Source organism: Microcaecilia unicolor, chromosome 1 (genome assembly GCF_901765095.1).
Source record: "Microcaecilia unicolor chromosome 1, aMicUni1.1, whole genome shotgun sequence".
Lineage (NCBI taxonomy): Eukaryota > Metazoa > Chordata > Amphibia > Gymnophiona > Siphonopidae > Microcaecilia > Microcaecilia unicolor.
Genome location: NC_044031.1, coordinates 20,854,426 through 20,984,599, shown reverse-complemented (window position 1 = coordinate 20,984,599; position 130,174 = coordinate 20,854,426). Strand labels below are relative to the sequence as shown.

Genomic DNA, 130,174 nt, shown 5'->3' with positions numbered 1-130,174 from the left:
CCCCTTCTCTCTTACCTATCTATATGTTCCATCTGTGCTTATGTAGGAGTGGACAAGCAATTACTGTACTCGGCCTGCGGCCATCACTAGCCTGGCAGGACAACCTCAAGCTCTGTGCATACTACCTATGGACTTTTGTGGACTTTTGCACTAACAGGATTTTCTATTTGGACTTTGCATTCACACTTGCACCTTTGCTTTGTACCAAAACCTCAGCTTTCATATAATGAGCCTAGACTAAGACCTAAACCTGTGCAGTTTGGACTTTTACTAGTAGTATGTATTTGTTAACCAGCAGCTAGATAACAAGTTGTACAGTAGTAGTCAGCAATTTAGGGTTGTAGGGAAGGCAGCTGGCTCTGCCAGCGCAGTCTCGTGATCCATGCATAGAGGCTGTATTGTGTAAATGTGCTGGAACACTGAAATAAGTTACTGTTTTGCTGCAGTTTATACTAGAGTTAGATTTTGCTGTAAAGGACAATCTATTGTGCTTAGCTAAAAGAAGCTGTAACTTGTAGCATGGCAGCCATTTACTTTGTTTTTTCTGTGAAATACATTTTCTCTCCTTCTGTGCCTTTTCTAAAATATAAGGCTTGCAAGCTGACAGTTAGCTCAGAAGAAGCAGCTGTAACCAGATAGCAGAAACCAGCTGGAACTTGTGCTGCTTATCAGTATATTGATATGCAATGCCAAATAACTGTGAATAGACTAGAGACCAGTGTTGGAAATAGAGGGTTGTGTGCAAAGCCAAAGATAAGTTTCGTTTCCTGGGTTTTGTGTAAGATCCTCTGTCTGTAACTGCGCATGACTACTGATAAGAGTGTATAAGAACGAGTGTCAGGTGACGCTCAGGGAGCAGTATCCTGAGACTAAACTCAGTGTTGTTCATTGCTAGCAATAAAGCTGTCATGCCTTTGGAACCAATTTGCCTCTTGTCTCCTGTTACACTTATACCCTTCACTGTCAATTAAAATGTTCTATTATGTATTGTGTTGAAGTGTACTATGCCATACTTTGTATTGTTATTTGACTATTATTTTTACTGCTGTAATTGCCTATTGCTCATGTTTGATCTATTCTTACTGTACACCACCTTGAGTGAATTCCTTCAAAAAGGCAGTAAATAAATCCTAATAAATAAATAAAAAATATATGTACACATAGATATTTTTTAAATAAACAAATCTACAATCCCCTGAATTCTATATAGCATGACTTAGATTGCGACACAAATCCAGTCGTATTCTGTATTTGCGCACGCAACATAATTAACAAGCCAATCAGGGCTGATAATTGCCAATTAGCAAGCAATTATTGATACTAATTTGCACTAATTCGAATTTACACACACAACTGTCTAAGCGTATTCTATAATATGATGCATGTAAATTCTAAGTCGCATGGTTGAAAAGGGAACATGGCAATGGGCATGGAATGGGCGGGTCGTGGGTGTTTCTAAAATCTATGCACATTGTTAGAGAATACACCCAGTCCGTGTTGGCACTTACACCAAGTTTTACTTGGCGCAACTGCTCGCAAATAAGTTTAGTTCTGCGGACAGATGCTCGGTGTATTCTACAAAGACGTGAGTAGAGAGGTGTGGTAGCCCTGTTAGTCCACTTTTAAAGGTAATCAATAGAAATAAAACTAAATAAAACATGGGAAAGAAAATAAGATGATACCTTTTTTATTGGACATAACTTAATACATTTCTTGATTAGCTTTCGAAGGTTGCCCTTCTTCATCAGATCGGAAATAAGCAAGTGTTGGTAGATGACAGTATATATAAGTGAGACATCAAAGCATTTCAGTGACAGTCTAAAGGATGGGGGTGGATAGTGGGAGGAGACCAGGAGATATGCATGGGAACATCAAAGCATTTCAGTGACAGTCTAACAGGATGGGGGTGGATAGGTGAGAGGAGGGTGACAAACAGAGCAATACAACTTTATGGTTTATAATGGGCTAGAAAACCCAGATCTTTGTTAAGTCCTGTCTGGTATGTGTCAAAATATTTAATCATTCTGACTTCAAAGGTCTTACGTTCCTGTATTGTTTTAAAGTTACCTTTCAGGATTCATACTATGAAATCACTGGTACAGTATTCTGGTTTTGTAAAGTGCTGCCGCACAGCCAAAAAAGACAGGGCAGACCATACGCGGGCCGACCTCAGCAAGGGAACCCGTGCCATCGGCGGGCTGCTCAACCGCCTGCTGCAACCAGGAAAGGCAGGCCTGGGCCGCATAGGAACTGCAAATAGCCGCCCGTAAGGAAAGGCCCAAGATTTCAAAGGACTGCTTCAGCGCGGATTCCAGCTGCCGGTCCTGCATATCTTTCAAAGTGACCCCTCCCTCCACCGGGAGAGTAGTCTTTTTAGTCACAGCCGTGACTAACGCATCCACTTTAGGCATCCCAAAGAGGACCAACTGACTTTCACTGAAAGGGTAAAGGTGACACATAGCCCTATTTTCCGGAGATGGGAAGGCGGTAGAACGAGAGGACATGAAATGAGGTTGAAGGGGGGCAGCCTCGGGAAAGATGTCAGGAAGTATTTTTTCACGGAAAGGGTGGTGGATGCTTGGAATGCCCTCCCGCGGGAGGTGGTGGAGATGAAAACGGTAACGGAATTCAAACATGCGTGGGATATGCATAAAGGAATCCTGTGCAGAAGGAATGGATCCTCAGAAGCCTAGCCGAAATTGGGTGGCGGAGCAGGTGGGGGGAAGAGGGGTTGGTGGTTGGGAGGCGAGGATAGTGGAGAGCAGACTTATACGGTCTGTGCCAAAGCCGGTGATGGGAGGTGGGACTGGTGGTTGGGAGGCGAGAAGTACTGCTGCGCAGACTTGTATGGTCTGTGCCCTGAATAAGGCAGATACAAATCAAGGTAAGGTTTACACATATGTTGTCTTGTTGGGCAGACTGGATGGACCGTGCAGGTCTTTTTCTGACGTCATCTACTATGTTACATAGCCCTGGCCACCTTCAAGGGACCATCAGGGTCAGACCATTGAGCTGAAATAAGCTCTTGGATGGAAGCATGCACGGGAAAAGACCGAGAAGGCTTCTTAGTGCTAGCCATCCTAGGATTAATAGAAGAGACAGCGCCCGCGGCAGGATCTTCAATACAAAGGGCCTGTAAGGCATCAGAAATGAGAGCTGGCAGCTCGTCGCGGTGGAAAATCCGAACCGCTTTAGGGTCATCCAATTCCTGTGGCAAGCAGCCACACTCGTCTGGACCATCAGTCTGTGATGGCCTGCCAGACCCCTCAGACTCCCCGAAACTAGACCACGGGGGAGAACAGGGTGAAGAGTCCCCCTCAGACGGGGTATTCACTCGTCTACGCTTAGCGTCAGCCAAAAGCTCGGGGGAAGAAATAAAGTCTCCAGCACACGCTGGGCTATCAAGAACTGGAGGAAACCCAGTCCGAAAGGAATTGTCAGGAGCCTCAGGCAGTGCTCTTTTTAAAAGCCTTATGCATCAGCAGCAGGGAAGAAAAACTCACCCTGTACATCCGCCCCCACATTGGGGGAAGCGGAGGCAATAGCTCCTCTAGAAACCTCGAAACGAGGCGTCCCCCTGCACTCAGACCCCTCCGCAACTGTGAGGGTCGAGTCACGTGGCGCCTCCAAGATGGCGCCCGCTGCCACCTCCGTCAGGCAGAAACACTCACCGCCCGCCATGCTCGTGCCAGCATTAGCATCTAGGCAGCACGAGCTGCAAAGCCCCGCTGTTGATCTGCGTTTCCCACAGTGGGAGCAGCGCTTAACCCCTTCAGCAGCCATCAAATAAAGAAAACAACATCTGCTGAGCCGTGACCTGCTGGGACGCTCGAACCATGGACAACAGGGACAGAAGATTGTCCGCCCTTGCCTCGGGAAGGTAAGCTCGAGCTGTCTGAGTGCTCAACAGGGCTCCAATGAATTCCAATTTTTGGACTGGGATGAGATGGGACTTGGGATAATTTATGACGAACCCCGGTAGCTCTAGCACCCGAATAGTCATTCGCATGGACTCCAGAGCACCCTCCTCCGAGGTGCTCTTCACCAGCCAATCGTCGAGATAAAGAAACACATGCACTCCCAGTCTGCGTAGCGACGCTGCGACTATTTACGGTGTTGAACGTTCATGGGCTATACGTAATCATATTTGAATGTACAAAATGCAGACCCTCCCACGACATGCCCCTTCAATGTTCATATTTTGCCATTCACATTCATCTGACTTGGATTTTCCCTGCCTCACTTCCCAAAATAGTAGTTTGGCCGTTCTTCAGAGATGGACATTATAGGATGCTTTTTGGACTTTCATGTGACAAATATGGCTTGCAAAATAAGTTGAGAAGCTCAAGAGGAGCTAAAACGAAATAAAATGTTGACTATTTGGTGAAGTCGTAAGAAAGCTCTCTTCAAGCCGCGTTGAACCATTGAGCCAGTATATGAGGCTATCTGATCAACCAGAGGCCCCTTTTTTTAGGATCTAAGTACTATCTCTTCAGTGCCGTAGCGAGGGCGGCTGACACCCGGGGCGGGTTGCCGCTGCGCACCCCCCCCCCCGGGTGCAGCACGGCGCCCCCCCTCGGCGTGCACCCTCCCCCCCGGAGCGCATTCTTTCTTTCTTACTTACTTTAGAAGTGAGGGGCGGGCGGGAGGGCCGATCCGCCCCCGAGTTCATGTCGCTGGGAGCTGCGTCGGCTCCATTGGTTCCTTGCTCTCTGTGCCCCGGAACAGGAAGTAACCTGTTCCGGGGCAGAGGGAGCAAGGAACCAACGGAGACGACACCCCCCCCCCCCCCAGCGGCGTGCACCCAGGGCGGACCACCCCCCCCCTTCCTACTCCACTGTATCTCTTCATTATTGACATTATCATCAAGCAGATATAATCTGTAAAGGACGTATCGGTGCAGGAATACTAACCTTGCACATGATAAATGAACAAGTATCAGATATATGTAAATGAGTGGAACCATCTAATGTATTGATAGTGATTGGGTTACATTGCCTAGATTTACAATATATGTATATTGTGCATAGTGAAAGAATGGCTGGATGGTGAAGTGGAAGGCTTGTATGAGTGAGTTCCTTAGACTTTAGGAGTTTTTGTGTGGTGTGTATGTATATGATATGCATGTCATTAAAGAAATTACTGATATGTTAAAGGAGTACGTTTGTATTTTAGTGTGCAGCAGTGGCATAGCCAGACCTGAGATTATGGGTGGGCCCAGAGCTAATATGGGTGGGCACGCACTGTCTATATAAGTATGAGTAGTATCTCTTGGGATCCTACAAAATAATGCCTTAGAATTCACTTGATGATGGATTTCTAAGTAGTCTGCCCAACAGCTGCCCTGCATCAGTATAACCACATTCATACTTAATGGAAAAATTGATATTTTTAAATATAATTGCATTATCCCACAATCTCTCCACTGCAAAATGCTATACACAAACTTGTGCAAAAACACACTCATACCCTTACTAAACCATAACAGCACTAATTCCAAGGACAGGATGAGCTACAACCTTATGCTTGAAAGGCAGAACTGTAATTACTATGCAAACTAGCTCCAACGTGAACTCATTAGTGTTGAATTGGTATAACAGAGAAAAGCCCTCAGAAACCGCTGGCAAAATGCCTACGGTTTAGTGCGTGGTTATATATTGCTCAAATTATAACTCACACAGCGTTTCTATCACTGGGCAAAAAAACTCTGTCAACCTTGGGCTGAATTATTTTAAAAGCCTCAACAAAACATGGATTGCGCAATCTCCTTTCCACGAAGTCATTGCACAGTGGTGGAGATATATCGATGGTATCTTCATGATATGGACAGGCTCCGTCACAGACCTACACAAATTCATGATCTGGCTTAACAGCTGTGATCAGCATATCTAGTTCACTGAGCAACATTCATTTCAATGCATTCATTATCTAGATGTAGACGTGAACATCACACCAGATGGATTTGTTACTAAAGTACACAAAAAAGAGACAGACAGGAACACGTCTTTACACAGTTCCAGTTGTCACCCTACACATTTGAAAGAAAGCCTTCCTTTTTCACAAATGCTCAGGATAAGGCGCATTTGTTCAGATCTCTCCACTTTCAAGACTCAAGCTGACAACCTCATGTCCAATCTACTCGATAGAGGCTATAGTAGATCCACTTTGAAAAAAGCATATCGGAGGGCCAAATACAACAACAGGAGTTTGCTTCTTTCAAAGAATTTGAAACATCAAGAAGAAGACAACAAATTTACCATGGTAATGCAACATAGCGAACATAGTGAATACCTTGCGACCATGATTAAGAAAAGATGGGAAATTATGAAGACCACACACACTTTTGAAAATATTGATTTACGGATTACTTTCTCCAGGACTAGAAACATCAAAGAGATTGTTAGTCCAGCAGATATTAGACCATCGATCAATAGAAATTTGACTAAAATTTGTGGGCACTTTAAATGTGGCCATTGTCAAATTTGTAACATTACTATACAAACCAAACAAATCACAAATCCCAAGACTAGAAAAACACGCAAATTGATACATTTTACTAACTGTCTTTCTGATCATGTAGTGTATTGTCTGACGTGTCCCTGTAACAAAAAATATATAGGGATGACTACAAGACCTTTAAAGCAGGGGCGTATCTGCGTGGGGCCTCAGGGGCCTGGGCCCCCGCAGATTTTGCCCTGGACCCCCCTACCGCCATCAACCCTCCCCCGCTGCCGTTCTTACTTTTGCTGGCGGGGGACCCCAAACCCCCGCCAGCCGCCCCGCAGTGTTTGAAATTCATCTTTGGCCTCCGTGGCCGTGCTGCTGTGATAGGCGCTGTTGAAATCCACTTCGGAGTCTGACGTCGTTGTACGTTGTAAGTGCTGCGACGTCAGACTCCGAAGTGGATTTCAACAGCGCCTATCACAGCAGCACGGCCACGGAGGCCGAAGATGAATTTTAAACACCGCGGGGCGGCTGGCGGGGGTTTGGGGTCCCCCGCCGGCTGAAGAAGAAGTTTTTACGGCAGCGGCAGGTGGAAGCAGACCTCGGCTGGCGGGGGGTTGGGGTCCCCTGCCAGCAAAAGTAAGAACGGCAGCGGGGGAGGGTTGGCTGCGGGAGGGGGGTAGAGAGAGTCATTGGTGGCGGTGGGGGCTCGGCGGTGGGGGCTCGGCGGCGGCAGGGGGGGGGCTAAAATGTGCCCCCTCCCTCTGGCTCTGGCCCCCCCTACCGCCGGAGTCCAGATACGCCCCTGCTTTAAAGGTCAGGATACTCGAACATAGATCAAATCTCAGGAGGTCAGCAATCAAGGAACCCATTGTTGAACATTATATTGAACACAAACACAAATTTGAAGATTTACAATGTATCGCAATTGACTGGATAGAACCGTCTCTTCGGGGCGGTAATCGGAAGCTCACATTAGCAAGGAAAGAGGCTAGGTGGATTTTTGAATGGGACACTTTAGAGCCCAATGGGCTAAACAGTTCAATTGATTGGTTCAATTTTTACTAGCGTTCAATACGTCACGCTCACGACAGTATTTCTATCAGCTGTCTGAACGTGAACGCTGAGGCGCCATTTTGAAAAAATTCACGCCTTCAACTCAGTATGTCTGCCCGTGGTGTGACTTTTTTTGTGTTTTGTATTCCTATGAACATTTGTTTCTTTGATAGCAGATTTATAACTATATTTATCGTTTGTTTTAGATTTCAGCGTATAATGAGCACTCCGTTCCTGATGAAGCCGTGGTCTTAGGTGAAACGGTGATCTCCGTAGAACGGACAATGAAGAGTGCTTGAATTCAGTTTAAGCTAAGTCTTTTCCTTTTTTTATGCTGAATTGATTCAGGCCACCAGCGGGGCCTGTTATCTAAAACTATCGCTGTCAGTTAGTACATTTTTGTTGAGGCTTTTAAAATAATTCAGCCCAAGGTTGACAGAGTTTTTTGCCCAGTGATAGAAACGTTGTGTGAGTTATAATTTGAGCAATATATAACCACGCACTAATCCGTAGGCATTTTGCCAGCGGTTTCTGAGGGCTTTTCTCTGTTATACCAATTCAACACTAATGAGTTCACGTTGGAGCTAGTTTGCATAGTATTGGTTTACATGTTTTTGCTCCAGCGATACTGCATTTTGTTCTAGTAATTACCTGATATAGAACTGTAATTACACTAGGCTCTAAAACACTAATACACTACCTGGTGAAAAAAAAAACCGCTAGCACCTTGATCACACATGAAAAACACATGACACAAGGAACTAGAAATCAAAAAATATGAAGGCAAAATACTGAACTGGAAAGTTAACTCAAGAAGTCAGCATGCAGCAATACCAGAAAAATTGAAACTTACATGCAAAATATCACAGATGCACATTTCCAAAAGCTGACATTTTCCAATTAATAAATTCTGAATAAAATACTTTTTTCTACCTTTGTTGTCTGATCTATTCGCTTTGGTCCCAGTGTCTTCTGTTTTATACAGTGTCTTCTTTCACCATGCCCACCATCTTCCTATGTCCTTATGTGTCCTGTCTACCATCTGTAGCCCTGTCTCTATCCTTCCTCGAGTTTCAGTATCTGCCCTCAACGTGTTCCAAACCAGCCCTTCAACTCAGCAGTTTTCCCTCCATTCATATCCAGCATTTCTCCTTACTCCCCTCCATCCATGTGGATCTACTTCCTCTGTCTTCCCTCCCCTCCATCCATGTTCAGCATTTCTCCTCTCTCCCTCCCCTCCATTCATGTGCATCTCCTTCGTCTTTCCTTCCCTCCATCCTTGTCCAACATTTTTCCTCTCTTCCTTGCCCTCCACTCCATCCATGTCCAGCATTTCTACTCTCTTCCCTCCCCTCCATCCATGCACATCTCCTCCCTGACTTCTCTCCCCTCCCTCCATCTGTCCAGCAACTCTCCATTCTCCCCTGCCCTCTCCTCCATCCAACCATATCCAGCAAATGTCCTCTGTCCCCTGCATTCATCCATCCATGTTCAGCAATTCTTCTCTCTCCCCTGCCCTCCCCTCAATCCATCCATGTCCAGCAACTCTCCATTCTCCCCTGCCCTCTGCTCCATCCATCCATACCCAGCAAATTTCCTCTCTCCCCTTTCCCCTCCATCCATCTATCCATGTCCAGCAATTCTCCTCCTTCCCCTGCCATCCACTCCATGTCCAGCAATTTCTATTCTCTCCCCTGCCCTCCTCTCCATCCATTCATCCATGTCCAGCAACTCTCCATTCTCCCCCATCCATCTCCAGCAAATTTCCTCTCTCCCCTGTCCCCTCCATCAATCCCTGTTGTCCATCAATTCTCCTCTCTCCCCTGCCCATCCTGTTTCTTTCCATCACCTTCCCCATTCTATCCGGCGTCTCCCCCGCTCCCCCCCTCCGCAGCACCTCCCCTCTCTCAATAAAGAACGACAATGTGGATGCAGCAGCTCACAGGTTTGCTTGCTGTGTTTTGAGTGAACGGCAACTGCTGCGCAGGGGAGTGGAAACACATTTACCAATGGCTTCCTTCCTTACAGTGGACTAGATGGGCTTTCATTAACTTCCACTCCATTCCCGAAGTTGCAGCGGCGGGCGGCCGTAAAAGCAGCAAGCAGCAAGCAGCCAGGCTCGAGTCGACTCCGTCCTTCGCTTCCTGCCCTCTCTCTGCGCCCCGCCTTCCTCTGATGTCATTTCCTTTTGGGCGGGCGCGACGCTGAGAGAGGGCAGGAAGTGAGGGACAGAGTCAAGCCTGGCTGCTTGCTGGTTTTATGCCCACCCGCTCGCTGCTGCGGGCAAGAAGACTGTCGTCGTCGTCGTGGAGAAGGTTGCAAAAGACTGGACAGGCCTGGGCCCACCCATAGCTACGCCCCTGGTGTGCAGGATGTGTACTCTTATTTAAATAATTTTCCCCTATTGTAGTATATATATTGCAAAATAAGTGCCATAGTGTAATTAGAAAAGGTACAATGACTCCCCTATGAAAAAAGGCTGTCACGGTTGTGGCCATGCCCTTATGTTTAGACCTACTGTTTCTCTGTATTTAGCTCTGTGACCTCTCCAGTGTGCCTTTTTTTCCTGTTGTTGTTCTTCCTGTTAGCCAAGCCTCACTTTGGTGTCCCTGAAGCCAAGCCTCGCTTTGGTCTCCCTGCTTCTGCTTCATTTCATACTTGTGACATCATCAGCCTACTCCTTTATAAGGACCCAGGGAGCTTTCCTGGGTTGCCTTTGCAACAGGTTTATTTTCCTTTTTTTTGTACTGTTTGATTCTGAGGGAACTGGTCTTCTTGTTATGCTGTGTCTTTGGGCGCAGCCCTAAGCCCTGTGTGAGTGGTTTTGGTTTGAATCTGTATGGATTATTTCCCTGTTAGGTTTGCTCTCAAGCAAAGCTCTCTTCTGTTTCTGTGTGTGTGTTGTTCAGCTCTAAACCTATATGGATTACTAGCCTGTTAACTTTGCATCCAAGCAAAGCCCTGTTCTGTTTTTCTGTGTGTGGTTCTGGTTTGAACCTGAATAGATTCCTTTCTTGTTATCTAGGCTTTCCAGCTTAAGCCTATTCTGTTTCCTTGTGTGGTTTCCTTTGTTACCTTTCACTGTTCAGAAAGCCGGTTGTTGCCAGCCGAGCTGCTTTCCTTGATTATCTTGCTCCCATGCAGCTGGGTGTGCTCTGTCTCTGCCTGCCTTTCCTTTCCCTTCCTGGCTGAGCTCTGGTAAGAACATTATGTGTTTATTCCTTTGTTTGCTTTAAACCTTTGACTGCAGTGTTGTACTGCTATGGATTTACAGCCTGCTTCACTGACACAGACTACTCAATAATTACTGTGGATTCTTTTGGATTCGTATTAGGTAAATGAGACCTTTATTAGAGGTGCTAAAATCTACAATGATTAAGATATATATATATATATATACAATGATTAAATCATCTAACTAAAAGAAAGCTATAAGACTGATATATACATATTATCAATGATGTGCTGGAGCCGGCTCACATCGGCTCTGCAGAGCCGGTTGTTAATTTTTGAACGATTTTGCTAGCCGGTTGTTGTGCTCTCAGCCAGGACGTGAAGGTTTTCAATATTTACAGCGGGAGACTGGAGGCACGCATGCCCAAACACACCAGCTGTCACCTGATATTGGTGCATGTGTGGTGTGTGGCAATCCTGCCTCCTCATGCTGCACTGCAGGCAAGAGATTCGTATGCTCGTGGGCTGGCTCGCTTACCTCAGCAGCGCTCCTGATCACAGCCCAGCTGGTCATGGAGCTGTGTACTGCACGGTCCAACACTCCGACTCCAACCTCAACTTGGCTGCCCCGCCGCTGTCCTCCTGAGAATTCAGCTGCCAGAGAGGACAGAGGAAAGCCCTGCTGGCTGCTGGGCTGATCGTTGCCTTTCCCGCCCCATGCGTTGAACATTTTGTCCTTTCAGTTTCTTCCCTCCCGCATCCACTCCCTCCCTCAACCTCTCTCCCCTCCCCCCCCCCGCTCCCTCCCTCAACCTTTACCCCCCTCCGCCGCCCTCCGGCCCAGACCGCTACTGTACCTGCAGCAGGCAGTGGTTAGGACAGGATGCCGGCGTTGGGGTCCTTCTGCTGCCACGTCCCGCCTACTCTGATTCAACTTGCTGTTTCCACGTAGGCAGGACGCGGCAGGCCAAGGACACCGTCGGGACCAAGGAGGTTTGAAGTGATGAGCCGCCTATCTACTCCACGGTAAGCAAGGAAGCCAAGTTGGTTAATCTCTGTTTCCACTCCCCTGCACAGCCGTCATCTCTAGTACACTCAATCCAAAGCAAGCAAACCTATGAGCTGCTGCATCCACCAGTGGCGTAGCTAAGTGGGGCCTGGGGGGCCTGGGCCCCCGTAGATTCGGCCCTGGTCCCCTGCAGACGACCCTCTTGAACCCCCCTCCCACCACCACCCCTCCCCCGCTGCCCGCCCCCGCATGATGTACCTTGTTGTCACATCTGTGGCCGTGACCACCCTCAGACTTACTTCATTCCTGGGGGCCAGCAGCTCTGCTAGCTTCTGTCTGTCTTTGTGTTAGTCTTGTCTCTGGCTCTGTGTGCTGATTACTTCACTAGACCTCACCTGTGTGTGCTATGCCTCTCTGGGGAGCCAGAATCTAAGATGGCTGCCACCGGCTCTGTGCCAGCTTCCAAGATGGCTCCTGCCTGTCTTTCCTGTGGGCTCACTTCCTATGTGTGTCAAGCCTCTCTTTGGGGTCAGTGTAATTCCTGCTTCTGTCCTGCTGCTGGCGACTCATCAGTGAGAGCCTTCATAAGGAAGGGATGTGCTTGCAGTCAGGGCCTTTGCATAAGTGTTATGCTCTTAGGCCAGGTCAGGTTAGTAAGTGTCTGCTGCACTACTGCTTAGCCTCTCTCTGGGTTCCAGCCCAGCTTCTTTCTGTGTCTGTGTCTCTGTTGTCCTTCCGTGGGGGGTCTTACCTGCCACTGTCTGTCTGTGGACTGCGGTCCTTCCTGGCTTACCCTGGGTAGGGGTGAAGCCTCTGTCTGTGGACTGTGGGTCCTTCCTGGCTTACCCTGTGTTTGGGGTGAAGCCTCTGTTCCTGGCTTACCCTGTGTTTGGGGTGAAGCCTCTGCTCCAAGCTTACCCTGTGTTGGGGTGAAGCCTCTGTTCCTGGCTTACCCTGTGTTGGGGTGAAGCCTCTGTCCCTGGCTTACCCTGGGTTGGGGTGAAGCCTTTGTCCTGGTTTTCTCTGTCTGTTCACCTGTCTGCCCAAGACCCTTGGCCTGTTATTCCTGGTTTGCTCTCTTTACCCTGAACCCTGCCTTGCCTAGCCTGTGTGCCTACTCTGCTTGTATATCCTGAGTGTATATCCTGAATCCTGTATCTCTCTAGCTAGTGTGTATTTCCTGGGTGGTTATTCCTGTATCCTGTCTCCACCTAGCTAGAGGGTTTACCTGTGGGTATTCCCGGATCCCCGTTCTGCCTAGTGTGTTGCTGCCCTAGTCCTTGCTCCTGCTAGCTTCTGTACGCCTTGTGTTCCTTGGTCTGTCTTCTGGGTCTTGCTAGTGGCTGTGCAGCAGCACCCTGTCTGAGTCTAGTTCCGTGCCCTGTTGCCCTCGTGTATCCCAGACCCAGGGTGGGTCCTCTGGATCTTCAGTTCCTGCCTTATCCTGCAAGTCCTGCCGGCCGCCTGCACTTCGGAGCTCAACTCCGGAGGAACGGTGGCTAGATGCAGGTGAAGCTGTTCCTGTCTCATCTGTTCTAGTTGCCTGCCTTGTACTACTCCAGTCCAAAGTTCCAGTACTGCTGTTCTGTGTTTCCAGTCCCGAGGTGGTCTTGCCTGCCGCTGCCGCTCCTCGGCAGTGGCCCAAGGGCTCACGAACTCCAGTTCTGCCTCGAGGACCTGACAGAATGCCCAGGCCCTCGAGAACGCGACACTTGTTTGCTGGCGGGGGTCCCCAAACCCCGTCAGCCGAAGAATCTTCTTCAGTGCCGGAGTTAGTAGACTCCGGCACCTTCATTCAACGAAGTTCATGTGAAGATCAGCTGTTTTTGACACCTTACATCCTGCACCGTGCATGTAGCCTCGTGCAGGACGTAAGGTGTCAAAACCAGCTGATCTTCACACGAACTTCGTTGAACGAAGGCGCCGGAGTCTACTAACTCTGGTGCTGAAGAAGACTATTCGGCTGGTGGGGTTTTTGGAGCCCCGCCAGCAAACAAGGTACATCATGCGGCGGCGGGGTGGGCGGCGACGGCGGGGAGGGTTGGTGGCGGGAGGGGGGGTTTAAGAGGGTCGTCGGCAGTAGTGAGCGAGCGATTGGGCGGGGGGGAGGCGGCTAAACAGTGCCCCCCCACCTCGGGCTCTGGACCCCCCTCCCGGCAAGGTCTGACTACGCCCCTGGCATCCACATTGTCGTTCTTTATTGTTTGTCCATTTGTAACAAGTCTAAAGCTGTTTCAATTGGATAGGAGTAGTGCCTTAAAAGGCAGAGGTCAAAAGTTTTTGTTTTTTTTACTTATTGGACAGCTTTTTAATTTATTTGAAAGCTTCCCATAAGATATAAATATCATGAAATAACAATTGAATATCACTAAAACATATTTAAAAATTATTATAGCTGGTAGAAACAGCAATTTTAAACTCTGTATTTTGTGCTCATTTTTCTACACTAAAAACTAAATAAATACACTGGATACAATACAGATGACCAAATTTCAGTGAGGATATCCTGTTTCTTGATGGGTTCATCTTAACTGTTGTTGTAATCTACCTTGGGAAGCCTGGTGTTATAAAGATGATGGCATATATATTGAAATTAAATGGAAGTAGAATTAAACTCTCCTTTCATTGGGGCACATGGAATCAGATCTTAATCTGTTTTGTAGAAGTTTATCTTTTAGATACACAAATGGATTATTCTGTTTTGAACATGTTTCAGGGGCAAGTGGTTTTATTAGTCAAAATAAAAATAAATATTTTGTTTCATGTAGATTTCTTTTGTTTAAACATAAATGGGCCATAAGCCCCTAATGCAGCCCATATTGGTTTTCTTATATTTTTTTCTTGTGCTAATGTATACTGTGCGAAAACGGAAAACTCATCTCTGTCTGGTTGGTAATAGAAGGAGCTCATTGTGAACACTATCCACCCTAAAAGGTTGTTTTGTGGCTGTACATGAAGAATTGTGATATTGAATAAATAAACGTATGTGTAGCGTGCCTGCACGGGTAGGGGAGGAGGGGAGAGAAATGTGTTGTGTCCCCCCCCCCCCCCACCACCACCAAAATTGCAGGGCTGGCTATGCCTGGAGAGAGAGCCTGTTGTTAAAATTTTACCAGCTAACTCTCTCCCTGAGAATAGCCAGCTCTGCAATTTGGGGGGGGGGGGGGGGGGCGTGCAGAGGTAGACAGGGGGCGCAGAAGTGGATGGGGGGGCGCAGAGGTGGACTGAGGAGAGAGCCTGTTGTTAAAAATTTACCAGCACACCACTGCATATTATACATACAACATCACTGGTCAGGAATTTCAGGCTCTTATCTCATCAGCCGGGAGGCCCGTTGCAGCGAAAGCCCGAAGTCTCCTTATGACCAGGAACAAGTCTTTTCTGTACGGTGCGTCCACCCACAGATGAGCCTCAAAACTCTGCTGCAACAAGCCCCCCTTTTTATTAAGCTAAAGCTTATTTTCAGAGCCAAGGAAAATTACAGGAATGTACATTTATTTTATTTATTTATTTAATATATTTATACCCCACATTTTCTCGCTAGTTGCAGGCTCAATGTGGCTTACACAAAACTGTATGATGGCTACAGTAAAGAAAAGTATAATCAAACAGCATTAAAGTAAGATAATGAACATATAGATAACTTTTAAACAGCAATATGTAGATGATGATAAAGAATAATTAGTGTCTATGAGTCTTGTTGAATCAGGAGTTAAGCAGATTATGTTGAACCTGGAGAATAAGCCTTCTTGAACAGGATGGACTTCAATATTTTTCTGAAATTCAGGTAATTCTGAGTGGATTTAACTGATTTGGGTAAAGCATTCCACAGTTGTGTGCCCAAGAAGGTGAAGTTGGAGGCATAAGTAGATTTGTACTTAAGTCCATGAGGATAAAGTCACATGCTTCCGGCCCAAGTAAACAAACCACTGGCCAGGTGGCTCATCTCCTGAACTCTGAGCATATCCTGTTTCCCTCCTGCACAAACTGAATTGATCAGAGACATGCCTATCTTCCACATTCCAACTTGTTTTTGTATTTACAAGGAAAGTTACTTTCAGTCAAAGACAGAAGATTTTAGAGTGTATTATCGGACAAAGCAGGGTTGAAAAGCAATCCTTTACATCTTCCATTACAAGTGTAAGCCCTGCTTCTTTCTGATGTGTTTTAGAAGCAGCCCTTCTCTTTAGCCTACTTTAACCCTTTGTCTGCTGTGTATGTCTCCGGATTCTTGTGAGCATTCCTCCATATCTGATTTGTGTATGTAAAGGCAGCTTTCCCTGTTTGCTTACTTTTCCCTTTGTCTCTAGTGTCTGTTATTTGACTCTGTGGCACAGCCTTGTGTAGTCCTATAAGCAGCTTCCCTTTACCCTTGTGTGTTGTGTGGCCAGCCTTGTGTATTTTTATGAGTGGTTTCCCTTTACCTTTGAGTCCTGTATGGCCAGCCTTGTGTATTCTTGTGAGTAGATTCCCTTGACCCTTGAGTGCTGAGTGCTACAGCCTAGAGTGTATTCCTTTAGTTGGCTCCCTTTACTCTTGAGTGCTGCGTGGCCAGCCTTGTGTATTTCTATGAGTGGCTTCCCTTTTCCCTGAGTGCTGTATGGTACAGCTTAGAGTGTTCCCTCATGAGTGGCTTCCCTTATCTTTGAGTTCTGTATGGCATAGCCGTGAGTATTCCTCTGTGTGGCCTTGTCTTGAGTTTTTCCTGTGTGCTTTCTGAGTTCTCTTTGTGAGATTTCTGGTTGTGTTTGGGTGGATTGCTTTTTTATTTAGCTGTGACTACTAGCACAGCCTTCAGCGGTCTCTCTGGGTGGCACAAGTGGGCCGTTCTTCCGGTTAGCTGTGTCTACTAGCACAGTCCTGTGCATCCCCTATGTTTGATTCTGAGTGGGTGGTTCTTCTGTTTGCTATGACTACTAGCTCAGCCGTGAGCTGACTCTGTGTGGCACTAGTGGACAGCTCTTCCGTTTTAGCTGGGACTACTAGCTCAGCCTTGAGCTACCTCTGTGTGTGATTTCTGTTTGACTTGGTTAGGATTATTCGTTTATAGCTGTGGATCTAGCACAGCCCTGAGTGTCCTCTCTGTTTGGTTCTGTTTGTGCTTGAGTGGGTGGTTCTTCTGTTTAGCTGGGACTACTAGCCCAGCCCTGTGCTACCTCTCTGTGTGATATCTGTTTGACTTGGTTAGGGCTATTAATTTATAGCTAGGGTTCTAAGCCCAGTCCTGTGCTGCCTTCCTGTGTGGTTTTCTTATCTTTTACTTGTGGTTTCTACCATGTGAGTCTAAGTGGGGTTGTCTTTTCCCCTTCAGTTTCTTTGTGCCTGTGTGTAGGGTCTTTTGAACCCTTGTTTGTGGCTCTGTTTAGTGCAGTGTGTGTGCACTGCTTGAGTGGTACTTGCTCAAGAGATTCTGTTCTGTTTCTTTTCCCTTCCCTCTGTTATGATTCGATTCCAGTTCGGCAGTGAGGCCCTTACGCTTGCACTCTGTATGAGTGGGTTCCGGATCGGCCGTGAGGCCTGCCGGACTGGTCTGTCTCCCTTTTCTGGTGGTGCTTGTTGCTTGTCTTGAGTGTGCTCTGTCTATTTGCCATGTCTGTTTGTATTCAGTGCCTGGTTCGCCTCTGCTCTACGCCTCCCCAGAGGACTTGTCTGCTGCAGCCTGGCTGTAGCCCACGGGCTCACCATCCCGGGTTCCATGATAAAGGCTAAATAGGTTATGGTTTGGAAAAGATACAACTATGGGCAGGTATAATAGAGGTCTATATAATAATGGGGTAGAAAGGAAGGGGTAAAGGATAATATACAACAAAGAAAGTGGAGACTGACTCAATTACTTCCACGAAGGGAGTATGAACCAAAAGAGTCTTTATTAAGTCAAGCTCTGGGAAGTCATTGATTCAGTCTCCACTTTCTCTGTTGTATATTAGACATATCGCGGGGATTTCTTCTGGTTCTATCTTTGTTGTTGTTGCTGCTTCCATGGGTAAACTGTTTCAGAAAGTACAAAGAATAGGGGTGGGGGAGGGGGAGGGGGCATATAACAAAGTTACTAAGCAGTACATTTAAAACAAATCAGAAAAAATTAGGAATGGGCATTTTAACGATCTATTAAAGTGATAAATATGTTAGAATTTTAACACAAACCACATTTTTAACACATTTTATTTATTACACAATTTTTATACTACACTATCTGTTGTATTAGGCAATTTACAAATTAATCTAACTATATAAATGACAAGTGACCGACTCACCCACAAATGTGCAGTAGAGACTTCCCTCTCTGTCCCGCCCTCGCGTCAAGACGTGATGACGTCAGAGGGCGGAACAGAGAGGGAAACGGACGCTGCCGCTGGAGACGAAGCAACATCGCCGGCGCACCAACCTCCACCCCCCCATCCCCGACGTCACCGCCGCTCCCGCCCCTCCATATCGGGCCCTTGCACTGACATGACTGACAGCGCCTCTCACCTCTGCTGCTGCCTGCAGTGCTTTCACAAGGAGGTGTGAGGCGCTGTCATGTCAGTGCAGGGGGCCCGGCATGGAGGGGGGAGGGAGTGGTGGCGAGGAGGGTAGCTGGACATGGGGGGAGGGCAGGGAGGAGAGAGGAGGGTTGCTGGACATGGGGAGAGAGCAGGGCAGAGAGGAGGGTTGGTGGACGGGGGGGGGGGGGGAGGCCAAGAGAAAGAGGAGGGTTGCTGGATATGGGGGGAGGGCAGGGGAGAGAGGAGGGTCGGTGGATGGGGTGAGGCCAGGGGAGACAGGAGGGCTGCTGGACATGGGGGGGGAGGGCAGAGGAAAGAGCAGGGTTGCTGGACATGGATCGATGGAGGAGAGGGGAGGGCAGGGGAGAGAGGAGGGCTGCTGGACATGGGGGAAGGCATGGGAGAGAGGATGGTTGGTGGATGGGGGGGGGAGGTCAAGGGAAAGAGGAGGGTTGCTAGATATGGGGGGAGGCCAGGGAAGAGAGGATGGTTGGTGGATAGGGGGAGGTCAGGGGATACAGGAGGGCTGCTGGACATGGGGGGGGGGGAGGGCAGGGAAGAAAGCAGGGTTGCTGGACATGGATCGGGGGAGGGCAGGGGAGAGAGGAGGTTTGCTGGACATGGATGGATGGAGGTGAGAATTATTACATTTTGCGAAACACAAATCTCGCCCATTTTAACGGGCTTAACGGTTAGTATACATAATAAACAATGATTACCAAAACACAAGCTTTGGAGCCCTTTCAAAAGAAGCGGTAAGCAATAATGTTTATTGAATGCTAAAAGGTAGTACCGTGGGTCATGCTCAGGCATCCCGCCGTTAGCACGCAGGGGTACTTGGGGGCGGAGAGTAGGCGTGCCGGTTAGCATGGATTTAGCGCCTGAGCCTTTACCGCCTAGTAAACAGGTGACGGTAAGGGCCTCCTGTGCTAATGGCCATGCGCTAATTGGGAAATTAGCATGTGGCCATTAATGGAAAAACCTGGAATTGAGGCCATTTTACCGCCACACTAAAGATGGCCTCATTGAGCGTGAAAGCCACATGCTAAAAATAGCGCAGGTCACTTTTTTGTGCGGCTTAGTAAAAGGGCCCCTAAGTTAAAATAAAATTGTATAGATTAAAAAAAAAAATCACTCAAGCACTGCTAGATCTAAAATACAGTTGTCGTCAGTTAAAAGCCTATTGAAACAAGAATGCTTTTAGTTGTTTACGAAATTGTAAATAATTTTTAATTTTGCACAACTGTTCTGGGAGTGTAATCATCTGTAGACGAGCTCCCTCTACGTAAAACTTCCAGAAGCGGAGCCAGGTTGATGGTGCGGGGGAGCGAGAGCGGCGCTAGAGCGGACTTCCACCGGCGCTGGCGCACATTTTCAATGCAACACATTGATAAAAAAATAGGCGCTGGAGCTAGCAGAACTCTGTTTGGGGGAGCGGCCGCTCCCCTGGCAGCCCCCCTGGCTATGCCACTGAAAACATCCTTCACCTATAATCGTCTAGTCTAATGTGTTTAAAAGATGGTAAATCGACAATAAATTTATCAACAGAACATAGAACCCGAGATGGACAATGAACTCTTCACATTGTTGTTATTGGCAAAGGAACCTCATCGTTCAATGCTTTGAAAATCAAGGCCAGTGTTTTCAACCATATCCAAAACAGAGAAATATGTTTGAATCTCGAGGTGTTTGACAAGAGATGGGCCATGGCATTTTGCGCTAACTTTAAAGGTTTAAGAAAGACTAGCTACCACCCCAAGCAGAGCAGAGCAACAGCAGATCAACACACGTAGATAATCGTAGAAAGGACTTTAATTCTACCAAATACACTTATGCCTGACGTGGCCAGATATTGCCCAAATTAATAAAACATACATACCAATTAGTAAAATTAAAATACAAATTATCTGATTATAAGACAAAGTCCTCATTAGGTCCTCACTTTGAATGTGCTGTGTCAGCATTGCCACTTGGCTTTGTAAACAGGGGGGGGGGGGGGGGGGGGGTAAGTAAATAAAAAAAGCTGTAAAAAATATAGAATCAGCAGATTTTAAAAATCTGATTCCCTTAAAAACCGAAGAGTGCAAGATTAACAATTTTTGAAAATGTGATGAAAATCTATTTATTGGGATGCATGGTAATTTTAAACACTCAGTCCAGCTTACATAGTAACATAGTAGATGACGGCAGATAAAGACTTGTACGGTCCATTCAGTCTGCCCAACAAGATAAACTCATTGTGTGTGATACTTTATAAGTATACCTGCCCTTCATTTGTCCTTGCCATTTTCAGAAGTCAAAAACAGCAAGGCAAGTGGTCCGTCAAATCCAATATGGAAGCTAAAACAAGGCAGACCTTGTAAAAAAACACAGGGGGGTCTTTTACTAAGGCGTGCTCACTTTTTTTGGCACGTGCCAAAATTGTAGGCGCGCTAAATGTTAGAGACGCCAATGCATTCCTATGGGCGTCTCTAACGTTTAGTTCGCCCACAATTTTAGCGTACCCTAAAAACGTGAGCGCGCCTTAGTAAAAGACGCCCACAGCTTTTATAAATAGATTAAAAGCTCCCAGAAATTTAACATAAAATGCCCATCATGGCCATGTTTTGCCAGTATAAGATGGCTGCGTCAGGGGCAGCGCATCAAGATTCTGGGATCAATATACCGTATTTTTCGGACTATAAGATGCACCAGACCATAAGGCGCACCTAGGTTTTAGAGGAGGGAAATAGGAAATTTTTTTTTTTCCTTTTTCCCTCCTCTAAAACCTAGGTGCTCCGGTACGTCTTGTCCGAGTTCGGGATCGCCCTCTCCCCGGCCCTGTCACCACTTCTCCCCTACTCACGTCACGCGATGTTCCCTGGTGGTCTAGTGACGTTGGGGCAGGAAAGAGCCCCCTCTTTCCTGCCCAGCGCGCTGCTCTCCGTCCTCCTGTATGCTGCCTGACGGTCTCGGCAAGATTCAAAATGGCCGCCGATACTTCACTTCTTTCCTGCCCCGACGTCACTAGACCACCAGGGAACATCGCGTGATGTGAGTAGGGGAGAAGTGGTGACAGGGCCGGGGGGAGGGCGGGAGGGAGGGAACTCGCTACCTTCGGACTATAAGACGCACCCCCCTTTTTCCTCCCAAATTTTGGGGGAAAAAAGTGCGTCTTATAGTCCGAAAAATACAGTAGTTTTCTAAGTGCACATGATTGTACATATTATTTTTAACTTTTCCCTGATTATCACTGACTTAATTCTGTTCCTCATTCATTTTACTTCTGCATTTCATTTTAATACTTTCTTTGAACCATTTATTGCATTACCTCATTTATCTCATTTTACTATATTTTATATTGTTTTTATAATCCAATCATTAATTATTTTACGGTATGAATGTTTATGTGCGATCTGAATCCATAATTGCATTTATAACTGTATTTCTGTGTGTTTTTATGTTAGACCCCTGAGGCGCCGAAACACGGCCCGTGTCGGGTCTTTTTCACAATAAAGGACGGCTATTATCTCTTTCTTGAAGGCCCAGTGGTACTTTTTTGTCTGAACCCCAAAGAACAGCAAGATTCCGGAATCCTAAAGAGTAACAAGATTCCATGCACAATCTCAGAATAGCAACATTCCAAGCAGAACCCCAAAGAACAGGAAGATTCCGGAATCCTAAAGAGTAACAAGATTCCATGCAGAAACCCAAATTGTGGCAACATTCCATGCTACCAATCCTAGGGCAAGAGTGAAAAATCAATTCACTTTTACCCGTTCTACACCACTCAGGATTTTGTTCACCTGAATCATATCCCCCTCAGCCATTTCTTTTACAAGCTGAAGAGCCCTAACTTCTTTAGTGTTTCCTCATATGGGAGCAGCTTCATCCTGTTTATCATTTTGGTCACCCTTCTTTGAAACTTTTCTAATTTCGCTATATCTTTTTTGAAATACAGCAACCAAAATTGAACAGAGTACTCAAGATGGCATATTGCTGTGTGTCTGCTGAACATTGATTTATTTGTTACATTTGTATCTTACATTTTCCCACCTATTTGTAGGCTCAATGTGGCTTACGTAGTACTGAAGACGCGTTTGCAGACTCCGGTGTAAACAAATACAAAGTGATGTTGTGGTAATAGGGCTCCTGGTGATATGGATGAGGGAATAGGAACGCTAGTGAAAATGTGGTGTAGTGCCTTGTATTGAGTTGCCAAAAGCTGGGAACAGAGTGGAGTGCCAGGTAGGTGACAGGTGTGCCAGTGGGTGCAAATGCAGTATCGAATGTCTGAAATTACAGCATGGAAAAAAAATCACAAAATGGATGTTTTTTGTTCTCCTTTGCAGATTGGATAAACAAAGAAAAGTGGCCTAGATAACCGATTTTAAAGTATGCTAAAAAAAACTTTTTACATCTGTTAAATCTGTAATTCAAGGATTAAGGGTAGGTATAGTGGTCAGGGGGTTGGGGTTACGTAAGTACTGCCACACTGGGACAGACCAAAGGTCCATCAAGCCCAGCATTCTGTTTCCAACAGTGGCCAATCCAGGTCACAAATACCTGGCAAGATCCAAAAAAAGTTCAATTCATTTTATGCTGCTTATCCCAGAAATAAGCAGTGGATTTTCCCCAAGTCAATTTAATAATGGTCTATGGGCTTTTCCTTTAGGAAGCCATCCAGACCCCTTTTAAACCCCGTTAAGCTAACCGCCTTTACCACATTCTCTGGCAACGAATTCCAGAGTTTAATTACACGTTCAGTGAAGAAACATTTTCTCCGATTCGTATTAAATTTACTACTTTGTAGTTGACGTCTTTCCTGCATGAGTTTTTTTTATTCCCTTGCATTTTGCCTTTTTTACTGAAACATGTATCACATTCAGAACATTTCTTTCCCATGTGAGTCATTTTGTGCTGCTGCAGAATACCTTTCCGACTGAAACTTTTATCACACTCAGGACATATTAATGGTCATATTAATGGTTTATCTGTCATGTGGGTCATTTCATGCTTTCTTAGGTTCTATTTCCACCTGAAATATTTATCACACTGAGAGCATTTAAATGGTTTATCTTGTGCGTGTGCCATTTTATGCAGTTGCAGGTTGCCTTTGTGACTGAAACTTTTATCTCAATCAAAACATTTAAATTTTTTTTTCTCCAGCATGCGTCTTTTTGTGTCGTTGTAGAAGGGCTTTCCGACTGAAACACTTATCACACTCAGAACATACTAATGGTTTTGAACACATTAATGTTTTTTCTTTCATGTGGGTCACTTCATGCTTTCGCAGGTTCTGTTTCAATCTGAAATACTTATTACACTGGGAACATTTAAATGGTTTCTCTTGTGTGTGAGTCATTTTATGTAGCTGCAGGTTGCCTTTCTGACTGAAACATTTATCACATTCAGAACACTTAAATGGTTTTTCCCCAGTGTGCGCCATTTTATGCAGATTCAGAAGGGCTTTTCGACTGAAACTTTTATCACATTCAGAACATTTAAATGGCTTACTTCCTGTGTGAACCCTTTTATGCTGTTGCAGGCTGCTTTTGTGACAGAAACATTTGTCACATACAGAACACTGAAATGGTTTTTCACCTGTGTGCGTCAATTTATGTTGTTGTAGGTTGCCTTTAAGACTGAAGCTTTTACCACATTCAGCACACTGAAATGGTTTTTCTCCAGTGTGAACCATTTCATGCCTTTGCAGCTCACTTTTCCAACTGAAACGTTTATCACATTCAGTACATTTAAATAGTTTGTCTTTGGTGGAATTGTCTTCAATTGGGTTAGTTTCGCAAACACCGCTAGAGGAATGAATCTTAGTCCTGAGGTTCGATATGTGGTACTTCACAAAACGTGATTGTACGGTGAAGTTTTCCTGACTATCCGTAATTTTAAGAGGTGTCTCACCTTCTTTGAGTCCCTGAGTTTGTACATGTTTTAGGCAGTAGCTGGAATTTCTCTCTTGTAAGTTTGATTTTTCTCCTTTTTGGGCTATTTCTTTCATCCTGGGTGGGCTGACTTTGGAAGGGTCCTTCTGTTTCCATTCCTCCCTCTGCTGTCTATCGCACAATCTCATTTTCTTATTAATCTTAAATCCATGATCTACTGGACAAAAATGAGAGTGTGATCATTCATTTTATAGCTATGGAGAAAAGCACGTATAACTAAACATGAGATTATTTTAAAAAGCTATTTGCTTGGCTAATATTCCATATAAGTACATATAAGTACATAAGTAATGCCATACTGGGAAAAGACCAAGGATCCATCGAGCCCAGCATCTTGTCCATGACAGCGGCCAATCCAGGCCAAGGGCACCTGGCAAGCTTCCCAAACGTACAAACATTCTATACATGTTATTCCTGGAATTTTGGATTTTTCCAAGTCCGTTTAGTAGCGGTTTATGGACTTGTCCTTTAGGAAACCATCCAACCCCTTTTTAAACTCTGCTAAGCTAACCGCCTTCACCACATTTTCCGGCAATGAATTCCAGAGTTTAATTACACATTGGGTGAAGATATATGAAAGAAAGTTGTGATGCTTGTAGAGAGAAACAGGTAGAGAGAGAAGCCATGGCTGAACTCATCCTACTGGTTCTGTGCATCTCATCCTCACTTACAATCTCTGCAGTGATTCCCTTTGCTATGATTAGTCACCAGTGGCGTAGCCAAGGGTGGGCTTGGGTGGGCCCCGGCCCACCCACTTTGGGTTCAGGCCCACCCAGTAGCAACATACTTACGAGGTGGCTGGCAGGGATCCCCAAGCCCCACCAGCTGAAAATTCCCAACAAGTGTCCCTCCTGCATACCTTGTAAGTAGCAGATCTTCGCCTGCAGTGAGCAGTGACATACATACTGCTCGCACCGGCCCCACAGCCTTCCCTCTGATGTATTTCTGCCTAGGTGGAAACAGGAAGCTGCATCAGAGGGAAGGGTGTGGGGCCAACATGAGCAGTGTGTATTAGTTGCTGCTCGCTGCTGGTGAAAATCTGCTATTTAAAAGGTATACGGGAGAGGGGGGATGTTTGAGAGACCATATGGCATGCAGGCGAGAGAAGGAGAGACCAAATCACCTGTGGGACGGGGCAAGGTTCTTCTGCCCACCCATCTTGGGCCCAGGCCCACCCAAAATGGGGTGTCTGGCTACGCCCCTGTTAGTCACTAATCAAAAACTCTGCAAAACCCTGCTAGCGACCTGGGATTCATTCAGTCCAGGCTACATCACCTGTTTCATGCAGCTCTTCACATGTGCCCACATTGGGAAGGTTTCTTCTTTTCTCAAGTCCCTGGGGCTCAATGCGGAATCTCTGTTCCTTAAATCGGATTAAGATCTCAGGTTTGGCATTAGGGGAGCCTGTTAAAGAAAAACATAATTACAACTGGTGGTCAATGTAATTGTTTAAAATGCTGATTGCAATTATTCACTGATGAGTGCCAGCTGCTGTGTAATGTCAATCTTCAGCTTCTATATGTATAGCCTAGGAATTTTATTTTAGGATTGCTACTGATAATAAATGTTTCCCCTGCCTACCAGCTCACCTGGCAGGGAGTGACATGCTGAGTGGACACCTCCAGTGCCAAGACAGTGGAAAATACCCAAGAAAGATGAACATGCTTAACTGGCAAGCTCTGACGTGGCATTATATTGCACAGAATTACACGGTGGGGGGGGGGGGGGGGGGATACACTTTGAGTTATAGTTCCCAGCAACAGTAAGGTCCACTTTTAATAATAGGAATCATGTCAATGAGACATGGAAAGAACTTAAAACTTTTATAGATACACTTCCAAGGAAACAAGACGGTGCAAAAGAAGCTGGTGAAAGCCAAAGAAGTAATAATTGATAACAACTGGAAAAGAATGGAAGAAAGGACGTTTAAAAGTTTGCTTTCTTCTTTGTTCTCCTTGTCAAATAAGAAGGGAAATAGAGAAACGATACAAGACTTGTACACAAGACACAGAATGCTATGGTTCAATGTTCTGAGAGCGAGGACCACAGATAAAAGGAGAGCTAGATCTTAGGGGAGGAGAAAGGGCAAACGGGGCTTTCTTGAATATTTGCTGTGTTTGATGGACAGACTTTGGGAATAAGAACATAAGAATAGCCATACTGGGTCTGACCAATGGTCCATCTAGCCCAGAATCCTGCTTCCATTAGTGGCTAATCCAGGTCATAAGCACCTGGCAGAATCCCAAATAGTAGCAACATTCATGCTACTAATCTATTTCTATGCTACCATAGGCAGTCGGTGGCCCAACTGTTTGGGGAGGCTAAAGGGGGCGGGGTTAGGGGGTGGAGCCAGGGGTGGAGCTTAAATCCATAATTGTCTGATAACACAGAAAAAAATAAATTAATAAAAATAAAAGTCACAATTAATACCTTTTATTAAATTTAGATATTAGATATGTATCATATGTCAAAGAATAAAGTGGTTGCTCAAAGCATATGCTAACCACAATCGCTCAACTGCAAAACACTATGCACAACTTTGTGCAAAAACACACTCAGAACCTTACTGTACCATAAATATTACACTGGGCAGAACCTAATACACCAATATACCACCCATACGGAAAATGCAGAGAAAATATGAGACAAGGGATCATATCATTACAATTCTCATGTAGAGCCACAAAACACCCTAATTCATGTTTAATGTGGGATAAAATGCCATAAATAAGTAAATAAATATAAACTTTTAATGTTGAGCACCTGATTCACAAAGTGGACATATTCCAAACACTATCATGAAAATAAAATGATCTTTTCTGCCTTTGTTGTCTGGTTGTCCGATTCTGCTGCTATCTGTTCTCAGTGCAGGTCAGGAAGTCATCCTTCTTAAATATCTCCCTAGCAACTCAGCCAACCCCCCCCCCCCCACCCCCTGCTCTCCCAGCAGTAAGGTAAACAAACCATAAACCAATTTCTACTGTGAGGATGGAGGTAAATCAACAATTTAAACCTCTCAGAGCACAGCAGGGGAGGCTTAGCCTGTCCAAGCCTACCGGGCGCCTATGTATGCTACCTATTTCTATCTCAATAGCATACTATGGACATTTTCCTCCAGGAACTTGTCCAAACCTTTTTTTTTAAAACCAAGATATACTAACCGCTGTAACCACATCCTCTAGCAAAGAGTTCCAGAGCTTAACTTTTCGTTGAGTGAAAAAATATTTCCTCCTATTACCATGTAACTTCATTGAGGGGTCCTTTTACTAAGGCATGCTGAAAAATGGGTTGTGGTAGTGTAGGTGCGGGTTTTTGGCGCACGCTGATCCATTTTTCAGCGCAACTGTAAAAAAAGGCCTTCTTAAAATTTTGCCGAAAATTGCCACGCATCCGTTTTACCATTAGCCATTGACCTAGAGGTAAAGTCTCACGCGGTAACCGGGCGGTAATGACCTAAGAATGCCAAAAGCCACTTGGCGCATGTCCGATATGCGCATCCGAAAATAACAATTATTTTTCGGCCATGCACAAAAAATGAAATTACTGCAAGAGCCATGTGGTAGCCGTGCGGAACTCCATTTGGACTTCAGAAAATGAGCACAGGTACACATCTGACCATTGCTCCCTTACCTTGTGTGCTGAGTCCTCCAAAACTCACTACCCCCAACTGTACACTACTACCATAGCCCTTACGGATGAAGGGGGCACCTATATGTGGGTACAGTGGGTATCTGGTGAGTTTTGGAGGGCTTACAGTTTCCGCCACAAGTGTAACAGGTGGGGGGGGGGGGGGGGGTACGGGCCTGGGTCCACCTGTCTGCAGTGCACTGCACCCACCACTAGCTCAAAACGTCTTAATTTTAGTCCTGAATGGTTTTCTTTTGTTCCATTATGGCTGAAAAACATCCAAGTGTTAGGAACGCCCATATCCTGCCCTTAGTATGCCCCTGGCAGGCCCCTTGTAATTTCAACGCACTTCTACTACTACTACTTATCATTTCTAAAGTGCTACTAGACGTACGCAGTGCTGTACACTTGAACATGAAGAGACAGTCCCTGCTCGACAGAGCTTACAATCTAATTAGGACAGACAAACAGGACAAACAAGAGATAAAGGAATATTAAAGTGAGGATGATAAAATAAGGGTTCTTCTGATGGACTTCATAGAAAAATGTCTACAAATGAGTTTTGAAAATACCACTTTGGACGTTTTTGTGAGAAAAACGTCCAAATATAGGTTTATGCCACTTTTTGGACGTTTTGCTCTTTTGAAAATGAGCTCCACTGTTACTTGTGCAGTTAGCGTGGGTGAACTTACTGAATCCTCAAGAAGAGATATTAAATGCATTTGCACTAACTGCAGCTAGTCACGATCCAGGTAATTCTATACGGACGTTTAAGGGCCCTTTTACTAAGGCATGTAGACGCCTACGTGCGTACAACAGGCGTCAAATTGGAACTACCGCCCGGCTACCGCGTCATCCGGGCGGTAATTCCATTTTTGATGCGCGTCCAAAATGTGAAGTAGAAAATGACACTTACCCGGCAGTAATCGGCAGTATACTGCACAGTCAATGGGTGGCGGTGAGGTCTCATGCCAAAAATGGACGTGCGCTGGTTTTAATTTTGGCGCACGTCCATGTCTGGCCACAAAAAAAAAGGCCTTTTTTTGTAGGCTCGCTGAAAAATGGACCTGCGCATGTCCAAAACACGCGCCTACACAAGCGTAGGCCATTTTTCGGCATGCCTTAGTAAAAGGGCCCCTTTGGCATCATATGTATGCTTGTGAAGGACCAGAATACTGCCATAAACCTGCCACTATCTTCGATAGTGAGTAGTTTGCAGGTTGGCCCACACATGGGCGGAGTCAAGGCAAGGCGCAATTACACATGTAAGTTACTCATGTATCTTTGGAATCTAGGTGTGAGCATTTAAACCAGCTCTATCACTGACATAGGTGCTCTCACCTATTAGATACCCTTTACAGAACTAATCCCAATATGCAGTAAAGAACTTTTCAGTTCAATAACTGTAAAGGACACGCTCGGCAAACTCCCAACTATTACCACACAGTGTCCGCACTTACTGTGTGTCAATATTTGCTGTTTATTTATTTGTTACATTTATAGTCCACATTTTCCCACCTATTTGTATGCTCAATGTGGCTTACATAGTACCGGAGAGGCCTTTGCAGGCTCCAGTGTGAACAAATACAAAGCGATGTTGTGGTAAGATAAAGTTCATGTGGCCCAGCCACACTAAGGAATCGTACAGCGGAAGAGTTGTGTTATGTCCATTACGTTCTTTAGTTTTGTTGTGTTGCAGAGATGAGGCATTTATGTTGGATCGGTAGGGTATGCCTTTTTAAACAGGTTAGTTTTTAGTGTTTTCCGGAAGTTTAGGTGGTCGTTCGTAGTTTTCAAGGCTTTTGGTAATGCGTTCCACAGTTGTGTGCTTATGTAGGAAAAACTGGACGCGTAAGTTGATTTGTATTTGAGTCCTTTGCAGCTTGGGTAGTGCAGATTTAGGTACTTTCGTGTTGATTCGGATGTGTTTCTAGTTGGTAGGTCGATCAAGTCCATCATGTATCCTGGAGCTTCACGTTTAGGCACGTTAAGTGCAAAAAATTACTGTACTATAGTAAAAAGGCCCCTTTATGAGACTGGATTATTCTCATCTGCTTTCACCTGTATGGAATTTGTTTTATTGTTTGAATTTAATTTAAAATGTTTGCTTTTTATTTTTATTCTAGTATCTATTATGTGGTTTTTGTTGATATTAAATTTTATTTTATCTTCTTGGTCTGGTGGTTATTAATTGCCTCTTTTGTACTGCATTTGTTGGATATTATATTTCATGTTCTATTTATTTATTAGGATTTATTTACCGCCTATTTGAAGGAATTCACTCAAGGCGGTGTACAGTAAGAATAAATCAAACATGAGCAATAGACAATTACAGCGGTAAAAATATTCAAATAACAATACAAAATATGTCAACACAATACGTAATAGAACATTTTAATTGACAGTGAAGGGTATAAGCAGAGACAGAACATATAGATAGGTAACAGATTAAGAAGAGTTACTACTACTACTACTACTATTTAGCATATCTATAGCGCTACAAGGCGTACGCAGCGCTGCACAAACATAGAAGAAAGTCAGTCCCTGCTCAAAGAGCTTCCAATCTAATAGACAAAATATAAAGTAAGCAAATCAAATCAATTAATGTGTACGGGAAGGAAGAGAGGAGGGTAGGTGGAGGCGAGTGGTTACGAGTCAAAAGCAATGTTAAAGAGGTGGGCTTTCAGTCTACATTTAAAGGTGGCCAAGGATGGGGCAAGACGTAGGGGCTCAGGAAGTTTATTCCAGGCGTAGGGTGCAGCGAGACAGAAGGCGCGAAGTCTGGAGTTGGCAGTAATGGAGAAGGGAACAGATAAGGATTTATCCATGGAGCGGAGTGCACGGGAAGGGGTGTAGGGAAGGACGAGTGTGGAGAGATACTGGGGAGCAGCAGAGTGAGTACATTTATAGGTTAGTAGAAGAAGTTTGAACAGGATGCGAAAACGGATAAGGAGCCAGTGAAGCGACTTGAGGAGAGGAGTAGTATGAGTAAAGCGACCCTGGCGGAAGACGAGACAGGCAGCAGAGTTTTGAACCGACTGGAGAGGGGAGAGGTGACTAAGTGGGAGGCCAGCAAGAAGCAGATTGCAGTAGTCTAAACGAGAGGTGACAAGGGTGTGGATGAGGGTTTTGGTAGAGTGTTCGGAAAGAAAGGGGCGGATTTTACGGATGTTGTAAAGAAAGAAACGACAGGTCTTGGCAATCTGCTGGATATGAGCAGAGAAGGAGAGAAAAGAGTCAAAGATGACCCCAAGGTTTCGAGCTGAGGAGACAGGGAGAATGAGAGAGCCATCAACAGAAATAAAAAATGGGGGGAGTGGGGAGGTGGGTTGGGGGGGGTGGGGAATGAGAAGCTCGGTTTTGGTCATATTTAATTTCAGGTGGCGTTGAGACATCCAGACAGCAATGTCAGACAAGCACGCTGAAACTTTGGTTTGGATGCAAGGTGAGATATCAGGGGTAGAAAGGTAGATTTGGGAGTCATCAGCATAGAGATGGTAGGAAAAGCCATGGGATGAGATTAATGAACCAAGGGAAGAAGTGTAGATAGAAAAAAGGAGGGGACCAAGAACAGAACCCTGAGGTACGCCGACAGGCAGAGGGATAGAAGTAGAAGAGGATCCACCAGAGTGAACACTAAAGGTGCGGAGGGAGAGGTAGAAAGAGAACCAGGAAAGGACAGAGCCCTGGAATCCAAGTGAGGACAGGGTATCGAGAAGTATGCTGTGATCGACAGTGTCAAAAGCAGCGGAAAGGTCAAGAAGAATGAGGATGGAATATTGACCTCTGGATTTAGCCAGTAATAGGTCATTGGAGACTTTAGTAAGCGCAGTTTCGGTTGAGTGGAGAGGGCAAAAACCAGATTGTAGTGGGTCAAGAATAGCATGTGAGGAGAGAAAATCAAGGCAGCGGCGGTGAACAGCACGCTCAAGTAATCTGGAGAGAAAAGGAAGGAGGGAGATGGGTCAGTAATTAGAGGGACAAGTAGGGTCGAGTGAAGGCTTCTTAAGGAGAGGTGTGACCACAGCATGTTTAAAGGCAGTAGGGACAGTCGCAGTGGAAAGTGAGAGGTTGAGAATGTGACAGATAAAAGGAATAAGAGCAGGAGAGATGGCATTAAGAAGGTGGGTGGGAATGGGATCAGAGGAACAGGTGGTACATTTTGAGGAAGAAAGGAGAAGTGTAGTTTCCTCTATAGTAACTTCAGGAAAGGAGGAAAGGGAATAAGGGGAAGGAGAGAGAGAACGGACTAGTGGAGGGAGAGGTGGTGATGTAGAGAATGCAAGGTTTATCTTTTGAACCTTGTCGTGAAAGAATTCAGCAAGGGTCTGAGGAGATAATGAAGGGGGAGTTGGGGGAGGGGGCACCTTGAGGAGAGAGTTCAATGTGGTGAAGAGAAGTCGAGGGTTAGAGCCAAGAGAATTGGTCAGTTGGATATAATAATCCTGTTTGGCATGTAAAAGAGCAGATTGGAAGGAGGTCAGCATGAACTTAAAGTGTAAGAAATCAGCAAGGGTCCGAGATTTCCGCAAGAGGCGTTCGGCGGAGCGGGTACAGGAACGTAGGTAGCGGATATTAGAAGTCAGCCAAGGTTGGGGTTTTGTACACCTTATAGGGCGGGTCGTCAAAGGTGCAAGAGTGTCTAAGGCAGAGGATAGAGTATTGTTGTAAGAAGAAACAGCCTCGTTGACAGACGTGGATGGTGCCACAGTAGAGAGGAGGTTTGAAACATGGGAGGATAGAGATGAAGGATCAGTATCATGAAGATTCCTAGATAAATTAGATAAGATAGGACGGGACTGGGAGGGAGGAGATTTAAGTGTGAAAGTTATAAGATGGTGATCAGAGAGGGGAAGATCAGAGGCAAGGAAACTAGAGGGTGAACAGTTGGAGGAGAAGATGAGATCAAGACAGTGACCATTTTGATGAGTGGGGGAGGTGGAGCATAGTTGGAGATTAAAGGAGGATGTTAAAGCGAGTAACTTGGAAATATAAGAGTTGGAAGGATCATTAGCAGGAATATTAAAGTCACCAAATATGAGAGAGGGGGAGGAAGGATCATGGAAGAAGGCAAGCCAGGCATCAAAGTCACTGAGAAAGGATGAAAGGGACTTATCAGGGGGACGATAAATGACTGCTATTCGAAGAGGCAGAGGAGAGAAAAGGCGGATAGAGTGGACTTCAAAGGAGGAAAAACAGTGAGATTGAGGTGGAAGAAGGGGTTGAAATCTGGAGGAGGGAGAGAGAAGTAGTCCAGCACCGCCCCCACGACCAGCAGGGCGAGGATTATGTGAAAAAAGATAACCGCCATGGCAGAGGGCTGCGACTGAAGCAGAGTCATCAGGGCAGAGCCAGGTTTCTGTTATGGCGAGCAGATGGAGGTGACGCGAGATAAAGAGGTCCTGGATATAGGGGAGTTTGTTACAGATAGAGCGGGCATTCCATAGGGCGCAAGAGAAGGGCAGAGAAGAGGAGGGGAGTACAGGAATAGAGATGAGGTTAGAGAGGTCGCGGTGAGATCTGTAGAGTTGGGATAATAGTTGGTGAGGAGGGCCAGGATTGGGATTGATGTCGCTGGCTGAGAGTAAGAGAAGGAGTAAAAGAGAGCGGAGGAGAGTAGGAGAGGTGTGGCCACGAAAGTGAGAGGTATTTAGGTGGAATGGGGAAGGCAAAATTGAGGGAAGAAAGAGACGGAGATTAAAAGCCAAGAGGGAGGAAGAGGGTAGGAGAGAAGGTGAGGTGATGAAGTCGATGGATGGGCAGTGAGTTCCTGTAGCAGAGAGAGGTAGGGGGTGAGGGAAAAGATTAGGAAGGGACAGGGCTAGGAAGAGAATGTGAATAGGGGCCATAAACGATTGAGGTACTTTAGCAACTGGGAAGAAGATTAGATGTAAAGAGAAAAATGCCCCACGCGCCGTTAGGCGTGCGGCACCTAGAGCGGAGGCCCTGAGTGGATCGGAGTGGACCTGGGTGTCACCCCGGAGAAGGCTGTAAGGATATGCAGATGAGCTGCAAGTCCTCCATAGCACCTGAAAGGCAGCCGGTGGTAGAGCTGGGCACCTCTCAGCTGGGGAAAGGCTTACCAGGGGTTAGGCCGAAGCCAGCATTCCTCCCCCTGAGGGTCGCCTGAGAGTAAGCCAACTAAATTAAAGAAAGTAGCACATGAGGACGGAGAGATGATTAACATATAGATAGGTATGAAAGTAGGAAGAGTTAGAAAGTAAGGTGACTGATTTAAAGAAAGTTGCACGTGAGGTCAGAGAGATGGTTAAATATTATATCAGCTAGGGTAAGAATGGATAAACATGTCTTGCTGCAGTATGTGCAGCCCGAGTCACTCCTTGTGTGTGTGAGTGAGACTAACAAGTTAGTTACTTCTTCCATTAAAGGCTTCGTTGAAGAGCCAAGCTTTCACCTGCTTCCTGAAGTAGAGATAGTCTTGTGTTGAGCGGAGCCTTTCAGGCAGTGCATTTCAGAGTGTGGGGGCTACTCTGGAGAAGGCTTGCTTGCGGGTATCACATCGTGTAATGTCTTTTGGAGATGGTGTGGTTAGTGCTAGTCCTCGAGAGGACCCTAGTGCCCTTGGCGTTGTTCTATCATTTGTCTGGAGTCCACAAGCCACTTCTATAAATATGGATAATCCTATATAATAATTCTCACCTCCAACGTTCTGAAGCTGCCTGGGATCCTGGCTTCCGCCGTGGTCTGCTAGGTGCTGTAGATCAAAATGACGTCATCAATCCCACTGATTGGCTGCGCCTCGGGTGAAGTCACCAGCCGGACGCACAGCAACAAACTACGACCCAACCAGCAGCAAACAGCGACCCAGGCAGGGGGAGGAGTCCCCCTGCCTAGGAATCGCTCGAGACTGGCTGTAAACATCCCGAAACACCTGCGCACAGTAACCGCCATCAAAAAACTGTCGCTGCCCTCCCTCTCCTCGTCCGGATTCAGACTGTCGGAGAGGACGAAGAGGAAGGACAGTGAGCGAGCGCCTGCGGCGACTGTCCAATGTGGAGGAGGCGGGTGAGGGCTCAGGGCGGCCGTTGGGGTCCAGTGTCGACTCGGAAGAGGGGGGAGGGACACAGCAGCGGGTCCGACTCCAGTGCAGCCGTCATCCCCGTTCACTCAAAACAAACGAAGCAAACCTATGAGATGCTGCAGGATGTTTAATGCACAGGAGTGGAAGTGAGCAACGCAAGTCTACGGTAAGCAATGAAGCCCATTGGTTAATCTCTGTTTCCACTCCCCTACGCAGCCATCATTCATATACACTCAACACCAAGCAAACCTAGGAGCTGCTGCTTCACATTGGCGTTTTAAAATTGTTGTTCCATCTGAAACAAGTCTAAAGCTGTTTCAACTGGATAGACAGTGCCTTAAAATGTGGAGGACAAAAGGAGGGGGGGGACAGACAGACCCTGCAACTGGGAGGAAGACAGGGAGACCGGGAGGGAGGGCCCTGCAACTGGGAGGGAGGGGGGACCCTGCAACTGCGAAAAAGGGAGGAAGGAAGGGAGGGGGGGACCCCCTGCAACTGGGAGACAGACTGGAGGGGAGGGGGAACGACCCTGGAACTGGGAGGGAAGGGGGACCCTGGCACATACTCTCTTTCTCATACACACACTCGCACCCAGTCTCACTCTCTCTCTGTCACACACACTCGCACATTCACTCTCTATCACACAGTCACGCTCACATACACTCGCTCAAACATACACACTCCGAGGAAAACCTTGCTAGAGCCCGTTTCCTTTAAAACAGAAACGGGCCTTTTTTTACTAGTAACTAAATAAAAAGTAATTTTCCACTTGCCTATTACAGGAGAGTGAAGGCCTACGATAAAAAAAAAAAAAAGAATTCTAAAAGGATTCAGTGAGCACTGATAATATTATATTAAGAAATGGATTTTAAGTTCGACATTTTTTATGTTAATCACCCATCTCCTGCGATCTCAAAACACTACGCTATTTAAACTCTAAAACATTTACTTACTTATGGTGGGGTTCTTCACGTTTTTTTCCCCCTCCCATTCACAGTACTGGGTGAAATGTTTCTCATCTTCATTCTTAATCTTGAATATAACAGCAGGATTCAGAACTGAATGGCCTGTCAATAACAAGCAAGAAATTTGCATTTCGAATTATATGTGCAGAACACCCTGGGGGGTTTCTGACAGGCAGAATGCCAGACTGTGAACGCAGGTGTACAGTTTATGACAAAGCTTGGTGAAAAGAGATGCTGCTTGCCACTTGATTAAGGGGCCCTTTTACTAAGGCATGCTGAAAAATGGCCTGCGGTAGTGTAGATGCGTGTTTTGGGCATGCGCGCAGAATCATTTTTCAGCGCACCTGTAAAAAAAAATGCCTTTTTAAACATTTTTGCCGAAAACGGACGTGCGGCAAAATGAAAATTGTCGCATGTTCATTTTGGGTCTGAGACCTTGCCGCCAGCCATTGACCTAGCAGTAAGGTCTCGCACTGTAACCAGCCAGTAATGGTCTACGTGCGTAAAATGCTGATTACCGCCTGCATGCCAGAAAATAAAAATATTTGCTGACGCACGTAAAAAATGAAATTACCGCCCAGGCCGTGAAGAAGCCGGGCGGTAACTCGGAATCGCTACGTGTTGGGTGCGTGTAGGCGCTTACGCGGCTTAGTAAAAGGGCCCCAAGATTAAACCTTGGAGGGCTTCTGATATGATCATTTCTATTCATAATTAAAGGCACTGCAGGTGTCAATGTTCTCTGTAAGCATACACCTTCCTGGGGGTATGAACGAGTAGTCTAATGGTTACAGCAGTGAGCTGACAACCAGGGAACCCCATTTCAAGTCCTACTGCAGCTCCTTGTGATCTTGGGCAAGTCATTACGTAACTCTCCATTGCCTCAGGTACAAACAAGACTGTAAACATTCCAGGGACAGACAATTTCTACTGTACCTAAATGTTTGTTCTGCCCCCACATTCATGGATGCGGAATGCTTGTTGTTGTCCTGTGCTCTTTAAGTAGGATAGGACTGCAAAGTGATGTAATTGTAGTTCTCTTGTGATAGTCTCTTTCTGAGCATGTGTCCCTGTTCCCTATGCCTTATGGGACTTGTCCTACTTGCTGGTCCTTGACCCTTGTGTATGCTGGGCTGTAGCCCGCCCATTTTCTCTCCATTGAGTGAAAGGAATCTGTCTGCACCATGCTTGTTTCTAACACTGTAGCTTGCCACTTAAAAGCCTCCCAAAGGCTTTGTACATCATCAGCTTTTCACCAGTTTAAAAGTATTTACAGCATCCACTCTTTAGCCAATGTTAAAAGCTCCCAGCTTATCTCTGCAGTGAGAGACAGGGTGAGCTGATAGAGAACAGACTTCCAGTTCTGCAAGGCAGAGACTCTTGTCCAGCACATCTAACTGTTGTTTGAATTTGCATTACAGAAGATTTTGGTTCAAGAGTTCTGAGTCTTCACACTGATGTTCTATACTGTGGTTTAGCTAACAGTCCAGCTAGCTCTTTTGCAAGGACGGTACAATGTTCACTGATTTTACAGCTTTTGACCTTTCAGGCAGTGTATACAAAAATTAAAAAATAAAACAAAAATAGTCTCTGCTTCTTATTAAAAGCATCCAAAAAAAAAAAAGGAAAAAGCTCTGGGATTTAATCGATACCTAGAAAACATATCAGGGAGAAAGAGAACATTTCATCTGTAACATCTGGTTACCTGAAGATCTAACATATTTATAGTACAGTCTCACATATGATACTTGAGAATCACAACTTCTAAGTCCTCCATCCCAAGCCATTATTGTCATAGGTTAAAGAGAGACAGACTCCAGCTGGTCATGAAGTGTCTAATATAAAAGCAGTTTCGGAGGTCACGTGACGCCATGATGCAGGGCTGACGCTGGATAGCTAGGCTCCGCGCACATTCGCCCAAAAATCAGCAAATTCGACGGTCCCGAGGAGAGAAACGGCGTTGTCTGGTGTATTAAAGAAGCGGGAATCGCTAGCGATCGGCAAAACGGTGCAGAGGCACGGCATGGCTGCGAAAACAGTTCGCAGAGAGAAAGACAAGACTAAGCTGGCCGATGCCAAGATGGCCGACCAGCGTGAGCCCGGGGAGCTTGCCGTGGGCTCCGCGTGGTTAGCAGAAATTACCGCCGAGGTAACTGCAGCGGTGGAGACAGCGCTGGACAAGAAGCTTCAGCAACTTTATGATCGTACGGAGGAGGCTCATGAACGTATCGATAGCATGAGCTTAGAGCTGGATGAAGGCCTGCAGCGCATATCAGAGGTAGAGGAGAGCGTGGAGGCGCAGAAGGAGTTGAACAAGAAACTGGAAAAGAGAGTGCAGGATCTGGAGGTTAAATTGGATGATTTGGAGAATCGAAGCAGGCGCAATAACCTGCGCCTGATTGGACTTCCAGAGTCACTATTGGATAGGGATTTGCCCAATTTCTTGGAAGAATGGCTGCCAAAGACTTTACAAATAGAGGATAAAGTACAACATTTCTGCATGGAGCTGGCCCATCGGGTGGGACCCATGAGGCAGCCAGGGAACAGACCAAGAGTGGTGATCTTAAAGACTCTTAATTTCAGGCATAAACAACATATATTGGATGCGCTTCGAGGTGGGCAATCACTTACCTATGAAGGGAGAAAAATCCTTTGCTTTCAAGACTATTCACATCAGGTGCAATTGAAGAGGAAATCCTTCGCGCCATTATGTACGGAGCTATACAACAAGAAGATAAAATTTGCACTCCTCTACCCTGCCAAGCTCAGACTCACCATAAATGGTGTAACTCAGTTTTTTGAACAGGTGGAGACAGCTAAAGAATATATACAACAACATGGAGGATCATCAGAGCCTAAGTGAAGTGGAGGCAATGTGCAGGATGGTACAGAGGCTCAAAAGAGGACGCTGGAGATTATAATATAGTTTTTACAGTGGAGAGCAGATTTGGAGAATGATGACACGAACCTTTGGACTGAGCACATGGTTGGTGGACTCCTGACAGACTGGACTGATATATTTTGGGAGTGTGTCTAAGACAGTATTCTGGATGTACCCAGCACGCCTTGACACCTTTTGGCTGCAGTAGATGACGACGCGGCAAAGCTAAATGAACTGCATTGGGACTATTAGATATGACGTAGAAGCCAGAAGTCTACAGGGCCTGGTCATATAAGAATTACGTGACACTGTTCACTGGAGGATCTACACAGGAATGAAAGTGTGAGACAATTAAGATCTGATGCTAGAGATATGACACATAAAGTTATGTATGTTGGGGAAGTGGGGGAAGGAATCAGAGGGAAGGGGGGATATGCGATATGTTGTAGGGTGAGTGCAGGTGTTATAGCGTGACTAGTTCTGGGAACAGGAGGGCCGGGGGGGAAGGATAGGGGAATAGGGAATAGACAGGACACATTTGGGAGGGAGGGGGGAGAGTTCAGAGGGTGGGAAGCAGGGAAACGACTACCAAAAAAGGACAGATGGAGATATGTGAGTGAGTGGAATGTTGAATGGCTGCGAGACAGAGTGGTGGGGGTGGTGATGCTGGGACACCATGCCTACCTACCTTTAGATGAGAGGCATGAGCGGGGACATGTAAGAGATGATGGAGGTTGATGGGCCTTAAAGTATACTCCTGGAATGTGGGGGGAATATCCTCCCCCATAAAAAGAAAGAAAATCCTTCATGGTCTTAAAAAGAAAAGGGCAGATGTAGCGCTCCTTCAGGAGACACATTTATCAAAGCAGGAGCATGAGAAGTTGAGAACTTGGTGGGTGGGGACAGTGTTGGAGGCCCCGGCAGTGGGGAAAAAAGCGGGCGTTGCCATTTTATTTCATAAATCTCTACAGGTGGAGGTGGGACAGGTGTGTGCTGATCCTGAAGGGAGGTATATAATAGCACAGATAAAGGTGAATGGCAATTTATGTCTCATTAGTAATATATATGCCCCCAATGTGTACTGTAAGCAATTTTATCATTCAATTATTAGTAAGATACAGCACTTTAACATCCAAAACAAGATAATGGGAGGGGACTTTAATGTGGTAGCGGACCCAATGCTGGATAGATCACATGGGACAGCAAGCACAGTGGTGGGGGCGGGTAAAGGCATAAAACTGCTATGTGGAGCATTGGGAGTGGTTGATGTGTGGAGGGTGTTACATCCAAATACTAAAGACTACACACACTACTCACGAGCCCATCACACTCAATTGAGGATTGATTACCTATTGATAGATGAAGAGAGCTTCACACGTATAGCGGAGGCTGATATTGATCCTACGATGATATCAGATCATGCGGCTATATATATCAAATTTCAAGATCAAACTTCACATAATAGACAGTATAGATGGGCATTTCCCATGGTTCTGTATAAGGACTCGGAGTTTTGGGCTTATATTAGAGCAAAGTGGAAAGAATATTCATTACACAACGCATCTCACAGGCATACCCCGATATTGTTTTGGGAAGCTGGAAAGGCTGTCTTAAGAGGAGAGATAATAGCATATAGCATCAGAAAAAAGAGACGAAGAGATAAAGAGATCATAAGATTAGGAGATAGCCTGATACGGTTGAGGAGAGCTTACGGACAACAGTCCGCGGACCACCTGCGTGAGCAATTATTAGCCACCCAGGCATCTCTGAATGAGCTATTACATCAGCGTGCTAATAAATCGGCAGAGTACTATAGATACCAATTGTATAAGTTTGGTAATAAGACAGGGAGGATGATGGCAGGCCTAGTGAGAAGGGGGAAGGGACAGAGGAGAGTACTTGCCATTCAGACGCAGGTTGGGGGATTGGTACATACTGATGCAGAGATACTAGATGTATTTCATGACTACTATGCTAAGTTGTACACTAAGAATGAGATGGATGATCTAGATCCAGATATTTATCTTGAGAATGCTAAGTTGCCGAAGATAACAGTGCAGCAGCAGGAAGAGTTAAACAAGCCGATAGAAGTAGAAGAGGTCCTGAGAGAAATTAGAGGTAGTGCATTACATAAAGCTGCGGGGCCGGATGGATTTAGGGCAGAACTGTATAAGATCTTAATTCAGGATATAGGAGAACCACTGGCAGATGCCTTTAATAAGTCTGTTGAATTAGGGGAGTTACCGCAATCCTTATGTCTAGCGGATATTATGGTTTTCTTGAAACCAGGGAGAAATGCAATCTTACCAGACTCATATAGGCCTATATCACTCATTAGTTATGAAGCTAAATTATTGGCTCAGAATTTGGCTGCTAGGTTGGCAACAGTGCTGACACACATAGTGGCGCCCCCGCAGGTGGGATTTACAGTGGGGGAAATAAGTATTTGATCCCTTGCTGATTTTGTAAGTTTGCCCACTGACAAAGACATGAGCAGCCCATAATTGAAGGGTAGGTTATTGGTAACAGTGAGAGATAGCACATCACAAATTAAATCCGGAAAATCACATTGTGGAAAGTATATGAATTTATTTGCATTCTGCAGAGGGAAATAAGTATTTAATCCCTCTGGCAAACAAGACCTAATACTTGGTGGCAAAACCCTTGTTGGCAAGCACAGCGGTCAGACGTCTTCTGTAGTTGATGATGAGGTTTGCACACATGTCAGGAGGAATTTTGATCCACTCCTCTTTGCAGATCATCTCTAAATCATTAAGAGTTCTGGGCTGTCGCTTGGCAACTCGCATCTTCAGCTCCCTCCATAAGTTTTCAATGGGATTAAGGTCTGGTGACTGGCTAGGCCACTCCATGACCCTAATGTGCTTCTTCCTGAGCCACTCCTTTGTTGCCTTGGCTGTATGTTTTGGGTCATTGTCGTGCTGGAAGACCCAGCCACGACCCATTTTTAAGGCCCTGGTGGAGGGAAGGAGGTTGTCACTCAGAATTGTACGGTACATGGCCCCATCCATTCTCCCATTGATGCGGTGAAGTAGTCCTGTGCCCTTAGCAGAGAAACACCCCTAAAACATAACATTTCCACCTCCATGCTTGACAGTGGGGACGGTGTTCTTTGGGTCATAGGCAGCATTTCTCTTCCTCCAAACACGGCGAGTTGAGTTCATGCCAAAGAGCTCAATTTTTGTCTCATCTGACCACAGCACCTTCTCCCAATCACTCTCGGCATCATCCAGGTGTTCACTGGCAAACTTCAGACGGGCCGTCACATGTGCCTTCCGGAGCAGGGGGACCTTGCGGGCACTGCAGGATTGCAATCCGTTATGTCGTAATGTGTTACCAATGGTTTTCGTGGTGACAGTGGTCCCAGCTGCCTTGAGATCATTGACAAGTTCCCCCCTTGTAGTTGTAGGCTGATTTCTAACCTTCCTCATGATCAAGGATACCCCACGAGGTGAGATTTTGCGTGGAGCCCCAGATCTTTGTCGATTGACAGTCATTTTGTACTTCTTCCATTTTCTTACTATGGCACCAACAGTTGTCTCCTTCTCGCCCAGCGTCTTACTGATGGTTTTGTAGCCCATTCCAGCCTTGTGCAGGTGTATGATCTTGTCCCTGACATCCTTAGACAGCTCCTTGCTCTTGGCCATTTTGTAGAGGTTAGAGTCTGACTGATTCACTGAGTCTGTGGACAGGTGTCTTTCATACAGGTGACCATTGCCGACAGCTGTCTGTCATGCAGGTAACGAGTTGATTTGGAGCATCTACCTGGTCTGTAGGGGCCAGATCTCTTACTGGTTGGTGGGGGATCAAATACTTATTTCCCTCTGCAGAATGCAAATAAATTCATATACTTTCCACAATGTGATTTTCCGGATTTAATTTGTGATGTGCTATCTCTCACTGTTACCAATAACCTACCCTTCAATTATGGGCTGCTCATGTCTTTGTCAGTGGGCAAACTTACAAAATCAGCAAGGGATCAAATACTTATTTCCCCCACTGTATACAGGGAAGACAGAGTGGGAAGAATATTAGGTTGATATTGGCCACGATGGAGAGAGTGCGAAGGGAGGGAGGGGACTCCCTCTTGATCAGCTTCGATGCCGAAAAGGCGTTTGATCGGGTTGAGTGGGAGTTTCTATTTGCATCGCTAAAGGCATACGGCCTTGAAGGATATTTTACACAAGCGATATCCATTTTGTATAAGAACCCGACAGCGAGGGTGTTGGTAAATGGTACATATTCTCGCTGCTTCCCAATAAATCGGGGAACTAGACAGGGTTGTCCTCTGTCCCCCTTACTATTTGCCATCACTTTGGATCCCCTGATTAGGGAAATTCTAGGAAATGTGGAGATAGAGGGGATTAAATTGGGACATCGAGAATTTAAAGTTTCGGCGTTTGCTGATGATATTTTAGTCCATTTAGCGAGACCGGAGAAAACGCTGCCGGTGCTGATGGAAGTATTTGCAGAATACGGGGCCTTTTCGGGCTTTAGTTTAAATTTTCAAAAATCTGAAGGATTACCCACTAGCAGCATTGTAAGAGAGAGGTGGAAGGGATCATTTCCATTGAAATGGGCGGATCAGGAATTCAAATACCTGGGTATAAAACTAACGGGGGATTTGAGCAGACTATATAGAAGAAATGTGGATGAGTTATTAAACTATACAAGGAATCAATTGGATCTATGGGAGGGTCTGCCGTTAACATTGAGTGGCCGAATTGGTATGTATGCCATGATGCTGTTTCCGAGATGGCTATGAGGCTCATTTTCAAAGCACTTAGCCTCCCAAAGTTCCATAGAAACCTATGGAACTTAGCCTCCCAAAGTGCTTTGAAAATATGCCTCTATATGTCCTAAGACAACTACCGATATTGTTACAGATCAAGGATTTAAAGAAACTTAGGAGAATGGTGTCCAGATTCTGTTGGGGTGGAAAGAAGGCCAAAGTTAAACTGGAATATATGTATGGGAGTAGGAAAGAGGGAGGCTTTGGGATGCCTGATATCAAACAATATAATTGGGCATGTTTGGCCAGACACCTAGCAGATTGGATTTTAGATTCAGAGGAACATACGGTGTGGAGTACGGAGAGCGCTATGTTTGAGCCTCATCACCCCTACTATATGCTGCATGTTCAGGGAAAGTGGTTACCCAAGGGATGGAGGCAGCATATCTTATTACACCCAATGCAACGGGTATGGCAATATATACTAAAGGGATTAAATAAGAATCCACACTGTACAGATCTGCTTCCTCTGGTGGGGAACAGTGCCTTTGAACCCGGGAATATACAACCGAGATTCAGAAAATGGGCACGAGAAGGGATAGTATTGGTGGCCGATGTTATGCAGGATTCGGGGAAGATTATATCTAGAGAGGCCTTAGAGAATATAGTAGGAGCTGAGAATGTGACATGGTATGATTATTACCAATTATATAGTTATATTAAGCAGTTAAGTTCTGCTGGATGCGAGAGAGGGATGTATGACCTATTGGTGAATTTATTTCTGCCTCAAGGTAGAGAACAGACCTCGATATCCACACTTTATAAACAGCTGAGAATGATTTCCCCGCCCCGTGGATATGAGGAGATTGCCCGGAGGTGGTCTGCGGATATGAGAGTGAAGGTTAGAAGCGGAGATATAGCCCAGGCCTTGAAGGAGATAGTATATAAAGTGACCAGTGCACGACATAGGGAGATTCAATTCAGAATAGTTATGAGAGCATACCTCTCCCCTGTACAGGCCTACTATGCTGGTAGACTTCAAACACCACAGTGCAGCAAGTGTAACTTCCAGAGAGCATCACTTTTTCATATGCTGTGGGAGTGTCCGGACATTAAGAAATTCTGGGATAATATTAGGAAATTCTGTGAGACATTATTTCATAAGACAATTAGATGGGCACCTAAAAATCTTTTATTGGGCCCAGGGGGAAGCGGGCTAAATCTGAGGCATACAGAAGGTATATTTATGTATAAGGCAATAATTATAGGGAAGCAATGTATTATGCAATTTTGGACTCAGGAGATTGGGCCCTCTTTCTGGCAGTGGAGAAATTCGCTTCATGCCTTGGTGCTATTGGAGGCGCGTGAGGCGCATCGAAGCCCTAGGAGTAAACAACGATTCTGGGAGATTTGGGAGCCATATGTGCAGGCTCTATCAGGTAGAGCCCGCAGCTTACTAGTGAACTCACTCACATTGTAGCTTGGGATAGACAGGAAGACTTGGTAGATTAGGCTGGTGTGGGAGGGAGGAGGGTGGGCAAGAGATGGGAGGAAGAGGGAGGAGGGAGGGAAGGGGGGGATGTGTGTTGGGATTATGCTGCAACTGATGAAAACTGAGTCCAGTTAAAGGAATGTGCTTTTGAGGGAAGGAGGCTGCATTAAATGAGGGGGGAAAGAGTGTATTGAAGTATAGTTATTTGATTTATTGCTATGAATGGAGGATTCTGAGAGTGATGATCTTGGTGTATCATGGGGCACCGCTGGAACAGCTTGGTAAGCGGAGCCTTGGATGTACATGGTGCAGATCAACTCAATTCATAACAAGTAAAGCCAGTTGAAGATACTGACATAATGCAGATGTGAGGTGATTCTCCTGTTAAGGAGGTGATGACCTGCTGGCCGACGAAGCTCCGATATAACAGAGTAATGGAATAAAACCAAGTACACAGAATGGCATCAGTGATTTTTTTTTTTAATTTTGCTACATAACGATCAGGTCATTAGTTGGTATATTCCAAAAATCACAGACAGAGATGTTGATAATAGTTATGTATAACACTTTTGCATGCATATGACATGGTTAATTAATAAAATAATTTGGAGGGGGGAGGAAGGGGGAAGGGAAGGTGGGGGGAGAAACAAAGAAAATTGATGATAGCAGTTTCGCTGTATTAGTATAGGATGGCAATGTTAAATGCCTGAGTTATTATGTTTAACATGGAATTGTTTTGTTTCTGCATTCATCAATAAAAATTATTAAACCTAAAAGCAGTTTCATTTGCCAGACCTGCAGCAGTGGTATCTTTCACTGAGTCCTGCAGAACCACAGTATGTCCTGTTTGAGAGGCAGATGCACTAAACCTTAATGAGCATTTAACGACCCTCCAACGAGGAAATTTTGATCCACTGCATGCATCAAAGGGCTTTTACGGATGAAGCTAGCAGCTAACGAAAACGGAATGCAGATGAGGGATTCTTCTACAAACCCTATTGAAATGACATGCACTAACCTTTTCCGATTCGTTTAACGCACGAAAACACTGTGAAATCTAACGAGAGGTCTGTACCTCTCGATAGGGCTGTCTGCTACAAGTTTACAAGTGAAATCTATTAAAAAAAATAACTAGGGGGGCGAAAATGTGCGCCAGGGGCGTCCTTTATTGACGCCCCAGGTCGCCGCTGCTCCCCTCTCCCTCAGCACCAAAAAAGAAAAAAAAAAAATCGGGAGGGGGCAAGGGCGCTCGTCATGAGCATCCTGTATGGACGCCTTGCCCCCCCCCCCGCTGCTCCCCGCTTCCCCCCCACCCACCCCCCCTGCACGAAAAATCTCCAATTTTAGCAGCCCCGGGCCGGCCCTCCTCCCTTCCTGTGTATTCTCCCACACTAGCTCCGCCTCCCGCCATGCTCCGGTCCCGTGCCCCGCCCCCACCGCCCCCCTTAGGTCGTCGCCGCCGCTCCTCCCCTCCAACGACCCCCCCCTTTGCCTTACCGGCCCATGCAGCGCCTCTCAACTCTGCTGCACGGGCAATAACAGCTGACCGGCGATTCAGCAGGCCTCCTCAGACGTCCCTTCTTTCTTCCTGGGCCCGCCCTCCTCTGACGTAGGTAAATAGTTTACCTACGTCAGAGGAGGGCGGGCCCAGGAAGAAAGAAGGGATGTCTGAGGAGGCCTGCTGAATCGCCGATCAGCTGTTATTGCCCTTGCAGCAGAGGTGAAAGGCGCTGCACGGGCCGGTAAGGCAAAGGGGGGGTCGTTAGAGGGGGGGAGCGGCGGCGACGACCTAAGGGGGGGCGGGGCACGGGACCGGAGCATGGCGGGAGGCGGAGCAAGTGTGGGAGATTACACAGGAAGGGAGGAGGGCCGGCCCGGGGCCGGGGCTGCTAAAATTGGAGTTTTTTCGTGTGGGGGGGGGGGGGGGAAGCAGAGAGCAGCGGGGAGCAGCGGGGGGGGCAAGGCATACATACAGGACGCTCATGACGAGCGCCTTTGCCCCCTCCCGAAACACATGTGTTTGTGGGGGTTTTTTTGTTTTGACATCTGTGACATCTTTGTGGCATAACGCTTGGCTGCTCTGCGCATGCTTTTCGCGCTGATTAACGACGGGTTTAACGATTCTGTGATAAATCCTACTTTGCAATACCGATCCGAACATTTCTGGAGCGTTTTTGTACTGCATTCCTCATTTTTTAAAAATCGTTAAGCACTTTTACGTTTTTTATTTTTTAACGTTTGATTGATGCATCTCCCCCTGAATTGGGATAATATCAGAGTCAAGTCCTTAATTTTAGGGACCTGGATCTGGGATTTTTCCAGTCCTGACAAAATCACGACACACCCTCACATGGTCTAGCATTTTGCTTTCTACCACACCCCCACACCCACATATGGTCCAGCATTTTAGCTTCTCCCCCCTCCCCCATCATTCTCATAAACAGTACAGCATTTACCTCCTTTTCTCCCCCACCCTCACAAATAATCCAGCATTTACCTTCTCTTTCCCACCCACCCTCATAAATAGTCCAGCATTTACCTTCTCTTCCGACCCCTCCCCCCCCCCCCCCCCCCCCCCCCCCCCCCCCCCCACACACACACACAAATAGTCCAGCATTTGGTTCCCTGCTGTCCCCTCTCCAGCCAGAGACCAGGCATCTAACCTAGCCTCTCTTGACCCCTCCCCCCCATCGTGTAACTTTTTATAAGTTTCCTTATCTCTTAATGGTGGAGAGCAGCCTTCTCTCTAACTCTTCCCGCCTATGCGAAAGCAGGAAGTTACATCAGAGAGAAGGCTCCAGGCTGTATGAATCGCTGCTCACTGCCGATGAACATTAGAGACAAGAAAACTGACTCTGAACTCCCGCACCACACTTGTGGGCCTGCTGCGGCATACCAGTTCAAAAATGCTGATATATCCATCAGAAAAGACTGCTGAAACCACTGCTGAAAAATTCAGGTTTAAACCCTAATCGTTTTAAAACTTAAGAAAAGCCATGCTGAGTCAGACCAAGATGCTGGGTCTGATGGACCTTTGGTTTGATTCAGCATGACACATTTTATGGTCTTACTAGCCGTTGAGCCCGTAAAAACGGGCTAGTAAAGGAAGGGGGGGTTTTGAAAGGCCCCTCCCCCCCAGGAGTCCCCTCCGCCACCCCTCCACCCGGGCCGGGTACCTGGCTTCACTATTCAAACCGCCGGAACGCAGCACACAGCTCATCTGAGCTGCCGTCGGCCTTCCTTCTTCTCTGCGTGTGTTCCGCCCTCGTGTGACGTAACGTCGGCGAGGGCGGGACACAGGCAGTTAAGGAAGGCCAACGGCAGCTCAGATGAGCTGTGTGCTGCGTTCCGGCGGTTTGAATAGTGAAGCCAGGTACCCGGGCCGGGTGGAGGGTGGGTGGCGGTGGCGACTCCGGGTGGGTGGGGGTAGCGGTAGCGGCAACCCTGGGGGGGGGGGGGGGGAGCGGTGACGACGGCAGTTCCCTCACTCGCAGGTGCGCAGGTTCCCTCTCTGTCACGCCCCCGTCATCACGTATTGACGCGGGGGCGGGACAGAGAGGGTCTCTACTGTGCATTTGCGAGTGAGTACGCCTCTTGCCATTTATATGTTTGATGTACTCAAGAAATAAATATTAGTTAATAAATACTGGTCAATCCTTTACTGTATCTGTGGGGATTAGGTGTGTAAAGGCTCCTCTTGCCTCGGAAGAATCTGAAAGCCCTTCTGGCAAAGGAAACACAGAGTATATTTTTTTCTCTTTTATAATAATGCTAAAATTTATTAGAGAAAAATAAATGATTACAATAAAATTATTTTATCCCGGTGTTACAGAAAATGGAATTTATCTCTCTGGCTGCCCTTTGGGAGGGAACTACATTTCAGCCTTAGAGAAGTTCTCCTTGCTTGGAGAAAAACTCCTTGGCTGTGTTTAACCTGTATAATTATACTACAGCAAGAGGCCCTCACTGGATGCCCACCGGAAGGGTGGAAGGCCAGATTTTAGGACTCAGGCTGTAAAAATACCAGCTAGGTTTAAAAATCTATGACTGGCTGAGCAAGGACTTGCTTTTCCTGCAAGTTAATATGTGTTCTAGCTTAAGACCTATCCACTGGAACAGTGGTGGGCCAAGCTACATAGCTTTAAACAGCTGAAAAGCACTGACTAGGCCTGATAACAAGATGATGGCCTTATAGCAGAGAGCCTGCAAGAGCAAGGACTGCTTGGTGAGTTCTAATGAAACCTGGTGCAACTTCCAAATTGAGTGTAACACACATGATGTAGAAATTAAAGACAGAAATGATAAGAAGTTTGGTTCATAACACGGAGTCTGTCTTTAATAAGTTGGCACCCAGATCACAAGATGTTATGAAATTGATATATCTATATTTAGATATCTTCATAAGAACAAAGTGTTTACAAAAAAGGAAATTACACAATAGCCATGTTTGGATGTCCGTGTCTAGGGAGATGTTGACAAAAAGGGAAATTGCACAATAACTTGCAATAGTTAGAACGGAAAAGTGAGGGTACAGATGGACACCTGCCGGAAATGATTCAGAGGTTGGGCAATATTGAGAAAAAAACAGGGTCTTGCCATTGACTTGTATTGAGATCTGCGCCTATAAAAGAGATGAGATTTTGGCAGATCATTGGAACGGTCCCCAACTCTTCTCGGAGGGCAGAAGCTCTGTGCAATTGAACCCAGAACCTGTCTGATGAATGTATCTGATTAAAGTCTGATTTGCAAATAAACTCTTCATTCCAAATGATGATTTGTGGGCTTCACTTAATGATGAAAGGCTGTAAGTATAAATGCTTTTGCTACATCAGGCTATCATTCGCTGCATTGTATAACCTGTAGTCTAAATCCAGTTTGTCATAAGGCTGGTATCTTTTCCTTAGACCTAACGTCTCCCTTAGAGGCAATAACTCCTTGATTACCCCAGTACTAGTGTTATTTAGAGATGGAGCCAGATTAAGGTCACTCTAGCCTTCTTGGGGGGGGGCTCGGGATCCCTCTATTCACAACAAACCTTATACCAATGTCTCCTTATCAGACAGGCTGCAAGATGCAAAGCTAAACTTTCAGACATTTATTCTTTGGATAAAATAATTTGGATTAAAGAACACAAGAAGAGATACACCATTAGCCAACCATAAATTTATCATAGAAGCTTATTTATTATAAATAGGGAAATAGACATCTAATTGCTGCTTTGCCAATTACAATTCATAAATAGTCTTTTTCCTTTCTATGTTCCTGTGGAGGAATTTACCAGCCTGGAGCTAAAAGTGCTACGCAGAGCTTGCAAGATTCCTGGTTATGTAGTGAAAAACTATTCCATTTATACATTTTTTTCTAACTATCAGGCTTATTTTCGAAAGAGAAAGGTGCCCATCTTTCGACACAAATCGCAAAATGGGCGTCCTTCACACAGGGTCGCCCAAATTGGCATAATCGAAAGCCGATTTTGGGCGTCCTCAACTGCTTTCCGTCGCAGGGACGACCAAAGTTCACGGGGGCGTGTCAGAGGTGTAGCGAAGGCGGGACTGGGGCGTGCCTAACACATGGGCATCTTCGACCGATAATGGAAAAAAGAAGGGCGTCCCTGACGAACACTTGAATGACTTTAGCTGGTCCTTTTTTTCTTACGACCAAGCCACAAGAATGTGCCCTAAATGACCAGATGACCACCGGAGGGAATCGGGGATGACCTCCCCTTACTCCCCCAGTGATCACTAACCCCCTCCCGCCCTCAAAAACACATTTTTAAAATATTTTTTCCAGCCTCTATGCCAGCCTCAAATATCATACCCAGCTCCATGACAGCAGTACGCAGGTCCCTGGAGCAGTTTTAGTGGGTGCAGTGCACTTCAGGCAGGCGGACACAGGCCCATCCCCCCCCACCTGTTACACTTGTGGTGGTAAATGTGAGCCCTTTAAAACCCACCACAAACCCACTGTACCCACATCTAGGTGCCCCCCTTCACCCATAAGGGCTATGGTAGTGGTGTACAGTTGTGGGGAGTGGGTTTTGGGGGGGGGGGGGGTTGAGGGGCTCAGCACATAAGGTAAGGGAGCTATGCACCTGGGAGCAATTTCTGAAGTCCACTGCAGTGCCCTCTAGGGTGCCCGGTTGGTGTCTTGGCATGTCAGGGGGCCCAGTGCACTATGAATGCTGGCTCCTCCCATGACCAAAGGGCTTGGATTTGGTCGTTTCTGAGATGGGCGTCCTTGGTTTCCATTATTGCCAAAAATCGGGGACAACCATCTCTAAGGTAGACCTAAATTTTGCGATTTGGGCGTCCCCGACCGTATATCGAAACGAAATATGGACGCCCATCTTGTTTTGATAATGCAGGTTTCCCCGCCCCTTCGCTGGGACGCTCAGGAAAACTTGGGCGCCCCTTTTGATTATGCCCCTCCACATGTACGTGACAATTCTCGGTCTGCTGTCTCTGCTGATGGCCCCCTTATCTAAACACAACATTTGATTTACTTGTTCTAGCAAAACCAGTCTCACAACCTCCAACCATAAATCGTAACACAGAATTATAGCTACGTCTTGCAAGGTTCCGCGTTAGGAGTTACGGGTCAAGAAAGGGATCTGGGTGTCGTCGTCGATGATACGCTGAAACCTTCTGCTCAGTGTGCTGCTGCGGCTAGGAAAGCGAATAGAATGTTGGGTGTTATTAAGAAGGGTATGGAGTCCAGGTGTGCGGATGTTATAATGCCGTTGTATCGCTCCATGGTGCGACCGCACCTGGAGTATTGTGTTCAGTACTGGTCTCCGTATCTCAAAAAAGATATAGTAGAATTGGAAAAGGTACAGCGAAGGGCGACGAAAATGATAGTGGGGATGGGACGACTTTCCTATGAAGAGAGGCTGAGAAGGCTAGGGCTTTTCAGCTTGGAGAAGAGACGGCTGAGGGGAGATATGATAGAAGTGTATAAAATAATGAGTGGAATGGATCGGGTGGATGTGAAGCGACTGTTCACGCTATCCAAAAATACTAGGACTAGAGGGCATGAGTTGAAGCTACAGTGTGGTAAATTTAAAACGAATCGGAGAAAATTTTTCTTCACCCAACGTGTAATTAGACTCTGGAATTCGTTGCCGGAGAACGTGGTACGGGCGGTTAGCTTGACGGAGTTTAAAAAGGGGTTAGATAGATTCCTAAAGGACAAGTCCATAGACCGCTATTAAATGGACTTGGAAAAATTCCGCATTTTTAGGTATAACTTGTCTGGAATGTTTTTACGTTTAGGGAGCGTGCCAGGTGCCCTTGACCTGGATTGGCCACTGTCGGTGACAGGATGCTGGGCTAGATGGACCTTTGGTCTTTCCCAGTATGGCACTACTTATGTACTTATGTACTTATGTCCTTCTTCTCCCCTCCCTGCTTTTGTGCTTGCAAGTAGAATATTAAGATAAGATTATACTGAAATACTGTCTGACCTTACCTTGCTGTTTGACAGAGTTGGGCAAACTCTGCTTCACAGGAAAAAAAGGCAGGCATCTTAAAAGTTACACAGTGGTCCAACGTCTTATTGACCACAGATTTATACAGGTGACAGAAATAAGCATTATTTACCTTTTGATATCAGGAAGATGTGAATCTCCTTGATGACCTTCTTGTACAGCTCCTTCTGCCATTCTCCCAGAATATCCCACTCTACTTCCAAGAAAAAAGCAGCAACATCACTGAACATGACTGATGCCTGTGTAAAGATAATCAAGTTAGGGTAGTTAGTATAAATGAAGCCTGTCTGTATAATATTCTCCAATACCTCACCTTCTATCCCTTTACTGGCTAAAGATTTATATCTTGGTGCAAATTGTTTCATACCTTTGTAAAGAAGCCAAAAACAAAGACAGTGGAGGAAGCTACAAACTGCAGAATCTCTATATTCTGTTTTCATACTGCATTTTTCCAGTGCAATATCCACTAGTTAGCTCAACCAGCCCAACAATCGGAAAGCCCACCATATTTAGAAGAGAAAGCCTGAAATCTCTATAAATTCAGGACTTTTATTATTATTATTTGGTACAATGTCTTTTATTCACTAGTACATTCATTTCTATGGAGTACTGTCTGCTAAAGTCAGGCCAGTCTTCAAATTTTTGTGAATAAGGGGGTCTATGAAGTATACATTTCAATTCCCATCTTTTTGTAGAGAAAGGTCTTTCACAGAATATAAAAGCTTAACAACTTATTCCCCCCCCCCTCCCGTTTACTAGGCCGAGCAGCAAAGTGAATGGGTTGTGTCGGCATTCGCGCATGGCAGCCGCTAGCGAGGCTTTAGTAGATGGGGGGAGGGGGTAATGTATGATTGACTTCTCTCATAAATATAATTTTATGCAAACAGAACACCCTTAGTTCCCCCCTTCCATCTTCATTATAATATTCTACTTGCCAGCACAAAAGCAGGGAGGGGTGAAGAAAAACTACACTGGCTCCCAATCAAAGAACGCAGGAAATTATTTTTGACAATGAAACAGGATGTCCTCAAGTTAGGTGGCTCATTTCTGTTAGCGTATCCTTGCAAATGCCTGGTCAGGTTTAGTGGGATAAAGTATGTATTTTATGACTCAGAACAGCTGAAATCCTTTTTTTGGATATGAAACAACTTCGCACAGATTCGAATAAATGAAGTGAGACGAATTGCACACATAAACCGCATTATGTATATTTCTGTTATGTTACCTTTAGATACTCCACTAATATTGTAACCCCCCCTTTACTTTGAGGTCTAAGGAAGCGGGTAAATTTATTTCTTTTTATATTTGTTTCCTCAATATTTACATTATGCTGTTTTTCTGTAACAAGTGTTATACTTGTAAGAAATTGAAAATTTTATAAATAAAATCTGCACCCTGGTTCACAAAATAGTCTACAGTGAAGTCCCTGGATACATGACAGACTTGATCGACTTACCAACTAGAAACACATCCGAATCAACACGAACATATCTAAATCTGCGCTACCCAAGCTGCAAAGGACTCAAAATACAAATCAACTTACGCATCCAGCTTTTCCTACATAAGCACACAACTCTGGAACACATTACCAAAAGCCTTGAAAACGACGCAAGACCACCTAAACTTCCAGAGATCACTAAAAACTTACCTATTCAAAAAGGCATACCCTGCCGATCCAACCTAAATGCCTGATCTCTGCGACACAACAAAACTAAAGTACGTAATGGACATAACTCAACTCTTCCGCTGTACGTTTCCCTAAATGTGACTGTGCCATATGAACTTTATCTTACCACAACATCACCCTGTATTTGTTCTCACCGGAGCCGGCAAACGCCCTCCGGTACTATGTAAGCCACATTGAGGCTACAAATATGTGGGAAAATGTGGGATACAAATGTAACAAATACATAACAATAAATAAATAAATATGTATGCAATGAGAACATAAGAGCAGCCATACTGAGTCATTACAATAGTCCATCTAGCCCAGTATCCTGTTTCCAACACTGGCCAAGCCAGGTCACAAGTACCCGGCAGAAACCCAAATCGTGGCAACATTCCATGCTACAAATCCCAGGGCAAGCAGTTGCTTCCCCATGTCTCACTCCATAGCAGACTATGGACTTTTTCTCCAGGAACCTGTCCAAACCTTTTTTAAACCCAGATACACTAACCGCTGTTACTACATCCTCCAGCAAAGAGTTCCAGAGCTTAACTATTCGTTGAGTGAAAAAAATATTTCCTCCTATTTGTTTTGAAAGTATTTTCATGTAGCTTCCTGGAGTGTCCCCTAGTATTTGTACTTTTGGAACGAGTAAAAAATCGTTTTACTTCTACTTGTTCTACACCACTCAGGATTTTGTGGACCTCAATCATTTTCCTCTCATCCGTCTCTTTTCCAAGTTGAAGAGCCATAACCTATTTAGCCTTTCCTCATACGAGAGGAGTTCCATTTCCTTTACCGTTTTGGTCACTCTTCTTTGAGCCTTTTCTAATTCCAATATTTCTTTTTTGAGATATGGCAACCAGAACTGAACACAATACTCAAGGTGCGGTCGGAACCATGGAGCGATACAGAGACATTTTAGTATTTTCGGTCTTATTCACCATCCCTTTCCTAATAATTCCCAGCGTCCTGTTTGATTTTTTTTTGGCTACCGCCACACACTGAGCAAATTTCAGCATATAATCTACTATGACACCTAGATCTTTTTCTTGAGTGCTGATCCCCAAGGTGGACCCAAGTATCAGGTAACTATGATTTGGATTACTATTTCCAATGTCCATCACCTGCATTTGTCCACATTAAATTTCTTCTGTCATTTGGCTGCCCAGTCTTCCAATTTCCTAAGGTCTTCCCTACAATATTTCACAGTCTGCTCGTGTTTGAACAACCTTGAAACGTTTTGTGTCATTTGCAAATTTAATCACCTCACTCATCATTCTGATTTCCATATTATTTATATATATGTTAAATAGCACCGGTCCCAGTACTGATCCCTGAGGCTGTGGCACTCCACTGTTCACCCTCCTCCATTGAGAAAAATTACCATTTAACCCTAGTTAAATGGCCTAGTGGTTAGTGCAGTGGACTTTGATCCTGAGGAACTGAGTTCAATTCCCACTGCAGCTCCTTGGGACTGTGGGCAAGTCACTTAACCCTCCATTGCCCTGGTACAAAATAAGTACCTGAATATATATGTAAACCACTTTGAATGTAGTTGCAAAAACCTCAGAAAAGCAGTATATCAAGTCCCATTTCCCTTTCCCTACCCTTTGGTTTCTGTCCAATAAACAATTCCTAATACACATCAGAACCTCACCTCCTATCCCATGACTCTTTAGTTTTATTAGGAGTCTCTCATGAGGAACTTTATCAAAAGTTTTCTGAAAATCTAGATATACTACATCAACCGGCTCACCTTTATCCGCATGTTTATTCATGCCTTCAAAGAAATGAAGCAAATTGGTGAGGCAAGACTTCCCTAAGCTGAACCCATGCTGACTCTGTCCCATTAAACCATGTTTGTCTATGTTTCTGTAATTTTATTCTTTATAATAGTTTCCATTATTTTGCCCGGCACTGACATCAGGCTTACCAATCTGTAATTTGCCAGATCACCCCAGAACCGACATCAGGCTTACCAATCTGTAATTTCCCAGATCACCCCGGAACCCTTTTTAAAAAATCGACGTCACATTGGCCACCCTCCAATCTTCAAGTACTACGGACAATTTTAACAACAGGTTACATATTACTAACAGCAGATCAGCAATTTCATGCTTGAGTTCTTTGAGTAACCTTGGATGTATGCCATCCTGTCCAGGTGATTTACTACTCTTTAATTTGTCAATTTGGCTCAGTACATCTTCCAGGTTCACCGAGATCTTTCAGTTCCTTCGCAGCAACATCCTTGAAAACCATTTCCGGTACAGGCAGATCTCTAACATCTTCTTCCATAAAGACTGACGCAAAGAATTCATTCAGTTTCTCCACTATGGCCTTGTCCTCCCTGAGCGCCCCTTTTGCTTCTTTGTGATCTAACGGTCCCACAGATTCCCTCACAGGCTTTCTGCTGCTGATGTACCTGAAAAAGTTGTTACTGTGAGTTTTAGCCTCTGCAGTAAGTTTCTCTTCATATTCTCTTTTAGCCTTCTTTATTAACGCTTTGCATCTGACTTGCCAGTGCTTATGTTGATCTTATTTTCTTCGTTTGGGTCCTTTTTCCATTCTTTGAGGTTTATTACCTGGCCTCTGTCAATGAGCTCAGCCTCCATTAGATTATAGCATGAAGAGAGCTCAGTATTTTGTATGGATGTCCTGGTTTCCAGAAAAAAAAAGAAGAAGAAAACATTGGAAACTTCAGTGTTGGCTATTCATTAGTAAGGAGGAAAGAGAGGGATAGGCATCTGAGGGGAGCAGGAGTCAGTATTGCTCTGTGCAAGTTGTATGAAGAAGTAGCAGCTGATGTACTAGTGAAATGGACAGAGGCTGGTGGGTCATTCTGCCTCACCTCACCCTACGCCTGGAATCAACTTCCTGAGCCCTTACGCCAAGCCCCCTCCCTACCCATCTTCAAATCCTTGCTCAAAGCCCACCTCTTCAATGTTGCTCTCGGCACCTAACCTTTATACCTTTCAGGAAATCTAGACTGCCCCAATTTGACTGCCCCCACTTGACTGACTATACATTCGTCCATTAGATTGTAAGCTCTTTGAGCAGGGACTGTCCTTCTATGTTAAATTGTACAGCGCTGCGTAACCCTAGTAGCGCTTTAGAAATGTTAAATAGTAGTAGTAGTGGTTGGTATCTGAAGACAGAAAGAGGAGAGTGCTGGAGTCAGTCTTTGGGGGGGGAGGGGAGAGGTAAAGAGAAAGAATGTACAAGACACAGTGTTTATGCGTGTGAGCAAGGCTGGGCCAAGGGTACCTGATGACTTAGGCAAGCATTCTACTGTGCACCGCCTCCCCTGAGATGGCTCAAGGTCTGTAGACCAGCGTCCCCCCTTCCCTAACCCCTCCCACAGTCCAGCACCTTCTTTTCCCTTCCTTAATCCTCCCACAGTTTAGCATTTCTCCATTCCCTTCTTCCCCTCTCTTCTCAGGTGGACAGCATCCCATTTCCCCTCCCTACTTACCCCCTCACCCCCGGTGGTCAGGATACTCCTTACCCTTCTCAACCACCACCCCCCCTCCATTCAATGTCTCCTCTTCCCATCCCATGTCCACTATCCACCATCTCTCCCCTCTGCCCTGTGTTTCAAGTTCTACATTTCAAATGTATTGGTATATACCATCTATGAGAAAACTGTCTAGGCAGTTCACAGAGATAAAATATAAAACATTAAGGAAACAATTAACAATGGCTAATAAAACATAGAGACTATACATCACCATCACTGCTGCTTCCAGATCCCAATCAATACAACCACCCTCCTCCACCCCACATCAACCAGACATATTAGCCAATGAAACAGGGCTAAAGCTCAAGGGCCTTGCTATATACAAATGTTTTAAAATCTTCTTTGAATTTCTAGTAAGAGGTTTCCAATCTCAAATAACCAGAGAGATTTGAGTGGAATCCAACACAACAGTGGGAGGCGGGGCTGGTGGTTGGGAGGCGAGGATAGTGCTGGGCAGACTTATACGGTCTGTGCCAGAGCTGGTGGTGGGAGGTGGAGCTGGTGGTTGGGAGGAGGGATAGTGCTGGGCAGACTTATACGGTCTGTGCCCTGAAAAAGACAGGTACAAATCAAGGTAAGGTATACACAAAAAATGGCAGATGTGAGTTTATCTTGTTGGGCAGACTGGGTGGACCGTGCAGGTCTTTTTCTGCCGTCATCTACTATGTTACTATGTAACAGTTCTGAAAGCAGAAACAGGCAGCGAAAGTGTGAGAATGTCTACATAAGAGTGAAAATGATGTAACATGTGCCTGTTGGTGAGAGTGGGTGTGTGCGAGACAGAAAGAGACATACCAAGTCACATGCATTAGGCATCTGACACACGCATTTGCCCCCTTCTCCAGCTCACACACCAAAGTCTCTTCCCTCCAGTACTGGCTCCCCTTCTCCCCTCCCCCGGTTTGGTATTTCTCATTCATTTTACTCCCCCCTCCCAGTTTGGCATCTCTAACTTGCTCCCCCCACCTCCCTGGGGGTCCTTTAAACATGCCCTTAATCCTCCCTGGCACCAGCAGTTGAGTCTGTGGGAACATCCCTCTGCCGGTCCCGCCCCTCCAGAAACAGGAAGTAGAATCGGATGAGGGGTACCCATAGAGAGATGGCCCCACAGACTGTCCACAGGCAGCCTTTTTTCAGTGCTGTGGCTGCAGCTGCTGCTTTTGCCACCAGTGCCGGTGAGAATTAAGGACAAATTTAAAAGATCTCGGGGAAAGCAAGTCAGAGATGCCAAACTGGGGGGGGGGGGAGGGGGAGTGTTTTGGAACTGGAGGGGGAAGTGAAGTGGGAGAGATGCCATACAGTGAGGAGGGGGGTGAGAGCTAAATGATGAAGGACCTGAGCGGGAAGAGGGAGAGATATGGAAAGGGGGAGGGAAGGAAGTGATGCTGGAACCTGTGGGGGAAGAAGGATGGGGGAAAGATACTGGACCTGAAGGTAGCTAGCAGGGACAGGAGAAAGACGGACATTTGCTGAATTCCTGGGGAAGAGGACATGAGGAAGGGAAGAGACAGGGACAGATGCTGGACATGGGGAGGAACAAGGACACAGAGAGTGATGCAGACAGGTGGTGGTGAAGGGGGTGATAGGGACACAGAGGGATGACGATGGACACAGAAGGGTGATACCGGACTGGGCAAGAATATGGACACAGAGAAGGGGGAGATGGTCAAGGGGGATAGTTGGAGGATAGCAGCAGGGACAGAGGGGAAATACTGGATAGGGTGGATAGTGACACAAAGGGAAGATGGATGGTGGACATGGGGAGAGAAGAAATACCAAATGACCAAAAGGTAAGAGAAGACAGAGGAAAGCAGACACCAGAGATGGAACTAACACAATTAGAAAACTAAGATGACCAGATGACAAAAGTAAAAAAGGGTATTTTACTATTTATTTATTGATTAGAATATGTCAGTTTTTGGATTGTACATCTGCCAGAGCTTGTTTTAGACATGGCTGGGGCCCGTGAAAAAAACCCTCCAGCTTAGTAGTGGTAAATCTCCAGCTTTGGGATAAAAACATAGAAACATGACGGCAGATAAAAGCCATATGACCCATCCAGTCTGCCCATCCTCTGTAACCAGTGGTGTGCTGGTAAATGTTTAACAACAGGCTCTCTCGCCGGTTCCCCTCTGCGCCCCCCCCCCCCCAAATTGCAGAGCTGGCTATAGCCGGAGAGAGAGCCTGGGGGGGGGGGGCAATACATTACTCCAGGGGAAAAAAATTTAATGATCCCAGGTTCCAATCTAATTCATGGCGACGAAACAGTGTGACAAGGCGGTGGCCGTAGCTAGAAGGTTGTTAGGCTGTATAGAGAGAGGTGTGACCAGCAGAAGAAAGGGGGTGTTGATGCCCCTGTATAAGTCGTTGGTGAGGCCCCACCTGGAGTATTGTGTTCAGTTTTGGAGGCCGTATCTTGTTAAGGATGTAAAAAGAATTGAAGCGGTGCAAAGAAAAGCTACGAGAATGGTATGGGATTTGCGTTACAAGACGTATGAGGAGAGACTTGCTGAACTAAACATGTATACTCTGGAGGAAAGGAGAAACAGGAGTGATATGATACAGACGTTCAAATATTTGAAAGGTATTAATCCGCAAACAAACCTTTTCCGGAGATGGGAAGATGGTAGAACGAGAGGACATGAAATGAGATTGAAGGGGGGCAGACTCAAGAAAAATGTCAGGAAGTATTTTTTCACGGAGAGAGTAGTGGATGCTTGGAATGCCCTCCCGCGGGAGGTGGTGGAAATGAAAACGGTAACGGAATTCAAACATGCGTGGGATAAGCATAAAGGAATCCTGTGCCGAAGGAATGGATCCTCAGGAGCTTAGTCAAGATCGGGAGGCGGGGCTGGTGGTTGGGAGGAGGGGATAGTGCTAGGCAGACTTATACGGTCTGTGCCAGAGCCGGTGGTGGGCAGCGGAACTGGTGGTTGGGAGGCAGGGATAGTGCTGGACAGACTTGCACGGTCTGTGCCAGAGCCGGTGGTTGGGAGGCAGGGCTGGTGGTTGGGAGGTGAGGATAGTGCTGGGCAGACTTATACGGTCTGTGCCAGAGCCAGTGGTTGGGAGGCGGGGATAGTGCTGGGCAGACTTATACGGTCTGTGCCAGAGCCAGTGGTTGGGAGGCGGGGATAGTGCTGGGCAGACTTATACGGTCTGTGCCCTGAAGAGCACAGGTACAAATCAAAGTAGGGTATACACAAAAAGCAGCAAGGTGAAATTAGATCTTACCTGCTAATTTTCTTTCCTCTAGACCCTCCAGACCGGTCAAGACGCGTGGGTTATGTCCTCCTACCAGCAGAGGGAGACTGAGAAAACACTAAGCTTTTGAAGCCTGTATATATAACCTGTGCAGAACCTCCACTAGCCAGTATAACCCTGACAAAGCAGAGAAACAAAAAACACTAACAACAACTAGCAACCCTGTACGTGGTCACAGTAAACTGCAAAAACAAGAAACATCTTCCGCTTGCTCTTACGGAAACATGTTCCTTTGCCTTTGATAAAACAGTTGGGCTTCTACAGGTGGACTATCAAAGAAGAGCCCCACCTGTCCCGGACTCCTATCACAAAACAGAAATAAACAGTCTGCAATTAGAGAAACAACAATTTACAGCAGCCAAGAATTATCCAACAAATACACCTCCTGGCCTCCAATACAGACAGGGCGGGCTCTTGACCGGTCTGGAGGGTCTAGAGGAAAGAAAATTAGCAGGTAAGATCTAATTTCACCTTCCTCAGCGACCCTCCAGACCGGTCAAGACGCGTGGGACGTACCAGAGCAGTAACTAAGTTATGGGAGGGACCTACTAAGGCCAGAGGTCAAAACTGCTGCCCCAAAGCGCACCTCGTCCTTTGCGTGCACAGGAATCCTATAATGCTTCACAAAGGAATGCAACGAAAACCAAACCGCAGCCCGACAAATATCTAACAGAGAAATCATACTATTCTCCGCCCACGAGGCTGCCATTCCCCTAGTGGAATGAGCAGACCAGCCCCTAGGCACCACAGGACCCTTCACCAAGTAAGCAGATGCAACCGCCTCCTTCAACCACCGTGCTATGGTCACCTTAGGAGCCGCTGCACCCTTCTTTGGGCCACCATGAAGAACGAACAAACGGTCAGAGGCTCTGAAGTCCTGAGTTCCAGAGAGATAACAACTCAAAACTCTCCTGACATCCAGCTTGGCAATACCACGCTGCTCCGAATCTCCAGCCATATCACCCAACACTGGCAGAGAGATGACCTGATTAACATGGAACTCGGAAACCACCTTGGGCAAAAAAGGAAAGCACCGTCCGCAACGAAACCTTTCCCTCAGAAAGGACAAAAATGGTTCCCTAAAAGACAAAGCCTGAAGCTCTGAAACACTCCGTGCTGAAGTAATCGCCACCAACAAGACCGCCTTTAAAGATAAATCCTTACAAGATGCCGATACCAGAGGCACAAACGGAGGCCTGATCAAAGCATCCAAAACTAGCTTCAAATCCCACGGAGGCACCATCCGTCACTGAGGCGGACGCAGCAACTTAACACCCTTCAAAAAACGCACTACCTCAGGCACAGACGCGAAGGACTTTCACTGAAGCTTCCCACGAAAACATGACAAAGCTGCCACCTGAACCTTCAGTGTAGACAAGGCCAGACCTCTATCAACACCATCGTGCAAAAATTCCAAAACTTCCGCCACCGAAGAGTGAAACGGCCGAACTCGATGGTCTTCACACCAGTGCTCAAAGATTCTCCAAACCCGGACATACACCAAGGAAGTGGATCGTCTACGGCAACTCAACATCGTAGCAAAGCCACTGGACGAAAGCCCCTTCTTCTTCAACTTGTGCCGCTCAAGAGCCAAACCATAAGCGAAAACCGAGCCGGATCCGGCATGATTATCGGGCCTTGACACAGAACTGATCCCAACAAAGGCAGGGCCGCCGCCCCTGCCAACCGCACCAGGTCTCCATACCATGGTCGACGCTGCCAATCCGAAGCTACCAGAATCACCCGACCGGAGTGATGTTCGATGCGCTATATTACTCGACCGACTAACAGCCACAGAGGAAACACATACAGTCACTCCCGAAGCCAAGGCAACAGAAGAGTGTCGATTTCCTCCGCTCAAGGGTCTCTTCAGCGACTGAAAAAAAAAAAAAAAATCTCTGAACTTGCGCATAGCGAGCCGTTGCGCTAAGATCACCGAAAGTCCCCAGACCGACACAACTCACTGGAACACTGACCGAAGAAAAGACCACTCTCTGGGATCTAGAGTGTGCCTGCTGAGATAATCTGCATCTATGTGACCTACCCCGGCCACATGCGCTGCCAAGAGAGCCTGAAGATGAGTTCAACTGCGCCGCCAAGGCTCTTTGTTCCCCCCTTGACGGTTGACATATGCTACTGCCATGGCATTGTCACAGAGCACTCGGACTGCCTTGTGGCGAACCACCGACGTCAAGGCCTGGCGCGCCACCCGAATGGCCCGAGTTTCCAGCCGGTTGATGGACCACTCTGCTTCTGCCCGAGACCACCGGCCTTGAGCTACCTGACTGAGACAATGTGCCCCCCAACCTTGCAGACTGGCATCCGTGACCATTACCAGCCCCCGTGGGGACTCCAACGGCATTCCTTTCCCAAATTGCGCGGACTGAGCCACCAGCGGAGACTGAGACGAGGGGCCACCGACAGCGGACAACACATTTCCAAGTCCTGCGACAGAGGGGACCAACGACTGAGCAGAGCTGACTGTACCTGACGCATGTGCGCCCTGGCCCACGGAACTACCTCTATGGTCGCCGCCATCAGGCCCATGACCTGACGATAAGTACGGGCCGTCGGCGCCTTCTCTGCAAGGAACCGACGAATCGGACCCTGTAACTTGGAACCAAAAGGCTGCACAAAGGAAAGTGAAGATAAGCTTCCGTCAAATCCAGGGAAGTGAGAAACTCTCCTTTCCTGACCGCACCAGTGACCGACTGCAACGTCTCCATCCGGAAAGAGGGCACCTTGAGTGCCGCATTGACCCTTTTGAGATCTAAAATGGGACGAAAAGTGTCCTCTTTCTTGTGGACCACAAAATAGATCAAATAGCACCCTGAGCGTTGCTGATCTGAAGGAACAGGAACCACGGCTCCCAACGCGAGCAGCCACCGCAGAGTGTCCCTCACTGCTGCCCTCTTGCTCCAAGACCGACAGAGGGATTCCAGAAACACTTCGGGAGAACAGCTTTCGAATTCCAGCGCACATCCGCCTCGAAACACCTTGAGAACCCACTGATCTGACCTGATTTGGGCCCAACTCTGGTAAAACAGACTCAGCCGAGCCCCAACATGCACCAGAGCCTGAGCCCGCACACCTTCATTGGGAATTGTGGCCTGAATACTAACCTCCCGTGGAAAAGCCACGCCCTCCGCGACGACTCTCACGAAAGAACTGTGTGCGCTGGAAAAACCGACCCCTAGAGGTCCTACTACTATTAAACATTTCTATAGCACTACTAGACTTATGCAGCGCTGTACAAATTAACATGAAAAGACAGTCCCTGCTCAACAGAGCTTACAATCTAAATTGGACAAACAGACAGCTAGGGGTAGGTCCCACTCGATCTGCCCGGCCTATACCGCTGAGCCTCCCTAAACCGTCCCAGAGAGGAACTAGTTCTGGCCCCTGCCTTGAACCGAAAATCTGGAAGCCATAGAACCTTGGTATCACTAAGACCTCACACTAACTTGTCCAAATCTTCTCCAAAGAGCATAGCTCCCTTAAGTGGCAGAGACCTACAACCATAGCCATATTTTTTGTCTGAAGTAGGCAACAAATCATAAAAGCCTCAGACAAAAAGGATGAACCCATGTCCAAGTCGGCTAACTCCTGACCCCCAGAAGAACCAACATCTACCGAATCATCCAGGAGCTTCTCGGCCCAACGAAAACATGCCCGAGCTACCAGACCCCCACAAACCGAGGCCTGCAGGGCTAGAGCCGACAAAACAAAACTACGCTTGAGAAAAGATCCCAACTTCCTATCCTGAGGATCACGGAGGGCCGTTCCTCCATCAACCGGGATAGCCGTAGCTATAATTACTGCCGTCACTACTGCATCTACCGTGGGAGCCTTAAAGGAATCCCTATCGTCCTGAGGGAGGGGATAAAGCCTCGCCATTGCCTTTGCCACCTTACACGGCAAATCCCATTCCTGACAAATCATCTCCCGGAGATCCTTGTTCATAGGGAAGGATCACGCCTGACGCTGAATGCCCTTCACCAACGGATCCTGGACAGTTTCCCCCAAAGCCACCTCAGGACCAAACTGAAGGGTGGACGACACCTGATCTATGAGTTCTGACAGCTCATCTCTATGGAAAATCCGCACTACTGAAGGATCCTCTCCAGGAATCCAACAATCCTGCTCCTGAGAGCCGTCAATTCCATCTGACTCCCCCAGATCACTAAGCGCAGCTTCTGCAGCTACAGGAGAAAAACATTGCCTGTCCTCTGACCACTCTAACCGTGGTCTCTCAGCCAAGACGGAAATAGCCCCCTCTTCCAATTGGGGGGGGGGAGGGGGGGGGTCCCGATCTCCAGGCCTGATACCGCGTCTAGACAAAATCTGGAGGAAAGCCCACCATTCCTGGACCGTCATTAGGCCCTTTTGTGCCAAAAACGGAGGCCGCAGGCCCAAAACCAGCCGGCTCCACGGGCCGCGTCAGACTCAAGATGGCGGCTGTTCCCGCCGAAACTGTTCCCGCTGACAGCGGCCCTGCCTACGCTCCCGCTGACCCGGAGACTCCCGACACCATCGATCCCTCCGCGGTCAAGTCGGGGGGTGCCGCAGCCACCTTTATAGGTGCACCGCAAAGCTACACTGAGCGCCTGGCGCCTCTACCCCTCGCCACGAGCACGCGCGACATCGGAGGAGCTGGGCCGCCATAAACCACGAGGGAAGGGAAAAGCTGTTCCGCAAACGCGCCAAACCAAAAACTCACTCACACTGCAAAAGCACTGGAGAAAGCGCTGCTCTCTCGTTCCAGCAAGGAATCAAAACCCCCGTTCGGTCCGCTGAAAATAAAGAAATAAATGCCCTTAAAGGCACAGTACTCCAACTCTGGCAGCTGGAAATTGTAAGGCACTCAAGGCTACAATACTGAAAAAGCAGCCGAGGCACAAAGCTGCCAAGCAAAACGAAATAGAATAACTGACCTTAAAGGCACAGTACTCTAATTCTGGTATCTAGAAATTGTAAGGCACTCAAGGCTACAATACTGAGAAAGCAGCCGAGGCACAAAGCTGGCAAGCAAAATGAAATAGAATAACTGACCTTAAAGGCACAGTACTCTAATTCTGGCATCTGGAAATTGTAAGGCACTCAAGGCTACAATACTGAGAAAGCAGCCGAGGCACAAAGCTGCCAAGCAAACAGAAATAGAGAGCAGCACAGGGGGAGGGACCCAAACATAGGTGTAACACCCCAGGGGGAAAAACTGGGCCCCACCAGACCCAGGGCCCCAAAGCACTTTTTTTTTTTTTTTTTTTTTTACACACACGTACAGGGTACTGCAACAGAATAAAGTTTGGAAGGAAAAAATCCTACGACCCAATGACAAACTACCTCACCAGATTATTGGAGACTGCACAGGCTGTCAACTGCTACCTCTGCTGAGACTGAGAAAATACTGGCTAGTGGAGGTTCTGCACAGGTTATATATACAGGCTTCAAAAGCTTAGTGTTTTCTCAGTCTCCCTCTGCTGGTAGGAGGACATAACCCACGCTTCTTGACCGGTCTGGAGGGTCGCTGAGGAAATATGAGTTATCTTGTTGGGCAGACTGGATGGACCGTGCAGGTCTTCTTCTGCCGTCATCTACTATGTTTAATGTGCGATAAAATGCCATAAATAAGTAAATAAATATAAACTTTTAATGTTGAGCACCTGATTCTCAAAGTGAACATATTCCAAACACTATAATGAAAATAAAATGATCTTTTCTACCTTTGTTGCCTGGTGACTTTGTTTTTCTGATCATGCTGGCCCAGTATCCGATTCTGCTGCTATCTGTCCTCTTAACTCCGTTTCCAGGGCTTCCTTTCCATTTATTTCTTTCCTTTCCTCCTTTCTCTTCTTCATTTCTGGTCCTCAGCTTCTCCCTATTTTCTTCATCCATGTGTAGTTTTTCTCCTCTCTTCCTTTTCCCTCATCTCATCTCATTCCTCACTCTTCCCTCTCCTCCATCCATGTCCAGCATTTCTTCTCTCTCCCCTTCTCTCCCTTGCCCTCCATCCACCCATACCCAGCGACCCTTCTCTCCCCTGCCCTGCATGCATCCATACCCAGTGACCCTCCTTTCCCCTGCCCTCCATCCACCCATGTCCAGCAGTGACCCTCTTCTCCCCTGCATGCACCCATACCCAGCGACCCTTCTCTCCCTTCCATCCACAAATGCCCAGCGACTCCCTTCTCTCCCCTACCACCCCCTCCCGAGTTGTTCGGTGAATTCTCCTCCCTCCCTCCTCCCTCCGGATCCGGTCCCTCAAGTCACCGACCTGACTCTTCTAATTCTTCGGTGCAGGCAGTCTTGCCTGCCTGCTGCCAGCGCTGACTCTCCCCTGCAGGTTCCCGCTTCAAAATGGCCGTCGAGACTTACAAGGGCGGCCTCCAAGACTTCAGCAGAAGTCTTGCAAGGCCGCCTCTGGAAGTCTCGACGGCCATTTTAAAGCGCGAACCGGCAGCGCCAGCAGGGGAGAGTCAGCGCTAGCAGCGGGCAGGTAAGTGCCTGCACCGAAGAATTAGAAGAGTCAGGTTGGTGACGTGAGGGACCGGATCGGGAGGGAGGGAGGAGAGCCGGCTCGCACTAAGGAACAAACGTCTCGCAAGTCGGTACAAAATTTAACTGGCTCTTGCGAGCCGGTGCGAGCTGGCTCCAGCACATCACTGTCTGTAACCCCTAATTCTTCCTGTTCCTAAGCGATCCCACATGTTTATCCCATGCCTTTTTAAATTCTGAAACAGTCCTCGACTCCACCGGGAGGCCATTCCACGCCTCCACCACCCTTTCAGTGAAATAATACTTCCTTAGGTTACTCCTAAGCCTATTCCCTCTTAACTTTGTCATATGCCCCCTCATTCCAGAGCTCTCCTTCATTTGAAAAAGGCTCTCTTCCTGTACATAAATGCCCTTGAGATATTTAAACGTTTCTATCATGTCTCCTCTCTCCCAGCGTATACATGTTGAGGTTTATAAGCCTTTCCCTATAATTTTTGCCACTCTTGGCATCTCTGCAGAAAGTGGTACATATAGAGGGAAAATAATTTCTTACCTGATCAGAAACTAAGGTAGACATTTCTCTCTGAATTCTTCAGCTGCTGGAGTGGATTCACACCTGGGATTTCTTTGTTCCTGGAAAGATGAATAAGAGGAGACTAGGGTAATTCCTAAGAGTCACATGTAAAGCCCCTCCTCTCTCCCCTTCTGCAGAACTAGGCCTGGGGCTTGCAAGAAATAATTGCCAGTCCAGGGAGAAAAGGTTTCTGCTTTTCTTCTGACTCTTTTCTGCTCTTTACAGTGCTGCAGACACTACAGGAAGAGAAAATATCTCAGAATGCTCAAAGCTCCTGAGCTGCGGACATGTAGTGTGGATCCCTCCTTAAGGTGGATCAGTAGAGAGAGCAGAGAACTGAAGGATGTTCCAGGAACAGCAAACAAATCAGGTCACTGGTTTAGAAAACAGGAAACGAGACAACATACCTGCAAATTTCAAGTACAGACCGAAGCGGGAATAATGAATAAGTAATGATAAAAGAATCAAAATCTATGCTAGACTGAAGGAATTTCATACTGACACAGGGGCTTGGCCAGACCTGACCCTTTTTTTTTTTGGGGGGGGGCAGACTTAACATGGGGGGGGGGCATTAGGCATATAGGCGTGAGTAGTGGTTGGTATACTTGGAGTGGAGGAGTGGCCTAGTGGTTAGTGCAGTGGACTTTGATCCTGGGGAACTGAGTTCAATTCCCACTGCAGCTCCTTGTGACTCTGGGCAAGTCACTTAACCCTCCATTGCCTCTGGTACAAAATAAGTACCTGAATATATGTAAACTGCTTTGAATGTAGTTGCAAAAACCTCAGAAAGGCAGTATATCAAGTCCCAGTTCCCTTTCCCTATTTGACATTCAACATGGAATGTTGCTACTATTTGAGATTCTACATGGAATGTTGCTATTCCACTAGCAACATTCCATGTAGAAGCCTGCCCTTGCAGATCAGCAATGCGACCGCGCAGGCTTCTGCTTCTGTGAGTGACGTCCTGCACGTGTCAGACTCACAGAAACAGAAGCCTGCGCGGCTGCATTGCTGATCTGCAAGGGCAGGCTTCTACATAGAACGTTTCTAGTGGAGGAGTAGCCTAGTGGTTAGTGCAGTGGACTTTGATCCTGGGGAACTGAGTTCAATTCCCGCTGTAAGTCCTTGTAACTCTGGGCAAGTCACTTAACCCTCCATTGCCCCTGGTACAAAATAAGTACCTGAATATATGTAAACTGCTTTGAATGTAGTTGCAAAAACCTCAGAAAGGCAGTATATCAAGTTCCCTTTCCCTATTTGAGATTCTACATGGAATGCTGAGATTCTGTTGCTACTATTTGAGATTCTCCATGGAATGTTTCTAGTGGAGGAGTAGCCTAGTGGTTAGTGCAGCGGACTGTGATGCTGGGGAACCAAGTTCAATTCCCACTTCAGCTCCTTGTGACTCTGGGCAAGTCACTTAACCCTCCATTGCCCCTGGTACAAATAAGTACCTGAAAACCCTGGAAGCACTGACATTATTAAATGAAGTTGAATTATCACAAACCTTAAACTTTACCATTATAGTAGACATGAGTCTGGTCAACCTCTCAACACACATCACAGTACTCTGGGAAATACTTATTGCAGTGGCACATATCTCTCAACTTTATAAGAAATATAAAATACTGTATTAAGTTGTATTAATAAAACTAGTAAAAAAGGCCCGTTTCTTAACGTAATGAAACGGGCGCTAGCAATGTAATGGGTTCCTGCTATTAATGTTTCCACGGTTGTATTCTGAATATAATTGTTGTTTACATGTGGAAGATTTCTTTATATACAATATTTTTTTTGTAAACTGTGTTACAATGTGGTAAAAGTTTTCCTTGTTCAGGCCCTTCAATCAGTTTAGCAATCACATCAGAAGAGCTCCTTACTCGTGAGAATGCAACATACAGTTGCCCATGTGAGAGACTGAGAGTGACAGTGTGTTTTACAGACACTGTAAGAAAGAGATACACAGAGTGATTGTGTGTGTGTGTGAGTGACAACGTGATTAAATGTTTGTCTTCCTTTCCGTTCTGTGCACTTGCCTCCACTGATGTTTGTTAGAGATTCAATCCACTCCACTTCCCTCCTCCAAGTTCCGTTCTGTCTGATTGGTTCTTCGTTCCTGTGACGTCGCGTTTGTTTGCTTGGCAACTATGCAGCATTCCGTTTCCTCGACGTGAGGGAGGGGACAGTGAGAGCCAATGAAACGCTGAACTACAGACTTACGAACCCTACACTGCCACAGTGCCACAGAGTCAGCTTCAGAATGTTGGAGGTGCTTTTTATTATATAGGACTAGTAAAACATGCCTGTTTCTGGAGGAAATGAAACGGGCGCTAGCAAGGTTTTCCTCCCGAACCCCCCCCCCCACCCACCCCTTCGGCGTTGTGAAGCCACTGACCGCCATTGCTCCGCACCTCGTCAACGTACACCACCTTCATCCACTGATGCCATTGCGCCGCCCTCGATCTTTGATGCCATTGCTCCGCCCTCGACGTCATCACGTTTGACGCGAGGGCAGGGCCCAGACACAGTGATTTTGGTGGCTTCACCACCATAAACCCTTCGAACCCGAAGGAAGTGCCCGCAGGAAGTGACACTGACGTCAGTGTCCTCAGAACATTGAGGGTGAGTTTTATTATATAGGATAAGCCCTCTTGTCCCTTCCTCTGGTTCTACTGCTTTCTCTCCTTTCTGAAGCTGACATGAACCAGTTCAAGTCCCTGGAGTTGCTGACAGTGTTTCTTTCACCCCCTTCTCCTTACGAAGGAGCAGCCAGATAAAGGATTGTCTGCAGCACCAATTCTGAACACACAAGTATCAGTAACTGTACCTTTAAAAAGGCAGCAGTGAATATACAGAACCGCAATATGTAAACCGCTTTGAATGTAGTTGCAAAAACCTCAGAAAGGCGGTATATCAAGTCCCATTTCCCTTCCCTTCCTATTGGAAAAGCCATAAAAGTCAGACTCCTATGGATCCACGCACAAATTACATGCCAGCAGAATCTCTCACCTTGGTCACTCACAGAACACAGACCAATCCTTAGCAATTAAAGAATAAGGGACCAAAATTAGAAATGGAAACACTGAGAAACCACAATCTCTGTACGCAGTACAGCGCTGGAGAAATAAAAATAAAATGGGATTATCTACTGTAGGGAGCAAAATACAAGATCACTTTCTACCCCAAAATAAAACCCACAAATAAATTATCTGGATACCCAAGAAAAGTTATAAACTTGGGGAACAACGGTGAGCTGTATTTTCAAAGCACTGTTTTTTTGTTACATTTGTACCCCGCACTTTCCTACTCATGGCAGGCTCAATGCGGCTTACATGGGGCAATGGAGGGTTAAGTGACTTGCCCAGAGTCACAAGGAGCTGCCTGTGCCTGAAGTGGGAATCGAACTCAGTTCCTCAGTTCCCCAGGACCAAAGTCCACCACCCTAACCACTAGGCCACTCCTCCACTAGCAACATTCCGTGTAGAATCTCCAATAGTAGCAACATTCCATGTTCCACTGCACTAACCACTAGGCCACTCCTCCACTAGCAACATTCCGTGTAGAATCTCCAATAGTAGCAACATTCCATGTTCCACTGCACTAACCACTAGGCCACTCCTCCACTAGCAACATTCCGTGTAGAATCTCCAATAGTAGCAACATTCCATGTTCCACTGCACTAACCACTAGGCCACTCCTCCACTAGCAACATTCCGTGTAGAATCTCCAATAGTAGCAACATTCCATGTTCCACTGCACTAACCACTAGGCCACTCCTCCACTAGCAACATTCCGTGTAGAATCTCCAATAGTAGCAACATTCCATGTTCCACTGCACTAACCACTAAGCTACTCCTCCACTAGCAGTGCAGGACGTCAGACTCACAGAAACAGAAGCCTGCGCAGGTTGCTGATCTGCAAGGGCAGCTTCTACATGGAAAGTTGTTGCTAGTGGAATAACAACATTAACATTTTATTTTTGTTACATACCGCACTTTCCCACTCATAGCAGGTTCAATGCGGCTTATATATTATATACAGGTACTTATTTGTACCTGGGGCAATGGAGGGTTAAGTGACTTGCCCAGAGTCACAAGGAGCTGCAGTGGGAATCAAACCCAGTTCCCCAGGACCAGAGTCCACCACCCTAACCACTAGGCCACTCCTCCACTCTATGCTTGTCAGAATTTCTTCCACAGTGATGAAGCAATGACCCCCTGCCTTATTAAGCATGGTCACTATCGGGTCAAGCTTGTCTCCAAACTTACAGAAGGGAGAACAATGTGAATGGAGTTTGGAGACATATGATTGAAATGTTTGAAGACAACCTGTTTCATGTGTCTGCAAATAATTAAAGAAGAGCTGTTGACAAAGGACTAGAACTTAAGGCCAGATACTGAGCAGAGGCAAAAGCAGCTCCTACCCCCGATACATCCTGCACACTGGGTCATATCTGGATTTTCAGCAGCACTTATCCAGAGATTGCCCCTGAACATCTGGACAGATCATCTCAGCACTATCCAGGTGTTGACAGGGCAGTTTGGGTGGAGCCAGAAGCTACCAGGTTAGCAGCAATACTCAGTCTATTAACTAGATAACAATCAATATAAGGTTAAGACAGCAAAAGCACTCTCCTCACTTTATCTGGATATTTTTCTGAATATCGCTGGTACTCGGATAAGTACCAGTGGCCACATTGTAGCTGGATTTTCAGTGTCGGTACCTGGGTACAGCCAGTGCTAAATATCCAGTTATAAAAAGACTGTGGCAGATGGCATTTTTAAAAAAATGCTTACCACCATGAGCTGAATATTGATCCATAAATGTTAATGGAGCATAAGGGCAACTTTGTATAAGTTAGTTAAGTTGAAAAATGCAAATCTAAGTCAGCACTGAACCATTTATAAAATATGCCTCTCTCTTCCCATGGAGATGAACATGTAAATATTGCTAAATGCACATACATAGGTAGTCCTGTGATTCATGTGCTTATCCATCCAGGGCCCACTCAAGTCCAGAAAACCCTCAGACCAAACAGAAAACTGTTACTCCTTGGAGATTCCACTATTTGAGTTATTAATATGGAAACATAGTACATGGGACCAATAGTGTACCAAGGGCTGGGCGGTGCGGACAGTCCCCGGGTGCAGGCAGCAAGGGAGTGTACTGAGCAGTCACGTGGCTGTTGGCTCTGCCTGTCCCCTGCCCCCTCTGACGTTATTTCCTGTTCCGGTGCAAGGGACCAGAAGAGTCAACAGACATGCAACTGCTCTGTGCACCCCCTCCCCTGCTAGGAGGAAGGGTGGTAGGTGTGATGCGCCTTGCCTTGGGGAGGGGCTTGAGGGGGTGACGCAAGGATGTTAGATTGAGAATCCCAAGCTCTGCCAGTTGAAGATTTCCCCCTGATGGTAACGAACATGCTACTCTCCACAACACCGGCACCTGTGCATGCTCAGTTTTCAGTGCATGCTTGCTGCCAAGGTGGAAGAAGTGTTTTCCCACCAGCTGAGATAATTTTTTTTGGAGGGGGGGGGGGGGGGGGAGAACACTTGGTGCCCACCCAATTCTTGCCCAGGCCCACCCAAAATCTGTTGTCTGGCTACGCCCCTGCTTCAAAATCTGCACCTTGGTACACGTGATCATCTACGGCGTAGTACCAGGTTACATGATAGACCTAATAGATCCACCAACCAGAAACAGAATCAAATCATCAAGATCATACCTGAACCTACATTACCCAATCTGTAAAAGACTAAAATACAAAACAACCTATGCATCCAACTTCTCCTACATAAGTGCACAACTATGGAACGAACTACCAAGTACAGTGAGAACAATCCATGACCACCTAAATTTCAGAAAATCACTCAAGACTCACCTATTCAAAAAGGCCTATCCCAACGATCCAACATAAAATCCCAGCACCCGGCGACACAATATAAATAATGATCGTACTGGACAACTTATAATCTTCACCCCTTTGACCCCTTGATCCAAACCTACCTCATCTGTTCACAACATAACTTTGTATCTGTTACCAACCGAACCGGCAACAGCCTATACGGTACCATGTAAGCCACATTGAGCCTGCAGATAGGTGGGAAAATGTGGAGTACAAATGTAACAAATAATAATAAAATTATGTCTGTTTTGCTGGCCCTTTACTAGGTAAAAAAACATCTCCGCACAAATACAAGTGGTCCCTATAACCAGCCTATCCAAATGACACAACGATTTACAATTTAGAACTAATTACTCAATATTTCCCCTGTGTACATTCACATGCTGCAAAGCCGGCACGTTTGAAAATATAAGCGAGATCAAATAAAAATGTTACCAACAATGAAGGACAGCAATACGGATAGAGCAGCTCATAGGTTTGCTTGCTTTGTTTTGGGTGAATGGGGATGACAGACAGCTGTGCAAGAAGAGGGAAAGGGAGACCAACCTAATTGGCTTCAGCTTTTTCATGACTCTCCAGTTCCGGCTCCCTGCACCGCTGTCCTCAGGGAGGTTTGATTGAACACAGGAGACAGCATGATGTCAAAAAGTTGAAGCCACTTAGGTTAGTCTATGTTTCCTCTTCCCTGCGCAGCCGTTGTTCTGTGTACACTCAAAACAAAGCAAACAAGACTATGAGCTGCTTAATCCATGTTGACGTTCTTTAGCATTTTTATTTAATCTCACTTATATTTTCAATTATTCCAGCTTGTGCAGTGTATGACTGTACACAGAGAAAGAATAACAACAATAACTTTTCATACGTAGAATAGTAATTTTATATAAATACTACTACTACTACTTGACATTTCTAAAGCGCTACTAGGGTTACGCAGCACTGTACAATTTAACATAGAAGGCCAGTCTCTGCTCAAAGGAGCTTACAATCTAAAGGACAAATGTACAGTCAGTCAAAATAGGGGCAGTCTACATTTCCTGAAAGGTATAAAGGTTGGGTGCCGAAAGCAACATTGAAGAGGTGGGCTTTGAGCAAGGATTTGAAGATGGGTAGGGAGGGGGCTTGGCATAAGGGCTCAGGAAGTTGATTCCAAGCATAGGGTGAGGTGAGGCGAGGCAGAATCAGCGGAGCCTGGAGTTGGCGGTGGTGGAGAAGGGTACTGAGAGGAGGGATTTGTCCTGTGAGCGGAGGTTACGGGCGGGAACGTAAGGGGAAATGAGGGTAGAGAGGTAATGAGGGGCTGCAGACTGAGTGCATTTGTAGGTAAGAAGGAGAAGCTTGAACTGTATGCGGTATCTGATCTGAAGCCAGTGAAGTGACCTGAGAAGAGGGGTGATATGAGTATATCGGTTCAGGCAGAATATAAGACGTGCAGCAGAGTTCTGAACAGATTGAAGGGGGGATAGATGGCTAAGTGGGAGGCCAGTAAGGAGTAGGTTGCAGTAGTCAAGGCGAGAGGTAATGAGAGCGTGGACGAGAGTACGGCTGGTGTGCTCAGAGAGGAAAGGGCGAATTTTGCTGATGTTAAAGAGAAAGAAGCGACAGGACTTGGCTATCTGCTGGATATGCGCAGAGAAGGAGAGGGAAGAGTCGAAGATGACTCCGAGGTTGCGGGCAGATGAAACGGAGAGGATGAGGGTGCCATCAACTGAGATAGAGAATAGAGGAAGAGGAGAAGTGGGTTTTGGTGGAAAGACGATAAGCTCGGTCTTGGACATGTTCAGTTTCAGGTGGCGGTTGGACATCCATGCAGCAATGTCGGATAAGCAGGCCGATACCTTGGCCTGGCTCTCCGCGGTGATGTCTGGTGTGGAGAGATATAGCTGGGTGTCATCAGCATAAAGATGATACTGGAAACCATGAGATGAGATCAGTGAGCCCAGGGAAGAGGTGTAGATTGAAAAAAGAAGGGGTCCAAGGACAGATCCCTGGGGAACTCCAACAGAGAGCGGGATGGGGGTGGAGGAAGATCCATGAGAGTGTACTCTGAAGGTGCGGTGGGAGAGATAGGAGGAGAACCAGGAGAGGACAGAACCCTGGAACCCAAATGAGGACAGTGTGGCAAGAAGTAAATCATGATTGACAGTATCAAAAGCAGCGGATAGATCAAGGAGGATGAGGATGGAGTAGTGGCCTCTGGATTTGGCAAGGAATAGGTCATTACAGACTTTAGAGAGTGCCGTTTCTGTCGAGTGTAGAGGGCGAAAACCGGATTGAAGCGGATCGAGGATGGCATGAGAGGAGAGAAAATCAAGGCAGCGGCTGTGAACAGCACGCTCAAGTATTTTGGACAGGAAGGGTAGGAGGGAGATGGGGCGGTAGTTGGAGGGACTGGTAGGGTCAAGTGATGTTTTTTTGAGGAGAGGTGTGACTACGGCGTGCTTGAAGGTGTCAGGGACAGTTGCAGTGGAGAGAGAGAGGTTGAGGATATGACAGTGTGTAATTTGGAGGGGCTGATTATAGGGACACCCTAGCATGTGTTATATTTGTGCAGAGATTATTTTTTCTCATGGTAAAGGGCCACTAAAACAGACATCATGTTATGAAAATTCAGTTGCTCAACATTCAGAGTTTCTATCTATCTTTTTTATGGCAGTTATATCTCACATTAAACATGAATTAGGATGAAACCTGGGAGCATTTAAAATATTTTTTCCCCCCTGTGCCTAGATTAGGGCTACTATACGTCCGGTTTTACCCAGACATATCCTCTTTTTGAGGACACGGCCGGGCAACCAGGCGGATTTTGTCAGCCTGCCCATTTGTTCAGATTTGCGAACAGGCAGGCTGGCAGTCGACGGGTCTCAGGGTGTCCTATCCTCCTCTCCTCTCCTTTACCTTAGTGTGGTGGTGCCCTGGTGGTCTAGTGACCTCTTCGGGACAGGAAAGAGCCCCCCCCCCTTCCCTGCGAGTCTCCCAGCCCTGAAAGATGCTCAAAACAGAATAATCCAATTTGTACAAAAAAGATGTGGTAAAGATGTGATTCCTTGTGCCCCAATCTTAAGTAGAGGAAGTAGGGCAACCTTCGAAAGCTAATCAAGAAATGTATTAAGTTATGTCCAATAAAAAAGGTATCATCTTATTTTCTTTTCCATGTTTTATTTTGTTTGATTTCTATTGATAACATGTGCCCCAATGAAAGGAGGGTTTAATTTTACTTCCAATCTTTATAACACCAGGCTTCCCATGGCAGATTGTAATAATAGCTAAGATGGACCCATCAGTTAAAGGGATATTCTCAATGAAATTTGGCCATGTATTACTGTATTGCATAGAACAGTGTAGAAAAATGAGCACAATAAATACAGCCTTTATTAGTGCTGTTTCCACCAGCTACAATAATTTTTTAAGCTGTTTTAGTGATATTCAGTTTTGATTTCTTTGTTAAACTGTACAGCGCTGTGTAACCCTAGTAGCGCTTTAGAAATGTTAAATAGTAGTAGTATTTCATGATATTTATATTTACATATGGCTGCTTTCAAATAAATTAATTAAAAAGCTGAAATATGTTAAAAAAAAAAAAAAAAAAGCACAATCTTTTGTCCTCCACCTTTTAAGGCACTGCCTATCCAACTGGAACAGCTTTTGACTTTTTACAGATGTGGACCACGCAGAGGTAGTCCATTATTTCTAGTAATCTGTTACTATTATTGATGTTGGGTGTACTTGTGACTCCGCCTACTGGCTTCAGCCTCCTACCGTCTCCAGTACTCTAAGTTAGCCGTCCTTCACCGCTGCCCTTCTTCAACTTTCTAGGCCACACTGTTTTCGGGGTCCCGGAAGCCTAGGCGGGACAGGAACTTGTAGCAGATGGAAAACTTCCGGACCGCCGAAGGCAGCGCGTTTATATTAAAACAGACGTAGTAGACGAAGTGAGGCTATCTAGTCCAGTGCAGCGTGGGCAGATGGGAAAAATTTTCCCCACCCAAAATGGGCCCTAAACCAGCCTAAAACCCACCCAAAGTCAAACCCCGCCTCCAACGTCACCGACCCCGCCTCCATCGTCACCGACTCCACCTCCAACGTCACCGCCCCGCCCCCAACGTCACCTTTGACGTCGTTAGCCCCGCCTCTGACCTCTGATGCCATTAACCCAACCCCGGAAAAGCTTCTATTGGACCAAATTGGACCAATAGAAGCCCCGGAAAAAAGCACAAACCCCACACAGCTGCAGGCAGTAGGCGGAGCTTGACGCCCTTTTAGTACACCCAAAATAATAGCAAAAGATTCCGTTGGGTTGCCTCCTCCTTGGCTCAGCCCTCAGTCTAAAGCGTCACCCCAATTGTGACGTCATCAGTCTGTGCCGAGCAAGAGAAGAGAGGTGGTCGAGTCTTTTCTGTTCCATTTAATTTGAAGATTAACGAGAAGCAAAACTTAGCCTTTGCTCTTTAGTGCCAGCACTGCAGGAGACAAAAATCTGCTTCTCTCTCTCTCTCTCTCTCTGTCTGAGCGAGAGTGCCCCAGTTTCATGTGTAATACTGCAAACGCAGAGAATAAAATGCCAGCAGGGGCTTCTGCGCAGGTAGGAGATTGTAACAAAATCACAGGAAGCTAGGGACAAAGTATCACTGCTGCAGGTTTCTAAACTGGGACGCTGCACAATCCGGACCCCGAGCAGACCCGGGGTAGGGAGGAGTGACACCTTGAGATACTCCTGACAAACACTGCTGCAAGTTTCTAAACTGGGACACTGCACAATCCGGACCCCGAGCAGACCCGGGGCAGGGAATAGTGACACCTTGAGATACTCCTGACAAACACTGCTGCAGGTTTCTAAACTGGGACACTGCACAATCCAGACCCCAAGCAGACCCGGGGTAGGGAGGAGTGACACCTTGAGATATTCCTGACAAACACTGCTGCAGGTTTGGGACACTGCACAATCCGGACCCCAAGCGGACCCGGGGTAGGGAGGAGTGACACCTTCAGATACTCCTGACAAACACTGCTGCAGGTTTCTAAACTGGGACACTGCACAATCCAGACCCCAAGCAGACCCGGGGTAGGGAGGAGTGACACCTTGAGATACTCCTGACAAACACTGCTGCAAGTTTCTAAACTGGGACACTGCACAATCCGGACCCCGAGCAGACCCGGGGCAGGGAATAGTGACACCTTGAGATTCTCCTGACAAACACTGCTGCAGGTTTCTAAACTGGGACACTGCACAATCCGGACCCCGAGCAGACCCGGGGTAGGGAATAGTGACACCTTGAGATACTCCTGACAAACACTGCTGCAGGTTTCTAAACTGGGACACTGCACAATCCGGACCCCGAGCAGACCCGGGGTAGGGAGTAGTGACACCTTGAGATACTCCTGACAAACACTGCTGCAGGTTTCTAAACTGGGACACTGCAGAATTCGGACCCCGAGCAGACCCGGGGTAGGGAGTAATGACACCTTGAGATACTCCTGACAAACACTGCTGCAGGTTTCTAAACTGGGACACTGCACAATCCGGACCCCGAGCAGACCCGGGGCAGGGAATAGTGACACCTTGAGATACTCCTGACAAAACCCTGCAGCAAGTTTCTAAACTGGGACCCTGCACAATCCGGACCCCAAGCAGACCCGGGGTAGGGAGTAGTGACACCTTGAGATACTCCTGACGAAACCCTGCAGCAAGTTTCTAAACTGGGACCCTGCACAATCCGGACCCCAAGCAGACCCGGGGTAGGGAGTAGTGACACCTTGAGATACTCCTGACAAACACTGCTGCAAGTTTCTAAACTGGGACACTGCACAATCCGGACCCCGAGCAGACCCGAGGCAGGGAATAGTAACACCTTGAGATACTCCTGACGAAACCCTGCAGCAAGTTTCTAAACTGGGACCCTGCACAATCCGGACCCCAAACAGACCCGGGGTAGGGAGTAGTGACACCTTGAGATACTCCTGACAAACACTGCTGCAAGTTTCTAAACTGGGACACTGCACAATCCGGACCCCGAGCAGACCCGGGGTAGGGAGTAGTGACACCTTGAGATACTCCTGACAAACACTGCTGCAGGTTTCTAAACTGGGACACTGCACAATCCGGACCCTGAGCAGACCCGGAGTAGTGACACCTTGAGATACTCTTGACAAACACTGCTGCAGGTTTCTAAACTGGGACACTGCACAATCCGGACCCCGAGCAGACCCGGGGTAGAGAGTAGTGACACCTTGAGATACTCCTGACAAACACTGCTGCAAGTTTCTAAACTGGGACACTGCACAATCCGGACCCCGAGCAGACCCGGGGCAGGGAATAGTGACACCTTGAGATACTCCTGACAAACACTGCTGCAGGTTTCTAAACTGGGACACTGCACAATCCGGACCCCGAGCAGACCCGGAGTAGTGACACCTTGAGATACTCCTGACAAACACTGCTGCAGGTTTCTAAACTGGGACACTGCACAATCCGGACCCCGAGCAGACCCGGAGTAGTGACACCTTGAGATACTCCTGACAAACACTGCTGCAGGTTTCTAAACTGGGACACTGCACAATCCGGACCCCGAGCAGACCCGGAGTAGTGACACCTTGAGATACTCCTGACAAACACTGCTGCAGGTTTCTAAACTGGGACACTGCACAATCCGGACCCCGAGCAGACCCGGTGTAGGGAGTAGTGACACCTTGAGATACTCCTGACAAACACTGCTGCAGGTTTCTAAACTGGGACACTGCACAATCCGGACCCCGAGCAGACCCGGGGTAGGGAGTAGTGACACCTTGAGATACTCCTGACAAACACTGCTGCAGGTTTCTAAACTGGGACACTGCACAATCCGGACCCCGAGCAGACCCGGGGTAGGGAGTAGTGACACCTTGAGATACTCCTGACAAACACTGCTGCAGGTTTCTAAACTGGGACACTGCACAATCCGGACCCCGAGTAGACCCGGGGTAGGGAGTAGTGACACCTTGAGATACTCCTCCTGACAAACGCTGCTGCAGGTTTCTAAACTGGGACACTGCACAATCCGGACCCCGAGCAGACCCGGAGTAGTGACACCTTGAGATACTCCTGACAAACACTGCTGCAGGTTTCTAAACTGGGACACTGCACAATCCGGACCCCGAGCAGACCCGGGGTAGGGAGTAGTGACACCTTGAGATACTCCTGACAAACACTGCTGCAGGTTTCTAAACTGGGACACTGCACAATCCGGACCCCGAGCAGACCCGGGGTAGGGAGTAGTGACACCTTGAGATACTCCTGACAAACAGTGCTGCAAGTTTCTAAACTGGGACACTGCACAATCTGGACCCCAAGCAGACCCGGGGTAGGGAGGAGTGACACCTTGAGATACTCCTGACAAACACTGCTGCAGGTTTCTAAACTGGGACGCTGCACAATCCGGACCCCAAGCAGACCCGGGGTAGGGAGGAGTGACACCTTGAGATACTCCTGACAAACACTGCTGCAGATTTCTAAACTGGGATGCTGCACAATCCGGACCCCAAGCAGACCCGGGGTAGGGAGTAGTGACACCTTGAGATACTCCTGACAAACACTGCTGCAGGTTTCTAAACTGGGACACTGCACAATCCGGACCCCGAGTAGACCCGGGGTAGGGAGTAGTGACACCTTGAGATACTCCTGTGGGGATAGGGAATGAGAGAGATCAAGGTTCCCACTACCCTGCCCTGGCAGATTTTGTGTGTAATGATTTCTGGTTACTATAACTCTGCGCTGTGACTTAGACTACAAAGTATATTCATAGAGAAATTTCTCCCTTGGCCCTGCTGAGCTCCAGTACTTGGTGGTCTCCAATATAATCCTATTGTGGGATTGTGTGTTATGCAATCGTAAATTATATGCATTCAGCAAACTTTTCCTTGCCCTAATGAGCAACAGCTTTGGTGCTCCTGATAGAAACGATGCTGAGTGAGTTTCTGGTTTGTATTTCAGATGCTGGTGACATTTGAGGACATTGCTGTCTCTTTCTCCAAGGAGGAGTGGGAGTATTTAGATGAAGGGCAGAAGGAGCTTTACAGGGAGGTGATGAAGGAAAATTATCAGACCCTGATCTCACTGGGTAAGGGATAATTTTCTGTTTTTATTAGCAGTATCTGGGCATCATTATAAAGCCAAAATGCACGCAAACAGCAAAAGGTCACACAGAAAATCAAATATGTTAATGCTCAAAAATAAAACAATGTAGAAGCACTGTCACACTCAAATTAATCACAGCAAAAAAATAGCCAGCAATTGATAGTCTTTCCTCACAATCTGGCACCTATTAATCACAGGTAAAAATAAACTCTGATATGTATAGTCAAGTATATTAGGCAGAATATTTTTTTCATGACAGTGCTTAAGCTATGTAAACAGTGAAATTAACTTGAAATACAACTGTATCGATGTTCACCATCTGGTAATTTAAATACAGGTTAGGTGGGGAGATGGTTATAATACTAATGTCTATATATAGGCAAAATGCCCATATATGGACAACTCATCCCCTAGCACTAATATGGTAATATTCCTGTTAGAGTTTTCGGTGGTAATTTGAAAGCTGAAATCATCAAGGTGGGAGCAAGTGGGCATCACTTCTGCCTCACTAGGCTTGAGGATACTCCTTACCCTTGGTAAGCCTGGGGAGTGTGTCAGTGGTAGAGGTGTTTGATGGAGTAGACATATTTGGGACTTCTACCCTGAGGGGGTTCATAATACTACTACTACTCATCATTTCTATAGCGCTACTAGACGTACAAAGCGCTGTACACCTGAACATGAAGAGACAGTCCCTGCTCGACAGAGCTTACAATCTAATTAGGACAGACAAACAGGACAAACAAAAGATAAGGGAATAGTAAAGTAAGGATGATAGAACAAGGGTTCTGAACAAGTGAATAAGGGTTAGGAGTTAAAAGCAGCATCAAAAAGGTGGGCTTTTAGCTTAGATTTGAAGACGGCCAGAGATGGAGCTTGACGTACCGGCTCAGGAAGTCTATTCCAGGCATATGATGCAGCAAGATAAAAGGAATGGAGTCTGGAGTTAGCGATGGAGGAGAAGGGTGCAGATAAAGAGATTTACCCAGTGAATGGAGTTCCCGGGGAGAGATGAGAGTGGAGAGGTACTGAGGAGCTGCAGAGTGAATGCACTTATAGGTCAATAAGAGGAGTTTGAACTGTAATATATGGGAAGATTTTCTGCGGGTTACTACTACTTAACATTTCTAGAGCGCTACTAGGGTTACGCAGCGCTGTACAGATTAACATAAATTGACATAAAGGACAGTCCCTGCTCCAAGGAGCTTACAATCTAAAGGGCGAAATGTCAAGTAGGGGCAGTCCAGGTTTCCTGAATATAGAGGTATGATGGTTAGGTGCCGAAGGTGACATTGAAGAGGTGGGTTTTGAGCAAGGCTTTGAAGATGGGCAGGGAGGGGGCCTGGCGTATGGGCTCAGGGAGTTTATTCCAGGCATGGGGTGAGGCGAGGCAGAAAGGGTTCTTGTATTGGAAGAGATGTATCAGAGGGGATGTGAACCAGTGGCTGTTGCTATGGGGGTGCTGTGCACGGAGGGGGGAGGGGGGGTTGGATTTGATGCTTTTTAGAGGGTGTGCTTGGGTTGTGATTGTGAGACCTCTAGGGACAGAGAAAGCACCTTCATATAATGTGTACAGTGCTGCGTACATCTAGTAGTGCTATAGAAATGATGAGTAGTAGTAGTTGCTGCTGGTCAGGAGCTGTACACGGTGGGGGAGGATGTATTTCTCAGGGGCTCTTTTAGAGAGAACAGCAATTTTAGAAAGCTGCTTCTGTGTAGGGGGATATCTCTGTTTGTTTTCCCCACGTACAGCTTTCTAATAGCGCTGCTCCCTCTGTACATGAAAGGACTTAAATGTTTGGTCCAGCACCTGTTTTTACAAGAGGCTCTATGTTTGGCAGAACTTCCTATCAAATACTGTGGGAATTCTTCATGTCTTGACTTGGATGTTTAAATTCCCTTCTCCTCATAAATGTGCCCTATAATAGGGCTTCATGCATTTAATTTGTATTACGTTATTTCATTGCAGACCCCAACAGGTAATATACCATCTCTGGAAAATGGGGGTCTTGGTGAAACAATCTTGTCACACAAATCTACTGGCAACCCCAAGAGTAAAATTTTAAAGGTCTTTTTACCTTCAATTAGATGTTAAATCATCTGAAAATGCACCTTTACAAGGGGCAATGAATTGAACTGCTTTCCTGGAAACATCTCTTGAAGTAATTACACAGAGAACTACTTTGCTTGCAATGTTTGCGTGAAATGGATAGAGATGCAGTACTCAAACTATCTCTAAGGCATTTAGATTCTGAGTTTTTGGGTTCAAAGATAAGAGTTTTTCCGGATCTTTCCAGGGAAACGCAGAGGAGACGTAAGAGGTTCCTACTGCTGCGGTCTAGAACAGTAGCAGTGGGAGCAGAATTTCTTCTGCGGTTTCCCTGTATTTGTAGAATTAAATTTCAATCAAAATTATACCAATTCTTTGACCCAAAGCAGCTAGAAGAATTTCTAAGTAGCAAAGAAGAGGTTAGTGTACAAGTTTAATCCCATTTGTACTACTGTATAGCAGGCTAGAGTTAACCACTTGGGAAAGACGCTTCTTTAGTTATAGTTATATTGATAAACGACTGTTTAATTTAAGCAGGATTATTTTATTTTCCTTATCTTGGATCATTTACTTTGTGTAATATTGTGGACGATAGTAAAAGGGAACTTAGATATTAGCTGTTATTTTATATTTGAAGAAATTTTCTTTTTGTGTATTAACACTCATAAAAATTCATTATGTTTGTTAAAAACTATAAATAAAGATTTTTTTTTTTTTAATTTTAAAGGTCAATGACACAATCTTGGCAGGAAACAGGATGCTGGGCTGGCAATTCTTGTGTTCTTATGAATGAGATAATAAAATAGAGGGAGATGACGACACAGATCACCAAAGAAAGCGTAATCAGCCATAAGAAGGGGTAGAGGAAGGAAAATGTATTGGTCACCTGACACAGCCCATGTTTCGGCAAAATGCCTTTGTCAGGGGACCAGTGAACTATATTTCTGTATCATTGAATGTATTATTATTATTTATTTATTAGAATTTATTTACTGCATTTTTGAAAGAATTCACTCAAGGTGGTATACAGTAAGGATAAATCAAACATAAGCAATAGACAATTATAGCAGTAAAAATATTCAAATAATACAATGCATGGCATAGTATATTATTTTGATTAATACTCAATATGGAGCTTGCTCACACTTTTCACCAAAATATCATCAAAAAGCAAGACAGTTTCCCTCTATTTTCTTACTACAGAGGAAAAGGCTTCAGACGCTCAGTGAGCCGATCTTTTAAATTTATAGGCTCACTGACTCGTTTGGCGGCGCTTCGTTTTCTCTGCAAAGCTTAGTCTACCACGAGCATCCTCATTAGCCAAAAAACCTCTGCATAATTTTTTAACTTAATTTAAAGGTGCCACGTAAGCTCCTTTAGTTAGACATAGTATAGATAAGACCCATAAATTTGAGGACTACAAATGCCTAGCGATAGATCATGTCCCTTTGGGAGCAACAGGGCCCTATTCTCTCTGATCCTCCTGCTTTCCTGAAATGTTTTCGACTAGTTTTTGATGATCCAGGGAAACCTTCATCTGCGGCCAATAATTTACCTCACCTCCATCAAGGTTCCCTCGTGGTAGGGGCGTATGCCATTTGATTCCGGACGTTGACCTCAGAGCTTAGGTGGAATCAGGAGGCACTAGTGGCTGTTTTTTTGGCAAGGGCTGGCTGGAAGAATTAAAGATGAACTAGCTGGGCAGAAACTCCCTACCACCCTAGATGAACTCATTCCGATGTGCATCCGGGTCAATATACGTCTTCAGGAGACAGCCCATTTGAGGGAGACCTCTCACCGACTTCCACATCTGGCATCTAGTTCCAAAGGCCTGTCTCACCTGTCAGACGTCACTCAAGTATCCCTGAGTCCTGCGAGGAACTTATAGTAGTAGGACGCTACCGGCTTTCTGAGGAGGAGAGGTTCCGGCGCTGAAAGAATAATTTATGCCTGTATTATGGTGAAGCAGGGCATTTCCTAACCAAATGCCCACATAAGCAGGGAAATGAGCAGGCCTAGAGCCCTCCGGGGAAGTGACTTTAGGCCTTCTTCCATCTTCCCCAATCTTCCTATGTATTCTTCTTGTTCTCTTGCAGAACCTGCCAGATTACTGCTCCTGCACTCACTGACTCAGGAGCTGCTGGAAATTTCCTTGATGGGAACCTGGTCCAATGTTATGGGATTCCTACTACTCCCCTAACCCCTGCCTTGTGACTATTCTCTATGCAGGGTGAACATCTGCCTGGCCTCATAACTACTTCTTCAGCTCCTCTTTCATTGCAGGTAGGCGCTCTACATCATGAGACCTTCCATTTCTACATTGTGTCTAAATCCATCCATCAAATAGGCCTAGGCCTTCCCTGATTGCGACGCCATTCACCGTGCATCGATTGGAGAAGCAGTGTAATTACAGCCTGGAGACCACCTTGTTTCCAGTCTTGCCTGATGCCAGTCCATCCTGTGGCAGCTACACTCCATGGCGATCAACCGGCATCCTCTGGTCTCCCCATGATTTATTAGGACTCCATGGATGTCTTCAGCAAGCAGCAGGCGGAACAACTACCACCCCATCTCGTACCTTCGATTGTGCCATAGACCTGTTTCCTGGAAATACCTCCCCGAGGCTGAGTCTATACACTTTCCAGACCAGAGATGCAGGCTATGGCGGATTACTTCCAAGAAAATGTACAAAAAGGCTTCATTCAGCCCTCAACTTCCCCTGCTGGGGCCAGGTTTTTCTTTGTTGGGAAAAAAGATGAGGGCCTCTGGCCACGGATAGATTACTGTGAGTTCAATACGATCACTGTGAAGAATCAGTACCCCCTACCACTTATCCCAGAACTCTTTGATCACTTACAAGGAGCCACAGTCTTCACTAAGCTGGATTTACAAGGTGCCTATAATCTGATCTGCATCAGAAAAAAGGATTAGTGGAAAACGGCATTCAATATCCATGATGGGAACTATGAATATTCAGTTATGCCCTTTGGCCTCTGCAATGGACCTTCAGTGTTCCAGCATTTTGTCAACAAAATCTTCAGAGACCTTGTCTATACTTATGTCATCGTTTAACCATATGACATTCTAATATTCTCCCCATCTCCTTCTGAACATCTAAAGCATGTCTGAGAAGATAGAAAACAGAGAGTAGGGTTAAACAGTCAGTATTCTCAATGAAGAAGGGTAGAAGCTGGGACCGTTGCTTTTTAACATATTTATAAATGATCTAGAGATGGAAGTAACTAGTGAGGTAATTAAATTTGCTGATGACACAAAGTTATTCAAAGTTGTTAAATGTCAAGAGGATTGTGAAAAATTACAAGAGGACCTTACGGGACTAGGAGACTGGGTATCCAAATGGCAGATAACGTTTAATGTGAGCAAGTGCAAAGTGATGCATATGAGAAAGAGCAATAAAACCCACTGTGGTAATTTATTTATTTATGTCATTTCTACGCCACATTTACTCTATACCAGTACAAGTTCAGTGTGGCTCACATTATAATAAAAACTGAATTAAAATTACATAGAACATTTTATAACAGACTCGAATAACATTCTTTATACAATCAAGGTAAATGGAAAGGGGAGGTGTAGCCTAGTGGTTAGTGCAGCGGACTTCGGTCCTGGGGAACTGGGATCGATTCCCGCTGCAGCTCCTTGTGACTCTGGGTAAAGTCACTTAACCCTCCGTTGCCCCAGATAAACCGCTTTTGATGTGGTTGCAAAAACTGTAGAAAAGTGGTATGAATGTAGGAACTTATAGAATTAGATATTGAATTGGTTGTCTGTGTTATTGGTGATTTGAACCTGTCAACAGAGTTTTTAGTTGTTTGCGAAATGCAAGGTAATCATTAATATGATGTATTTGTTTAGGTAGGGTATTCCATCTCTTAGTACATTGGATATCAGGCGAGTTCCCACCCACCAATTCTCCCCGAGACAATTCCCCTCCCCCCCGGGACAATTCCTACTTAAGGGGGACAGTTCCCACCAAAGACTTCCCCTCCAGTCATTTTCCACCCTCCCTAGCCGTTTTTTCTTCTTTTACTGACTTGTATTGAGTCCCATAAGTCCTGGTAATTTGTTTTTTAACTACTGCTACTACTACTACTTAACATTTCTAGAGCGCTACTAGGGTTACACAGCGCTATACAGTTTAAACAAAAAGGACAGTCCCTGCTCAAAGGAGCTTACAATCTAAAGGACGAAATGTCAAGTTGGGGCAGTCTAGAATTCTTGAATAGAGGTATAGTGGTTAGGTGCCAAAGGCGACATTGAAGAGGTGGGCTTTGAGCAAGGATTTGAAGATGGGCAGGGAGGGGGCCTGGCGTATGGGCTCAGGGAGTTTATTCCAGGCATGGGGTGAGGTGAGGCAGAAAGGGCAGAGCCTGGAGTTGGCGGTGGTGGAGAAGGGTACTGAAAGGAGGGATTTGTCTTGAGAGCGGAGGTTACGGGTAGGAACGTAAGGGGAAATGAGGGTAGGGAGGGGCTGCAGATTGAGTACATTTGTAGGTTAGTAGGAGAAGCTTGAACTGTATGCGGTACCTGATCGGAAGCCAGTGAAGTGATTTGAGGAGAGGGGTGGTGTGAGTATATCGGTCCAGGCGGAAGATAAGACGTGCAGCAGAGTTCTGAACGGACTGAAGGGGGGATAGATGGCAAAGTGGGAGGCCAGTGAGGAGTAGTTTGCAGTAGTCAAGGCGAGAGTGGATGAGAGTTCGGGTGGTGTGCTCAGAGAGGAAAGGGCGAATTTTGCTGATGTTGTAGAGGAAGAAGCGACAGGTCTTGGCTATCTGCTGGATATGCGCAGAGGAGAGGGAGGAGTCAAAGATGACTCAGAGGTTGCGGGCAGATGAGAAATAATGAGATCATAATGTGTCATTTTGAGGGGCTGAATTAGGTTGAAACCTTGTAAACGCCCCCACCCCCCCCATGAACTGCAGTTTTATTTATCTATTTATTTATTTACTGATTTATGACATTTAGATTCCGGATTAAACATGAGTTAGGTTAAAACCTAGTTTGGAGGTGCGTGGGGGGCATTGCCCCCCCCAAACGAACTGCATGTCTGGAAAGGGATGTGTAAAAGATAATGTTGTGAGGGGTGTGGAAGAGGAAAGGGAGGGAGATTACTTGCCTTTTTTGGGTTATGGGTGGGAATTGTCCAGATGGGAATTGGTGGGTGGGAACTGACCTAGAACCATACATAGATAGCAGAATCCAGCAGTATGAATTGCTTTATATTTGATTTTGTTGCATTGAAGGAAGAATAGGATAAGGGAGTCTCTGGAAGTTTTCTTACTGCTACGTATTGGTAACTCTACAAGGTTCTGCATATAGGATGGAGCTAGACCGTGTATTATTTGGTAGCTTAATGCACATAATTTGAATGTGATGCGAGGTTGTATTGGAAACCAGTGCAGATTAAGTAGGAGTGGGGTTTCTTTGGAGTAACGTTCAGCACAAGGCATGGCACCTTATTCTGGACAATTTATAATTTCCTTATTAGTGAGGTTTTCAATCCTGCATAAATGGCATTACAGTAGTCCAATTTAGATAGTACTAGTGATTGAGTTAGGGATCTAAAGACTGAATTTGGGAAGTATGCGACGCCTTAGCAGTCTGTTAGATTTTAAAATGGAGCAGGGGGTGACCTCACCGCTCAGCTTTCTCCCGTCGGTTGTTGCGTGCAGTGGCTGCCGGTCTGTGGAGGAGCCTGGGTGAGCTGGGGCTTGACTCCGACTACAGGGTCCAATGTGGGGAAGCTTGATGGTAAGCGACTCCTCAGCAGTCAACGAGGTGGGCCTGGAGCTCAGATAGAACGAAGTCACACAGTGGGTTAAGGTGAACGTGTGAACGAAAACAATAATAATGTTTATTAAAGGTGTCAGGTAAGAGATCTTGTTCAGAGGTGGGGGAGAAAGTAAACATAAAACTGGTCCTTGGGGAAAATCCATTGCTTATTTCTAGGATAAGCAGCATAAAATGTATTGTGCTTTTTTGGGATCTTGCCAGGGCCAGGTACTTGTGACCTGGATTGGCCACTGTTGAAAACAGGATGCTGGACTTGATGGACTTTTGGTCTGTCCCAGTATGGCAATACTTATGTGCTTATGATGTGAGACTGTCTTCTCGTGTCTGGCTCCTGCAGGCCACAACATGCAATACTTTCTCTCAGCAAGGCAGCACACTCTGCTTGGCTCTGGTCTGGTTCCCCAAAGTTACCACTAAAAGGGGTTTACTAAAGGTTGTGCTCCTTAGATGGTGCCATCCTGCCTCTAGGCAAGCTGTAAGTATTATAAGCCAGAGACGCGGTGATTAGATGTCAACACAGTAATTGGGAAGCAAAGCCAGTGTTGGGCAGAATTCTACGGTCTATGCCCTGAAAATGACAAGGACAAATCATGATCGAGTATGTATGTATATATATGCAGTGCAATCCGCTTAAGTGCAAGGGTCTGGGACCAAAGAAATTCATGCAGTTAACCGGAGCCTGCACTTAACCGTTGTGACCCAAAGAAGCTTGACATCTGATAAACATATGCACAGTACTGTTTATTATTATACATACAGTATACAGTCTCCGTTAACTGACGTTAGGCTTACTTGAAGTAATCAGTTATAGTCCTCTGTACACTATTGAGTCTGTGGGTTCCATATACTACGTCTGCCAGACGGTAAAAACTGTCATAGCACTGACATCCAGTGGCCTCCAGATAGGCCTGCACGGTGTTGAGACTCTCCAGCGCTCTTGCAAAAGTGACAGGAGGAGGTTGTTGAATTTGTCAGCATGTGCCTCGCTGCTCATTTCATCATCCGATCCATCATCAGCCGTTGTTGCCTGCGTGTAGGCGCATATCTCAACATCAGTGCTGTCTTCAGCTGTTTGTAGATCGTAATCAACAGCTACTTAACGGTGGAACTCCTCTTCAGTAACACTGGCTGGGATGTCAATAACCTGTTCATCTGACGCGTTTGCAACAGCTGCATTTGTTTCGTCCCTCTCCACATCCTTAACAAATTTTGCCCGCTTGTAGCAGTTCACAATAGTTGCCTGTGTAACATGATTCCAGGCTTCTTTCTGCATATATGGGGAACTGAGGAACTGAGTTCGATTCCCAGCACAGGCAGCTCCTTGTGACTCTGGGCAAGTCACTTAACCCTCCATTGCCTGCCGCATTGAGCCTGCCATGAGTGGGAAAGCGTGGGGTACAAATGTAACAAAAGAAAAATATGTAGGGAATCCAACAGTGATAGATTACGAGCCAGTTCAACAACACATTTATCCTTGCCAGTCTGGTCATCCAAACTACATAGAACAAGAGCCCGATAATGTTGTTTGAAATTGGCTATTATGCCCTGATCCATAGGTTGGATCAGAGAGATAGTGTTTGGTGGCAGGAGGACCACCTTGATGTTAGACAGCCTGACATCATCCCTGTGTGCAGCACAATTATCACAAAGAACAAAATGTGACGCTTTTGTGCCTGCATTCTAGTGTCTAACTTCTTTAGCCACTGCTTCCAAATTTCCCCAGTCATCCATGAATTTGCGTTAGCCTTGTATGACACAGGAAGTCGCTTAACTTTCGTGAAGCAACGGGGCTGTTTGCTCTTTCCAATGACCAGGGGTTCCAACTTCTCACTCCCATCCATATTGCAGCAAAGGAGGATCGTCAGTCGGTCCTTCAACGTTTTACCTCCAGTAGTTTCGGCATATTTGAATGCAAGTGTTCCATCAGGAATCGCTCGCCAGTAGAGACCGTTTTCGTCAGCATTGAAAATGTCACGAGGTGCAAACTCGTTCAAGATGGTAGGAAGAACTGAAACAACCCAATTTTCAGCACCAAAGTCATCAGCGTCTTGTTTCTCGAATTTTATGTTGTTCCTCATCTTCCATCTTTCCAACCATCCATTCCATAGTGTCCCAATCGGCTTCCATATTCCATGCGCTTATGTGGAGTCTTTCCTGCGGAGGAGCGGTCTTAAACCATGCATGTAAGCGAATCTTGTACTTATCAGTGGTGCGCTAAACCGAAGTTTGTCCCCATAGAAATTGATGGTGCCAAAAACAGGACCGAAGTACGGCATGCAGTTAAACAGAGCATGCGCTTATCCGATGTGCAATAAATGGAGTGCACTGTATACAGTGGTGGAAATAAGTATTTGATCCCTTGCTGATTTTGTAAGTTTGCCCACTGACAAAGACATGAGCAGCCCATAATTGAAGGGTAGGTTATTGGTAACAGTGAGAGATAGCACATCACAAATTAAATCCGGAAAATCACATTGTGGAAAGTATATGAATTTATTTGCATTCTGCAGAGGGAAATAAGTATTTGATCCCCCACCAACCAGTAAGAGATCTGGCCCCTACAGACCAGGTAGATGCTCCAAATCAACTCGTTACCTGCATGACAGACAGCTGTCGGCAATGGTCACCTGTATGAAAGACACCTGTCCACAGACTCAGTGAATCAGTCAGACTCTAACCTCTACAAAATGGCCAAGAGCAAGGAGCTGTCTAAGGATGTCAGGGACAAGATCATACACCTGCACAAGGCTGGAATGGGCTACAAAACCATCAGTAAGACGCTGGGCGAGAAGGAGACAACTGTTGGTGCCATAGTAAGAAAATGGAAGAAGTACAAAATGACTGTCAATCGACAAAGATCTGGGGCTCCACGCAAAATCTCACCTCGTGGGGTATCCTTGATCAAGAGGAAGGTTAGAAATCAGCCTACAACTACAAGGGGGGAACTTGTCAATGATCTCAAGGCAGCTGGGACCACTGTCACCACGAAAACCATTGGTAACACATTACGACATAACGGATTGCAATCCTGCAGTGCCCGCAAGGTCCCCCTGCTCCGGAAGGCACATGTGACGGCCCGTCTGAAGTTTGCCAGTGAACACCTGGATGATGCCGAGAGTGATTGGGAGAAGGTGCTGTGGTCAGATGAGACAAAAATTGAGCTCTTTGGCATGAACTCAACTCGCCGTGTTTGGAGGAAGAGAAATGCTGCCTATGACCCAAAGAACACCGTCCCCACTGTCAAGCATGGAGGTGGAAATGTTATGTTTTGGGGGTGTTTCTCTGCTAAGGGCACAGGACTACTTCACCGCATCAATGGGAGAATGGATGGGGCCATGTACCGTACAATTCTGAGTGACAACCTCCTTCCCTCCGCCAGGGCCTTAAAAATGGGTCGTGGCTGGGTCTTCCAGCACGACAATGACCCAAAACATACAGCCAAGGCAACAAAGGAGTGGCTCAGGAAGAAGCACATTAGGGTCATGGAGTGGCCTAGCCAATCACCAGACCTTAATCCCATTGAAAACTTATGGAGGGAGCTGAAGCTGCGAGTTGCCAAGCGACAGCCCAGAACTCTTAATGATTTAGAGATGATCTGCAAAGAGGAGTGGACCAAAATTCCTCCTGACATGTGTGCAAACCTCATCATCAACTACAGAAGACGTCTGACCGCTGTGCTTGCCAACAAGGGTTTTGCCACCAAGTATTAGGTCTTGTTTGCCAGAGGGATCAAATACTTATTTCCCTCTGCAGAATGCAAATAAATTCATATACTTTCCACAATGTGATTTTCCGGATTTAATTTGTGATGTGCTATCTCTCACTGTTACCAATAACCTACCCTTCAATTATGGGCTGCTCATGTCTTTGTCAGTGGGCAAACTTACAAAATCAGCAAGGGATCAAATACTTATTTCCACCACTGTATATATATATATATATATATATATATATATATATAGTTTGTATCATACTTGATGATTTATCCTGTTGGGCAGACTAGATGGACCGTACAGGTCTTTGTCATCATCTACTATGTTAATACGCTAAGGGTTCTGCTCCTTCAACAGTGCTCCCATCCTGCCTTTTGGCAAGCCTTAAGTATTATAAGCCAATGACATCAGAAGAGAGGGTGGAACCAAGGTGTCTCTAGGATACCAGTGACATCAGAAAGAGAGTAGAGCCAAGGTGCCTTTAGGATAAGCTAGTGACATCAGAAAAGAGGGCGGAGCCAAGGTGCCTCTAGGATAAGCCAGTGACATCAGAAAAGAGGGTGGGGCCAAGGTGCCTCTAGGATAAGCCAGTGACATCAGAAAAGAGGGTGGAGCCAAGGTGCCTAGGATAAGCCAGTGCCATCAGAAAAGAGTGTGGGGCCAAGGTGCCTCTAGGATAAGCCAGTGACATCAGAAAAGAGGGTGGAGCCAAGGTGCCTCTAGGATTAGGCAGTGACATTAGAAAAGGGTGGAGCCAAGCTGCCCTGAAGTATCCGCTGCTCAGAGACAGGCAGGAGCCCAGGACAAAGACACAGTAGTGTTCGTATCTTCCCCACCAGCAGTCTAGTCACAGCTATACTATAAAGATGAATAAAGAAGGTTTATGGAACTTCACTGAGATTTGCAGGGTCCATACGGTTCCTCTAACAGAGGATCTGAATATTTTTGTTTATTGAAGTTGGTGAATTTTGTAGAAATATGCTTGCCCTTGCTCTCAGTAAAATACAGGCCTCTTGAAATCCCAAAATCATCTCTGATACAAAATACATTTTTACTGCAGCACAAGCTGAAGTGAGTTCCCAGAGAGCTGGCAAGGGAGGGGGCATTTGCTCTTGTAAACAATTCTGGGACTGGCACCTGTGAGAAGTCATGAGCAGTGCTTTTTTTGTGCCGGTACGCAACGGTATGGCGTACCGGCACCTTTTTCTCCTCCTCTCCTCCCCTCCCATTATTTCCAGCGATTCTCCGCCTCTCCCCTGCCCTCCCATCGACGTCCAGCGATTTTTCCGTCCCTCCCCTGCCCTCACCTCTCTCATATCCAGCGATTCTTCGTCCCCCAGCGTCCTCCTTCACTGCCTGCCAGCCAGTCGGACTCAGAAGCGAACGGTGCAGGCAGCGATTGGCTGGCAGCGTCGTAGCTTCCCTCTGCAAGTCCCGCTTACAACTTCCTGTTTACGCATAGGCGGGACTTGCAGAGGGAAGCTACGACTCTGCCAGCCAATCGCTGCCTGCACCGTTTGCTTCTGAGTCCGACGCTGGCTGGCAGGCAGTGAAAGAGGATGGCTGGGGGACGAAGAATCGCTGGATATGGGAGAGGTGAAGGCAGGGGAGGGACGGAAAAATCGCTGCACGACGATGGGAGGGCAGGGGAGAGGCGGAGAATCGCTGGAAATAATGGGAGGGAAGGGCAGGGGAGAGAGAACTGCTGGAAATCAATGGGATGGGAGGGAAGAGCAGCGGAGAGAGAATTGCTGGACATAGGATGGGATGGGAGGGAAGGGCAAGGGAGAGAGAATTGCTGGACATGGGATGGGAGGGAAGGGCAAGGGAGAGAGAATTGCTGGACATGGGAAGGGCAGGGTAGAGAGAATTGCTGGACAAGGGATGGGAGGGAAGGGCAGGGGAGAGAGAATTGCTGGACATGGGATGGGAGGGAAGGGCAAGGGAGAGAGAATTGCTGGACATGGGAAGGGCAGGGGAGAGAGAATTGCTGGACATGGGAGGGAAGAGCAGGGGAGAGAGAATTGCTGGACATGGGATGGGAGGGAAGGGCAAGGGAGAGAGAATTGCTGGACATGGGAAGGGCAGGGTAGAGAGAATTGCTGGACAAGGGATGGGAGGGAAGGGCAGGGGAGAGAGAATTGCTGGACATGGGAAGGGCAGGGGAGAGAGAATTGCTGGACATGGGATGGGAGGGAAGGGCAGGGGAGAGAGAATTGCTGGACATGGGAAGGGCAGGGGAGAGAGAATTGCTGGACATGGGATGGGCTGGGAGGGAAGGGCAAGGGAGAGAGAATTGCTGGACATGGGAAGGGCAGGGGAGAGAGAATTGCTGGACATGGGATGGGAGGGAAGGGCAAGAGAGAGAGAATTGCTGGACATGGAATGGGAGGGAAGGGCAGGGGAGAGAGAATTGCTGGACATTGATGGGAGGGCAGGGATGAGATAATTGCTGGACATGGAGGGGAGGGCAGGGAAGATAGAATTGCTGGACATGGAGGGGAGAGAGGAGAATCGCTGGACGGGGAGGGGAGGACAGGGAAGAGAGAATTGCTGGACATGGAGGGGAGAGAGGAGAATCGCTGGACGGGGAGGGAAGGACAGGGAAGAGAGAATTGCTGGACATGGAGGGGAGAGGAGAATCGCTGGACAGGGAGGGGAGGACAGGGAAGAGAGAATTGCTGGACATGGATGAGAGGGGGAGAGGAGAAATGCTAGAAATGGATGGAGAGGAGAGCAGGAGATAGAGGAGAATTGCTGGACATGGATGGATGGAGGAGTTGGCTAGGAGAGAGGAGAAATGCTGACTTGGATGGAGGAGAGGGGAGAGAGAATTATTGCTTTATATGGATACAGAGGAGGGAAGAGAGATGAGAAATGCTGGACATGGATGGAGGGGAGGAGAGAGGAGAAGTGCTGGACATGAATGGAGGGGAGAAAAGAAAAAAGAAGATTCACATGGATGGAGATGAGGGAAAGGGAAGAGGAGAAAAACTGCACATGGATGGAGAAAATAGGCAAAAGCTGGATCCATGTTATACCTCCTCCAGTCAATTCCATGGAGGAGGACCCAGATTTTACTTATGGATGCAGGGCAACAAAAGAAGAAGAAAGGAGGAAAGTAAAGAAATAAATGGAAAGGAAGCCCTGGAAACGGAGTTAAGAGAACAGGTAGAGAGCAGCAGAATCAGAGACTGGGACCAATATGGATAGAAAAACAAAGTCACCAGACAACAAAGGTAGAAAAAATCATTTTATTTTCATTTTAGTGTTTGGAATTTGGCTTATTTTGCACTGGGTATACTGGAGCTGTAACAGCTTACAGAAATTATTTATAATGAAAAAAAATCACATTATTTTTTCTCCTATACTAGTATAATATTTTCAATGATGTCTGTTTATATGCGCCATGGCTGGTATAAGGGGTGTGGCTAATGTGGGTGTGGCTGTAATAGGGGCGGTGCCATGTGTGGTGACCCCGCCCACAATGAGTACCGGCACCTTTTTTTCTACAAAAAAAGCACTGGTCATGAGATAGATGTTTTGTATAGAATGAGAGATAATAGTGGGTCAGATGTATGTAGGATGAGAACATCTAAAGGGAGGGGGGAGCTGAAGAGAGCAAAATGACCTGTGAAGTCATCTCACAGATGCACTCTGAACTTATCTTGTTTATACTTAGAGCTTGAGAACATGTGAAGTCATTTTGATCAACTGATAAGGGCCAAGAGCTCTGATGAGAAAGCTAGGGTACACTGGAATCAATAGGGCCAAAATGGTATAAAAGGAGCAGTCTGAGGGGTATTAGAGCAGAAGGAAGAAGGAAGGCTACAAGAGAAGGTGGGTGACAGACGTGTCGTGAACTGCTGTTCAACCATATGAGTGACTGAACTGCTTGTACTGTCTTTGGGTAAGATACCAATGCTAATAAACTATATCACTTTGAGGCATATTTTCAAAGCACTTAGCCTCCCAAAGTTCCATAGAAACCTATGGAACTTAGCCTCCCAAAGTGCTTTGAAAATATGCCTCTTTATCTACTAAATACTGGGGAGGGTACTACTGTGTAACCCTGTCATGAGCAGTTACAAGGTTGGGGTAATTAAGTATTTAGAGGGGATATGCAATTCTGTCCAGGATAGTAAAAGGGCCATTGCTCTGCTGCCCGAATGGAGATGGCAGACCTAATTATTATACAATTTATACTGAAAATGTTTGTGCATCCAAATCACAAGGGGCTGTGTTGGGGGTGGGATTTGGGCATTCCCAACACTTAGACTTTTTTTTTCTGCCATAATGGAGTAAAGCAGAAATGTCCAGGTCTAAAAGTTAGACGTTTTGATCTAGACTAAGTCACAAAAAGATTCCCTAAGTGACCACTGGAGGGATTAAGGCATCACCCCCCTCTCACTTACTCCCCCAGTGGTCACTGACCTCCTTCTACCTTCCAAAGATGTGAAAGAAACAGTACATACCAGTAGAACAGCTTTAGGTGCAGTGGCTTAGCCAGACAGCCAATTTTGGGTGGGCCTGAGCACAAAGTGGGTGGGCACAAAATTTTCTCTCCCCCCCCCCCCCCCCCCACCCAGCACTTCCCAATTCAAAATATAAATACTTTAGCAGATGAGGATCCCCAATCTCTGTCAGCTGAAGGCCTCCAGTAAAGATGGCCAGAACTCCTCTGCACCAAGCCCAGTAGGCAGGCAGCAGCAACTCCTCGAGCCACTGATGCCAGCACCCCATACATGCTTAGTTGTCAGTGGCTCCAGGATGCTGCCCCCATCTGCCAAGCTCAGTAGAAGGCATCTCTGGCCACCTTCAGAAGAGACCCCAGCTAGTAGGGCTTGGGAATCCCCACTAGCTACAGCAAGGGTCAGGGCTGCCGTTAGCCATGCTGGTGACCAGGGTAGAAAATAAAGCCCCTCCCCCAATTCCCTCTCCTCTCCAATCTCCTCATCTGCAGTTAAAGTCACACTGACAGACCCTCACAAATTAGAAATAAAAATATATAGACAAAATTGAACTGGGAACCTCAGCATGCACTGCAACACTGGAGAAAAAAAACCCCAAAACAAAACAAAAGCACATTTCCTTTTCTACTTAACACAATAAAAAGACATCCGCTATGCACATTTCCCAAAGTTAACATATTCCATTTAAAATATTCAAAGTAAAATGATTTTCCTACTTTATTGTCTGGACATTTTATTTTTCCATCATGTTGGTTCCATTTTCTCTTTCCCGCTTTCCTGTCTTCTGCTAATTCTTCAAGCGGTTGTCCATTTGTCATTTTTCTCCTGTCGTTTCATTTCCTCACTACACCTACCTCTGAAATATTGATCCTTCCATTTTAGCTCTTTCCTTTCTTTTTTTCTTTTGTGCCTCTGTACACTGAAATTTCATCCGCTTCCTAAATCTTTTCCTTCTTTTTACTTTTCAGATATCTATAACATTTCCATCTCCTTTCACCCCTTTGCTCTCCCATTCCCCATCTCTCTCCTTCTCAGCCTTCCATTCCCTTCTATCTTCGATCTACGCGCCATTACCATATTTCTACCCCCTGTGATCACTAATCTCTCCAGTCCCTGGGCCTCTCCCCCATGCTTTCCACCATTCCCAGTGTCTCCCTCCCTCCACCCTTCCAGCCCAGCATCTGTTCCCTCTTTCTACCCTCCTCACCCTCGTAGCCTGATATTTCCCTATCCCTTTTACCTCCCACCACCAGCATCTTCCTGCCCCATCTCTCTCCCCTCCCCCATTGTCCAGCATTTTCCCCTTTCTCTTCCCTACCATCCATTGTCTATCTTCTCTCCCTGGATCCATCTTCCCTCTTTCTCCCCTCCCCCGCTTGTGCATCTCTCCTTTCCTTTCCTCTCCTCTTCTCCACCTTCATGTCCAACTTTTCTCCCTCTCCCTGCCTTGAGCCCCTGGTTTGACATCTCTCTCTGCCCCCCAGCACCACCATCATCATCTCTCCATCCTTCCTTTCCCTCACTGCCATGTTCAACATTTCCCCTGTCACCTCTCCCTTCCACTTCCATGTCCAAAATGTTTTTTCTCTCATGCCCTTTCTCTCCCTCTCCCCATCCCACCCATATCCAACAATTCTCCCTCTCTTTCCCATTGCAGCATCTCTCCTTCCCTCCCCCTACCTAGCTCTACCCTGTCTCACTCCCTCATCCCAACAGTGCTCCTGTCTCTCCTCGACCCCCCACCCACACACCACCACCACACACACGTTTTTTCCCTCCCTTTCCCCAGCCACAGTCTGGCACCTGGCTGCAGGACTTCTTTCCCCTCCCCTTCAGGCAGCGCCGCAGTCTATCGCTACAGCTGAGCAAAGCTGCACCGCACCGGGTCCGTCTCCGTCCTGCCGCTATTTCTGCCCTCCGGCTCCGTTGTGATCTTTGTTTGCTCTCTTCTGCTGCTTATCTGCAGCGGTTCCGGATCCGCGTGCTCCCAGGCCTGTCTGTATGCTGCCTGCGACTGCTTCCTCTGCGCTGGCCCCGCCTACTCTTCTTAAGAGGCGGGGCCCAGCGCAGAGGAAGCAGTCGCAGGCAGCATATACAGACAGCCCTGGGAGCGCACAGATCCGGAACCGCTGCAGATAAGCTGCAGAAGAGCAAACAAAGATCACGGAGCCGGAGGGCAGAAGTAGCGGCAGGCCAGAGATGGACCCGGTGCGGTGCAGCTTTGCTCAGCTGTAGCGATAGACTGCGGCGCTGCCCGAGAGGGAGGGAGGGGAAAGAAGGCCTGCAGCGTGCCGGCGGCGGATCAATTCTTTTGTCGTCTCTCTGCATTGTCGCTGGGTGGGCCTGAGCCCAAAGTGGGTGGGCCCAGGCCCACCTGTGGCTACGCCCCTGTTTAGGTGTAATGGCTAGTTCAATTAGAGCAGCAAGCAGGTCCCTGGAGTAGCATAGAGGTCAGTGCAGTGCACTATAGAGAAGGGAACCAAGGCCCATATCCCTAACTTGTGATGGAAAGTGTGAGCCCTCCAAAACCCACCAAAAACCTACTGTACCCACATACAGGTGACATCTGCAGCCATAAGGGCTATTGTAGTGCTGTACAGTTGGGTACACTAGGTTTTTGGTGGGTTTTGGAGGGCTCACCATACAATATAAGGGATTAATGGTGAGATGTGTACCTGGGACCTTTTATGTGAATTTCACTACAGTACCCCCTAGGGCTCTGCTGGGATGTCTGTATGGCCAGTCTACTAAAAATCCTTCCCCCCCCCCCCCCCCCTTCAATACATCTCAATGGCTTGAATTTGTGCGATTTTCACATGGATGGGGTTGGGTGGGCTTTTTTTTTTTTTTTTTCTAAAATGGTCCAAAAAGATAGACACACTAAGTACAACAATGTCTAGCAAATGTCCATTTTTGAAACAAAAATGTAGACTTTTTCTGGTTCAAAAATTGATATTTTTGCCACTTGAACGTTTTCAGCAAAATGTCCAAAGTCGGATTTAGACGTCATATTGAAAATGCCCCAGTAATGATTTTGGGAAACCTAATGCAGTTTTCTTAATCCCAGGAACAGGCTTTCCGACCGTCATTCCTGAAATTATATCCCACATTGAACAAGGGGACGAGCCGGGATCAGAAGAAAGAGAAAATGGGAAAAGCAGCTGCTCAGGTGAGAGCGGTAATAAGAGACTGGAGTAAAACTGCTGATATGACGTCTTTATCTGAGCAGGTATGAGATATCTGGGTCCAAGATCCATTTTATGTGAAAATATCTATTAAATTACACAGAGTGAACATTAACACGAGTCACTGACAGTTTAATCGTCTGACAGTTTTCTGTTCAGTGTGGTAATGAACGTAACAACATTTCATTCGCCAAACTTCTCTGCATCAAACGCCCTCACCTTCCAATCGATATTGACTATTATATTTATTAAACATATTGTGACAAGGCTACATCCCCGAGGTATAGAGTGAAGCAGCAAAACCATGAACTACATATCCCAGAATGCATTTCCAGTCCTAGCAGTGAGATCCCAGGGGATAGGCAAGCTGGCCATATACCTGACCACAAGAGGGAGGGTGAATGAAGGAGCCAGTTCCCGGGACCAGCAATCTGTATATCATGCTGCCCACCTGTAATAGGGAGGGGTGGGCTGAGAAGCAGGAGGAGGATTGGATGGAAGAGGGAATTAATCAGCCTGAGCAGGGGAAGAAAGCAGAACGGAATGGGAGCTTGAGAGCTGAGGAAGGCATCTCCTGAAGGTTTGGAAACCTACATGGTTTTGGGAATTTATTTTGGTTTAAACCCTGCTTAAGTAGAGAAGCCTGGTTTTCTTTTGGGGAAACCCTGAGTGGTGGGGGAATTACTACCCTGTTTTGAAACCTGATTATTGTGAGAACCTCTGAAGTTGGAAGGCTTGTTTATGAAGGAGGGCTGCCTGGTGGGAAGAGGGGTTCAGTTCAGGAGGAGAGGAGAAGTGCAGGCTGAAAATCCTTGGGCAAGACAGGTCCCTAAAGAACTGAAGCAGGCTGAAATACCTTGGGTGGAAGGAATTCCCAAAAGTATTGAACCTCCTGAAAGTAAAGGCTGCTTGGTGATTAACACTGTCTTGAGGGGAAATCCTGCTTGTGGGACCAGTACTATTTGTTTGCTACTGACTGGGACCAAAAAAGCAGGGATTTCCAAAGGACTATTGCATTCCCCTCAGGGAAGGGGGCAAAGTCTTTGTGTAATTGGCTGATGTACTAAGCAAGGCAGAACAGCCCTGCCTGAGAAGCAAGTCTCTACTCTGGAGTGAAGTTTTGTTTATGAATCTGGAAAATAAAGGAATGTTTTTGAAGTATTTCCTGGTGGCAGTTTTGTGAAGTTCTGGCTATTCAGGGGAGGCAGCTTCCTCCCCCATACTGGAGCAGCGGGCCCTTTTACAATATCAATAACCTCAAACATTTCAGGAATATTAACGGAATCATTTTCTTCAGTATAATCTCACCGACAGCTCCTCTTTGCTGTTTTGGCTGTCTGCCATTGTACCTTTATCAAGTGGTTTGCAATACAGCCTATGTCTTTAGTGATTGAATTTGAAACTTATGTAGCCTCCTCACCTCCCTGTGGGGCCCCCAATACAGGGTATTCTGATCAGGAGGTAGGCCTGAGGGACACAGGGTTAGGGGTACCAGTTTGTGATGGTTTTCCCTTGCCTGGAAATCCAGGGTTCACGGACCTTGTATTCAGAACTTTTGGGTCTGGCAATTTAAACCAGGGGGTCAGAGCACCCCAGAATACGACCCCACTAAACAAAAGGCGGGTACAGCACACACACACACAAATGCACACACGATGCCCAGTATACACACACACTACAAATATGATGCTACTGATGTAAGACTTGGTTCTAAGTCAGTTCAGACAGGTCAGTTTCCACTCACCAATTACCCTCTGGAAAATTGCCACGTAGGTCAATTACTACCTATCCAATCCCCACCCTTAATAACCATAATGCATCATAACACTTTTCCACAGTACAAAACCAAGACAAAAGTATGCTCTGGAAACTTGGCTGGGCCAAGACACTTGGCTAGATCCCTCCCTTGAACACAAAGCCAAGGCAGCTGGAGGGACTTCTTACACCCTCTCTGACATCCATGGTCTGTTAGCTCTCTTCTTCCTTTCCAGGCCCCCCTCCCCCCGTGGTTTGGCATCTATCTCCTTCCCTTTCCCTTCCGGACAGGCAGCTCGTTTGGAGGGAGCAATACCCCTCCACCAAACTACACCCATGTCAATTCCCCTCCAAGACATTACCTTTGGCAGTGTTGCAAGCAGACCTTTGGCCCTCCAGCTGCAGCTCCAAACACACTGAATGCCTCCTTACCAAGCCTTAATTTATGACACACTGCACCCTTTCAAACTCCACTTCCTGTTGACTGAACAGCACAAAAAAAAGAAAACCCACAGGAAGCCAAACTGCAGAGAAAAGTAAAACCAAAACTTCTACACCCGATGCAACCAATGACTAAAACAAAGAACTGAAGAAAAAGCTAACAGAAAAATTTCTACACAGGTGTGAAATACCTGGGGGTGGGGGGGAATTGGAACGGTGGAAATTGACACTGTTTTTGGTTGGCAATTGGTCCAAGGGGACTTAGCCTACATGGCAATTGTCCTGGTGAGAATGGAGACGGGATTGTCCAGGTGGTTACTCGCCAGATACCTTGAGACTTATATAACAGACACTATCAGTATACAGTCAGCTAGAGCCATAATCTACGTAGTGTCTGGTTGTTGATTTTTTTGTGGAGCCTTCAAATCCAGGCAGTACAACTCCCAAAGCCCCAAACACCACAGATTTGGAAAAGTGGACCCCCCCCCCCACACACACACACAAAAAAAAACAGGCCTTAGATTCTCCCTGTGCCTTGCATGCAGGGCAAGGCACAGTGCAAAAGTTAAAGAAGCCAACAATCAGAATGCAGAAACAGAGAGTGAAGGACAGATTAGTATGTGCAAGTGATACAAGGCTGAAGGAAGAATACAGAGTAAAGGGAAAAGAAAGTATCATGCCATGCAAGCAGAAATGAAATCATCAGGGGCTGGTGAAACAGCACAGCAAGGTCCTGATGGTTCATACATGAGTCCCCTGTCTTTTGGAAAAGCTGTTAAAAGGGCCAGTTTTGCGTTGCCAAAATCACCTAGCAAGAAACAAGCTGTAATTGAGAAACCAGCCATACAGTCTGGCGTTATGGTGCAGCAGCCGGCAGAGCAATCCAGTAAGGATTTAACAGATCAGCAGAGGGCAGTTGGGGAATTTTTCACATCCTGATGTGTATACATGCCCAGAACTGAAGAATGAAGTAACTATATCTGGAAAGATATCAGAAAGCAGAAACTTCCTAAAACTTACCTTACCATGTTTGTGAGGGAAGCCTTCAGCTTGTTTAAGGAGATCAGCCCCACTATTTTCTTAGGAATTTCAACATTTTGTAAAACGACACCAGAAAATGTTAAGCTGCTGCATGAAACGCCATGTTTGACATGTGAAAACCTAACAGCCTTGAAGATCACATATGATTCAGTGTCACTCTGGAGCAAGTACCTTTGTGACAACAGTAAAAATTCAGTCTGTTGGCAAGAACTGTGTTCAAGCTGTCGCAGTGGCCAGAAGATACAGGTTCTAGATGACCAGTCAGCACAAGAGGAAAACCTGAACTAAAGAAGCAAGCAGACGACTTATGTGCACAGTCCAAGGCGGGTAGGTGAACTCGCTGGAAAGCTTCAGGAGGTTGTGAAACATATTAATGTAAAACGGATCCAGGCTGAGAAATTTTCATGATGACATTCTCATCTTGCAAATGGATTTTGCCATGAATTATAGCTGTGATATCAGGCTGAAGTTCAAAGTGCACTGTGGAGCCGTGGCAGTGTGATGCTGTTTACAGTAGCTGCTATGTACAAGGAACAGTGTAAAAGCAACCTACGGAATCCCTTAAGAAAGGAAGAGTTAGTGGTTACCGAGGATGGGCAGACTGAATGTGCCATTTGGCCCCTTATCTGCCGTCATGTTCTCTGTTTCTAGGATCTGTTCAGATACCAAGGACAAGGAAAACAACACAGTTGCAGCATCTGTATGAAAAGGAACTCAAACCAAACTCATCTGAAATGAAGAATGTGTCCAGGGTCTATGGACTGATGGGCCATCCTCAGAAATCAAAAATAGGTAAACTGTACTGTCAGGATGGCTGGACATACTTAAACTAATATGAAACCAGCTTGACATGCTTAGATTAATATTAAACCAGCTTCTGACTTCTGATAACTCCCCCCCTCCCTCAGGAATCATGGAGGATGGCAAAATGAACCCAATGTTGCCCAGCTGCCTGCTAGGCCTTGTGAAATATCCCTACTTAACATACCCTTTGTCCTCTCTGGGCATCTGGGACAAGAGAGCAAAGGAAGCCAGACAGGCTCCAGAACTAGGGACTTCAAACGCTATAACCTGTGAAAATGCTCACCTTTCCTGCATCAGGAAAGTAATCTGGAGTTTGTAAAGGAAAGAGCTGAAATCAAAGGCTGGGAAGAAGAGGAGTTATTTTGAGATATATAAAGCAGAAGCACATGGCTCTGCTTAGGTGGTCACTTCTCTCTTTGTCTTTCGGAGCAAGATGCTCAAAAGTCTTCATTAGAGCCGTTCCGTACCGAATTCCATAACGAATCGGTATGGAACGGCTATGCACGAAGGAAAGGGAATGCAAATGAGCTGCTCATTGCAGCTCACTTGCATTCACTAACCCTTCGTGAAAAACGTCGGTAATCGGCCCGTAAAGCATGTGCAGAGCAGCCAAGCGTCTGACGAGGGCAGGCCCAGGAGGAAAGGAGGGACGTCCGAAGACTCGGCGAAGAGGCGATCAGCTGTTCTTCTTGCCCGTGCAGCGCCTTCACACAGAGGTGAGAGGCGCTGCGCGGGCCCGGTAAGATGGAGGGGGGAGCGGCGGTGGCGACCTCAGGGAAGGGGATAGGGAAGGGAAATGGGACTTGATATACCGCCTTTCTGAGGTTTTTGCAACTACATTCAAAGCGGTTTACATATATTCAGGTACTTATTTTGTACCAGGGGCAATGGAGGGTTAAGTGACTTGCCCAGAGTCACAAGGAACTGCGGGGGGCGACGGGGGCGGAGGATGGCGGGAGGTGGAGCTGAGGAGAAAGGGAGGAAGAGAGGGGGGCCGGGGCAGCCTAAAGCTATGACTTTAATACAGGAGGGAGCGGGGAGCAGCGGCAACCTCGGGCGGGGGGGGGGGCAAGGCCATCTATAAAGGACACTCCTGACGAGCGCCTTTGCCCCCTCCCGATCTTTTTTTTTTTTTACATTTGGATTTTAATGCAGGGGGAGCGGGGAGCAGCGGCGACCTCAGGCGTCAATAAAGGACGCTCCTGATGAGCGTTTTTGCCCCCTTCGCAATTTTTTTTGTTTGTTTTTACATTTAAGTTTTAGCCGGGCAGCCCCAATGAGAGGTACAGACCTCTCGTTAGCTTTCCCGTAGTTTTCCAGCGTTAGGGCAAGCGGAAAACTTTAGTGCATCTCATTTCAGTAGGGTTTCTACACAATTTGCTCATCTGCATTCCGTTTTCATTTGCTGCTACCGTCGTCGGAAATTGGGCTTTAATGCATGCCAGGGTAGGAAAACTGTTCGTTAAAGCCTCGTTTAGTTTAGCGCATATTGGCTTGTATCTGCCCACACCCATCTCCAGCCACCTGTTACACTGTGTTACACTCCTCCAGAGGTGCAGCCTGTTTGCACAGGGTATGGACATTCGAGGATGCAGCGGCCATCTTGGATGTGGGATAGGGCGGCCATCTTGGAGATGGGCGTCTCAGGTTGTGGCAGCCATCTTGAAGTTGGGCAGCTGCAGGAAGGAAGCCCATATTTGGGTGTAGATCATCCTCCTCTGATGAGGGCAGCCATATTGGATCAGCTGCACATGTTTGAGCCTAATTCCTACACTATTTAAAGCCCTGCCACCAGTCCTTCTATGCTTCGGCTTCTAGTGCTTAGAGGTCGTGGTCTATGTCTGTGTTCTACAGCCGGCTATTTTTGTTCCTGTGATTCCTGTGTACCAGACCTTGGATTGTTGCCTGACTACGCGCTGTGTTGCTGCCTGCCTAGACCTCGGGCTGTTTCTCTGATTATTCGCTGCCCTGCTGATTCCTTTGCTCCTGGACTGTGTCTGCTCTCTCTGCCTGTTGGGTCAGTGGCCGTGCAACCCCGCCGGTTCCAGAAGTCCTGGTGGCCGCCTGCACCTGGGGCCTCAACTCCTGGGGAACGGCGGTCGCTTCCTAGGTGAAGCTAGGGGTTGTCTGGCTGCCTGACCGAGTGCGGTGTCACTCCATCTTCGCTGTGCTCAGTCGGGCACAAGGGCTGACATTCCCAGACATAACACCACCAGAGCCCTGGCCCTGGCCCCCCTTTCTTCCCCAGCTCTACCCTAAAGCGTTCTCTCCCAAAGCACATGGCTCTGCTTTCTTAGGCACTTCTCTCTCTTTCTCTTTCCCTGCACCCCCCCCCCCTCATTCTTACCTTTCTCTCATTGATTCCCATCTAAACATACACACAGATATAGCACTGTATGATTTCCCTGTACTAAATGCTGTGAATCTACATACAATATACTCTATGTATATATCCAAACCTGTGTGGATTGTGTATTCTTTGGGAACCCACTGCCTCTGTGAACTGGACTTGGGACCATCCCTAGACAACGATTGCTGACAAGTACAACAAAACATTTTCCTGCAAGTGCAGTGCAACATTTCATGGCAAGGGTGTTGTGGATGGCATCGGGGGCCATGTAAATTCATCAGTGAGGTCCGCAGTTATGAGCAGAGGTGAAACTTTGTACTGAGTGCAAAGGACTTTTGTGAATTGGCTGCTTGTTTCATGCCTAGCACAATTGTAATCTTTATCAGTGACAAGAATATCTCACGGGATGATTCGTTTTGGGAAAACGTGTGCAGCACGTCAGACTCACAGAAACAGAAGCCTGCGCGTCCTGCTAGTGGAGGAGTAGCCTAGTGGTTAGTGCAGTGGAACATGGAATGTTGCTACTATTGGAGATTCTACACGGAATGTTGCTAGTGGAGGAGTGGCCTAGTGGTTAGTGCAGTGGAACATGGAATGTTGCTACTATTGGAGATTCTACACGGAATGTTGCTAGTGGAGGAGTGGCCTAGTGGTTAGTGCAGTGGAACATGGAATGTTGCTACTATTGGAGATTCTACACGGAATGTTGCTAGTGGAGGAGTAGCCTAGTGGTTAGGGTGGTGGACTCTGGTCCTGGGGAACTGGGTTCAATTCCCACTGCAGGCACAGGCAGCTCCTTGTGACTCTGGGCAAGTCACTTAACCCTCCATTGCCCCAGGTACAAATAAGTACCTGTATATGTAAGCCGCATTGAGCCTGCCATGAGTGGGAAAGCGCGGGGTACAAATGTAACCAAAATAAATAAATAAAATTATAACATATCCAATACAGGCCATTCATCAAAGCTCTTTTGTCTACTCTGTGCCATTTCCAAGGAACATCTTGTTATTCACAAGTTTGCAGTGTGTGTAGAAAACCATTTCAACCAAATGGTCTGCAGATAAGAAACACACCAGTTGAGCCACATATAGGATGTCTCAGTGTAAAATAACCAATCCTTCTTATTATATGCAGGTAATATCTTAGAAACCACCACTGTCTTTTATACTTTCTTTGTATGTTCAACAGATCATCACATCACACAAGAAAAGAGAGAACAGCAAGGAGAATGTCATGTAGAAATGAAACAAATCCAAAGACAATCAGAAAATGTCTGTGAGGATATTTCCCAGGGAACTGAGAGGATTAATACAAAGAATTGTAAGCAGGAATCAAAGGAACAGAGAGACCCTGCAGGAGATTCAACGGATGGAGTCACTAAGTGTGAGAGAAATGACAGGGAGCTCAGTAACATCCCTGAGGACCAGAGACACTTAGCAGAGAGACCCTTTCAAACTGATAATAGTGATCAGGTGACTTCTAAATTCCACCATGGCAAGAGGAAAGGAAAAAAACACCAGAAAGAATTCACATGTATTGTGTACAATAGGAGCACCAGTTTTATTTGTCCTGAATGTAATAAGAGCTTCCCTTTGTTTTCAGAACTCCAAATGCACAAAAGTAATCACAAAGAGAAATCCTTTACATCTACCGAGTGTAATAAAAGCTTCACTAAGCTTTCAACTCTAAAAATTCAACAGCAGACCCACTCTGCAGTCAGACCATTTACGTGTACTGAGTGTAATAAAAGCTTCACTCGGCTTTCAAATCTAAAAAGTCATAAAATGATCCACACAGGGTACAAACCATTTACGTGTACTGAGTGTAATAAAAGCTTCACTCGGCTTTCACATCTAAAAAGACACAAAATGAGCCATATAGGAAACAAGCCATTTACATGTACTGAGTGTAATAAAAGCTTCACTCGGCTTTCACATCTAAAAAGACACAAAATGAGCCATATAGGATACAAACCATTTACATGTACTGAGTGTGATAAAAACTTCACTCAGCTTTCAAATCTAAAAATTCACCAGAGGATCCACACAGGAGACAAACCATATATATGTACTGAGTGTAATAAAAGCTTCACTCAGGTTTCAGGTCTAAAGTTCCACCAAAATATTCACACAGGAGACAAACCATTTATATGTACTGAGTGTAATAAAAGGTTCACTCAGCCTTCAAGTTTAAAAATTCACCAAAAGATTCACATAGGAGACAAATCATTTACATGTACTGAGTGTAATAAAAGCTTCATTCGGCTTTCAACTCTAAAAAATCACCAAATGATCCATAGAGGAGAGAAACCATTTACGTGTATTGAATGTAATAAAAGCTTTACTCAGCTTTCAATTCTAAATTTTCACCAAAAGATTCATGCGGCAGTCAAACCATTTACATGTACTTCGGCTTTCAACTCTAAAAAAATCACCAAATGATCCATAGAGGAGAGAAATCATTTAAGTGTATTGAATGTAATAAAAGCTTTACTCAGCTTTCAAGTCTAAAATTTCACCAAAAGATTCATGCGGCAGTCAAACAATTTACATGTATTGAGTGTAATAAAAGCTTTGCTGTGCTTTCAAATCTGAGACTTCACAAAATGATCCACATGGGATACAAACCATTTACATGTTCTCAGTGTAACAAAAGCTTAACATCCTCCTTTAATCTCCAACTATGCTCCACCTCCCCCACTCATCAAAATGGTCACTGTCTTGATCTCATCTTCTCCTCCAACTGTTCACCCTCTAGTTTCCTTGCCTCTGATCTTCCCCTCTCTGATCACCATCTTATAACTTTCACACTTAAATCTCCTCCCTCCCAGTCCCGTCCTATCGAATCTAATTTATCTAGGAATCTTCATGGTATTGACCCTTCATCTCTATCCTCCCATGTTTCAAACCTCTCGACTGTGGCACCATCCACGTCTGTCAACAAGGCTGTTTCTTCTTACAACAATATTCTATCCTCTGCCTTAGACACTTTTGCACCTTTGATGACCTGCGCTATAAAGCGTACAAAACCCCAACCTTGGCTGAATTCTCATATCCGCTACCTACATTCCTGTACCTGCTCCGCCGAATGCCTCTGGCTGAAATCTCAGGCCCTTGCTGATTTCTTACACTTTAAGTTCATGCTGACCTCCTTCCAATCTGCTCTTTTACACGCCAAACAGGATTATTATATCCAACTGACTAACTCTCTTGGCTCTAACCCTTGATTTCTCTTCACCACATTGAACTCTCTCCTCAAGGTGCCCCCTCATTATCTCCTCAGACCCTTGCTGAATTCTTTCACAACAAGGTTCAAAAGATAAACCTTGCATTCTCTACCTCGTCACCTCTCCCTCCACTAATCCGTTCCCCTCTCTCTCCTTCCCCTCATTCCCTTTCCTCCTTTCCTGAAGTTACTATTGAGGAAACTACACTTCTCCTTTCTTCCTCAAAATGTACCACCTGTTCCTCCGATCCCATTCCCACCCACCTTCTTAATGCCATCTCTCCTGCTCTTATTCCTTTTATCTGTCACATTCTCAACCTCTCACTTTCCACTGCGACTGTCCCTGCTGCCTTTAAACATGCTGTGGTCACACCTCTCCTTAAGAAGCCTTCACTCGACCCTACTTGTCCCTCTAATTACCGACCCATCTCCCTCCTCCCTTTTTTCTCCAAATTACTTGAGCGTGCTGTCCACCACCGCTGCCTTGATTTTCTCTCCTCACATGCTATTCTTGACTCACTACAATCTGGTTTTTGCCCTCTCCACTCAACCGAAACTGCGCTTAGTAAAGTCTCCAATGACCTACTACTGGCTAAATCCAGAGGTCTCTATTCCATCCTCCTTCTTCTTGATCTTTCCGCTGCTTTTGACACTGTCGATCACAGCATACTCCTCGATACCCTGTCCTCGCTTGGATTTCAGGGCTCTGTCCTTTCCTGGTTCTCTTCCTACCTCTCCCTCCGCACCTTCAGTTTTTACTCTGGTGGATCCTTTTCTACTTTGATCCCTCTGCCTGTCGGCGTACCTCAGGGTTCTGTGCTTGGTCCCCTCATCTTTTCTATCTACACTTCTTCCCTTGGTTCATTAATCTCATCCCATGGCTTTTTCCACCATCTCTATGCTGATGACTCTCAAATCTACCTTTCTACCCCTGATATCTCACCTTGCATCCAGACCAAAGTTTCAGCATGCTTGTCTGACATTGCTGTCTGGATGTTTCAACGCCACCTGAAATTAAATATGACCAAAACCGAGCTTCTCATTTTCCCCCTAAACCCACCTCCCCGCTCCCCCCCTTTTCTATTTCTGTTGATGGCTCTCTCATTCTCCCTGTCTCCTCAGCTCGAAACCTTGGGGTCCTCTTTGACTCTTCTCTCTCCTTCTCTACTCACATCCAGCAGATCGCCAAGACCTGTCGTTTCTTTCTTTACAACATCCGTAAAATCCACCCCTTTCTTTCCGAGCACTCTACCAAAACCCTCATCCACACCATTGTCACCTCTCATTTGGACTACTGCAATCTGCTTCTTGCTGGCCTCCCACTTAGTCACCTCTCCCCTCTCCAGTCGGTTCAAAACTCTGCTGCCCGTCTCGTCTTCCGCCAGGGCCGCTTTACTCATACTCTCCTCAAATTGCTTCACTGGCTCCCTATCCGTTTTCGCATCCTGTTCAAACTTCTTCTACTAACCTATAAATGTACTCACTCTGCTGCTCCCCAGTATCTCTCCACACCTGTCCTTCCCTACACCCCTTCCCGTGCACTCCGTTCCAAGGATAAATCCTTCTTATCTGTTCCCTTCTCCACTACTGCCAACTTCAGACCGCTCCTTCTGTCTCGCTGCACCCTAAGCCTGGAATATACTTCCTGAGCCCCTACGTCTTGCCCCATCCTTGACCATCTTTAAATGTAGATTGAAAGCCCACCTCTTTAACATTGCTTTTGACTTGTAACCACTCCCCCCACAATTGATTTGCTTGCTTTATTTTTGTCTATTTGATTGTAAGCTCTTTGAGCAGGGACTGTCTTTCTTCTATGTTTGTGCAGCGCTGTGTACGTTTGTAGCGCTATAGAAATGCTAAATAGTAGTAGTAGTAGTAGTAGTTAATTCGGCTTTCAACTCTAAAAATTCAACAGATCCACACAGCAGTCATCATTTGCATGTAGTGAGTGTAATAAAAGCTTCACTCGGCTTTCAACTCTAAAAAGTCACCAAATGAGCCACAGTGCTATAGAAATGCTATAGAAATGCTAAATAGTAGTAGTAGTAGTAGTAGTTAATTCGGCTTTCAACTCTAAAAATTCAACAGATCCACACAGCAGTCATCATTTGCATGTACTGAGTGTAATAAAAGCTTCACATTGCTTTCACATCTAAAAATTCACCAAAGGATTCACACAGGTGACAAACCATTTACATGCACTGAGTGTAATAAAAGCTTCACTCACCTTTCAAATCTAAAAATTCATCAAAAGATTCACATCACATAATGAGATACTGGCTATTAATCAACTTGTACGTCCTGCACTCTCATTTAGCTTTGATATTGTAAACTGGCTCCTGCCCATGCTGGCTCCAGTCCCAAAATGTCTACCATGGCTTCCATCAGTAGTCTTGCAAAACTGCCACTGAAAGTAACAGGATCGACTGAGGATTGATCCTAGCTTAAGGTGCCACTAGACCACCAGAGTGGTAAGGTAAGCCCAGGAGCAGCAGTGGCAACCTACAGGTGGGCTGCGGGAGGTGGCTAGCTCCAGCAGCCTTTGGATGTGCCTGGGGGGGGGGCTTCTTATGTTTTTGGGGGTGGGTGAAGGGAGGAGGAGACCCACGGGCCAGAAAAAAAAATTCGGTTTCAGCCAAAAACGCATTGGCATTTCTAGCCGAAATTGAAACAAGTCTGAATGTGGATTTCAGCTTGGTTTGGGCGCTGAAGCCAAAACCGAAATTCAACTGGCTTAGGACCTCAGCCTGAACAACCTTTTTGTGTGCATATGAGGCCAGAACCAAAACATCACGGATTCTGCTGCAATGCATTATGGACCTGTCATTATTGCCAAGGCCATGCTGCCACAATATGAAGAATGAATATGAACATTGTTCTTTGTTTTGTACTATGTAAATGCTGCAATCTTGGTACCAGGGACTTTCTCAGTATCAAATTTAGCAATTTTCTACAGCCAATCAATGTACCATTGCATTTGTCATCTGTCTTCTGTTTCTCATCACTGAGAACATGATTGCCATTAATAAGATTTCCCTCTGTGTGGTGTACAATTAATAATGTCTTTGATCAATGTCTTGTTGATACTGTTGTACGAGTCCAAGAGTTTCTCACCGTCCTTTTGTCCTCTTTAGCTGTGGATGCAATAGCGAAGTAACCAGAGAGAGTGAATGATACATACCTGTAGCAGGTGTTCTCCGAGGACAGCAGGCTGATTGTTCTCACGACTGGGTGACGTCCGCGGCAGCCCCCACCAACCGGAGAAGCTTCGCGGGACGGTCGGCATGCAGGGCACGCCCACCGCGCATGCGCGGCCGTCTTCCCGCCCGTGCGCGACCGCTCCCGCCAGTTGAATGACTAGCAAAAATGAAGAAAACGCAACTCCAAAGGGGAGGAGGGAGGGTAGGTGAGAACAATCAGCCTGCTGTCCTCGGAGAACACCTGCTACAGGTATGTATCATTCACTTTCTCCGAGGACAAGCAGGCTGCTTGTTCTCACGACTGGGGTATCCCTAGCTCTCAGGCTCACTCAAAACAAGAACCCAGGTCAATGGAACCTCGCAACGGCGAGGATATAACAGAAATTGACCTACGAAGAACAACTAACTGAGAGTGCAGCCTGACCAGAATAAATTCGGGTCCTGGAGGGTGGAGTTGGATTTACACCCCAAACAGATTCTGCAGCACCGACTGCCCGAACCGACTGTCGCGTCGGGTATCCTGCTGGAGGCAGTAATGTGATGTGAATGTGTGGACAGATGACCACGTCGCAGCCTTGCAAATCTCTTCAATAGTGGCTGACTTCAAGTGGGCCACTGACGCTGCCATGGCTCTATGAGCCGTGACATGACCCTCAAGAGCCAGCCCAGCCTGGGCGTAAGTGAAGGAAATGCAATCTGCTAGCCAATTAGAGATGGTGCGTTTCCCGACAGTGACCCCTAGCCTGTTAGGGTCGAAAGAAATAAACAATTGGGCGGACTGTCTGTGGGGCTGTGTCCGCTCCAAGTAGAAGGCCAATGCTCTCTTGCAGTCCAATGTGTGCAACTGACGTTCAGCAGGGCGGGTATGCGGCCTGGGGAAGAATGTTGGCAAGACAATTGACTGGTTAAGATGGAACTCCGACACCACCTTCGGCAGGAACTTTGGGTGGGTGCGGAGCACTACTCTGTTGTGATGAAATTTGGTATATGGAGCATGAGCTACTAGGGCTTGAAGCTCACTGACCCTACGAGCTGAAGTAACTGCCACCAAGAAAATGACCTTCCAGGTCAAATACTTCAGATGGCAGGTATTCAGTGGCTCAAAAGGAGGTTTCATCAGCTGGGTGAGGACGACGTTGAGATCCCATGACACTGTAGGAGGCTTGATAGGGGGCTTTGACAAAAGCAAGCTTCTCATGAATCGAACGACTAAAGGCTCTGCAGAGATGGCTTTACCTTCCACACGATAATGGTAAGCACTAATCGCACTAAGGTGATTCCTTACAGACACAGATTAGTGGTGAATTCAAGATGGCGTCTGTAACGGATGTGTGTTCCTAAGCTCCCGAGACCCATCGTTTGACTAGCGAGGGAATTCTCATTTTCTCCGTTTTTAAATGGGGAAGAGAAAGGGGAAGACGGTGGTTTCTACCTCCATGATTCCACCGACGACGCCAATCTCTCGACAGCCGACTTTGGAGGTCTTTGGAATTGGGACCCATGGCGAGCCGATTTCTGCCTTGACGGGTTCGACTCTTTTGGATTCGGACCGCAGCATTGAAGGAGTGACGTTGAGTCCTCCTTCTCACACTGTTCCTCCACAACCCGGAAGCGAAAGAGCGCCTGAAGGACCACGGCAGTTGGAAATGTTATTCGCAACACCGTTGGGAGGAGGACCTTCAGGCACCTCAACCCCGGGGAAAGAAACAACAATGCAGGAGCAGTTGCGGGTCGAGGCTCCTGCCCCCCGGAGTGTTACTACCGGGAACAATGGCGGATTACAGAGACCAACAGTGGTGACTATGAACTCATTATGGGATGCAATTCAAGGGGTTAATAGCACACTACTGCAAATGAATATTTCCATTAATGGAGAAATTAAGGATTTAAAACAGACTAGTGAAAATCTGTCTAATAATTTACAAGAACAGAAAGAAAAAGTTTTGAAGATGGAAGTTGAAGTTGAAAAACTTCAAAATCTGACGTTTTCCTTAACCAAAGAAAAAGAAATTCAGGAAAAGAAATTGGAAAACTTGGAAAATAATACTCGAAGAAATAACTTAAGGTTAATTAATTTTCCAAAATCACCCTTAGTACCAGCTATAGATATGCTTAAAAGATATTTTACTCAAATACTGGGAATCTCAATGGAGGGTTATCCCCCCATTACGAGAACCCAGTATATTACGGGTGTTTTTAAACCCATAAAAGAGCAAATATTAACTACACCAGATTTAAACTTGACAGAATTTCTAGAGAACTCTCTGGAAGTTGTTACAGAGAGAACGACACTTATTGTGACTTTTGCTTTAGAAATAGACAGAAATAATGTTTTGAAACTCTATTTTCGTCATTTGACTGATATCTTCCTGGGACAAAGGATACAAATATTTCCAGATTTGGCAAGGAGTACGCAGAAGAGAAGGAAAGAATTTTTGATCTATAAAAATCGAGCTCTCCAATTGGGTGCTACTTTTTTGCTTAAATTTCCTTGTAAATGTTATATTACCTTTGAATCAGTTAATTACATATTCTTTACCCCCTCGAAGTTATTAGAATTTATTGATTCCAAGCAGAGTGCTAATCTACCTGGAGTTTTGCCTCCCTAGTTAGAAATGCTGTTTAGTTGGCTGCAGAGATCTGCTATGTCCCTTCCGTTCATTTAATGTTACTTGGTGTTAATATCTATTTCCTAGTATCTTGAATTCAACTTATTGTGGACAAATTTGAAATACTATTTACTATAAGCATGATGTAATGTTTATTTCCATATTTTATTTTTGCTGATATTGCCAGATTTTATATCGTTTGATGTAAATGAAAAACTTATAAATAAAGAATTAAAAAAAAAAAAAAAGGTGATTCCTTACTGAGTTGGTCTTGAGGCCAGACTCCGATAAGTGCAGAAGGTATTCAAGCAGGTTCTGTGCAGGGCAAGAACGAGGTTCTAGGGCCTTGCTCTCACACCAAACGACAAACCTCCTCCACTTGAAAAAGTAACTCTTTTTAGTGGAATCCTTCCTAGAGGCAAGAAAGACACGGGAGACACCCTCAGACAGACCCAACGCAGTGAAGTCTACGCCCTCAACATCCAGGCTGTGAGAGCCAGGGACTGAAGGTTGGGGTGCAGCAACGCTCCGTCATTTTTAGGTATAACTTGTCTGGAATGTTTTTACGTTTGGGGAGCGTGCCAGGTGCCCTTGACCTGGATTGGCCACTGTCGGTGACAGGATGCTGGGCTAGATGGACCTTTGGTCTTTCCCAGTATGGCACTACTTATGTACTTATGAGAGTCGGAAAACACTCCAATCTCCACGGTTCTTCTGAGGACAATTCCAGAAGGAGAGGGAACCAGATCTGACGGGGCCAAAAGGGCGCGATCAGAATCATGGTGCCGTGGTCTTGCTTGAGCTTCAGTAAGGTCTTCCCCACCAAAGGTATGGGAGGATAAGCATACAGGAGGCCGGTCCCCCAATGGAGGAGAAAGGCATCCGACGCCAGTCTGCCGTGTGCCCGAAGTCTGAAACAGAACAGAGGCAGCTTGTGGTTGGTCTGAGAGGCGAAAAGGTCCACCGAGGGGGTGCCCCACTCTCGGAAGATCTTGCGTACCACTCTGGAATGGAGCGACCACTCGTGCGGTTGCATGACTCTGCTCAGTCTGTCGGCCAGACTGTTGTTTACACCTGCCAGGTACGTGGCTTGAAGGAGCATGCCGAACTGGCAAGCCCAGCGCCACATGCCCATGGCTTCCTGACACAAGGGGCGAGATCCGGTGCCCCCCTGCTTGTTGGTGTAATACATTGCAACCTGATTGTCTGTCCGAATTTGGATAATTTGGCAGGACAGCCGATCTCTGAAAGCCTTCAGTGCGTTCCAGATCGCTCGGAGCTCCAGGAGGTTGATCTGCAGATCCTTTTCCTGGAGGGACCACAGACCCTGGGTGTGAAGCCCATCGACATGAGCTCCCCACCCCAGGCGAGATGCATCCGTCGTCAGCACTTTCGTGGGCTGCGGAATTTGGAATGGACGTCCCAGGGTCAAATTGGTCCGGATGGTCCACCAGAGCAGTGAAGTGCGGCAACTGGTGGAGAGGCGGATGACATCTTCTAGATTCCCAGTGGCCTGAAACCACTGGGAAGCTAGGGTCCATTGAGCAGATCTCATGTGAAGACGAGCCATGGGAGTCACATGGACTGTGGAGGCCATATGACCCAGAAGTCTCAACATCTGCCGAGCTGTGACCTGCTGAGACGCTCTGGTCTGGGAAGCCAGGGACAGGAGATTGTTGGCCCTCGCTTCGGGAAGGAAGGCCTGAGCCGTCTGGGTATTCAGCAGAGCTCCTATGAATTCCAGAGACTGAGTTGGCTGGAGATGGGACTTTGGGTAATTTATCACAAACCCCAGCAGCTCCAGGAGTTGAGTAGTGCACTTCATGGACCGGAGGGCTCCTGCCTCCGAGGTGTTCTTGACCAGCCAATCGTCGAGATATGGGAACACGTGCACTCCCAGCTTGCGAAGGTACGCCGCTACCACCTCGAGGCACTTTGTAAACACCCGTGGGGCAGAGGCGAGCCCAAAGGGCAGCACACAATACTGAAAGTGCCGTGCGCCCAGGCGGAATCTGAGATACTGTCTGTGAGCTGGCAGTATCGGGATGTGAGTATATGCGTCCTTTAAATCCAGGGAACATAGCCAATCGTTTTTCTGAATCATTGGCAGAAGGGTGCCCAAGGAAAGCATCCTGAACTTTTCTTTGACCAGGAATTTGTTCAGGCCTCTCAGGTCTAGGATGGGACGCATCCCCCCTGTTTTCTTTTCCACAAGGAAGTACCTGGAATAGAATCCCTGCCCTTCCTGCCCGGGTGGTACGGGCTCGACCGCATTGGCGCTGAGAAGGGCGGAGAGTTCCTCTGCAAGTACCTGCTTGTGATGGGAGCTGAAGGATTGAGCTCCCGGAGGACAATTTGGTGGCAGGGAGGCCAAATTCAGGGCGTATCCGCACCGCACTATTTGGAGAACCCACTGGTCGGAGGTTATGAGAGGCCACCTTTGGTGAAAAAATTTTAACCTCCCCCCGACCGGCAGATCGTCCGGTACGGACACTTTGAGGGCGGCTATGTTCCCGTGGATCCAGTCAAAAGCCCGTCCCTGGCTTTTGCTGTGGAGGCGCAGGGGGCTGCTTAGGCGCACGCTGTTGACGAGAACGAGCGCGCTGGGGCTGTCCCTGTGCCTGACGAGGCCTTCGGGCCGGCTGGTTGAACCTACGCTTTGCAAAAGAATAGGGTGCAGCCTGCCGGGCCCGGGAAAAACGTCCACCTGCTGAGGTGGATGCTGAAGGCGCCCGGTGGGAGAGCTTGTCGAGGGCGGTTTCCCGCTGATGCAGTTGGTCCACCAGCTGCTCGACCTTCTCACCAAAAATGTTATCCCCCCGGCAAGGGACGTCGGCCAGTCTCTGCTGGGTGCGGTTGTCCAGGTCAGAGGCACGCAGCCATGAGAGCCTGCGCATCACTATACCTTGGGCCGCAGCACGAGATGCCACGTTACAGGTGTCATAGATACCCCTGGACAGGAACTTTCTGCACGCCTTCAGCTGCCTGACCACCTCCTGATAAGGCCTGGACTGCTCCGGCGGGAGCTTATCGACCAGGTCCGCCAGTTGCTTCACATTGTTCCGCATGTGGATGCTCATATAGAGCTGGTATGACTGGATGCGGGTCACGAGCATGGAGGATTGGTAGGCCTTCCTCCCAAACGAGTCCAGAGTGCGAGACTCCCGCCCCGGGGGCGCCGAGGCGGTATCCCTCGAACTCCGTGCCCTCTTGAGAGCAGAATCCACGACCGCCGAGTCATGGGGCAATTGTGGCCGCATTAACTCTGGGTCAGAGTGGATCCTGTACTGGGACTCTGCTTTCTTGGGAATGGTGGGATTAGTTAACGGTCGCATCCAGTTCCGAAGCAGTGTCTCTTTGAGGACATTGTGCAGCGGTACCGTGGAGGACTCTCTAGGTGGTGATGGATAGTCGAGGACCTCGAGCATCTCGGCCCTCGGCTCTTCCACAGAGACCACGGGGAAGGGAATGCTGATAGACATATCCCGCACAAAGGAGGCAAAGGAGAGACTCTCAGGAGGTGAGAGCTTCCTCTCCGGTGAAGGCGTGGGGTCCGAGGGAAGGCCCGTAGACTCCTCTGAGGAGAAATATCTAGGGTCCTCCTCTTCCCCCCACGAGGCCTCATCCTCGGTATCGGACATAAGCTCATGTAGCTGAGTCCTGAACCGGGCCCGGCTCGACGTCAAGGCACCGAGGCCTCGGTGTCGTCGAGCGGTGGACTCCCGCGCCGGCGGGGACGAAGCTCCCTCCATCGACGTCGACGGGGACTCCACCTGCGTGGCGGTCGAGACCGGCGCCGCAAGCGGCGGCGGTGTCGACGGCCCCGGCGCCGGGCTAGAGCTCGCCGGCGCCACAGTCATCGGCGCCGAGGGCGCAAGCACCCCCGGCGCCGGCACAGCCTGGCGCATCAGCCCTTCCAGGATCCCTGGAAGGATGGCTCTGAGGCACTCGTCCAGGCCCGCTGCCGGGAAAGGCGGTGGGGCCGGTAGGGGTGTCGGTGCCAGAATCTGGTGGGGGCCAGGAGACGGCACCGAAGTGCCGGGACCCTGTCGCGTCGGTACCTCCACAACCGACGGGGACCTCTCCTCTCGACGTGGACGCTTCGGCGTCGCCTCCTCTCCGATGTCCGGATGCATCGAGGGCGACCGGTGACGATGCTTCTTATTCTTCTTGCGATGCACGTCACCGGCGCCGGGAGGTATGGAGGAGGAGGAGGAGGACGATCCCCCTCGGTCACGAGGAACCGGGTCAGACAGGGTTCGGTCCCGTGGGCCACGGGCTGAGGGAGTGACCGGGGCCGACTGCCCACGCGGCCTCTCACCTCTACCCTCACCGGAGGACCGGCGGGCCGACGGGACCTGTTCTCCTGGGGTCGATGCCATCGGTGCCGATGTCTCGGGCATCGATACCGGTACCGAAGGACCGGGCGTCGATACCGATGCCTTCGAGGTCGACGTTGAGGGGCCGGCGCAAGTTCCAAAAAGACGGTCCCGCAGAACTTGCCTCGCAACCTGAGTCCGTTTCCGGAGACCGAGACACAGGGGACACGACTTGAGATTGTGCTCCGGCCCGAGGCACTGGAGGCACCAAGCGTGGGTGTCGGTCTGCGAGATTGGCCGGCCGCACCGACCACACTTTTTAAATCCACTCGGGACCTTCGAGGACATCGACGGAAAAATCGCGTCGGCGAAGTTAAAGTCGTCGATGGTGGCGGAAATCACACCTCGAAAAAGGAAAACGACCGTGCGGCCACTAGGCCACAACGCGGCGTCCCCGCTAGAAGCGAGGGAAAAAGGGAGCGCGTGCTCCACACGATCAGTTTTTTTTTTTTTTTTTTAAGAAAGAAAAACCGGAGGACGCGGTGTACAAAAACTAAATAGAAAAAACGATCCGCGTAAACGCGATCGGCTTTCCGGCGGCTGAAACAGAGAGAGCGGCAAAGGCACGACTCTCTCCAGACGCGGAAAAAAAGGAACTGGCGGGAGCGGTCGCGCACGGGCGGGAAGACGGCCGCGCATGCGCGGTGGGCGTGCCCTGCGTGCCGACCGTCCCGCGAAGCTTTTCCGGTTGGTGGGGGCTGCCGCGGACGTCACCCAGTCGTGAGAACAAGCAGCCTGCTTGTCCTCGGAGAATACCCTTATCCTGTCTCTCAACCTTTAACTTTCTTTCAGGGATCTATTTCTGATCAGCATGCCTTCCTTTTCAGCCCTTCTTTTCCTGTTAATCTCTTAGGTCAAGATCTACTCTGTGGAGCACTATTTAATGTTCCCCTGACAAAATGTTTTGATGGAGCTCTGCTTGAAGAGCTAGCAACAGTTTATTCTGCCTGTTCTCCATTACAGAAAGAGATTCCTCAAGCTGTTCCTTCTTGCCTCTGGTCTCAGCATGCCATTAACGTTAGGTAAATTAGACAGCCCAACCTATCAGGACTTGCTTAAATTCTCTCAAACCCCTATCATGAATGCCTCAGCATGTGTGGTCCTGAGGCAGAGGAAGGCCTGTTATTACACCCTTGTTTGAACAAAGTATTGTTATCCCCGGGATAGTTAACCCTGTACCAGGTATGGGTCGCAGGATGATACATAACCAGCTGATCCATATCAGTCATTGCTTGATAGCAGGTTCTGCAGGTGCCCAGAGAGCGACTTCATGATCAGATCCCGAGCCTTACTGGGATGAGTTTCCGGAAGTTTGCAGTTTCTGGTGTGTTTTTTTCTGCACATGGGGCAAGGGATCTTACAGTAGGCCAATTTCAGTGAGAGAGAGAATCAGCAATTTCATTGTGTATATCTGATATGTGGTATACCCTCACAGTTTATTATAATTGAGACAAATTAGTACCAACTGCCTTAAAATCTAGAGAAGCAGCCTAATGGTTATTGCAATCGCCTGAAAACCAAGGGAACCAGGTTTGATTCCCACCACAGCTCTTTGTCACTCTAGGCAAGTCACCTAACCCTTCATTGCTGGAGGTACAAAACAAGTACCTGTATGTAGCATGTAAACCGCTTTGATTATAACCACAAAAAAGCGATATATCAAATCCCATCCCCATTCCATGTATATATGTGGCCTTTTATTGAAAAACATTTCAAGGACTAATTGTCACATCCCTCACCTCATCGGCGGGGCTCTCCGGCGCGGGGACACGCACCACCGTAGCAGATCCGACACTCTGGGATGGTACTGCGCTCCCCCTGTATATTTTTAGGGTGAGATTTATTCCTCCCAGTGCAGCGAATCTGCCGCTGCTTTCTAGGGATGAAAGAATCCCATCCAAGGCTGCTTCTGCTTTATTTACCTCGTACTATGTAGACTCCTAAATTACCAGAGCTGTGCACTTTACTCTGAATAGTTAGGGAGAAAACAATCAGGGGAGAAGAGTAGATATAAGTTATCAATCAGATACTTTTATTTATGAGCCACCAAGTATAATTACAATTAGTCATTGCTCTGTAAGTACAATCTACAGAACACCATTTGTGATGAGAAGTACAACTCAATTGGTTATGGGAATACAGCACCCCAGCTACACATAGGTGTTTTCTGGGACTGAGTCTTTAATGTTATATTTCACTACTCAAAAGCCAATTAGTAAATATAAAAGACTCAATGCTACCTGTGAGAAAGCAATTGGATTACTTTGCCAATTCAAAATACTGTTCGTTGGTTTCTCCCAGGAGAGAGCAGCTTAGCTGTCCCTCTGACTTGAAGTAGGAAGTACACTCATTTTTATAGGTCCTCTCAGGATACCAGTAAGCACACCTGATTGGATCTATGTTAATGTAATCAGATCAGTTTCATTGGTTCAAATAATCCAGAGACACTTAAACCTAATTTCTTTACTATTCTGTTGTTTAATAGAATGCCAATCTTTAATTTACTGTTTGTACTGTTTAAATATACTATTAATATTGTAGTCTTGATATAGCTTATGTAAGCCACATTGAGCCTACAACCAGTGGGAAAATGTGGGATATAAATGCTTTAAATAAATAAATAAAAATGTCATAGTCAACACTGATTGGCTATGGTAATGAGTAGCTTCAAATCTTGTAAACATGTTTATATCTTTAGATTTGTTTACCACAAATTTAAACAAGCCCCCTGCACCTGGCCGTTGTTTACCGGTTACTGGCTATTCTGAACATTTGTTACCACCATATTGCTACATCTTCCTGAGGAGCCATTTTGTACTGTTTTTCACTAACACATCTGTGGCCACCATGTTGCTAAACAATGTTACTCTGTCTGTTAGAGCCGCACCCCTGTGGTTTTCTGTTTGTTCTGCAGTGTCCCAAAAGATTATATACCTTTGAGCAACGCTGAAGTTCAAGTCAGAGACCCAGGCCTCTAAGCTTTTATCTCATTTTGGATCCTAAACCAAAGTCTCAGGCCTGGGACCCAATAACAATATTATTCACCCCGCAATCTTCTCCAGCACTGTGCATGTGCCCGAGGTCACCCACATTGCCCTACGTCCCTGCTGGCTCTGCGCGCATCCAGGAAACTCCCGAGGCTGCTCGGGACCGTCGACCCGCCTCCCCTGCGGGCAGACTCCTGCTCTCCTCCCCTCACTGTCTTCTTGACCTATGACAAGTTCTCCTCTCCAGCTGGTTCTTGCTGACGTCAGACACACTATTTCTGGAGAGCTTTCCCTCTGCCTTATTGCTTCGGCTTCTATTTGGTAAGCGTTTCTCTTCACTGTGTTCTTGCCTGTCCTGTTTGCCTAGTTTTTGACCCTGCCTGTACCTGGACTACTCTGTTGCCTACTGCCTGCCCGTTAGACATTGCCTGTACCTGGAGTACTCTCTTGCCTGCTGCCTGCCCGTTAGACATTGCCTGTATCTGGACTACTCTCTTGCCTGCTGCCTGCCTGTTAGACGTTACCTGTACCTGGATTACTCTCATGCCTGCTGCCTGCCTGTTGAACGTTGCCTGTACCTGGCCTACGCTCTTGCCTGCTGCCTTCTGCTCTCCTCCAGCTGGTTTCCTCAGCGCCCCTCTCCTTACCGCACTGACCAGGAAGGGTGCTGATGTGAGGAACTGGACACCGGAGGCACAGGAAGCCTTCGCCACCTTAAAGCAAGCCTTTCTCTCTGCTCCTGTGCTTCAAAGCCTGGATATCAAAAGACCATTCATTTTAGAGGTGGATGCCTCTTCGCTGGGGGCAGGGGCCGTTATGTCTTAAAACTCAGCGTCATCCCTGTTTTTTTTTTCCAAAACATTTTCTCCGGCAGAGTGCAACTACACCATTGGGGACTGGGAATTGTTGGCCCTTAAATTGGCTCTCCATGAATGGCGATATCTCCTGGAGGGGGCCTTGCACCCCATCACAGTAATCATCAACCACAAGAATCTCCTATACCTTCAGGATGCTAAGAGACTAAACCCGCGACAGGCACGCTGTCTCTTTTCTTGGTCCACATTACTCCCCTGGGCTGAATTCGCCTATAACAACGGTCTCCACACTGCCTCTCATACGTCACCATTTTTTACAGTATACGGGTGCCACCCATGACTACCACTTCCGATCCCTCAGACCCAAGCCTCGCCTCAGCTCCAACAGACCCTCACTGATATCCAGGACATTTTGCGCATGGTCCAACAACATCTTTAGTGAGCTGCTGCTAGATACAAGCTTTTCGTAAGAGGCGGTCTGCTCTGACTTTTCAACCTGGATAAAAAATTTGGCTTTGTACCAAATACTTGAGACTCCGATTACCCTCCTTCAAGTTTGCTCTCTGATACATTGGACCCTTTTCAGTACGATCTCAGGTGGGAGCCATCACTTATCGTCTCCAGTTACCAGGTAATCTCAAGGTCCACAACGCTTTCCATGTGTCCCTGCTAAAGCCATTCTTGACCTCAAAATGGCACCCAGAGCCAAAGAAGATATCGTTCCTGATACCAAGCCAGATCCGGAATTCGAGGTGGATGAGGTCCTGGACTCCAAACGCCAAAGGGGACGGCTGTTCTGTTTACTATCGTGGAAACATTTTGGTCCCGAGGACAATTCCTAGGAGCCCGCTACCAATGTTCATGCACCTGAACTGATCTAAGAGTTCAATACCCGCTACCCATCCAAACCCGGACCAGGACAGACAGGGGACCTTCTGGGGAGGGTACTGTCACGCCCCTCACCTCCTCATTGGCGGGGCTGTCTGGCGGCGCGGGGATGCCCGCCACCATAGCAGATCCAGCACTCTGGGATGGTACTGTGCTCCCCTGCAGTCTTCTCCAGCACTGTGCGCGTGCCCGAGGTCGCCTATGTCACCCTACGTCCCTGCTGGCTCTACCGTTGACCCGCCTCCCCCACAGGTGGACTCCTGTTCTCCTCCCCTCACTGCCTTCCTGACCTATGACAAGCTCTCCTCTCCAGCTGGTTCCTGCTGACATCAGACGCCTGCACTATTTCTGGAGAGCTTTCCCTCTGCCTTATTGCTTTGGCTTCTATTTGGTAAGCGTTTCTCTTCACTGTGTTCTTGCCTGTCCTGTTTTCCTGTACCTGGTCTATTCTCTTGCCTGCTGCCTGACTGTTGGACATTGCCTGTACCTGGACTACTCTCCTGCCTGCCTGTTGGACATTGCCTGTACCTGGACTACTCTCTTGCCTGCTGCCTGCCTGTTGGACGTTGCCTGTACCTGGACCATTCCCGTCTGCTCTCCTCCAGCTGGTTTCCTCAGCGCCCCTCTCCTCATCTCTCTGCGTAATTCCTGCTGGCCACCCGCACCTGGGGGCTCAACCCCCGGGGATCACCGCAGGTGAACCTTGGGGTTGCTCAGCCGCCAAGCAGAGTCCGGGTGCGTATCATTGCACTCAGCAGTGCTCTACTCGGTACAAGAACTCACAAGTCTGACACTAATAACTCACAACTCAAAAGGGTATGATGACTATTTCATGATCAACCAGCTGCTGCAAGAAAAGATGGAGTTCGTGTGTGCGTGCAGGACGGCAAGGTTTTACTAACGAGGGTTGACATGCTGGGCATTTGATTTATAGATTCTCTCAATTTTCTGCCCAAGAAACTTAAACTCCCACAAGCCATGAGTTTTGAAGGCAGCAAGGGGTGTTTTCCTCACTTTTTTAAAAGAGGAAAATCAAAGTTATGTGGGTGTAATGCCCCAGGAAAAATACGATAGTGTTGAAAGCATGATGCCAGATAAGAAAGAGCCTTTCACATGCTGGTACAGCGAGAGCAAGCATAAGATGTTTGATTGCCAGCAGGACATATACAGCAGGCCTGTGCCCTATACAGAGAAGGTAATAAGTACATAAGTATTGCCACACTGGGACAGACCAAAGGTGTATTAAGGCCAGCATCCTGTTTCCAACAGTGGCCAATCCAGGTCGCAAACACCTGGCAAGATCCCAAAAAATTCAATACATTTTATGCTGCTTATCCCAGAAATAAGCAGTGGATTTTCCCCAAGTCAATATAATAAAGGTCTATGGACTTTTCCTTTAGGAAGCCGGCCAGACCCTTTTTAAACCATGCTAAGTTAACCACCTTTACCACATTCTCTGGCAACGAATCCCAGAGTTTAATAGAAATAAAACAGAGAAAAAAAATAGGATGACACCTTTTTTATTGGACTAATTTAATACATTTTTTGATTAGCATTCAAAGGTAACCCTTCTTCTTCAGATCAGAAATAAGCAAATTTTGAAAAATAAAAGTATATATAAGTGAAACATCAAAGCATTCCAATGACAGTCTTCACAGGAAGAGGGTGGGGTGGGTAAGGTATGAAACATGGGAGCTGGGTGGAAAGATTCATGGTAGAGAGGTTGACAAAGCAGTACAATTTTATGGTTTATAATAGGCTAGAAAACCCCAGATCTTTGTTAAGTCCTGTCTGGAAGGTATCAAAATATTTAATCATTCTGACTTCAAAGGTCTTATGTACCTGTATTGTTTTAAAGATTCCTTTTAGTATTCTCACCATAAAATCATTGGTACAGTGTTCTGGTTTTGTAAAGTGCTGTCCCACAGAGGTGACATTCTGGTTGGCACTGGCATTTTTCATATGATTTCTATGTAAATTAAATCTCATCTTTAGCATCTGGCTTGTTTCTCCAATATAGCACCCTTCTTCACACTTTTTACATTGAATGATATATATACCACATTGGAAGATGAGCATGTGAAGGATTCCTTTATGTTGAATATTTTTTTCTTTGTGAATGACTGTGGGCTCCTGTGAAATGTGTTGGCACAGTTTGCAGCTGGAAATATTGCAAGGATGTGTGCCACTTTCTTCTTTTTGAGTTTCTTTCGGGAGCTTAGACAACAACAACCCCACAACTCACAAATCATATAGCACTCACACACACACAATGCCCACTCTAAAGAACATCCATAACAAATCACCCACAATACACCAACCCTGTGTACAACCTTTTAACAACTCACCAAACCAAAGACACAATAACCAACTAAAAGGAAAACTCCCCGGACATGAACACCACCAACAAAAAGAGGAAAACAACAACAACAATCTCAACCACCGAAGAAACAGACAACTAATAAAAATAAACACAACGAACCTCCCCACAGAACCACACCGCTCAATCCAACTAGGATACATCAATGCAAGATCAGCAGTAAGCAACTCAGTAGATATACTAGACTGGATCACCACAGACAATTTAGACCTTCTATTTATCACAGAAACCTGGTTCCACAGCCCCACAGACCCCGCCATTTTAGAAACATGCCCACCAGAATACAAAATCACCCACTGGACTCGAAATGGAAAAAGAGGGGGCGGAATAGCCATAATTTACAAACCCGAATTCACCATCACAACCACGGGTGAATCTACCTCACCACAACTTGAAATTGCCCCGACAAGAATTAATCATCCAAACCTAATAGGACACCTTAACGCAATCCTATTCTATAGACCACCAGGAAAATGGCAAGACTCCCAAACACAACTAATGGACTTCATCTCGAACACATGTGTATCTGCCTCAAACATCCTTATAATAGGAGACATCAACCTACACCTTGAAGACGACACCTCAACAGGCACACGAGAATGCAAAGAATTCTTAAAACTCTGGGACCTGCACGCACCCAACACGCAACCAACACACAAAAAAGGACACACACTAGACATCATAACACACAAATTTGACCCAGACTCTACTATCATACCTACTGACACAAGATGGACACCCATGATATGGTCAGACCACCATAAAGCAAATGTCTCTCTCTACTGGCGAAAAACACACATAAACACAATCAATAAACATGAGCGAACAACATACACCACGAGAGGAAAAATAGACCCCATAACATTCTGGCAACAGATCTACCAGAACAAATGGTCAACAAATGCTGACATCATCCAATTCCTCCAAGAATGGGACGAATTATGTACAACAACATTAGACAAAATCGCCCCAATCCAAACCAGAACATCACACAGGAAAAAACCAAACCCATGGTTCACCGAAGAGCTGAAAAAACTTAAAACACAAGTCAGGAAACTAGAACGCGCATGGAACAAAAAGAGAGATGAACAAACACTAAATGCCTGGAAACTACTTCGGAGGAAATACAAATATACCATAAAACAGACTAAAAGACTACATTTCAAAACAATAATAGGACCAAATTACAAAGACACACATAAACTCTTCGACCTTGTGAACAAACTATTAGACACCACACCAGTTACAAACAACAGCAAATACATACCAGATGTTGACAACCTTGCGAAATACTTCAAGGAGAAAATTATACAACTACGACTTAAAATACCCGCCAGCCCTATTGAATACGCCACACTTCTAGACTGTCTAGACCCAGAAGACGGAACATACCCAGCAGACAGAACTTGGACCGAATTTGAACTAATATCAGAAGACCTCATCTCTGAAACACTTAAAAGATTTGCCAGATCCCACTGCAAACTAGACATATGCCCAAACAACCTCATGAAATCAGCTCCTCAACAATTCAAATAGACTTAACGAACCACGTAAACTTCATGCTACAAAACGGACTTTTCCCTAAAAAAAAAGGAAAAATTTTACTCACCCCAATACCCAAAGATACAAAGAAAAGCGCAAGCGAAATAACCAATTACAGACCAGTAGCATCCATACCACTAATAACCAAAATAACCGAAGGAATGGTAACTAAACAACTCACAAACTATCTAAACAAACACTCAATACTGCATGATGCCCAATCAGGATTCCGATCGAATCACAGCACAGAAACAGTATTAATTACCCTCATGACTAAATTTAAACAAATGATTGCAACCGGCAACAATATACTCCTTCTACAATTTGATATGTCAAGTGCCTTCGACATGGTTGACCACGAAATCCTATTACACATACTCGAATATTTTGGCATTGGAGGAAATGTCCTAAACTGGTTCAAGGGGTTCCTAACCCAGCGGTCATATCAAGTCACATCGAACTCAACAACGTCTGCTGCATGGACACCTGAATGTGGAGTACCACAAGGATCACCCCTCTCACCAACCATTTTCAACCTAATGATGACCCCCTTGGCAAAACTCCTATCAAACCACAACCTCAACCCATATATATACGCCGACGATGTAACAATATACATCCCTTTCAAACAAGACATTAAAGAAAT

General features: G+C 46.6%; 2 protein-coding genes across 3 annotated transcripts; one reads left to right on the top strand and one right to left on the bottom strand.

The window, feature by feature from the left end:
• Positions 1–22,896: 22,896 nt before the first annotated feature.
• Positions 22,897–103,297, bottom strand: LOC115463673 (zinc finger protein 568-like). Of its 2 annotated transcripts, none has more exons than XM_030194390.1 (6): positions 103,230–103,297; positions 67,846–67,925; positions 52,460–52,586; positions 35,730–35,843; positions 25,383–25,511; positions 22,897–24,261 (listed from the first exon to the last, which is right to left on the bottom strand). In XM_030194390.1, exons 2-6 carry the CDS (start codon positions 67,867–67,869, stop codon positions 23,297–23,299), a joined length of 1,359 nt encoding a protein of 452 aa, XP_030050250.1. In that variant the 5' UTR covers positions 67,870–67,925; positions 103,230–103,297; the 3' UTR covers positions 22,897–23,296. The 2 variants fall into 2 exon arrangements, with proteins under 2 accessions (XP_030050250.1, XP_030050242.1); XM_030194382.1 differs by lacking the exon at positions 103,230–103,297 and adding an exon at positions 77,525–77,696.
• On the top strand, positions 86,587–110,091 carry LOC115460349 (gastrula zinc finger protein xLCGF3.1-like). Its single transcript, XM_030190163.1, has 3 exons — positions 86,587–86,818; positions 96,486–96,489; positions 109,224–110,091. The coding sequence occupies exons 1-3, from the start codon at positions 86,587–86,589 to the stop codon at positions 109,942–109,944; spliced, it is 957 nt and encodes a 318-aa protein (XP_030046023.1). The 3' UTR covers positions 109,945–110,091.
• The last annotated feature ends 20,083 nt before the right edge of the window (positions 110,092–130,174 follow it).

Coding starts and splice junctions, on each gene's coding strand:
- LOC115463673 (XM_030194390.1), bottom strand. CDS start 67,869: ATGTCTACCTTAGTTTCTGATCAG. Junction 35,844..52,459: donor CATCTTCCTGATATCAAAAG/GTAAATAATGCT, acceptor TGTTATTGACAG/GCCATTCAGTTCTGAATCCT. Junction 25,512..35,729: donor CGTGAAGAACCCCACCATAA/GTAAGTAAATGT, acceptor TTTCTTTAACAG/GCTCCCCTAATGCCAAACCT.
- LOC115460349 (XM_030190163.1), top strand. CDS start 86,587: ATGGCGGATTACTTCCAAGAAAATGTACAAAAAGGCTTCATTCAGCCC.